This window comes from Siniperca chuatsi, linkage group LG4 (assembly GCF_020085105.1).
Source record: "Siniperca chuatsi isolate FFG_IHB_CAS linkage group LG4, ASM2008510v1, whole genome shotgun sequence".
NCBI lineage: Eukaryota > Metazoa > Chordata > Actinopteri > Centrarchiformes > Sinipercidae > Siniperca > Siniperca chuatsi.
In genome coordinates this window covers 9,686,906-9,808,801 of record NC_058045.1, presented here as the reverse complement: position 1 = coordinate 9,808,801, position 121,896 = coordinate 9,686,906, and the positions used below count along the sequence as shown (strand labels likewise).

The following is a 121,896-nucleotide window of genomic DNA, read 5'->3' as shown; positions in this document are numbered from 1 at the left end:
GAGACACAGCTGGCGGAAAAAAAATAACCTGAGAGGATGAACTGTATCGAGACTGTCTGTACCAGAATATATAAATATAACGTTCACTTATGTCACATCAGTAAACCTGCTGAAAATGACATGTATTAAGCACATGTCCAGTTAATTTGATTCTAATGACTGTTTTTAACCTGCAAAAAAATCGTAATGGTATATATATATATATATATATATATATATATCCCTTTTATGAAAATATTAATGTGAAAATTCAAAAGGAATAAAGCCACCTAGTCAAGAAAAACAAGACCTAAATAAATTCTTTCATCATGACTTATTTTATGCTGCCATCTGTTGATGGAAACAGGTAATGTTACTCCACTGCTCCACTGACACCATGGTCATGAAACATAATGCAAGACAGCAATAGACTCAGACACACATGGGCAAGGCATGTATGTGCAAGTATACAGTAACTCGCATGACTTTATACCTCTCAAGATAAGAATAACAGGAACAAGAGGGAATAATAAAAGTGTTGCTACTTGGTTTCTGTTTGTTTGCAGGACTTGACGTTGCTCTGCTCCAGTTTTGTTTGTACATGTGTTTATTTTGTGTCTCTTAGCACAGTACGTGACTGCTTTTCAGTTTGTTCAGTGACTGAGCCTTTTTTCAGCGCACTGAATTTGATAATGTCTTTGACATGATCTGAAGTGTCAGAGGCCCAAGTCAGACAACAAGGAATACAAAAAATAGTTGACTACTGGTTGACTACCTAATCTCAATGTTAAGTGTGTGTGAGTGTGGGAGTCTCTGCAGTGACAAATGTTATTAAATATTGTAACCGCCTTTATATTTTGTATAGCTCTGTCAGTTTTTGTGAAGCATAGATTTTGGCCAATATTAACGTTTCACTGACATATTATGATGGCAAACACTTCTCTTTATCACCACTACAGTCTGAGTGGATGAATGGTAAAGCCTTACATTTTTAAAGCATTGTCAGTAATTTGACCTTACACAATGTAATGATATAAATAAGTGGACACAAGAAATATTTTTAAAAAATGCTTGTAATCCAAATCATTTGCAGATTAACTTTATTTTGGAATGAGGTAAATATATTGGGTCCCCCAATAATTAATTATTTCCTTGAAAATTGTGTTGGAAAATGGGTCTATTGTATTTGCTAAAATTGGAATATGATTTAAGTACTTTCTTTTCTGGCGATAAGTGTTCAATTAAGGACACATTAATATGGAAGGTAATGCCACTAGGTTAAGAACAGCCTGACTAGTGAAGCTACTTATGTGACCATGTTTTTTTCTAATCACATGCAATCTGCATCATATTTATTATGAGTGTAGTTCAAGGAATGAGTCTTTTAAGCGGTGTGTATAAAATGTGCTCCTATAGACTTTCCCATTATTTGTAAACATCTGGCCTGTTAGTAGATAACTGATATGGCATCTATAGAAAGCTTCTAACAGCGTGAATGAAGACATTCTCAGACGATTTCAGTTTGGTATGAATATAAAACATTTTGCCTTATCAAGAAAAGGTTGTGTGTGTAGGCCCACAGGTTAATGATCATAGAACAGGTTTGTCTACATTGCCCTTTAGAGTGACTCAGGGGGGAGTGCTTAAAATGAAGTAAAATTTTAAATACACTGATGAAAATTTGATGGTTGCTTACAGAATTTGAACCCCTAATCTCACAGTTGGTATTTATTCCTCACTATGCTGATGATATTGTTCTTGTAGCTGAGCCATGAAAAGACCTGAGGAGTATGTTAAATATTGTGGTCATAAACGTACTCCTAACAGTCACACGTTTTAGAAGAAAGTGTATGACAAGAAACATATTTGATTTGATATTTGTTTTAATACCTTTAACATACACTGAATGCTTTGAATATTTGAAACTACTTTTTTGTTTCCAGAAATTGTATGAAAAATGATCCTGGAACATCAATGGTTGCCTTTTTGCGAAAGGTTAAATTATGTAAAATTTCGGCTATGATACCTATAAGCAACTGTATAAATCTTGTGTTTGATCATAGACTAAGCTGTAGTGGTTTGGGCGGATTGTAAGCAAATAAGGAGAGACGTGCAGAACAGAGCTATGAGCTGTTTCCTAGAGAGCACAATACACAAAATAGTCTCATAGTTTGTGGACATATGAGGGAGGGAGCCATGCGACGTGAGGCATAAAGTTGGCATGGAGCAGCATTAGAGCAGGTCGTAAATATTACATATATCTTATCTATGATATGATTGATATTCTATTCTGCCTTTTTTGCTTCTGTGCTTCTGTGGGTCTTGTAGGTGAGCTTCGCACCCTCTGGTGTATGACATTCAAATAAAACATTAATTTATCATACTAAAGCCCAATAAAAATTACCCTGAACTTGTAGAAATGTAAATATTTACTTAGGCCTGTTTAACTTTTGTTTTATTTTTTTAAACATTAAAACTATAAATTGGAGTAAAACAGAAGAGCTACGATCTAAAGCTGTAGGATTATATTGTTAATTTAGTTGTGGTGTGTGAAACACTGCAATGTTATTGACTGTTTTGGGAACAGTCTCTGAAGTTGTAAAACATTTTCTCATTTACTTAACAGACAAATGCTTTAATTATGATCAGGTGGCCAAAATGTCTCATGTTTATTGCTGGTGTAATTTGATGAAATAGATCTTTGCTTCAACATTTAGATATTCTTGACACTTTCTCTTTCTTTCTATAACGTATCACACACATCCATCAAACCTTGTCATTCGCTGGCTTGTTAACAACACCGGAGGTGTGGAACAGTGACACTTCATCTAAATCTCAAGAAAATGTTGTTTCCTTGTTAGTCATTGTTTTCTCACTCTGTTTTTGGCCTTCGGTTGCTGGCTATTCTGGACTGATTTATTTCACTGTCACTCTCCTGTCACTTCTGATTTGGGTTGGAAGATCTCATGTCAGCAGTCTTTGCCCTTGCTCATTCCTCCGAATGTTAAAATGTACACAACACTCCTCCCAAAGTTGATGCCATTTTTGTGGCCATATATAATCCATGGCAACAATTTACAATACCTCCTCAATGTAGCCTACTTAGTTCTGAGTCACGTGTGGGCTTACATTGCTTGATTATTAAAATTCTACACAAAATATTACTTTTTAGAGGAAATATTTCATATTATGCCATGCAGTATTTACCAAACACATGCAGGTTAATTTGAAGGAAAACACTCCCTAATACTTAATATACTTAAAATATGGAGACATGTATCAATATAATGAGAAATATATAAAGACAAAGTTGACAAGGACCATCCACTCTGGATGATCAGGAAGAGCCCAACAATGTTTTATTTTTTCAGATCATTTTATTTCAAGAGAAAACCATTAAAGCTAATATTCTGTACCTTTTGCTGTATATTGTAGCTTAAAATATATAGTACATTTGGTACACTTAAACGCACTTCTTGCCCTCAAACACCACTTATTTTGTTTGTTGCAGAGTTTTGATTTCATGACATATTCCCAGGAAATCGAGCAGGTCACACATTAGACTGGCTGTGACCTAAAGCCACCCGTCTTCTCCTTGCATGTTATGGTGAATGTGGGACAGCGAGGTCATCGTGGTGGAGAGGTCGGTGAGTCTGGCTCTCACGTGCACCATGCAGCCATGGCTGCTCCAATCCTCTTACAACCCCCACTTCTTCCAGGCCAGACTGTAAGATCAGCTTGCTGCTGTCAGGTCTTATCCCGCAGATACAGTAGATCCTCAGTACAGAGTCACGCCAGCAGGTATCAAACACCACAGCCAACCTGCTTACCTCTGTATGCGTATAGTAGGCCTGTTTGCTTTTAAGATGCATTCACTGACATGTCCTCTAAAGGAAATTATTTACAGATATTTGCTGCATAAACTGAATTGGCATAAACAAAATACAAAATGCTAAGCATTTTTTTTTTTTTTTTTTTACAATATTGGTAAACCAGGATTGGTTGGTCAGTTCAATCAGCACTACTTTTAATTTAAGTACTCAAGAGCACATCCAAGAAATTATTATTTTAAATTGCTAGGAAAGTAACTAGAGCTAAAACAATTAGTCAATAAGTTGATTAGTTCATTAACAGAAAATTAATTGGCAACTATTTTGATAATAGATTAATTAAACATTTGATGGTTCCAGCTGTTAAATTGTGAGGATTGACTGCGTATTTATTATATATGATAGAAAACTGAATAGCTTTGTGTTTTGGATGGATTTTTTGTTGTTTTTTTGGGCAAAAAAATCTATTTGAATACATAACCTTGGGTTATGGTAAATGATAATAGGCATTTTTAGTTTTTCCTGATATTTTATGGACAAAACAATGAATTGATTAATTGAAAACGAATTTAAATTAATAATAAAAATAATCGTTAGTTATAGCCCTAAAAGTAACCAAACATTTTGTCATGTTTCTGTAAAAGCTAAATATTAGAATGGTGTCCTGTGACACTGTGAGAGGCAAAAGTATCCACGGTGTGCCTGCACTAAGGAAGACATTTTAGTCATTTTACTACTCAAATACTGTTAGCAGATCCCAAAAATAACACTGTTAAAGCCCAAATGTGATGGTACTTTTGTCCACTTTTTCTTTTGGTTTATCAGTTTAGTACCAGGGTGAAATATGGGAGTCCCTGGCTTTGACGTCACTTACACAACCTATCCCAGGCCGGGCTGTTATTGCAGATTTTATGCAGTGTTTTTTTTCCTCCTTTTTCTTGGCGTCCTGTGGAAGAGCGGATGGGAAATTCTGATGTCATCAACCTTGGCACAGCGGGACAGAGGAGCATGCAGACCCTCAGGGTGCCACGATTGGTGCCCATGTGTTTGCGCCCCGTAGATGGTGAAATAGATGGTGTGGTGCTGCCCGCCTGTGCTGCACCTGCGTCCCAGCATGCTGATTGATCAGTTTGGTCATGTGGAATGTCACCATCTGCTCCCCAGTCCCACTCACCCCTTCTTGTGTGAATGCCAATCACTGGCAGGAAGATAGTTATTTAAGCCATGTCAAATCAGGCGCATGACGATGAGCAATATGCCAACAACACTTGAAATGTGTGTTGCAGGCATAGTATGCACAACAGCATATCTTACAGTAAAAGGACAACCATGACTTCAAACTACAAAGGGGTATTTGTTTTTCTTTTTAGTTCTTATTGGTTGGATACATCAATATAATTTTTTTCCTTTACTGAATATAATCAGATTTTGTGTCCATTACTAATATATTCTGCCAAAATTGAATTTGATAACAGGGCTGCAATGATGGCGTGAGTGTGTTTTTATGTTTGAATATAAAAGTCTTCATTTCCTTTCTATTATTTGGAGCACGGCACCTTATTTATTTCTCCTCCATCCCCTTCAGTTGCTCTTTTTTTTTTTTGGCCTCTTAATGGCCAACAACGTATCAGGGGGCCATCAGGAGTGACATTCTTCATTGTAGAGCGTCATAACCAATGACATTTCAACCATGGGAAAATAAAGATATGCAAATTTGAACTCATTAACATTTGCATTACCTGTTTGAATAATCGCACTCCTGACAAGACTGCAATTAACTAAGATTGATGCAAAGTTCAGGGTTAGGGGACTGTATATATTTGCTCTTGGATCATTTACCCAAGATGTGTGTGTGTATGTGTTTTATTCATGCCTAGTGTGTCAGATGGGAGAACTGATCTCTGTCAGAGGAAAAGGTCATTCAGTAGCCACTGGTGTTCCTGGATTATTTGTAAAAATCCTGAATTTAGTTATTAATTTTTGGCTTAAGACACCTGCATTGAGAACATTTCCTCTTTATAACTTGTATCATAACTTAAAGAGAAAAGTAATCTTAGGACAGACACTATTCCTAAAGAAAAACGACTGACCTCCTAACCCAGTTAACACTAGCGTGAATAGTCAGGATTAGAAGCTGCACGGACTACACAGCTCACCTTCAGACGGATTGAAACCAGCGGACAATACTTTGTTTTTCTGCTCTCCGATCAGTTTGTTCAGTTTCTTCCCACAGTATTACGGTCCTGTTGCTTAACAAACTTTTTTTTTAGGGATGGATAGCTTGTTTAACACTATCGCTTCTTGAAATACAAAAAACTTTCAAAAATATTTTTTACAAATATACGTTGACTATTTTTAAAATACACTAACTGTACATTTAAAATCAAAAATAGGGAAACCACAGCATACACTTTGTTAAAGACTTCGGAAAGATACCAAAGTGTTGTTAGTTTGGCCACATTACACACAGTCCCCTTTGGCTTCAATGTAAACACTGGAGGGTTAGTAAGACAATGTGTTTAAGTTAAAGACTTTGCTGCTGTCTCAGTGGGAATTATTTGATTGGATTCGCGTGATGTCTCTCTAGGTCAAAATGCCATGCCAGGGCAGTGTGGCTCACTGCAGGTCTGAGCATCACGCCAACTGCAGTGTTTTTTCCTTTCTGGTGAATCATATTTATGTAACATACAGAGAATACTGCACAAAATACAGCAGATCAGCTCCTTGTACTGTTGTTGTTATTGAATAGTTTATTTGCACATGCAGAAAGTCACTGTCAATTTCAGCACCAGGGCAGCAGACAGTGGAGTTTACCTCACACAGGAAGTCTGAATGTTTAGGTGTTTTACTTTTAGCAGATCACCCAGACAGACTACTGTATAAATAACCTTTAACCCAGCCTCTGGAGGAGCTTGCCATGCCACACGTGCCTACAAACTAAGACTTTGTTCTATTTGTAAATGTGGGTCAGACAGGGGTGTGGTATTCTCTGTTTACTGGAAAACTCTACCTGTCTAACAGGAGATAATCTTCATGGCCTCATCACTCCTTGCTGGTCCTAAGGAGGGATTTCTGAGCTTGCGTGCATATGATTTTACACTAACATAGGATGACATAGGAATACGATGACAGCTGAACAACGAAGTTTATAACCCACACTGGTGATGGCGTTTTCCCCCCTTCTCTTTGCTCTGGTGTGGTCAAGGTGTTTGGCCAATGCGTGGGTGGGGAATTCCCTGATTATTACAAGTTTCAGTCATTTTCATTATGCCATTTTACATAAACAGGCTCCTTAATAGTCAGCACACACAAAACACTAAACCCTACAGCCTGTTTATTCTATAACTGAATATTATCTAATAAAAAAAAAAAAACAGGCTTGTACTACAGTAATAGCATCAACTCTTGGCCACCCCTCTCTGCCTCCTGGAATGGTCCAGCCCTTATTTGCATAAGTTGTCTGTGGGTAGCTGCATGACCAGCAGGGGTAGGTTAGGGGAAGGAGTGCATGTGGACTACATACACATGAGTAGTGACACGGACAGAAGAGCTGTGTGTGGACTGTATTGTGAGCCTGGAGTCTTGAACTGAAGCAGACAGAGTTATGTACTGTGCTCATCCTGTCTCTGGCACAGGCAACAACTCATTGATGTATTGCTACAACATGAAACCAGTGAGTATATTTCTTATATATATATATCTATTTTATTTTCCAGACGATACATGACACTGTCAGTGTGTTTGGTGATGATGCTGTTGTACTCTTTAATTGTCTTCTCAGATGTTCTGTTTGTTTGTTGACTTACACAATGAAACACTTCCAGCGTTTTCTGTTAACAGTGGTTGAACAGTGTGTTCTCTAATTGACATTATCCAAAATTGTGCATCAGTAAGAAATGCATTCACATGTGCAACCCTGTATAAATGTTACAAGACTGTTGTAATTTAACATTTTGTCATTTGGATGTACCTTTTATGAGGCATTTTGTGGGTTGGTGGGGATGTTTCCTACTCTGCACAGAACATTTGTTGGAATATAAGGTTGTTTCATCTGGCTGGTTTGCATGTGTATTTTGGAAAGGTCATGTCTATAGTTTATGCTGAATGTGTCATTGTCACTTCCTTGAAGAGTTGTGTACATGGTATGAAGCTTATTCTTGTTTAAACCTCAGTAGTTGCAACTTGCAACTTGAGTTAATGCAAGAACTAAGAGTTTGTATAACATTTTAAGGTAAAAATCTCAGTGAGTTCCCCATTTGTCACTTGGCTATTTGGTTCCCCATTAACAGCATTTAAACCAAGTTCACATGAAAATGTAATTTTCTGACAGTAAAAATCAAGATTACCCACAAATCACACAACTTATAACAACTCTGCATGCACAGCCCCTAAAATAATGCCAGCATTCAGTTAGCTAACATTATAACACCTCACTCACTTGTGGTTTCATTTTGACAAACTCATGTTAAAATGCACCAGTGAGACTCTTGCTTCCTGTTAGCCAAGCACCATGTAGTCAAGCCTAGCAGCAGAAAACATCTTGACATGAAGCAGATTGCTGCTATTTCTATTTGATTTAACCCTGCTATGTTGGAGCAGTCCCTCCACCACTGCAGCCATTATCAAAGGCAGCTTTGATCTCTGTGAGACTAACCATATCCAGACATCGTGGATCACAGAGGCAGAAAATTGGTTGCATGTGGCTGGAGTTGGCCATGGTGGAGCACAGCATAGGCCCTGAATAGCAAGTTGATATTTCACTCATCTAGCATGATAATGCTATGTGTATTTACAATGGAAAACATGTGTAGCTGTTTTTTTTTTGTTTTTTTTTTACAAGTTTATATGTATTTTCAGCTTAAAATAACTTTAGATGCAACTAATAGATTGCCAAAAAGGACATGTGTTCAAAATGATTATTTCAAGCAAATATGAAGGTTTTATAGTATTTCAATTCTCTCTTAGCTGTAGTCTTTATTTGCTGAAAAAAGTCCTGTATCATTTGTGATACCATGATTGATGGTTCCTAAATCAATGCTATGCTAAAAGAGGATGCCATGGTGACGGCCCCTCTCCAGTGGGGGCCAGAGAGGGCGTGCTGGGGTGGGGGTGTGACCATTATTAACGGGTCGCCTGCTATGCTGATGGTAAGGAGGACAATTGGCTTTATCCTCTGCCATATGCTGCCCATGGCGGCTCAGACGGGCCCAGTGTCGGCAGGGGCTCCTCTGTTTGGCCTAGCCCACAATCACCATGGGACTCATGCCAGCCAGGGTCACGGCTGTGTGTGTGTGTGTGTGTGTGTGTGTGTGTGTGTGTGAGCCTGTGAGTGTGCCTGCACGAGCATACTCAAGAGAGTCTTTAATAGCCTGCTTTACAGAACTTGTCGTCCGGGTAACTGACACCCCATTGATGCTGCGCAGGGAGGTTTATTTTCATTTCCTGGGGCACATCAAAGCAATCGAGGGAGGTGCAGGTGCAGCCCAGACCTCTTGGTGTGTTTGAGTGAGTGAGCATGTGTTGGTGTGTTTTGTGTGCATATGTGCAGTTTCTAGCCTTGTGCTTTACAATTAAAAGAAAAAAAATCATTAGCCAAAGGTATTTTTAGTTTAATTCTTAGATCTGTTTTCTATTTACAGTATTTTGTTTCCTACAGAAGGGGAACATTAGAGTGAGACTCAGTTCTGTGTTTGGTTTCTTTTTGAGGACAAAAGTATGAGAAGGCCTCTAATTCAATTTTATTTGGAAGGGAATTGTATCCCAGTCTTCTGAAGCCAGCCCAACCTGATCATGATTAGGGCAGGGATTTCTCATGGTGAATGGTCCCTAAATCCGGATGAGGAGGTGCATGGATCTGCAGCTTATGGATTATCGCAATAGCTCTAAGTGTGCATCAGCTCTCTGCTTTGTTTTCGTAATACTGTTGCTTCAGCTCGCACTCACAGTATTCAAATGTTTGTGTCAGTAAGATTGTTTTGAGTGATACAGACACATTGAAAATCATTGTTTGTGTACATTATGTTATGGTTCAAAGTTGTTTTCCGACAATGCCTTAAACAAGCTCCTCTCTTTAGGTTTATGGGCAGTCTCCCACTAATGACGACATCAACCACAACCCATCTTTACGTCCATCCACCAAGGCCCCCAGCAATGTGTTTGCAAGCACCTTCTTTGGTGAGCTCAAACAATCCAAAATGAATTATTCATCGCCAGTCACTGTAATAAGAACATTTTGCTTTGGTTCAGTGTTCACTCAAACCTGTCATCCCTTTAATATGGTGGCACCTACATGTAAGGACACATACAAATGCTCTGAGTTTTCAGGGACACCAAAACAGCCATAAAGTTCAAGCTTAATCAAACTAACTTACTTACATGAGCACAACAATGATCTGCTTTGCATGCTTAGATTTCTAAATGGGCAACAGTAAAATGTTCTGAACTCAGGTCAGCTGTGTTGGCCTTCTCTAAGTGAATGTTCAAGGTTCAATTTATTCATCCATAAAAGCATGGGAATTGCAGTGCTGCCATCCTAATCAAACAACGCTGAATGCAGAGCAGAAGAAACAGATCCCCATAAAATAAAACAATATATAAAAACAACCAAAAACTTTATTCCACAATAAATACTATTAAACAAACTGAGAGTCTACAGCCATGCTAACAGCTCTGTGAGGATGTATTTAGGCACAGCGGTGCTCTGATCAAAATGCTAAAATCAGCATGTTAACATACTCACAATGACAATGTTAACATGCTGATGGTAGCAGGCATAACGTTTACCATGTGAACCATCTTAGTTTAGCGTGTTGGCATGCTGCTGCAGATGATGGGAATGTCATTAGTTTTGCAGGTATTTGGTGATAAACCAAAGTAATTAAAATTTTGACCTGATGATAGATAAAAAGTCAGAGGATCACCAAAGTGATTAAAATTCATCCTTAGGGGGACATGCATGTGCGCACCAAATTTCATTGCAATCCCTCCATTCATAGTTCTTGACTATGAATGTCTGTACAAAACGTCATGGCAGTCCATCCAATATTTGTTGCGATATTTCAGTCTTGGGGATGAAAGAACTATTCAAACAATGGCATAAAAAAAGAATTAAGAGTACATTGAAATTAGAGTTTACTCTAATTTTAAGAGCCTTTAAAAACTGGGCATTTCCTATGATTCTCAAAGCTTAGATAAAGATAGTCACATTGGTTATACAAATTAACATCGTTCAGCCTTTGATTGATTGATAGGGCTTCATTGTTTCCAGATAGACCGCTGTAGAGCTTCATGACTTTACTGGCTGCTTGAGATGCTGCTCCAGTGCAGGCTATAACATATCGTTATCCATTTTAGAGGGGACGACCAATTCGCCCGACATCTGGAATGCTGTAAATGGTCTGAACCAGCAGGGCTATGAAGGTGCACTGGGAGCAGCCCCAACCCACCAAACACAGCCGGGGAGCTACAGCAACCTGCAACCACCACACAACCACCTGGTGAGATTTACCTCCAGGAGCTTGGTTGTTGACAACACAGCACTTTTTAACCCCTGTGGATTAAATGTGTGTTTGCTTACTTTTCAGGACTACTCTCCACATTCAGTGATGGCTGCTGATATGAACAGGGGTCTCCCACCAATGTCCACTTTTCACCGCAACAATACAGCATCCCGCACTCCATCAATCAACACCTCAGAGAATTCGATAGGTCAGGAAATGGACAAAATAATCTAAACTGCGTATTTCATCTCAGGTTTGTCTGCTCTTTATTGTAATATTTTACAATGTTTTCTTTTTTCCAGTCTCAGGAAGCCAGAGAAACATATCAGGAGGGTCACAGACAGGCGATACCTTGGGCAAAGCTCTGGCCTCTGTAAGTATGCACCACCTTAATCCCATTAGACCGGCTCATCTATGCCCTGTTATGTTCAAACAGTCAGACCAGAGCATAAAACCAAGCCCTGAGAGCCCCAGCGGTATAATGCAAAAGGAAAATAGTTGTTGGTCCCTGCCAGTAACAGACTAGTGCATATTAACAAAGAGCTACTCTCATGCTGCAGGACTTTTTATTGGCTGCTGACTAGTAAAATGACCAGAATTGATGAGTTTAGTCCAGGTTACGAGCCTGCTCCAAAGGCTGTGGCAGCAGCTGTAAAACCTTACGCAGAAATGACAAGTTGTGCCTTTAAAATGATCCATGCCCTCCTCCCCCCTCCCTGTCTGCTGCCAGATTTATTCCCCCGATCACACCAGCAGCAGCTTCCCCTCCAGTTCATCCACACCGGTGAGGTCTCCATCCCCGCTGCCGAACGCAGCTGAACCTGCAGGTAAACTGGAGTGACACGTGCTGCCCAGAGTGAAATATTATTTATATTTTCCCAACCCCTTCATGGTCTAATTTGGTTGTTTTCGTTTTCTCAGGTACCAACGTGTGGCCCCGGAGTTCAGTCCAGGCACCAACCTCGCCACACTATGAGTCTTCCCTTATATCATTGGTAAACACCTCATTTGTTATCACATGCCTGAAGTTTAGGTTATTTATTGTGTCATATAGAGCTAATGAATGGATGGTTATATAAATAAATCATAGATGAAACTCATGAGAGCATTGCAGCAAATATAATAAAGAAGAAAACGTAATATATTAAAAAAGACAAATAGATTAGGAAGTGGTAACAAACAGAGTAGCTTTGCAACAAACATCCAGAAGAGACTGCAAATGCCTACAAATGAGGGAAAACTGAAAAAAAGCAAACCGTATACTTACAGCTTGCACTGTATATAAAGTGTGTGGACTGATTTTTACTGGAAGGAACCTTAAATGAATAGTTTGATATTTTGGGTAATATGCTTATTTGCTGTCTTGCCGAGAGTTAGCTCAGAAGACTGATATCATTCCGACATCTGTCCAGTAAATAAACAGCTACAGCCAGCAGCCAGTTAGCTTAGCTTAGCATAAATACTGGAAACAGGGCGAAAACAGCTAGCTTGGCTCTGTCCAAATGTAAAATCTGCCTACCAGCACCTCTAAAACTCACTAATTAACATGCTATATCATGCTTAATCTGTACAAAAAACGGAAGTGTAAAAATGACAAGTTGCAGTTTTACAGGATTTATGTGCCAGACTGGTTACCTGGCAGCCTCGAGATCATGTCAAGACAACAGGAAGCCACTGCACCCTGCCAAGAAGCCAGGCTAGCTGTTTCCCTCTGTTTCCTGTCTTTTTGCTAAGTTAAGATAACCGGCTGCTGGCTGTAGCGTCATGTTTAATGCACAGACGTCAGACTTTTCAGCTAACTCTCAGCAAGAAAGTGAATAAGCCTATTTCCCAAAGTATCAAACTATTCATTTAAGGTTTCAAGTAAAAACTGTGACCTTTTTTGTTACTTTGTGAATTGTGGCTGTTTTTGTCAAAACTGAACACAAACAACTGCTGGTTTTGCAATATCTAAAACAAAATGTCCCATCTTTATTTAACTTTCATGACATTAAAAACAGTGTCCTGATTGCCAAATGCCACAAAAAAAACTTTTAACAATTAACTAACAATTTTAACTTTTTGTCTCTTGGTGTTTGCAGTCTCAGGTGGAGGACAGACTGGACAGACTGGACGATGTGATCCACGTCCTGAGGAACCACGCTGTGGGCCCCACAGCCAGTCTGCCCACCGACATCCACGGCCTGCTGAACCAGAACCACCATGGCCACCTGGGATCTGCCAGCACTTTACTGCTTACCTGTCACACTCCAGCCATGGTTAACAACCACTACTTTGAAGTATTTAAGGAAGGACAGGGCAGTGTGTATGGAAATTCCATCTTGTGTGTGTACAGTATGTGTGTATGCTGGGATTCAGTTTCAGGAATTTTCCACCCGCTGTGTCTGCATATTTTCCTCATGTAAAGGTTGTTGTCCTTGAAATAGGAAACTGAGCACAATGCGAGAGCGCTGTGACACGTCGCCCTTGTATGGAGAGCGTACAGTATGTGCGGACTCTAATTCCACTATGGGGTGATGGGGGCCTGATCGTGCCCTCCCATACCAGCATGTTTCCCTTTCAGCAGACCAGGGGATTTTGGCCCAGCTGGAGTGGAAGTATATGCAGGGGACAGGGTTTTTTAGTCTAATCCTTTGGGGGAGGGGAGTATTAAATTCTCTCACTTTTTCCAAATGATGTGTTGGTTTGAAGTGAATCATTCCTGAAGAGAATTAGTGGTATGTTTAGGGAATATATAGTAGTTTTAAGGGAAGGATTAAGATTGTCGGAGATTAAATTAATTCTGTAGAGCGAGAAATCTACCCAGTGTTATACCGGAAATGAGGGGGCAGATGTTGGGTTTGTGACTTACTTGTCATTGGCTGGATCTAAGAGTTGTATCCTGTATGCGGCTGAGCCAGCCTGACTGTCTTATGAACACATGAATATTGCCCTTATCTCATCCCATTCTTTTTGTGTCATAAAGGCTGAAGCTGTAAATATGAACAACAACCAATCAGCCTTCCAGAGCCGCACACAAAATGGCCACCCATACTCAGCCAGACAGAGGGCCACGCTTCAGCCCTTGCAAGGTGGAGGCAGAGGCGAGTCCTTTCTCTCATTTATCCGCCGCTGCATTAATATATGTCGCCTCCTTTATCTGCACTTTTGAACCTTTGAACTGTTAGGACTTAAGAGTTGTCACAGTTTTAAATGTTTTTTTTTTCATTATGTGTGATCTCCACAGGCGGTCTGGGAGTTCAGGGTAATCTGGAGATGAAGATGGAAAGCGGGGAAAGGGAAGAGATGATGCACACCAATCACAGCCACAGCTCTGACAGCCAGAGATCAGATGAGGAGAGTGAACACAAAACCCAAGGAGAAAACAGGTAAACAGTTCCACTTTCCTGCTTTCCTCTGAGTAAAAAACAAATAAAACATCATTCACCTGGTCAGAGAAAACTAGTTTGGTGTGTAAAATCAGATGCTGAGTGAAGAAAAACTCCTGACTCATTGTGCTGAAATGTTTGTGGTGTGCATGATTAATAATCTGCAATGGAAAAAATTAATTGAGATGAAACATAATGTATTTTGTGACTGTAAAGTAGTACAGCAGATTTCAAAATAAAAGTTCCTCACTCACAGGCAAGTATTAGAGCCTTCTTGCCAATTTAAACTACTGTCAGACCCCCTGCTGTGAAGGGCAGCTGTGTCCAGGCAAGCCTATTTAGCTCCTCCTCATTTTTCTTCTTCATGTTGGCTTAGGTTGCAGTGAATTAAATGAGGAAAAAAGAGGAGCTGCCAGGACATACAGTAAATGGTGAAGACATCAATGATAGAAAGGTGTGACGGGGGCCAACAGTACAGGCTAGGCTAGGTTTGCATTTGTATAAATTGTAACTATTGTAGGACTGCAATAAACAGTTATTTTCATTATCAGTTCATCTGCTGATTATTTTTCTCAATTCATCATTTAGTCTATAAAATAGAGAAAAATGCCTGTTACAAGTTCCCAGAGGCCAGAGTGATATCAACATATTGCTTGTTTTGTCTGACCAACAGTCCAAAACCCAAAGACATTCAAATTATAAAAATATGAAACTGAGAAAAGCAGCGAATTGTCACATGTTAGAAGCTGGAAATAAGGAGTGTTTGGCATTTTTTGCTCAATAAATTAATTAAATGATTAGCCATTTATCATTATCATTTATCATTTAATAGTTGCTGATTAAGTTTCTGTTGATTAACTATCAGTTAACCAACAAATTGTTTCAGCTTTTTGACAACAGACTTGACCATTTATGATGAAGGGTGGTATTTTAGGTTCATTAACATGGTTTTGGCATTAAATGAGCCACTGGAAAAATGTGGATTTATAAAGTCAGTGTCTGACTGTGATTTAAAACCAGACTGTACATCTTGAGTGTCTGTCCTGGTGTCTCTAATTTCTGAGGTCACTTCAGGACAAACCTCTTCATGACATCAGCTCTGCTGCCTGAGTGCGTGGTTTCTTTTTATTTAGATCTATAATCTAGTTGAAGGATATCGATGTTGATATATATGGATGACCCTCCAGCGGCAATTTTTCTACTGGACTTTTTTTTGTTTTGGTTTCTTATTAAAACTGAATGAGACAGTAATTGAAAAGAAAACAATTGTTGAAATGTGACTGAAAGTGCGTCTCTTAACTATCAGTGGTTATTGACTGAGTAGGGATTTTCTAAAATAAATGCTCTCATGGATGAATTATTTATAAATGTGCGCCTGATCACATGAGCTTGTTGTCAATGTACTATGTAAGCCCCTTTCACAGAACAAATGAGGGTATATCAGATGAACTCAGAAGACTCAATAACATGTCAGCTCAGTGACCAGCAGAGGGCAGAGAAATCCACAATATAACTCAACACAGTCCTCTTAGCCACTGAAGCCTTCACTTAGATCCACTTAAGCTTGAATATCAGTTTTAAAAGCATAAATCTGTCATTTTGAAAGATTCACACAATAAATTGTATCCTTACCAGCGTTTTCTCATACCTTGTTGATGTTGTAGTATCCATGAGGATGAGGACCTGAGCCCGGAGCAGAAGGCCGAACGTGAGCGTGAGAGGAGAATGGCCAACAACGCCCGTGAACGTCTGCGTGTGCGGGACATCAACGAGGCCTTTAAGGAGCTGGGTCACATGTGTCAGCTGCACCTGAAGAGTGAGAAGCCGCAGACCAAGCTGCTGGTGCTGCACCAGGCCGTTGCAGTGATCCTCAGCCTGGAACAACAAGTCAGAGGTCAGTGCATCGCTGCTGCAGGCTGTATGTCCTCCTCTCTGATGGTCCCACCTCAGAGGGAGATGCAAAGATGGAGCCTTGTATCTCTGTTAAGTCAAATAAGTAGATACTGAAAATAAAAGGCAGAATGTGAAAATAAGAAACCTACAACTAGGGGTTGGGAGTCACCAGTTGGTTACAGACTCTAAACATGTTTTTAGCCACAGTTTATCCAGAGTAAAATATCTCACACCATATCTACCTACCTACATTTTTATTTTATATATTTTTAATTTTTTTGCTGAAGTTGAACCTGCATTAATTAATTTTTTTACCACTTGGAGCAACATTATCATTTATTTGTCGTCGTATTTGTGTCCACTCTCTTTTTAGCTCTGTTTCAGTGTCCACCAGCTCCTGAGGGAAATATTATTAGCTGCTAAATGCTCCACTATGTTCACTAGCTAGTTGCTAACTTTATTTGTTTGGTGCTGGCCAGGTCGTGTACAGTGGGTTTTTAGAGCCTTTTCATCGAAAACAGCTGGTTGCTACGGCTGAAAACTACACTGATGAGAGCAGAGAGAGTGAACCAAATCATTTGAGTTAAAATCAAAACAACAAGTTGCTAAAACAGAGCTGAGAGGAATTGGAGAGTGTGGTAAAAAATTGCCGGTGGGTTCATTACATTACATTACATGAAGTCATTTTATAAATTGTTAATATAAAAATATTGATTAAAGCAGCTTTAAAGCCCCTATGAGCAGAATTTGGACATTTCTGACTTCTTGTCTGTGTATTAAAAAAGACACTGTGGCTGACAGCTTAATTTGACACAGTAACAGTAATTGATGATACACTAAAATTAACACTCAAAGCAGAATTCATGAGGTATTTTCCAACAGATTCTGCAGCACTAAAATACCTGAATCTGCATCATACAGGATAGAAATGAATAATATCCATGTACTACCACACATCTTCAGTTTCTTTATTTAGCCAAACGCTAACCCATTGTTTGTTGAATCCCACAGAGAGGAATCTGAACCCGAAGGCAGCCTGTCTGCGGAGGAGAGAGGAAGAGAAGGCGTCTGTGGTCATGACAGAGCCACAGTCCATGCATCTTTCTTTCCATCCCAGTCTGACAGACCCAGCAAACCCCATGGGCCACATCTGAGCATCTGATAATAACTACATCAAATCCAGCATCAAGTATGTAACATTAACAGTTTTATATTAGTGATAAACTTGAATAATTTTCCGAAATGATAAATTATATGATTTTCAGCAAACAGAAAATACGTGTTGAAAAGCTGTTGACAAAATGCTACCAAACCATGATGTTTCTATTTTTAGCGATATTGAACAGTAAACTGGTGGATATTTCTATTTGGATATAAAGCATATTTAGAAAGAACTCTTCAAAAATTAATTAATGATATTTATATAAAAGGTCTCATTTTCTCATTATCTCTGACGCCACTGTGTCTTTGATGTCCAGATGTTGAGTGAAGAGCATCCCAGGAGCATTCAGCTGTTTTTTGACGTCCAGCGTTTCTTCTGAATTCGGACCAGAGCGGAGAGGTCGACCTCTCTGTTCGTAAAGTGTGATGCAGTTGAACAATCATCTCCTCACCTCCCAAACGGACTTCTAACTTTGTGCCTAAACTTTACTTGTAACAGACAAATGCATTGTAAGCCGCAGATGTTTTGTACATATTTTGTATATTTATTGATTATCTGTCTGTTTGAATATATCTGAAAGGATGAAACTGAGTAGTGATGAGGTGTCATCTGCAGTTTGATTTTGGCAGAGCCAGATAACTTTCTGAATGACTTTTAGAGTGTATCACTATTTACCACGTACACTCGAGATTTCCACCGAGCTCAGAGGATTGACATTCCCACATTTGTGTGTTCAGACAACGGATTTCATTTGTCCTCTGGTGTGTGTGTGTGTGTGTGTGTGTGTGTGTGTGTGTGTGTGTGTGTGTGTGTGTTTGTGTGAGTATTGCAGGAGTTTGACCATTCTGTGAATGAACAGATCTCCGAGAATGTTCTTTAACACGTGGGCATCATCTGTTATTTGTATATTTGTTACAGATTTGTGTTATAGCACTGTTAACAAGATTACATGTAATGATACACTGGTGGACAGAATCACACTTCTTTTCAGTGTAATTACTGCTCTTCAGATGTAGCTGAAGCTCTTTGCATGTTTGAGTTTTTAATAGAAGATGTCAGCTTTTTTCTAAGTTATGTAACTTATCTTTTATACAAATATTGTGAATTTCATAATGTCTCTATTTCCTTTTGTCACTCTGATTTTACACAAGAAAACCCTTTTTGTGCAGTTTTACTAGACGTAGCCACATTTCATGCATTGAGCAATACAGTATTACAGAATAATTGATGTCTTGTTTGCTTATCACACTGCTGAACAAATACTAAATAATAATCAAAGATAATCTGAAATACTCCTATCATAACATGTACAGTATGTGTACAGTTTGAAGTAGCCTACAGGCATGTGTCAAAATGATAATGTAGCAATAAATGTCTTTTTTCAAATAGTTTGAGTCTGTATGTTATATAAAGTGAGTGTAAAGCACACATGCACACACACTTATTGTATATACAATATAGTACAATATAGATGGAATAAGTACTCAAAACCTTTAACCCTAACCTCCAGTAAAAGTACCAACACAATAATGTTAATAACTACTCCATTACAAGTAAAAGTCTTGCATCTTAAAGTGCGCTGAAGGAAAATTCCATAAATATCATCTGCAAAAATGTACTTAAAGTATCAAAAATGAAAGTACTTGGCCCGTATAACAGATAAATGATCATATATTACATTATTTAGATGGTCATAGTTATTGTTCGATCGTTAGTGTTGTAGCTAGTCCAGGTGCAGCTAGTTTGAGCTACTTTATGTACAGTTCTGTAGTTTAACCCAGTGATTCCCAACGTAGGGGTCTAAATGTGGGGAGTTGTGAGATGATCAATGAGGGTAGTAAAGAAAAAAAATAGGTCAAACTTCTGAGTAGTTATCAAAGTAATCAGTGTGAATTAACAAAGTTCCAAAAGAGACCAAATAGTTGGTAGTTACTCATCACAAAAACAGAAAATTACACAATGTAGAGTTAACGCATTTTGTAAAACCTAAGCTGTATGACAGATAAGACCAAACATTACGAACTACATCAGAAAAAAAAGAACAGTTTTCACAAACTTGATGTTGAACGCTACAGATTTACAATATCAAAAATATTGCCCAGAATCGAGGTTGCCCTGGTAGCGTAGAGGTTTAAGGTGCTGACCATGTAACAGGTTTGAGTCTGGAGACCTTTGTTGCCTGTCATCTCTCCTGTCATTCCTGTCAACTCTCCAATAAAGTCATAAGGTGCCCCAAAAATTACCTTCACATACGTTATGGTCTATTTAGGCTCCAGCAGGCCTTCCATTCAGAAACCACATTTATTCAAGGGTTCATCATGCAAAGATGGAACTTGGCACAGGTAGCACCTGAATGATGGAAACAAACATTGGATAAGTTATTTCCCCACATAAACATGGTTCTACACAGAGAGATCAGAAACCCTAAATATGTCACAGGATATGTTTAGCCTTTTTCCCTAAAGGGATGTTCAGTAAAGACATATAAAGGACACTCTCCAGGTGTCCTTAAACTTTCAAGTGAACTTTTAACCTCCTTCATCCCTCTAACAGTCTTATCATATTTCCCACTACACACATGTCCAGGACTTCATTATCAGAATATTACAGTGTGATAAATGGTCCTGTTGTTCTAATCATTATTAGTTTCCTATAAATTCATATATTTCATCATATTAAGCACTTAGCAGCTGTAGTCATATGGTTTGAATATCTGACACAGAGCAGGCAGTGAACGCCTCTCTGAGCGGGACAGTGTGATCGTGTCCGGGCGGAGGCAGGACAGTCTGAGCTGACGGAGGAGGAGGAGGAGGACTCTGTTCAACACTCAGACTGGGAACACAGCGGGTAAGTTTTAGCTCAGATCGATGTCTTTATAACCAAAATTTCCTTCAAATAAGAAACACGATAGTGCTTCTGTAGCGACTTGCAGTGCGGCGCTCACTCAGTAGTAACTTTAGGGATCTTAATGTAGGCTACTTTTTTCCCACCTTCACTTTATCTGTCAGTATGTTCCTCCTATACTACTTCAATAGGACTTTCCGTTTTCTGTCATATTTTGCGTTTATGTGCCTTCATTTAATGTACCTGTATATGTTTTCCTAACTGTAACCTATTTGTTTAAAGTTAGGCGAAGTGAAGTTCCTCAAGCCTTAAACCGGATAAACGCAGATCCGCAGCAGTTACATGTTCATACCCTGGCTGTATGAGATTCACCGATAAACTGTGAAACCTGAATTTTAGAAAGAAAAGAAAAATTAATTGGCTAAATGCCTAGGAACTTGATTTTTAATTTATCACACTTTAAACAGGGTTTATAAGCTGTAATTAGTGGTGTTTTAATGGTTAATTAATCATTTACTAATGTTTCATAGAACAGTTATAAGCTATTAATAAGTACATCATTCAGGTTGCCAGGTTGTATAAAATCCTCCTTGCTACAAGAGCAAAGCAAGTATAATGCTGGAGGAGGATTTTCCACAACCTGGCAACCCAAAAGTTGTTCTCGTTAATGGCTTCTAACTGATCTATAAAGCATTAGTACATTATTTATTAAACATTAATAAAGCCATTATAAAACCCTTTACAATAGCTGCCTTATGTGCACTTACTCATTATAATAAATGAGCTACAATCTGTTGTGTTATTAAAGTGACTTCGTTCAGGATGGTGCTCTTAAGAAGATACCATTTTGTCTGCTGCACAACACCTCTTGTGTTCTTGTGTTTCAGCCTCACAGTAACATATTTGTTGACAAACATTTTCCTCAAGTGTTACACCATGAAGTGGGTGACGACACCTCGGAGACCTCGGTCAGTCGTAGTCGTCATGCAGTTGGCTCAGCTTTGGCTGTACAATAGTACACTGTCGTGAGCACACAGATGGAGCTGTTTTCATTGCACAGCAATATCAGGCTCTTGTCAGTGTCCATTTATTCTGTCTTTAAGTTGGCTGAGTGCAGCTGTGTGAGGAGCTGCTTGGATGTCTGTCATTGTGTCCCAGTGTGGCTCCGACCCTGCTCCAATGTTGTGTAAACACCAACCTCAGCTTGACCAACCTGATGCATCACTCTTTAATTCCCATGCAGGGTCAGTCTCCTTCACTGTCATTTTTAACATACCGGTTTTGTTTTTTCACCAGTTCATCTGTTAATCTGTTAAAGAGTAACGATGGAATCTCACAGACTGAACGGCTCTCCAGACATCAGGATACAGAGGAGCCACAAGCAGAAACACAGTCCCAGAGGCAGCCAGGACAACTTGTTTGGAGTTAGGGTGCAAATCCAAGGGATTAAAGGTCAGCCCTGTGTGGTTCTGAACAGTTCTGGCCAGGAGAGCCACCGGGACATCTCTGTCATCACTCACCAGGCAGGGTACAATCCAGGCATGGTGAGGAGGTCGGTGGATGAAAGACACTCTCCATCAGAGTCACAGAGGACTACAGCCTCCTCCGTGTTTCATTATCAGAAACACCCAGAGATTCTTAGACCTTACGACCCTGAAAGTAATAACCTGAACTTAGTCATTCCTTCAACAGCTTCAGTCACTCGACCCGGACAGCTAAACACCGGCTTTCTTCCTGAGACAACCCAGATTGTTAATGTGAACAAACCCAGGATCCCTCTGCCCGCTGAGGGCCCAGGGGAAGACCAGAGTGAGGTGACCCAGAAAAAGGCACCTCCCTCAGGTCGACAACTCCCTTCAAGGTCCCCAAACTCTGTGGAGACCGACTCCATCTTATCTGTAGGGAAGCTAATAAGCCAGTTTAACAGTAGCCAGCGCAGGGGAAGGGGAGGCCCAAGGAACAGGTTGGACCCAGAGCAGTGTCGACGGTCACGCAGCGTGGACAGCGGCCGAACCTCAGACTGCTCGTCCTCCTCCTCTTCCTCCAGCAGAGCCTCGTCTCTGAAGGGCATCAGAGGCGAGAGCCCAGGTGGGATATATCCTCCTGGGTCAGCCAGGGCTCAACTCCTCAGCGGAGAAACCTCTTTGGCAAGCAGGAGGGAGGAGAACAAGCCCAGCACACTGCTTAAAGGACATAATGGAAAAGAGACGATATCTCCACAGGCTGCAAAATTACCTCATAGAGCAGAGAAACCATCTATCTCCAGATCGTGCAGTGACCAGACTGATGACTCTGATGAAAGAGATACACAGGTAAAGAGATTTGTGCTATGGTACAGTTGTAATTTAAAAGGGTGTATTTATTTGCTGTATATGCCCTAACCAGGTCACTCCTGATCTTCTGAAAGGACAGCAAGAAGTAGACCCAACTGAAGACACAGCAAAACAAATACTGTTCACTTACCTCAAGGATGGGTAAGTACCCCTCAGCCCTGAGTACTTTTAGTTAATGTAATAGTTCGACATTTTGGGAAGTATGGTTTCTTGCTGAGAGTTAGATGAGAAGATTGATACCACTCTCATGTCTGTATCTACAGTAAAATATGAAGCTACAGCCAGCAGCTAGCTTAGCTTAGCGTAAAAGCAAGGCATCTTTATTTGTATTGCACCTTTTAAACACAAGAGGCAATTCAAAGTGCTTAACATAAGATGAAGCAATGCATTATTACAATATTTAACAACACAATAAAAAGCTAAGTAAAATGAGCTAAAATATAATAAAATTAGATTTTAAAAAAACTAGACTAAACAGGGGGAAACAGCTAGCATGACTTTGTCCAAATTATTACAAAATCCACTTACCAGCGCCTCTTAAGCTCACTAGGGAAACCAAGTTACAGATATTAGATCTTCTCATGTAACTCTCGGCCAGAAGAGCGAATAGCGTATTTGCCAAAATGTTGAACTATTCCTTTAAAACGGCTTAATAAATAAGTTTGCATTTGCACTTTCAACTGAAGTTCCAATAAAAAGTAATTTTCTTTTTTCTTTTTTTTTTACCCTACAGCCACCTTTTGGTGATTAGCTTGTGGTTGTGATCATGTAGTGTAGTCAGATAAGGGGGTGCGGCTCCAGCTGTGTGAGCTCACGCAGAAGTCAGGAATGCAGAGCATGAACTTGTTTTCAGCTGATAAAATAACTTCTTCACATGGAAAGCTTTTAAGATCCATCAGTGGGTTTTTAAGAAATATGTGCTGAAGTTGTAAAAAATATGCTGTGTACCTAAAGCAGGTTGAGTGAAAAGAGTTACACGTGTCCCTTTAAGACCACAAATTTGAACTGCCATATCTTTGTTCAGCAACTGACTAAATTTAATTTTATCATTACACTCTGTCAGCACTGTGATTGTGTTTGTGAAAAATTTTTCCTGCTTCTCAGGGCGACTGATGATGACTCCACCACCGAGAGGAAAGTCACGCTGCTGCTTGAAAGGGTCAAGTGGAAGACTGCTGAGAATGTGGAGGAGGAGAAAGTGTGTGTTGGGATGAGATGTTGATCACTGTTCAGCATGATTTAATGTCTTTGTCTGAAACTAACAATGATACTGTGTTGTTGGACGTCTCATTTTTCACATATGTAGGATTATGCAGCTGAGGTGAAGCTTTTGCAGGAGAAACAGGAAGCACTGGAAGAAGAAGTGTCTGAATTAAAGCAAAAACTGGAAACCAAGATTAAGGTGTAGTGCAGTCCCATCCTGCTGATTCACCTCCAAAACTCTCGCTTCCTATTCCTGTGACTGATGATGTTTCTTTCTGTTGTTGTGTTGTGCAGAATGAAAAGACTCTAGCCAAGGCTTGTGAAAAGGCCAGAACAGAGAAGAAGAAACTTCAGGAAGAGTTGGCCAAAAATCAGGAAGAGCTCTGCGAACTCAGGGACAAACTGACTGACATTGAGGCTGAACTTCAGTCTACCAAACAGGAGTAAGGATCTGACCTCCTAGCCATTCAACAAGTTTACAGTGAAAACTGTGCTATGTAAAAATGTGCAAATCTTATCAGCTAAAAGAGGGCTGCCATAGAGAAAAGTGTCTTATTTTAAACCCTTGAAATCAAGTAGTGTCTGATTGACGCTTAAAAGCAAAACACTAACGTCTTTTAAGTAACACGTAAGTTCGCTGTCAAGAAAACTGTTGAGCTGGGCTCTCTTTGGCAAAATTTGTAGTATTTGTTTCTTGTCGGCCCTTTAGGTGAAGACCGGCTGGGTGGGTAGAAATGGTTGTAATGGTCGTGGTTTGTCAAGAAATGCGCTTATTCGCTTTCTTGCCAAGAGTTAGATGATAAGATTGATACCACTCTTACGTCTGTACAGTAAATGTGAAGCTGGACCAAGCAGTTGATTAGCATTGCTTAGCACAAAGACTGGAAACAGGTGGAAACAGCTAGCCTACTATTGGCTAGCTATTTCTTAGCTTCTGGAAGTCACTGCTCCCAGCCAAGAAATAGTCCAGCACATGTTTTTTGTATGGATTAAACAAATGAGATATAACGTGTAAATGAGTGAGCTTTAGAGGTGCTGGTAGGTGGATTTGGACAGAGTCAGGCTAGTTGTTTCTCCCTGTTTCCAGCCTTTATGCTAAGTTAGCCGGAGGCTGGCTGTAGCTTCATATTTATCGTAAATAAGAAAGCAAATAAGCGTACCAAAATGTCGAACTATACCTTTAAATAATTCCTATAGGTGTCTATGTTGCAAAACAAAGTGTATCAAATAAAGTTATATGTTTTCCATGGATAGCAAATGAAACAGTTTTGAAATGCAGAACTAAACAGAATACCCATGTGCTTTAGCTCAGTGCTATGCTTCACTTTCTTTAACTAAGCCTCTGCTCATACTCTAAGGTCATTCAAGTGAACTGTGATGTATGATCTGATGAGGATCATTTGACTGAAAGCAGATTCAAATACCATTTGGATTAAGTGTGCAGATATTCCTTTTTTGTTATCTAGTCCTATCAAGTACCTTTCGAAAACTTTAAAGCAGGGCAAGCAGGCTTCTTTCCTGGCTATAAAATATGGAACTAAAATATACCTGTCTTTCCTGCATATTTTTGTATGTTGTCAGGCTGACTCAGATGAAGGCAGAGAGAGGGAGATCTAAGACGGAGATGAAAGACCTTCAGCAGCAGCTCTCTGAGATGCACGATGAACTGGACCAAGCCAAGAAGGTAGAGGTGATAAACACAGAGAAAGAAGTCCTTCTGAAGGTAAATGAAACCACATGGATAAGATACACTTCACAAATCAACAGCAGCTGTAAAGCTCTGTCACCGGACTTGAGGTAGTGACGTTGTATTTTGTTGGATGTCTATCAGGATATGGCGCAGCTGCGTGTGGAATGTCAGGAGATGCTACAAGTGAAGGAGGAGCAGGAAGAGGTTCTGCACCGCAGGGAGAGGGAGCTCAGTGCCCTGAAGGGGGCGCTCAAAGAGGAGGTGGAGACTCATGATAACTACATGGCCGCTCTGAAGGATGAATATGAAAATGAGCTGGAAAAGCTGCTCAGGGATTTAGAACTGGCTAAAGAGGTAACAGGGAAAACAAGCATTTCTATTATTTCTCTTTATTTCCAAAAGCTAAAATGTGGTTTGTTTTGCCTCTCATGTTCATCATTTGTTATTCCATCCTGTCTCCCAGAGCAATGCTCTGCTGGGTCAAGAGAAGGTGGAAGCAGAGGAGGAGAGAGGTGCAGCTAAGGTGCAGTTGAAGGAGCTGAGCCAGGAGAGAGATCAGCTGAGAGGAAAGGTGCAGGAGCAGAACAACAAGGTGGATCAGCTGAGTAAGGCAATCCAGGAGTATAAAATCACAGAGAGACTGCTGGAGCAGAGAGCAAAGCAGCTGGAGGTGGGACACGTTATGGAAACATGAGCAAAATATCTGATTTACTTTAGTTTGTTTCTTGATGTTTTTTATCAAAATCTATTCCGCCATTTTCTATGTATAACCCTATTTTTCCCTTGTTCTCCAGAGGGAAAAGCAGCAGGTTGAGGAAGCACTGAAAGATGTGAGGAGGAAAGAGGAAGAGATGTGTCAGTCTAACCAGTTGCTGCTCACTCGCTTGGAGGACGTGCAGGTAAAGCGAGGTTGCTGTTAGTTTTAGAGAAACAGGTTGGTGGCCTTGCGGTGGTCTAAGATGCATACCATGTAACAGCAACATCCTTTGTTGGATGTCATCCCCTCTCTCTTCCCACGTTTCTTGCGTCTCTACACTGTGAACTGTCAAATAAAATCAAGAATACCCTCAAAAATCTTTAAAAAAGAGAAACTGTTTGAATGGCATTAAGCCCATGACTGATATCATGACATGAGCCATTTTATATCCCCATGCTTGGAAGCTCACAGTCTCCCACTTGCCTTTGTTTTTCCCCCCTAGGGCAAGTTGACCAAGCTAAATCATGAGCACAAGGACCTGAAGGAGAAGCTCAAGGAGGAGAGGAAGCAAATAGAGGAGCTGTGGAAGACAAAAACTGAACTGGAGGATGAGAGGAGGCTGCAGGACAGGGCTGTGGAGCAACTGCAGAGGAAGGTGAGAGGTTGACCTGCACTATTTGTTGGGCCCTATGGGAAAATCCACCTTTTTTTTCTGGAGCCAAATGAAACCTGAAAATCTGTTATCTTAACCCCGAAGCCACATGTGATCAGCAGAAACAGCTCATATTTCTTATGCTTGGATTAGATGCATTATGCCCTATTTCTTTATACCTAAAGAGATCCACTTATCTCATCGTAGAAGCTCATTGTTTATCTCTGTGTTCAGATGAATAGCATCATGGAGGAGTGCGAGGCCTCTACAGATGTACTTCAGAACCAGGTCGATGAGGCCAGAGAGAAGAGTCAGAGGGAGTTGGATGAGCTGAGGAGACAGCTGCAGGAAAAGGGAGCAGAGCTGGAGAAATCCCGACAGGCAGCCAAAAAACTGCAGGAAGAGGTGTGGTTCTCATTGTCTCTCTGATTCATCAACATGTGGGTTCAACTGTCTTGATATCGAAAAATAAAATCAAATAAAAAGTCGACACCAGTATGGAAAGGAGTTATGTCCCTGTATATGTTGCCAAATATGAATAATTCTGTATTTGTTAAATAAAGTCTGACTGATTAACCATTGCCTAATAGCAGACGTTGCATATTACCTTATCTTACAGTGTGTGTTTGTTCTGTGGTCTGTTATGTGTTCAGCTGCTTCCTCTGGAGGAAGATCTGCGGCGGTGTCGCAGGGAGCAGCAGGAGGCCCAGCTCAGGGGCCAGCAGCTGGAGCAGAGGGTGGAGGAGCTGGAGGAGAGGAACGCAGCCACGGTGGGAGAGCGAGAGCGGCAGGTCAAACTCATGGAGGTAAACGTCTCAGCAACCAAGTATTGCACTTCCATAATGTTGGGGGATATCCTGACTTTTAGTCTCTAGTATGGGTCAAAGTCCAAAAACACTTGATCCTAAATTTCCCATAATACAACTCAATATCATCTTTCAGTAGTCCTTCTCTGACAAGCCATGTCCAGTTTGCAATCCAGGATTTCTGTTATAGGTTTGTGGCCTCTAAGCCCAAGCTGACTTCTCAGACTTTGGAAACCTCTCTCCAGAGCCACAGAAGTCATTATACAACTATTTTCACAGCTGAGTTGTACTAACTATGACTAGTAAACTGAACTTCATGTGTAAAATCAGTGGAGTGCCCCTTTAAGATGCTGTCAGAAGATAAGCATGCATCCAAATAATACTTATACTTCTCAGTGCAGTATGTAGAAAATAAATGAATATTAATAAATTGTTGTTGTTGAAACAAAAAGAACAAAAAATCCCCACACACTGCTTTCTCATTCCCAATATTTCTTTGATTGGACATGGGCATGACAATATTCTCACCACAAATTGTCTTCCTAAGATTATTGTTACTCAGCACCTGCAAAGAATTTATGAATTTATGATGCGACTCCTGAAAAAACTTGTCCTTTAGTCGCAGTTTAAACATAAAAATCATCCCAAAGTGGAGTTACAAGGTGTTTAGATGACAACAGCAATGTTCGCTGGCATGATAACATACTGTATATACTGTATGTTTGCTAAATCTAAGCTAATGATCATTTGGAGCTTTCACTTAGAAACTGTACTCACTCTTATTAGAGCTCATAGTCAAACAGTTTATCACAGGTTTTGAAGTGTTTATCTATTCAGGTGCCAGTATTTACACTCACATGTTCTTGTGAACTATAAGGGTGCTGAAAAGAGCCATGGCAACAACGTCTCACAGCTCAGCACTGTTTGTGTTGCTGATGACAAAACATTACACAGCGATACCAGTGTGTTGACACTGCGTATCGACCGAGGAAGCTCATGTTTACTGTACAAAGTTATCAGACCTGTCTGGGTGTTCTCAGGAATCTTCCTTCACTCTTCCCTCCCTTTCCAGTGTCAAACAATCACATCCATTCAGCAGTGAACAACTGTACAAAATCTTTACTTATCACAGGTTTTTCAAATATAATCTTTGTCTTACTGCATTTTTTCCACAGTTTTCTTCATATATTATTACCTAATACCCTTTTTAAAATTCTGAGTCAGTTTTCTAACCACAGCCTCAAGGAATAGATTCATCATGTCCTCAGTATTTGTAAACATGGCAGCAATATATATTAACTTGATGGTGATTTGACACATTTTTCATGTGTTCCCTCTCTTCTCAGGGACGTGTCAGTCAACTAGAAGAAGATCTTAATGATGAGCGCAGCAGTGCTGACCGCCTGATGGAACGATTAGACAAAACCAAAGAGCAGGCAGGTTTATTCCCTCACTGTCTTTGCTTTTCTTTTTGCTCTCATTTTGTATTTGCTCACATCTGTTTTTATCATAAACAGATTTAGGACTGAGTACTCAGATTTCCGCTCAGACACTGAAAGCTGCTGATTGGTGTTTCCAGCCTGGCTGTGAAACAAGTTTAGTTTTTTGTCTCTTAACGTTCACTTTGCCCCGAATCATGACTGAACCCCACTGACTTCATATATGTTTCTTCAGCTCTGAGCCTCACATCCTCAGTGTGCCTGTAAAGTAGGCCACCATTCATGGGAGCAAAGTGATGCAGACTAATTGACACAAAACACTGTTTTGGGTGCAGTGCAAAGACAAAAAACAGCAAACTATTGTGAGCAGCTATTCACACTCCCTTCAATGGGCCTCTGGATGTTATTAGAGAGGATTTAGATCTGATGTGGCTGCTCATACCAGACAGCATTTCCTCTGACTCTAGACATTAATCTGAAAAGTTTTCATTTAACCTGAAAGTGATTGTCAATAGGCCGTGCCCTTTTTAATAAGGTGCAGCCATGTTTTCAGTCAATATGGAAGGCAGTTTTAGCTACTTTATATACGTATATGTACAGTTAAGTTGTTTAATTCAGTGGTTCCCAATCTAGGGGTCGGGCCTCTCCAAAGGATCACAAGATAAATCTGAGGGGTCGTAAGATAAATGGGGCGGTAAAAGAAGAAAAAACAAAGTTCTCATACATCATTTGACCTCTTTGAGCCTTGAACAGTTATTTAAATGAAACCATCTGAGAAGTTTAGAGGGGAAATGTCTCTTTGGTGGAACTGCTAACAACTCATCCAAAACATGACAAGAGGCTCCAACTAGACGCTACTTTTTTATAAGAGGTCAAAAGACAAAAAGGTTGGGAAACACTGATTTAATATTTAACAATATGTTGAATTAATTTTTCTTTATGTAAAATCTTTATCTGTACAGTAACTAGTAACTGTGAGATAAATGCAGTAGAGTAAAACTGGAAGTAGCATGAAATGTAAATACTCAAGTAAAGTACAACTATCTCAATCTTGGACTTAAGTACAGTACTTGAGTAAATGTACTTCGTTACTTTCCACCACTGCTGAATGCTAAAAACTGTTTCCCTCTCCTCTCTCTCTGGCTGTGTGTGACAGATGGATCAAATGAGGAATGAGTTGATGCAGGAGAGAGCAGTCAGGCAGGACCTGGAGTGTGACAAGATAAGCCTGGAGAGACAGGTACTGGCCCCTTACCCCGCACAATGCCTGGATAATAAATCAGGATGTTAAAGTAGTGGGTCGTTAAACGAGTTAAATCTTTTTTTGACAAAGTCCACTTACTAACAACAGAAGCATCTTCAATCAGAGATGTGGGTTATGCTCTCCAAATCATATCCGACCATCTCTTATCATGTGACTGAAATTCCACAGGTCACATGATCTTTTATTATATATTCTGCCTACAGATTTGACATCTGTACGTTTTCCTATACTGACAATATGCACTTTAACATTTTAAATATATTACATATATTTATAATGTTTTATCTTTGTATGTGTTGTATCCTTAATATTTATCTTTTCTAATCTTATTCTTATTATCAAGATTACACATTAGCCTTGTAGCGCGTCCTCTAGAGAAGGCCATCCCCACATTTAACTGCACGTATTGAAAGTTTTATTGAAAATGAAGAATTTTTGTCAAGAATTTTTTGTTGTTAATGAAACTTCAAGCTTTTATTTAGGGGGTTGGAAATATATACATAAAATCAGGTAAGTTAATCAGTTATTGAAAAGAAAACTAAATTGACTTCTAAATGCATTTTGTGATGACTGATACCAACTTTTTGTTTTTATCTTATATTTTATTTTATTTGCCTCAGTGCAGTCCTGAAATGTTTACATCGTGGTTCAACCATGTTAAGCACTTTGAAAAGTGCTGTATAAATAAAGTTTCTTATTATTATTACTGTTATTATCTGCCATACCAACCCCATGTGTAACTCAGCAAACCCTACCTATCTGGCATTAGATGTGCAGGACATTCAACAGCACAGACAATCCTGCTTCATTACTCTCTGCTCACATCTAAATGTCACTTAAAGGTGCCCTGTGGGCTTTTCTTGTAAACAAACAAAGTTCCTGCAAACCTGCATTGTTTACATACATTTACTTGCTAGCAGTTTTCTTCTTCCCTGCCTTTTCTGGCACAATGCTGTATTTCTTTTAGATCAGTCAGATCTGGACTGTGTATCGCACCACCTGCCTGCATGCGTGTCCTCATGTTCTTGTACGAGAACAAGCAAAACTAGGACCCACTCAGAAAAACATTGCTCCATAGCGCTACCACTGGTCAAACACTCCTGCAGAGTACCTTTAAATTTTGCCTAATTTATGACATTCTTCTGTTTCATTTCCTCTGTCAGAATAAAGACCTGAGGACCAGAGTGACTCATCTGGAAGGATCACAGAAGACCAACCAGGATTCACTTGTCTCCAAGCTTAACAGCCGCATCCAGGAACTTGAGGAAAGGCTGCAAGGAGAAGAGAGGTGAGCACCTGCACATTAAATAATGACCTTATAGATCTTAACAAAAAACATTTACAGACATAAATGTATACGAGTTTGTATTTACCAGGATAACACTTAGAGGACACTTTGGATAATGGTCCTTTCAGATACTTGACTGTAGCAGTAGAGCAGTGAACCCACTCATATCACTTTCCCTGTGGTTGTAAGAGTGAGAGTATCTGTCCGAACACAGTAGGAAGGTGTTGAGTTACAGGAAGCTGCAGCAGCGATGTGATCTCTTGGTGCTTTTGTCTTCAGAGACAACAACAACCTGCAACAAGCGAACCGCAAGCTGGAGCGCAAGGTGAAGGAGATGAAGATGCAGGCCGACGAGGAACACATCAACCTGCAGAGCCAGAGAGACCAGGTAGACATGTATTTAACCCCAAAGTTATCAAGTAGTCGGGAGCAGCAAACTTGACTCATGATTCAATATCTCACTTTTGTGAACTCTGCAGCTGACTCAGAGACTGAAGACGGCGAAGAGGCAGATGGACGAGGCGGAGGAGGAGATCGAGCGTCTGGAACATGCTAAAAAGAAGCTGCAGAGAGAACTGGACGAGCAGATTGAGGCCAACGAGCAGTTTCATGGCCAATTGAGCACACTGCGGAACGAGATGAGGTGACCACTCACCTTCTGCCACTGAGTTTCTGTGTTTCATGTACATCACGTGTAAATCACGTTGTTCATTAACTCTAGTAATTTAACTTTTTTTGCATTAACAGGCGTAAGAAATCACCTCCTCTGATTAAGGTTGTGGAGGACGACGTGAACAACGTTGATGACTTTGGATCTGATTGACTGACGTGTGATAAAAACAAAATGCTGTCCAACAGTCATTTCTGGACTTTATTAAGTGACGTTGGACTTAACTGTGAGGAATCCTTGATATCATAATTCAACATAATTCCATTAACAACTCAGGTGCGTTTTCATAATGTTTCCAGTTGTGAATAGCATGTCACCTTGCCAAGGCTGACTTCTTGTGGCAACATGTATAACTACAATATCTGACAAACTGATGTTTTACAATGCAACAGAGAAACTCGCTTATTTACCTTTACTCACATTGATTGATTTGTTCCCTAAGTTATTCCTTTTGCGGTGTGAGTTAATTCAAATCTTAAAATAATGAATAAATGTATTGCAATGCGTTTCCAACATTCCCTCATGTTTATACACCTCCAGAAACTCTTGAAATAAATCCATCTGTATGATGTTTGTCTGTGACTACCAGTGGTGGTAGAAGTCTTCAGATCCTTTACTTTACTAAAAGTAGCAATACAACACTGAAAATACTCCACTACAAGTAAAAGTCCTGCATTCAAAACTTTACTTAAGTATTAGCAGCAAAGTTTACTTAAAGTATCAAAAGTGAAAGTACTCATTATGCAGAAAAATGGACCCTGTCAGTGTTTTCCTATTGTATATGATGTTGTTGGATTAATATTACTGCTGCATTGATGTGTGTGTTGCATTTTACAGCTGTAGATGTTTATGGCTGATTTTAACTACTTTATATACTGTTTAATCTACAGCAATGCATCATATTCTATACGATCATATGTTTGTATTGTCGCTGTCCTGTGAGAACCACGTATCTCTAAAACGTCAACTTTTCATGAGCTCAGAAAAACAGCCCTGTTTTCAGCTTTGTGACGATGCATTTTCCAGCTAAACCAAGGGGGCTTTAAATTGTTTATTTATCTTAAGAAGTAGGAGATCGTAACCCATAAAGGAAATGCTTAATCCTTCAGTTTATCAGAAATGTTTTTATTCTAAATCGGAAAATTTGGAGATACATGGTTTTCACTGGACAGGAAAGGTATGATACATTGTGATCTGAAAAGTAACTAGTAACTAAAGTTGTCAGACAAATGTAGTGGAGTAGAAGTATAAAGTTGCATTAAAATGGAAACACACAAATGTAAAGTACAAGTACCTTGAATGTGTACTGTACTGGTGACTACACACACAAATAAAGAAAATCTGATTTGAATTTGTGTTTAATTGAGATACAATACAAATCACACCTGTCAATCACTCTGCCTGTCCTCTGCTGTGAAACTCTGTTGTGTGTTAACACAAGGCGTACAAGAGGAGTGTGATGGTTGTACAAATGGATCAATGGTCTGTGCTGAAAGGCTGCAGTCGGGCAGAGGTGGAGATTTGACATGAGAGCTCTGATCAACTCCAGAGGTTCACACTGCTGGACATCTGGTAGTTTTAACAGCAGTTGGCACAGTGATACATGGAAACACAACACAAGAGAAGCATGAGGCAACACTGCGCTCTCAAACATGGAATACTCAAGGAATTCCTGGCAGAATTCCTGGGAACATTTGTTTTGGTTGTAAGTAGCATTTAGTATTATAAAACTGTATTACTGTACTTTGTATTATATAAACTTTTCACTTTACACAATATGTTTGCTTTAGAAGTTGTTGTGTGAAGTCTGAGATCTTGTTTATATGCTAATTTCAGTTAAGTGTTGTGCTCCAGACTGCTCAAACCTATGCTCAGAAATGTTCTTGTTCCATATCTGCATTTCATGATGTTATCTTTGAAAAGTGATGTAAGTCAATTTAACAGATTGTCAGTGAAAAGCTGATGTTCTCTTCCTCTCTGTTTGTCAGTTGTTTGGATGTGGCTCAGTCGCTCAGACCGTCCTCAGTCGAAACACCCTGGGTGAGCCTCTCACCATCCACATCGGATTCTCTGTAGGACTGATGATGGCAGCGTATGTTGCTGGTGGAGTGTCAGGTAAATGTGATTTAATGAACTTCTGCAACTAATTGTTTATTTCCACTCAAGTAGAACTTGTCTCACATGAGCCAGCACACTCCACTAGCAGTCTTTGATATGGTACTGTGAATTTAATGCACGTGCAATACAATTTAATGAATAATTGCCAATGGATGTTGTTGAGATCAATTTCCTACTCTACTTGGTATTAACATCCTGTCAAATCAACAGAAAAACATCATCAGTTTTAATAATATAGTTGTTAACAGTTTGTTGTTTGCATATTCAGCTTCTTCTATTTGATCTACTGTTTAGCACTACAGACTCTATGATGCATTGAAATAATTCATAATTAATACAAACAACCTGTGCCAGAACATATACAGTCTGACAGCTTGCTTGTATCTGTTGTAATGAAAACATTGTTACTCAGGAGGCTTGCATCTTGTAATAATCTACAGTAACTTTATGGCTTCCTGTCCAGCCATGTGCCACCTCCACGGCTCCAGTGTCAGCAGGAACGTGCCAGCTCTCTGTCCAGATTCAATAAATGTGGACTGACCATTGATTGGTTAGTGCTAGTGCACAGCCTCTCTGAGGTCATACATAACCCTGGGCACTGAATGTCCTGCAAACTCCATTGATCATAGGCTATGTTCATCTGTCTCTGACAGAGACCAGACTCGGTCCCAAACGAGATTGCTTATCTGAGCAAGGACCAAATAGATTCTATAACAGAAGACAGATTGCTCACAGATTTTTAATATGTTTTTAAAAATTAAAAACTTGCAGTATGTGAGCACAGCTTGATTAAAAATAGGACCAGAATAATGCTCCCTTTTGTTTTTTTGACTTATAGGTTGAATGTCTAATATGTGACCATCATTCTGCCTCTTTGCTTGTGAACATACATAACAAAACCCTGCACCGCCCCGGGGGCCACTTCCCTTCTGCTGCCCCTCGTAAATGTGACAGCATCGCTAATGATGGAGAGAATATCATGCCGGCCAGCCACCCCCACCCACGGCGCCTCTCTCACTCTCTGCTTTGTCCTCCGTCCCAGGGGGCCATGTGAACCCTGCTGTGTCTCTGGCCATGGTGATTCTGGGCAAACTGAAGATCTGGAAGTTTCCCTTCTATGTCATCGCTCAGTTTCTTGGTGCTTTTGCTGGAGCTGCTGCAGTCTTTGGGTTATACCACGGTGAATACACCTGAGCTTTATTCCTTTACACATGCATATTAAACCATAACAGTTGGTAATGATCTCCAAAAGCTTAGTTTCTCCCAAACTTGAAAAAGAGCCAACACTCTTAAAACGGGAAGTGTCATCATTCTGCTGTCACAGTGAAAATACTTCAGCTGCATGTTCATCAATGTAAGATACTAATGGATCCCTGTGCACAGTTACAACCATCGATTTGTCCTCCTCACAGATGCTTTCATGGACTTCACCAGTGGGATTCTGTCAGTGACGGGAATCAATGCAACAGGTCACATCTTTGCTTCCTACCCTGCGAGACACCTGTCAGCCCTCGGCGGCTTCATCGATCAGGTGTGCTCTGGTTGCTGTGACCCAATGACCCCTCTTGTGCATCGCCGTTCCCATTCAGGCTCTAAATACTGCGAAGTCTGGCAAATGTAGCTAATGCAAAATTGATTGTCCCATTTAGTCTGTGAACACCCTGTCTTTTGCTTAGTTTTGGGTCTAATGACCCATTTCCTGGCATTCACTGGTAGGTCAAATCTATACTTAACACCATTTTCCGTCTTTTTAGTCTGCGCAGTGATCCAAAAATAACACGTCTACCAGCTTAAAACTGTTGAAAACCACATCAGGTGAACCACTGAGATAAGTCTAAACAGTGTGACTGTGCTTATGTTAATATTTCCTTTTGAATATCTGTGTAACAGTGGTGCTGTACAGGTTGCAGTCCCTAAATACTTTTTGTTTAAATAATAAATAGCAGTTAAAACCTAGATTTGAACAATTAAGATTAGATTTACTTGTTTTAGTGATACATATCCAGATTGTTGCAAATGTGATTTTAATGTACCCATACAGCCTGACTACTATACAGGTTAATTCTACATATTTTATTTATTAAAAAAAACATTATTATAAAAAATATGATATCTACACAAAGACATTCATATACTGTATATACATACACACTTTTACCTACATATACTCAGATATACATGAATTTAAAGTAAACAAAAGCTTGTCCGGGAGAGGTAGGAAGCCAAGAGCTTATACAAAGACCTCTGTTGATCAGAAGAAACAGAAACAGAATTACATGAAATAAAAATAATGAGGGAAAAGAAAATTAATCGCCGCTGTAATTGTGAGGTTACCAATGTTTTTAAAAGTACTGTTGATCCTGTAACCTGCCTAAACTCTGCAGTTTATTAAACAAATGACGATCTGCTCCTGCAGGTGGTGGGGACAGGTATGCTGGTCTTGTGCATCCTGGCTATCATTGATGGTGGAAACATTGGAGCTCCCAAAGGCGTGGAGCCGCTGGCTATTGGTCTGATCATCATGGCCATTGGTGTGTCCATGGGGCTGAACTGTGGCTACCCCCTGAACCCTGCCAGAGACCTGGGACCCCGACTGTTCACAGCTGTAGCAGGATGGGGGATGGAGGTCTTCAGGTAAATGTACAGCAGAGGAAGAAAGATCCAGATTTTTTCTCAATTTTTTTCATGTTAAGTCTTTTGTGCGATTTCTCGCATGTAAATCAGATGCAGGCTATTATGTTATGTGTGGGTCTTGTTGCAATGATCAGGTTGGTCCTTGGAGAATGGAGTCCAAATACACCATCATTTAAAAACTGGATAGAGTTATTATTTAGTACAATGTCATATGACAAAATGTTATTAAAAAAAAAACAGGAAACATTTTAACCATAAAAAAATATGGAATAAATATGTTACATCTGAAGGGAACACATATAATTTTATTAACTTATATAGTATTATTCTTGTTAGACTTTGGATTGTATGCATAAAATGTTAGATGTGGACTAATGAATTGTAATCCAGCTACATTATGAGTCCATAATGGCAGAATGAACAAAAAGAACAAAAATAAATGTTACTGCTTAATTTTCAGCAATTGGATGTTATGTTTGTTTGTCTAACTTTATGTAGGTTATTTTATGTCATTGTGAAAAGTGATTTTGGTTATTTAAAGAATTACATCCTATCTTTTTTTAAATGAATTCAATCCAATAATAAATAAAGGGATAACTAGACAGCTGATAAATTATGATATATACAGTATACACACACACACACACGCACAAATATATATATATATATCTATATATATATATATGCCTGACTTTCAAATCCTCCAAATTGGATCCTTTTATTAGATTTCTTAATCAAATTTTTGTATTGAAGTAAACAGACCTGAGCTACTTATATAATGTCACATGCACTTGACAGATGCAGTCGATGCTTGTGAAGCATCAGTGACCTACAGTGGCCTCCCTGTCAGCTGCTTGTGAGACTGCCAGAGACGTATTTAACTCTTTCCTTTTCTTTCTTTTTATGCTTCCTTTTAGCACTGCAGACTACTGGTGGTGGATCCCTGTGGTGGGGCCCATGGTGGGGGGCGTAGTCGCGGCCGTCATCTACTACCTGTTCATTGAGCTGCACCACCACCGTGATGAGCCGGAGAAGCCCCACGAAGAGGAGGAGGAGGACGAGGAAGATGAGGAGGACGAGGACATCAGTCTGAAGGATAAATATGAGATGATCACCATGAGCTAAAAAAGGATATTAACCTCCAGGACTAACTGGTTAGAATCAGCTGTTTTACTGTCAGTCAGGTGAAGTGGAACACCACACAAGGCTTCCTCTGTCAGTGAGCTCTCTTTGGCAAATCCGTTAATAGCAGGATAGGCTGTAGTTACTCTTCTGCTTGACTTTATGCTCTGCAGAGACAAGCTTTTCAGCTCAGTGTTGACAACATTAGAACATTCACATTGACAACATTGTGTCAAAACACAAAGTAAAATAAATTAGGAAACGTTTTAGATAGAAAAACTGCAGATAAATAAGCGATCTGCGATTTAACTTTTTATGTTTCATGTTTCATAAACACATTCTCAGTCATGTGTGCTTCACATTGTTATGACTTTTCATGTTGTAAATACTGTATTATAGATATTAGACGCAAAATACCCTTTGGCTCTATTCACTTGGAAACAATTGGTACTGGACTAATAGTTTTACACGCCTGCCAGTCTCATTTTAGGTTTGCTCCCATTTTCTTCAGTGGTTGTGATGATATTATCTGTATATTCACTTAAAACTTTTTTGTTTTTTTTGTTTTAACTTATAATTCTTTTCTTCTATTGCAAACCTCCTGTTGACTATTAATATTTGTATTTTACTCAGTGTTGTTTTGTCTACATTAAAGTTTCTACAAATATCGATTTCATAAGAGATATTTCACTTCAGGGAGTCATATCGGATACTCCATCATCTTTTGCATTTATCACTGAAAACTGCAGTTAAGCCAACTGAGTTTGTTGATGTAATGTTCCTCTCAGCATTTACACCATTACCGAGTATATCCTCATACATCCCTTAAATTGTTGTGTAGGCTTTAATTGTCTATGTGATAAAGTGAAAGAGGACAGTAAAAGCAGACATGAATGTATGAAGTACATTTATTAGTCTAAAATTGAACACCTTCACCGACACAAGCGATGGATCATTTGTGTTTAGTTGTTAGGATTGCAGAGGATGATTATCACCTTACAGTGTCAGCTCAGAGCATTATGCTGTAAAATATTTCCTGCATGAGCTGATTACTCTAATTATTACCCATTTGCAGATCAAAGATGATCTGATTCACAGGGATGTCCGATTTGAACTCTACCAGGAACCTCAGGCGGTGACTCCACTGAATTCAAAAGTTTACTTGATGATCCCCTCCAGACTCCACAGAAAAGTTACTAAAATCTACTCCTCCCTCACTAAAAAATCCAGAAACTATGAACATGCGAATATTATTCATTTCAAATGTTCAACTGCTGGACACTGAAAAGATTCAAGGTTTTAAATTTCCACATCACACCTGTATAAGTTGCATATTGAACCATGATTGGCTTCCATGTGCACACCTTAAAACAGAGAAACTTTTTCCCATAGATAGAAGAATTTGAAAACATCCATCTAGTGTCAAACGCTGCACATTTCATCATTCTGCACAGTTAAAGTCAAACATCTAAACGAAGCAACAATAAGTCAAATGTTTTATTTGGACTTAATGTGTAGGTGCAAGTGATCTCTCACCTACAGGCCAGGCTTTGAATGATGTGGGACGATGTTAGTGACGGGCTTCTCAACATAAAAAAAAGAAACAGTATTCTGAGAACTGGCTCTGTAAAAGTCTCCTTGTCTCTGTGAAATCACATGGACACACCAAATACGTTCAATATGAGGCTGTTACTTCAAAGCAGCTGTTACCTTTAATTAAACTGATATGTATTAATATTAGGATGTCTGTAGGTTGTTTGAATTAAAGGAAAGACTTGATTTGATAATAACAGGTGGGGATTCCTTCAACTGGCAGCATATTGTAATGACTAGTCACTTTATTTCTTGCAGCAGCTAATGTTTTCATGAAACATACTAACTAAATCTGACTAAATCTATGCAGACTGACTGCACAGAGTCAGATAATTGATAATCTAGTGGGCATTATCTGATACTGAACAATGAACTGGGAGTTATATTCTTTGCTGCCACTGTTTCCATTCTTTGTATTGCACTTCAGGGTCAGCTGCTCATTGGTGCGAGTGTTAGCTGCCACTCAGTTCAGTCTGGGTGCCACTCAGCAGGCCGGTGCCACTTTTACAATCACGCTTTGTCCGTGCACGCGGAGACAAAGGGTGCTGCTTATCGGCTGTGACGTCAGCTCCTTGCTCAGAGCTGAAACTCCAAATGTAGCATACTGACCAGTGTTAGTAACATTGCCCCCTCTGCTAGGACATTGTTTTAGGCACAGAGTGACATCAGCTTGAAGATAACTGTGAGAAAATGGACTGCAGCATCAGTAAAAACAACAATATAAACTTCCTGGAATACAACTCACCTCGCCTGCATTATCTAGAAAATATTGAAACTAAACTCTTGTTGTGGGTGACTGTGCTCGTTCATGTCACAACCAGCGGCTGCAGCTGAGGATCCGCATTGAAAATCAATTGCAGGCCACATTCCATTGCATGTGCAAATGGGTGCTTCCAGGATCTGACATACACTTTCCAGTGGTTGTTACATCATCAAACACACTCATGAGGAAAAAGTAATCAATAGGTATAGGCAATGAATAATAGAGTGTGTATCAAACACATGGATTATACTGGGAATAAACTGCTTACTTGGGCAGGACATTACAGCAAGCGGCCATGTGACTAAGGAAAATAAAAGTGTCTGAGGGGCTGCATTTCCCTCTGCCAATTTCACTCAAATAAATAGAGCATTACTGAGCCCACACACTATTTGGAGTTCCGAGGCTGAAGTTGTCAATAACGGCTGAAGTACCGTTCGATGGAAACAGAGGGGATGAGGAACTGCATGTGGCTTTGTGGTGCTGATGTTGGTGACTCGCAGGCAGCTCCAAAACCCCCGGTCCCAACACGTCACAGACAGCAGCAGCTACTCCCTCTGTTGTGGGCGCCCCACTACTACATTCAAATGAGTGAACAACTTTACAGGAACTTAACAATATTTAGGAATGTACCACAGTAAAGTCTAAATTCAGGATACAACTTAAACAGATTATAAGTTAAAAAAAAAATTAAGAAATGCATCTGCACACTTTGATCTCTGCAATATGGACTTATCACAGTTAAATTTAGGTCAGAGACCTTCGAGCATCAGCATCGTCATTATCTAGATACTATGCTCACTTTTTTCCTGTTGATGCTTGAAGATCTCTGACTGAAATCTTGCCTCAATAAATATATACTGCAGATTGGAGTGTAGATGTTTTTCCTATATATTTTGTTTTACTAAGTCTGAGATTCAGCAGCTCCAACAAGCCTTTATTTGGTGAGCAGGGAGCTTTATGGAGAAACTGTAAAATGCTCAAAATTAATGAGGTTCAGATATCTTAACTTTTAGTCCCTAATATGGATCAAGGTCCAAACACACTGAAACTTGTACTTCCCATAATGCAACTCAATAGTATCTTTTCTTAGACCCTTCCTGACTGTTAAATGCCTATATCTTTCAAACTCCACAACAAAAGTTTGGAACACAGGCGTTGTTTTGTACATTTTTAAGTTTTAAGGCCAATCTGAAACAATGATGACATCATCAGGGTTATTTTCTCTTCCAGATCCCCAGAGGACATTATACAACTGTTTTCACAGGCAGAGGGGTACTCCTTGTACATTAAACATCTGTATATACAACTAAAACTGCAGCAAAAGAATAGAAAAAGCCAAAGAGAGCACACATTACAGACAGTAAACAGGGGTCTATTTTATTTTGAACGAATCTTTTAATTAATGCATTTCAAGTACTCCAAAAATTACATCTCTTTGCACAATACAATTTGAAATCTTTTTTTTTTTTTAGTAAAAATGTTCAAAGTGAACAAAAATTTCCGATACTGTATAAAACACAGTGAACATTAAAATCAGACAGTAGTATTACTTTTTAATCTTGTGTTCTTTCGGCCTACATCACCTACAACATTTCAACTCAATTTGGACATTTTCAGTGCACGTTTATCTAAAAACTTTTTACCAAGACTACGAAATTAAAAAGAAAGTAAATTTACAGGCATTATTCTTCTGCTCTTCTACCCAAACCATGCCACAGGATAACGAAGACAAAAATTAAAATGTAACGTTTACTCCATCACCCTGAATTGTTTTTACCATTGATGATGGTGGAGAAAAGTATCATAAACAAACTCCATTTCAACTAGCACATATAAGAACATAAATAACTTAGAAGAAAGGAAAGTTTGTCACATATGAACATCTTTGAACAACTTACTCTGGAATTAGAATACAAAAAATGAAACGGATGTATCAAAATGTAGTTTTCATTTTCAAATGAAATGCAAATTTTCGAAGTATTGTACAAGTTTACATGTAAATTCTCTAGGCTTAAGAGACGAGATCCAGCCTAGAAGATGAAATTTAAAAAGACCTCCATTTTGTACAGACATGAGAAGTTATAGCAACCACCGACCTGCCTAATTCATCTGTCGCATGAAATAAACTGTGAGACACATTATTTTTAATGTCCCCTCCAGAGCACATGTGTGATTATTACAACCATAATGACAGTGTTGTGAGATATTAGTTGTGATTAGTATTGCATGCATTTAAAAATAAAAATGCCAGGATAAAATTAAGTCAGAGCACAAAAAAACGTCCCTTGCCAAATATATGATGCAAAATGCCCAAAGTTTTTTTTGTCTGTGGCAAACTTTTCCCCCACTTGCCAAATACTATTGGTGGGTGAAATGTTTGCACGGTAAATAATTCCTGGGATTTTGCACAACATATCTTGACCAGATTATCATATCCTCTCAGTTAATATTATCATGCTATCATTTTCCAAAATGCCCCTCATGCTATGCTGCAGCGAGGGGAGGAAGAAAACACCTGAGATCACAACTCCTTCATTTCTTCCATTTAAAGTGGCTCCAGAAATGTTACAGGTGCTTCCTGTATTTTATAAAACCTGTGCACAAAGATCAGCTGTATAAAGTTTTATGGCACGCTGATGTAAACTCACACTGAGGCCTGCACTCATGAGCTCTTAAGGGGATTCAGTCCATGATGAAATCTGACCAGGACAAACTGCAAGTGCGTTACACTACTCCGTGCACTTGTTTTAAGACATTAATAGCTGTCAAAGTAAATAGTGTTGAGTGACATACAAATATTACAGACCTTGGTCAATTAATAGTCACATTTAATAAATGTGTCTGCATGCCCACATTGAAAAGTTCTTAGATTTGCTATCGGAAGAATAATAGAATGATTTAATCTTCTTTTTTTTGTACATCCACACTGGAGTCATTTTTAAATTTATTTCCACACTCATGTAAACTAACTGTAACATGATACACTCTCACTTCTTAACTAAGCCACAGCATCCTTCACTTGCCCTCCTCTTCATATCTGAACAGGTAGAATCATCATCAGCTTCAGTTAGTGGTTATTTATTCTTCATTATCAAAAACAAAAATCGGTAAAGACAATAAAAAGGTGTACCAAACGAGGAGATCTTCCCTTTCTGTTCCCATGACTGTTTACCTCATCTAGCTTGTTACACAACATGAGCAAAACATGATTTTAGCAAGACAAATTTAAAAAAAAAGATGAAAAAGGGGACCTTGAACAAAGAAGGCCTGAAAAATGGGATATGGTGACCTTCTTGTTCAAAATTCGAAATCTAGCAATCTAATGAAAGTGAAAGAGATCCACCTGATTGGACGACTGCGAAGAGAACTTGATGGCGTCAAATCCTCAACAGCAACGTCCAAGGAACTCATCACAACCATCATTCCTTCAATTATGTGTTAAGAGTCCTGAGAGCACTAACCGAAAAATAAAAGAAAAAAAGTGAAGAATTACACATTTACAGTAGAAGAAATAGTTTGTTTTCACTTATGATACACTAAATATGTACAGTCACATGCAGAAGACTGTCTGCACGAGAGACCGGAGCCTGTGTCTTTTGCCGTTTGACATGTGTAAATCACAAAAGTGCCGCACATCCCCACTGAGTGTCTCTCAATCCAGGCTAGAATGGCGAAAAGAAAAGCACGAAACAATTCACCAGCAGCCACGGGCGTGTCACTCAAGAAGACGTTGCAATAGAACAAAAAACACATCACAGAATGTACTAAAACTACACATGATTCCTTAACTCCTTGGCACTCCTTACAAAAAGAAAAATAAAGGGTGGAAAAAGATGCTAGATCGCACTGCATTGGAAATGGCTGATGGTGGAGTCCACTCCACAAAGAGCCAACCGAGTTGCTAGATAGTGTTTTCTCTTTTTCACGTGTCTGTTTTGTCTGTAGATGGAGGATATGATGATGACTAACAACCATGTCAGGCTTTTCTTTGGATGGAGTGACGCTTTTGTTTCCCACTGTAGGCACAAGGAGGAGCCAAGGCATTGGGGGAGGGGAGGGGTGCAAGGTCTCAGCGTCTCATCTGGCCCATCTGATAGTTCTCTCTAGGCTGACGGTGGTGCCTCTGGGGCTGTGCCTGCCGCTGAGGCTGCCTCTGGGGTTGCCGCTGGCCGCCATGCCCGCCGTGCCCGCCGTGTCCACCGTGTCCGTGCTGGTGGGCATGCGGGTGCTGAGACTGGTGCTGCACCTGGGAGTTAGCTTGCTGCTGTGCTCGCCGCCTCTTCAAAGTGCCTGTTAGGAGAAAGGGAGTTAATTGAGCTTGTTGAAAGACAGACTGCAGACTGGTTTACTCCAAACTAACTTGCACCTAGTGACACTCTGCTACTAGTGTCTACACTGCGATGACAACCGTCTTGTTCATTGCGTGTCACACAGTGAGAGATGAGTCTAATAAAATCCTGGTCGCACTGTACGACTTCAATTTAGAGGCATGTCAGATGATATGATGAAAGCGTGGTGAATCATAGCACTACAACGTGAACAGAAAAAAAAATGAAACAGTTTCAAACAGATACACGGCATCAATTTGCATCATCTTTCTGCAGCGCTCTTAAGCTTTGAAAATGTAGCAAAACTAAGCTATGGCTGTGGCGCTGGCACTTCTATGCATCAAATAACCTCAAAAGAGGAGGAAGAGAAATATTATTCTGCGCTGGGAGTTTGAAGAAAATGTGTTTTTAACAGTAGTGTTAAGCTATCATGTATTCTGCATCACATATCATATTCCATATGGTTGGTTTGTAAACGTAAGTCATAGCGGCAGTCACATTGTGGTCCTAAATTTCTGACACTGAAAGAATTTTGATGCAGCCTTTTTTTGGTTGCTGAAGCTCTTAATTGGCTGGTAGACTTGCCTCACAGTGTGAGCCAGGACTACTTTTTTTGTTTGATGAGCAAAGATTTCAACAGGTTGCTCTCACACTTGTCATCTTTCCTCTGGGACAGCCCAAAATCACACAGAGCATAGGGACCTTAACCAGTAAGGCAATAAAGAAGATGTTACTGAACTCCCAAACTCCTGAGACTCAAGGTCTGTTCATTTAATGGCATTCATACCAAACTAAAGAATTTGAGTTGCAATATGAAAATATCCAGTAAGAGAAAATAAAATAACTAAATACAAAAAAAAGAAAAAAATCAATCATGTGACATTGTTCACATTCATAGGCATTGGTGTATAGCTATAGGGTTAACAAAGCACACAGTGAGGCGATAAGAGACACTTCATTTTGGTCGCAAAACTGCCTTCCAGCCTGTGCAAAGATTTAAAAGATTAAGTTCAATGCTGTGAGTTAAAGCCTATAACTGCTTTCAGGAAAGAGTTTCACAAACACTGTGACTGTGGTAATCCTTACTAAAGATCGCTTGTAATTGAAAATGTAAGGATTTGAGCTTATTCCACTGCAAGTATCATCATATTTATTAAGAATTTGATCATAAACATATTAAGGCAAAACACCAGCTACTATCATTTCAGTATCTGGTGTAAGACCTGGTTAATATAACTAGAATCCTGCCTAATGTTTCTATTTATTGAGACATGTAAACATCTTAAACATATCTTTTGTATTTTTTTTTTTCTTTTTTCAAACAATGCATGTGGCTTAATAGATGCAACAACAAAGACATTTTATTTTCAAGGGATGGACACAATATCACAAACACCTTCGAAACAACAACCCTGCAACTACAAACAAACAACATATTTCAGTGCTGTGGAGTGGCAGGCGGTACATCAATTATAAAGAAATCCATGTAAACAGGTTAACTGTTCACACACAACTTCAAACACATGGTTTGTATTTCTACATAAATATATATAAAAGTTAAATTAATCAATGGTATGAATAACTTTCTTTGTAAATCTGTGGACTCACCTGGAAGTGGTTTGGGAGGGGGAAGTTTGGGGTTACTGCTTGGTGTGTGCACACTACAGATCTTAATGAAGCCAGCCATGAGCATGATGAGGGCAATACCCATCAATAACACTGCCCACCAATGGGCCTAGAGAAGAGAATGAAGCACAAATCACGTACAATCAATACAAAAACACCTCATAATAATAACTAATCATCCAATCAGAATCAAGAAGCTGATACATACCACAATCCACTCTGCAATGTTCTCATAGAGCTCTGGGTTGAAGATGGCCTTCTTCAGCCTGGCCAGCGGTCCGTCTGCATCCACCAGACGGCACTTCATGAACACGTCGCAGTAGCCCTTGAAGTCGTTGCAAGGCGAGCCGGCTGGCAGCGTGGTCACTTTCTTATTGAAGAAACGAGCCAGACGCTCTGATCCTGTGCTGCTGCACGTGTTGGGATTCACTGTGGAGATGAATCACAGACAGTCAACACAATTCAAATGAAAAAGACAAGATCTCAAGCAGATTTAATAAAAATATTTTATTTAAAAAAACCTTAGTTATCAAGGTGTGGAAAAAATGGTAAATGACTCACTCTTCTCCATGCAGCACACGTGGCATAGCTCAGTTTCATCCTTGCCATCCTGGCTGGCACAGGTGCATGCCTCAAGCCCATACTTCTCACAGATGGAGCCAGAGCAGCCCTGTGGGGGAGGAGCGTGAGGACAGGCGAGATCAGACACTGACTGGTATGAATATAAAGTTACTATAACAACCAGTTCTTCCAGGTGTTAAGTCTTCAGCCACTTACCCCGTTGAGGCAGACTTGAGTCTCTCCATGGCAGGCGGTGAAGTTGGCCTTGGGCTCAGATGTGGGGCACTGGGCACTGACTCCGTTACACATGCCCTGGTGAGCGCACTCTGACTCCTCTCTGCACTTCTCATTACGACCCTTGTAAGAGCACTCAGCAGTACAACAAGGACCCTGGCTGGGACTGGTGAGGAAAGAAGTGTTTGGTCATGAATTATCACAAATGAGCTGGAAGAGCTTCCTTATGAAACATCAAAATGGTCAGGCAAACAAAAATGTAAAAACAGCATCCACATCTACCTGCAGACTTTGTTGGGTTTTAATTTGCACTTCTTGTTGTCAGCCTGGTTGGCGTCATAGCAGCACTGGTCCCTGCACTGATCACTGTAGCCGCAGTCACACTCCTCTCCTGGCTCCACCAGGCCATTACCACAGATGGGCTGGCCAGACTCTGTTTGGGGAAGGAAAAATAAACATTGAGTCTGGTCCCCAAAAACTGGAACATGTTGTTTCATACTTTGACTTCTCATACACTTTTAGCCCTCAGTACAAGAAGTCAGACATTTACTATGAAAACTGTCATTACAAAACCAAACCAAACAAATATTGTTCTGAAGAGAATGAGTTGCTGCAATCAACAGGGAAACAAAATCAGTGTTCTCAAAGAGACAGACGAGAGAGCCCAATGCAACATTAAACTCAAACAGACACTCCTCGTCAGTTTGTTTGAGGAAAGGCAAAAATGTAAAGCGGTAGGGTGGACCAAGACAGTTTTTGGAAGCCTAAACAAATATGTAATATTTTCCCAGTCATATCAGCTAAGACGGATATGCGTGAGACTTCGAACAACAGCATGTGCAAAAGAGATTTTTAGGCATGCCAATCATATGGTTAAGTAACTGAGTGACTTTAAAAATTGTTTTTGTTATGCCACTGATTTGACATTTGTATTAAGTTTGACACTTGCAAAAAGAAAAAGATCACAAAGCAAAATTCCACGATATGCCAAATACTGTCAGTAAAAATAACACTGGACTAATGCCAAAATTGCTTTTCAAAACTAATCCCAGCCAAAATGTTGGTGCATCTCCAGTTCGAACTCCAACTCGAATTAATTCACTAATTAGGGCAATAGGGTTAAAAATCTCCCACACTCTTCACGACAGGGAAAGCAGAATAAAAATAATGTGGTTTAAATTTACAAAACTTCAAGTTGGACAGATAAATGAAGTTAAAAACAGTGAAACATACCGACAAAACAGTTGCTTCTCTTTTTCTCCAGCACCTGGCTGATGTTGCGCACGCTACAGATTGAGAACTTATTGTTGTTGAGCTTGTCTCCTGATGTAGCTCTTGCATACATGATATAATTGCCCTTCTCCTTCTTGTCTTGGCTCTTGGATTCTCCTGGGGTGCACTCAGATCCAGAGTCGTGCTGAGAGCGAGAAAGAAAAAATAAAACAATCACAGGTTAAAAGAAGAAGGGACAAAGTATACGAGCCTAATAAATTCATTCTCACCGTGCATAAATGTGGCACGTTAAGTCACTCACCGGGGAGCCAAAGTTGTGTCCTACTTCATGTGCAAAAGTGATATGAGAGACTTTTGGAGGTACATGGGAGGCATAGTTCTGTACAGTGATTATACCAGTGTTGAGAGACTTCTTTTTGCCGTCTGAGTATAGCTTGCTTTTTTCACAGATGCCCCCGGAGCTCCCTGAGAATGAAAAACACGAGTTGGAACAAACCTTCTTCCAAACCACAGCTACAAAAAATGAAGGATTTTGCTCATTAAAAAGGGAGAGTCTGATTAATGTCATGACAATGTTTCAATTAATGTCCACATGACATAATGCCTTACTTCAAAACATAATGAGGCTGACAGATCAATGTGTTTACAGTACATGTTAAATAAAAATTTTGTTTGTCATCGCCAGGAAGAAGACACATAACCTCCCACAGTAAATCAAAGATTTCAACAGTGCAATATTTTCCATTAAATTAAGAATGTAGCACAGAACACATCTAAGTTGCTATTTCACTTTACCACATCAGTAACAGAGTGCAACCAAACCTTTGGGAATCATCACATCTGCATATTGTCTGAGTTGATATTTGAAGCTGCAGTTGGTTCTCATAACAGTCTGAATCAATCAGTATTTGCAATCCGAAATACCACTGACACTTTTTCTTGTTGTAGCTGCAATGTACAATGCAGATAAGTACAATTAACTTATACTGTAAATTACGGATACTTTCCTTGAATAATCTCATATTCAACCAAGATTGGGTGTCCCTAATGTTAATGTGCCTACAACCCAGTACAAATAATATGATGTGTTGTATAATGATTTAAAAATGTTATGGATGTATTAATATCTTGCTTTAAAAATTGGATAGATTTTTTGCAGTTGCTGATCACACATGACACACCGACTGTCTTTCAGTACCTGAAGGGGCTCCCACCCAGGCCAAACCCAACACCCCGTCATCAAAGTCTCTGTCGGTGAAAACATAAGCCAAGCAGTAGTCGTCATGGTTCTGCTCCGAGTTCAGCTCCAGGAACTTCTCCACCCCGATGTTGGCAAAGCGGAACGGGTTGGACCTGTCCCTCTCATCATTAGTGGTGTTTATCTACACAAGAGGATGATGATGAGTTCAGAGGGAAGAAGTGACCAAATCTAAAATGTAAACATAAAATAAACACAAGACTTACTCTGATTCTTTTCACCATGAAGCTGATGTTGCGAATGCCCATGAAGTCTGTGCCCTGATAGATGGCATCGATGGCCTTGACATGACTGGAGATCTGAAAGAGTAAGACATAACAAAAAAGCTTCAACCACGAGTGTCTAGGCACAATTTTAACTGCCTGTTGGCTCTCACTGCCAGATTCAATCCATACTGTGTGTAACCATAATGTACAAAACACTGACAGTATACATGTAAAGAGGTAAATATCGGTCTCATTTTTCTGCATAGTACAGAGTACGTTGTCAGATTGTTCGAAACAACTGTGATTTTGTTAGTGTCTCTGTATGGTGTGCACAGTCAGTGGGTTACCTAATGTTCAACTAGTTAATAATACAGCATCGAAAAGTAGACAGGTTTACTTGTTTCATATTGTATTTGAGGAGTAATAATGTCACTTTTTTGTAGAAATTTAAAGGAATAGTTCGACATGAGAAATATGCTTATGTGCTTTCTTGCTGATGTCTGTATAGTAAATGCCTGCAGGCAGTTAGCTTAGCTTAGCATAAAGACTGGAAACATGGGGAAACAGCTAGCCTGGCTCTGTCCAAAGGTTACAAAATATGCCTACCAGCACCTCTAAAGCTCACTAATGAACATGTTATATCGTGTTGACAGTGTGGTATCGATCTTCTCATCTAACTCTCTGCAAAAAAGAAAAAAAAGTCTATTTCATGGACACTGTCTATTTGTTGCCATTTGTTGTGTACTTCCAGGCTCTGAGTTTTAAATTCCAAACAGGAAACCAGACATTACTCCGTACAACCCTAATTTAGAGGGTTTTGTTTTTTTTTGTTTTTTGTTCTATGCTCTAGTCTCTGCTCTGTTGTAAGTGTTATGACTCACCCCTTGCACTAAATAAGAAGTGTAATTATTCCAATACTAATTAGCCTTTATACTCTTTAATGTTACTGTTGGTTAAAAATGTGCCTCTCCACCAACATCAGACACAAACCCGACAGACTGTGTAAATCGAATTCTAACAGCACCACAGTAGCATGTGTCAAGTGAGTGACAGTGATTGCGTATTACCTGAGCAATGACGGCCTCTCTGGTCTTGTAGTACTTGTAGAAGAGGTGGTCAGTCTGAATGAAAAGCTGGCAGGTGTTTTTCTCAGCCTGGGCCATCCTCTTCTTCCTCAGCAACACAGGGTCATTAGAGCCCGCCTCAGTGTGGAGCTCCTGGTGTGAGCAGCACAGGAGATGGAGAGTAGGAAATAGACAGTTAAATAAAACATATATAAAGCATTTTCAACCAAACAGTGACTAAATAAATAATGTCCGGTATTTTTAGGCTGTGGTTTTTCAGCTGCAGTATGTTCATGAACTGCAACTCTGCTGAGGAACATGTACTGTATATGTCACATATATTAGGGAAAAGGAAGAAATAATAGGAACAAAGGTTCACATGGTACAAATTCAACAAGGACATGTCATTTCTGGCTACCATCTTTGTTTGTGTTAGAAAAAATAGGCACAACTTGAGAAAAAAAAAATCTTTTGTATCAGGGTTAACTATGTTTGACTAGTCAACAATGCAGAATTCAAGTTTACTTGTTTAATATTGTGTGTTGAGGAGTAGTAATGTCACTTTTTTCATAGAGTTTTAACATACAATATTTCCATGGGAATAATACTTTCATGGACATTTGCTATTTGAGAGTAGCTGCTACCTTAGTGGCAGCTAATGGGGATCCAAATAATGAATAAAGAATATTTGCTGCTATTTGTTGTATATTTCCAGGCTTTGCATTTAAAAGAGTAACTTAACAGCCCCTGAACATCTTTTTTTCCCCTGACCCCCAGTGGTTTAACTTCTTAAGTGTTAGTCTATATGACCCTAAGTCATTAAACTGGACATTGATCATTAACATCTCTGCAAAACTTGACATAATTGTGCAATATTCTGTGTTAATACTCCAGTGCAATATATTCTGTTTCAGTTTAAAATTCCCTATTTATTGATATTTATTCATACTTCTATTACTGCTGTGCAATATCCTCCAACTCATTATAATCTTAATAAGCTACACTTAACTTGACAGTTCATGCACTATTACTTTATACCGTATTATTATCATCAACCGGTAAACCCACTTTGTACTTCACACTTAATTTTATACTTATACCCACTTGGTACTTAATTTATTATCTGACCTGTATGATAGTGTATTATATTTTTTGCTTAGTACTTCTATTCCTGTGTGCACTGACGTGATGGTGAGCTGCTGTAACAAAAGAGTTTCCCCTCGGGGATCAATAAAGTATTTCTGATTCTGATTACTTTGCTGCAATGATGTACAGGTGTTAGGGTTGCAGCAGTATGAAAATCGACATATCATACCATGTACATTTCCTTATCAATGGTACTGAATTCTACCGCATTAGTGTTATTAAAAAATATATATTTCAAGTTTATACCACGTTTTGTTTTTATTTTGTTAAATTAAAATAAAGCGTTTGTTCAACCAAAGAAACCCTTCTGTTTTCATTCTTTTAAGGGTCATTGTAACTGATGATGATGATAATAATAATAATAATAATAATAATAATAATAATAATAATAATAATAATAATAATAACAACAACAACAACAATTGTCCTTTTTAGTCGTATTTTATATTATATTTTATTTTTTTAATCGTAATTATCGTACTGTGAAAATCTCGTTGCAAACCTAACAGGTGTACTTCAAGACCCAGTGGCATCACGGTTGGGTGTGGACACCCAGCGTCACAGGTGAAACAGGCCTGAAACCTTCAACCAGCAAGGGTAGCAAAACACTTCTTTCTAGCCTGGTGTTAAGTTACTCTTTAAATTTCAAACAGGAAACCAGGCATTGCTGCATACAACCCTAATTTAAAATGAAGTATACAACTTTCAGCAAAGAACAACTTTTTTCCTGCCATTGAGATGAGCTACTAATTAATTGTGTAGACATCCATGAATTGAGCTGAAAGAGGCTATTCTCACAAGTTAATATAACTTCTAACTGCATACAGAGACTTAAAAAAGGCATCCATCTGACCCTGACTAAGTAGGAAAAATGTTAATTACTATCCCTTTAATTAGATACTGTAAGGGTTTACTATAGTGTTACTATGGTGTGCGGTGAAGTTCACCTTGGGTGGCTTCTCTACGGCAGAGGCTTGGTACCTCTTCATCCTTTCAAACACTGAGCTATCAGCACAGCCTCCCTCTGGGCCGTACTTGTGCGGATAGTCTGAGTGAGATAGGCAGACACAACACTGTTAGGATTATGGGAGACAATGTTAGCTACTTAACCCCCTGAGTCACTCTATTTCTGGCACTATTCATGATCAGCTAATGGATGTACTTACACACCACTTGAGCCTAGCTTTGCTATGTGAGCTGTTACTTTCCTGTCGTTCTCATTAGCGATTCCTCTCACATTTCTGTTTAATTTGCCCCTCAGCCACATACTATATGTACACAGATGATTTCAAATTAGGGGGTGCCAGTGTAGTGAAGTAAGCTTGATGTTCACTATAAGTACCAACATCGTAAAGACTGCTAAAATGAGCCAGTAGCCTGAGAGAAAGATCATGTTACTCAGCTAATGAGCACCCTGGGTATCTCTCCTCCCTGGAGGGCGATCGCACCAGTCTGCTTCCATCAGCTCAGCTGCCCTAACCTTGCACTTTCCCGATCATACATTTACATATGCATGCATCCAATTACACATACACGATGATTATAAGAAAACGGCCGGTCAAAGTATTTGCGTAGCTGAAGTTGCTGGGGACTCACGTATGTCGTCTTCGTGATAGATGACTGAGTGGAAGTGCACGTCTTTGGCCCCCAGGTATCTCTCAGCAGGCTCCACGTAGTAGGTGCCGTGGTAGCTCTGAATGAAGCCTTCAAACTTACCATCCACAATGGAGCCATGAGTCAGTGTACCTTTCTCACCTGGGAATCCAAATTACAGAGGTACAGCAGGTATCAGAGGATTCACACAAGATCAGGTATTCATGTTTCAGAAAAACATAAAACAACTGTCTTGGGCCGCATTACTGCAGTGATACATTAAAACAAGTATATTCAAATGAGAGTGAGAGTCTTACCGTAGATTTCTCCAGTGTAGATATGAGAGGTATCAAATGGAATCTCTTCTCCTGAAACTTCCACCTTCAAATCTTGGGCAAACAAGGTGGTATCCCTCTTCATACGTAAATTAAAATGCCTGAAAACAAAGAAATTAAACTATAGACAATAGAAAAACAAAAGACAATTGAATATGATGACACAGGTTACAACATGGGACAACAGTGTTCGCTATATTGTGAGAAGTTTGTCTCTGTGATGTCCCAAAACTCTCTGCTGGATTTGGGAGTGGATCTGAATTTGGCCTCACTTTGGGAGGTAAGCAATATTCACCCAGCCTTTGAGAAAAAGGAAAATGCAAATGAAAGGAGAAAAAAGGGTGAAAGGAAGGGCATGAATTGGCAGAGAGAAAACATCTAAGCTGTTTTCTCTTGCAGAAGGAGAACTGCAGTCTCTTACAAGAGAGGGAATAGCAAATTAGGACATCTTGAAACAATGCTGTTTTTTTTTTTAAATCATCAACATATGGCAGAGAAACCAAGATGTTACAGTAAACCTTGGGTTTCATGTAACACCTACACAGTGCTCTTAATTGTATGCTCGTATTGTGTATAAGTTACGGTTATGTAGGCTAGGCACAGCAGTTAAATTAACTGCAAGAAATGCAGTAAAATTTAGAGAATCAGAAAAATATGGTCAAATTTGACATGATGGCACACTAATCTGGCCCTGTATGTGTACAGAACCTATTGAACCACAGTTGTTTTCTGTTATGACTTAATCTCAGGGGACAAATGTAAGCCGTTCATACACAAAACCAGCAAGTGGAAGGCGGATGGGGTGCTGCAAATTAAATGTAAGAATTTGAATTGTGTCTCTAGCTTTTTCATGAATTCAAATGAAAAGAAACGGACACATTCCTGCTTTTCAAAGAAACAGACATCTTCCTTCCGTGTGTTTGTGTTTGCACAGCTCTTATCGTCCACTTCCCTATTAAGGAGCATCAGAGTCTGGGAACAGCAGGCCTGCTACAGACAGGACGATAAACAGTCTTTGCCAAGCTCCCAGCCAGATGGTCTTGACTTTGTCATGGAGAGCGTATCTATCAAACAACACCACCTCTTCAAAATGCTGGATGAACCATGACAAGGACTATACGTATCCATCCAACCATCTTCTATACCTTGAGGGGGTTCCCACCCAGATATCAAGTGAACAGAAACACCCTGGAAACAGCTGATCCATCACAGGGCTGACTAACATACACACAAACACATAAACGGTTTCTACTTCACCTGACGTGCTAGTATTTAGACTGTGGCAGGAAATCAAAACAAACCTACACTAGGGCTGCAACTACCAGTCATTTTTATTATCCATTAATCTGACGATTAATTTACAATTATCTTAAGTCCAAATTCATGTATTCAAATAGCTTGTTTTGGCCAACCAAATGTCCCAAGCCCAAAAATGATCAGTTTACTATCACATAAGACAAAGAAACGCAGAAAATCCTCACAACTGAGAAGCTGTAACTAGGAAATGTCTGATATTTTTTTTTGAAAAATAGCTTGAACAATTAATCCATTATCAAAATACTTGCTAGTTAATTTCCTGTCAATCAATCGATTGAGCGTTTTAGCTCTAATGGAGACCATAGAAACTATACAGAAAGAACCATGGCTGAGATTTAAAATCTGTCCTCACCACGCAGCCAATGTGATGCCCCTGACCAGGTCTTTGATTTCATAAAACAGGATTAAATGTAAACCACTTTCAATCACACTGCAAATCTGTGCTACAGCTGACCTCCACCTTTAATCATAAACAATGTAGGCATATGGGATGACCTTTGAAAACGTATAAAACAGACAAAGACAAAGAGATAAATGAGAAGACAAAAAAAAAAAATAGACAGAGATCCAAACAGAATTTCCCTTCAGGTTAATATCTGGAAAAACTGACAAACCTTCCATGGGCATGAAAGTCTAAATGAAGGAACTTGTCTTCATGAGAGAGCGCCCTCTTGGCCCTCTCATGCTTGCTGTGCACAAGCTCTGTTTCGTAGGACAGGCCTTCATAGTGACGGATGTACTTGTTCAGGGGATTTCTATAGTGGCCTGTGTGAAAAGAACAGAGGAACTGCTGTTATCAGCAAAAACAAAGAAAATACAAGCCTTATGAAACTTAATGAAATGCATATCCTTAGAGAATCACAGTAAATATCAACACAGCCATCCCAGGTGTATGGATACAATCTTTTTGTCATTCATTCTAGGTTTTATATGTATGTACTGTACAGAACTGGACCAAAAATAACATGTGTATATAGACGTGGCCGAGAGCTCATTATACAGAAATTAAATTAAAGAAGATTATAAAAAGGTAACATAAGAATATACATATAAAAGACTAAATGTACACTACCAAATGTTGGGAGAAAAATACTAACATCCAAGTCCATATACAAATGTAACTGCCTTGGTACCATAGTGTGTTTGTCACACGACTATTCTTAGCAGATAAACTGACATGCTTGTATGTTTGGCAATAGTCATAAATTTCAAGCATTAGATATTCTAATTTAAGTCTTCGAGGTGACATTAGACTATAACAGCTACATTTGAGAGTAAATAACTGAGGCATGGTACATGTTAGGATAATTTAGGTGCCCAAAAAATGGTTGATCAGGCAGACATTTGACAGGCAGGATTAAAATGATGGAGACTGACAGCAAACCAGTATGGTCTGTGTTTTAAAATTCAGCAACTAAATCTATTTAAATCAAATGGATGCCTGTTTTGGAGCTGTGCTCAACAATAGCCCCCAGCGTCACAGCACTATTATTTCGCCACCAGAAGAGTGGGTGGTGGGCTCGAAGGAAAAAGATTCTCAAGCATCTCCACCCATTTCACCAACTGCTTCACACTCAAAAGCAGTCTGGCAATCTCCATTTTAAGAAAACATAGTGATCTTGTTTAAGCCCTTGCGAATGTTACTTTGTTTTCAGTGTTTAGACAGTACACTGTGCATACTCTTTAAGATCAGATATTTGCCCCACAACATATAAACCAAAAAAACGTATTTTCAGTAAATACAGTATATGTAATTAGTACTGTGTGACAGGTAATTATGCCTGACTAGTGAGCCATAAATTACAGGATTCAGTGTAACTATGTAACAAAGATGGGTAAGTAGACCAGGCTTCAGCTAGTACTCTCTTCATGTGCAGTATGAAATATTTAAGTGCTAACATTAAATTTTTCATTGAGGTGACTGTGAGAAGTGAAGGCCATGACTATTCTGAAATATCTTAATTTCTCAAGGCATACAACAAACATAATAAACATTGAGCAAACACAAAGATTTCTCATTCCTGCATTTCTGTGATCACACAAAACCATCAGAATTATCCAAAAGCCTACACAAAACAACATAAGATTGATAAAATTGCGTGGTGAAGCGCAGTCACATACATCTTGTGATGCTAATTTTACCACGCGGCTCCATTAACTTGTGTGAAAAAGTTGGGATTGCTACTTTTGACAGTTTGACAAGGGATCCATCTTGAGATTAAAATATTACGATTGCCAAAAACGTAAATATGGACCCTACAACTGACTGAGACTTGTATAGAAGTAAATTTGCCTCATATGTAGCTAATTTAATTTTACTGGTAAGCTATAAGATTAAAAAAAACACAGTAGAGGCATATAGCAGGTGTATGATGCCATAGCAACATCACAAGTAAATACAGCATACAGAGGGGCAATTTCGTTCCCCAAATAACGTTCAATATATATATATATATTTTTTAAATCACACATTATTTTCATGATATTGAATCCAGAGTTATTAAATTAGAGAACAACGAGAATAGCATAAAACACAGCACTGACCAGTGACAACAGTCAACAAAATCATGCCAGCAAACATTTAAACTTGTGTCATATAAATTGTAAACGCCGACACGGTGCAGGTAACATCATGTCAGTGGCTAAATGTATTATTTTTGACAGAAATCCGTAACGTTAGCGGTTAAAGTGTTAGCTAGCAAAAAGCTAGCGGTCCGTTAACCCAGTCGGCATCCCCTTCTTCGCTTAACAATGGCTGTCGGCGCTATTCGCACGATAACAACAAAACCGACCCAAGCCTGACAATAAAAACTGTGACAACACACAGAAATAACTCAGCAATATCAGTTTATTTCAATAAACTGCACGAATCCAAGTAAGCTTTTACGATATTTACAATTTGTTAGCTTTAAGTAATACCGCAAAAAGGGTGCAGTCCTCTTCATAACAAGCAGGCCCTGCTGATCCCTTCTGTTAGCTTACGGGCTATCAGCCGTTCTGCTCCTCTCAGCCGCTGCTTCATGGATGCAACACAACTTGTAAGGTTTTCTCTGAAAATGCCTCACTCACCTTGGGTGTAGTTTAGTAAGTACACGAAGAGGAAAACTTTAAGAACAAGCATATCTGACAAATCCATTGTTAGAGCATTGATGCCGTTTTCACTTTATTGTCCTACTTAGATAGGCGCAGACGCCCTGTGTGTTTATTGCAGCTTCCTCTCATCGCCCCCTCTCACTCCAGCGCCGTGACGTCAGACGCAGGGCAGCTGGGCATCCCTTCCCCCAAATACATCCATGATCCAGGCCTGCATACATTACTATACGCCCAGGAACAGCACTAACTATGCTTGGGTGTAATGTAATGTATGCAATGTATACATCTTTTTTCCACCATTACAGGCACATTCGATAATACCGAAGTTGTCTTTTAATATTTCAGTGCCCACACCATTATAGTTCTTACATTTTACACACAAGACCGTTCAGTGACAGATCAACAACAATTTTATTTTTATTTTATAAAGCTAAAACGTTTTATTGATTAATCGATCAACAGAAAATTAATTGGTAACCCGTTTGATAACCAATCAATCCTTTGAGTAATTTTTAAAACCAAAAATGCTAAAAACATTCCCAAGTTCCAGCTTCTCAATTGTGAGGATTTGCTGCCTTTCTTTCTCGTATGTGATGGTTGTTGTAGTAAGCTGAATAATTTGGGCTTTGGACTGTTGGTCGGATGAAACAAGCAATGTGATGATGAAATCTAAGGCATTTTCACTACTTTCTGACATTTTAGTGACCAAACAATTCATCAATTAATGGAGAAAACAAACTGCAACTTGACAGATAATGAAAATAATCATTAATTGCAGCCCTATTATTTAATTTCTATTACTTCTTTCTTGGTACCCAAATGATGTTTTTTTCTGATAGAGTAGTGGCCAAATGGCATATTTATAGGCATATTATCACAGTAATTACTTGCATGACAAACTCATAGAGCTGTCATACAATTCATAAGCAGCCAACTAAGTGTGAGTTTTCGTTGCTTGGCAACCCAAGATCCCGATAATATAGTGTTGCCAAAGAAAAGTAAACACCATCAGTTTGGTGTGGCTGTTGTTTCCTGTCATGCATCAGCTCTGATTAACTGTAAGTAAGCTATTTCTGATCCTGGCAGTTCTCAGTGATGATCTTCATCCCATGATGCATCTCTTCCTGTTGAAGGCAGTGGTTTGCCTGATGATAATGCCACATGGCACAAGGCACACTCCTTGCCACAACTTTCCATTTACTCAAATAGGATTACATTTCTGATATATGGAAGATAAATTGAGTTTTTGAGATAAACATCAACATCTGTCCTAGATGACCAGAATCAGAAAAATTACCCAGATCATTTTTTTTCAGAGATTCTGTCTGCTGAATTTTCCATTTTGACCACACTTAATTAGCAGCAAAGTTGTATCAGTCAGTTCTTCTGTGTCTGTTTATTCCAGACGAGCTCCTCTGGCTCCAGTAGCCGCCACGTGGCACACCTCCACATCAGCTCCAAGTTTCTGCAGCTCATCCAGCCAGATCTGTTGCTTCTGGGACAGCCGGTCACTGGGCCCCTTCACCTCCACCAGCTACAACAACAAGACCTCCCATGTCACATTGCATGCTGCAGTACCCAGAGTCAAAATAATCAGATACCACAGAGTGCCTGAATCCATACACAAAGGAAAATATCAAATTCAAAGAGCCAGGATGTGACGTGATCTCACCTTGTAGCTGTTGTTTGAGGTGTTCCACACCACTAGATCAGGCAAACCTCCACGGCAGTGTCTGTAGTCTTTTGACATTCGTGCTATTACCCCTCCTAAGAAGGCTCCACCCATGCATGAAATAAGAGACTGCAAATAGAGTATAACAGTGGTTATGTTATTACCATGTTAGTACCTAGAGTAACACGTGTAGACAAAACATCTAATCCTAGTTATTTATCATAGTGTATCAAGGCATTTGCATTATCTTTCCAAGTGTAACTAGACATGTGAGGAAAACATTGCTGTATATTTTTAACATTTATATCATGTGTAATGTGATATACATATATAAAGAGGTATTAGTTTAACAACATGTTTATTATTAGTGGTGGTCTTGTACTGGACTGCATTATATTGAAATGTGTTTCTAATATTCTTCCCCCCTCATGTTTGTAAATGGGGTTGGTAAAAACGTTAGAATCACCTCTCAATATACTGAAGTCCAGTTCAACATCACTGCAAACTATAACCTCAATAATGAACATATCATTAAATGAATATGTCGCTGATCAGAACTGAACATTATCTTTGTAAAGGTAGAATTTATGGCTGAGCTGTTGTATTTAATTGTATTCGATTTTACAGGTGTACCGAATAAAGTGGCCACTGAGTGTATATTTACAAGAGTGACAGTTAATACCTGTGCCTGTTGAAGGGATGAGAAACGCTCCCAGTTGACCAATGAACACACTTTACCCTCGTGGGAGGTCCAGACATCTTCCAACATGTCATGCAGAGTTTTCACAGATGCCTCGCTAAGTAAGTGCACACGAGAATTGATCGCCTCTTTTCTGTTCTCATAGAAACAGTCTGTGTAAAGATCCAGTGGACATGTCTGCGAGAAGACAGGAAGATGAGTTAAACCGGTATAGATGCACAGATATCCCACAGATATTATATACCTAGAGCTTACTTTACCTGGTAGGGATTTCTGAAAACATCTGGAATACCCTCCATAAAAATGATGTCCCATAGCAGAAGAGCAAACAATGTTGAGAATGTTGAGCCCTCTCCATGGATCCCTATTACATTAACAATGGCAATACAATGTTAAAGTGATGAAAGGATACCAAAATATTTTTAATAGGTGAAGCAAAACTGCTTACCTTGGTCAAAGCCTTGTTGGCGGTAATGTTGTAAAGACAGCTCTTCCACAGAGCATATTACAGTGGCATTAGCACTCTCTTCCCCCTCTCCATTTGCTGGTATAAGAAACATAGACTTCCCCATGCCCCCCTCATGAGGGAACAGTTGTCCCCGGATGGTCACCTGCAGACAAAAGTACAAACATTAATTAATGTATTATGTTATATACACCCAACAATCAACACTTGTTTTTTTCCCCCTAGAAACCCAAATACTGACATATTGTGCTTAACTCACATGTTTGACATCTTGGACTTCGATAGTGGGCAGGTCTTTTAGTTGCAGGCGATACTTTTTGAAGCTGGCAGACTCTTTCATCCTAACAGCTCTCTGATGAAGAGAGAGTTTATGTCCAGTTCGCACCAGAGGGTCTGACAGCCCATCTCTGATAGCACAAATAGCCTAGGAAGCAATGAGAAAAGACCACCATCAAACAGATGAAAACCCAACAGCTATTACTGAGCACAACATCACACAAAAAGATAAATGATGAAAATGTCTGAAAGAGGTGAATTAAACCACAGATGCTGGTGCTCACTTGCTCAGGTTTTTTTAGATGCTGGTGAAGGTTTAGCGCCAGTCTATCCCACCATCGCCCTCGGCTGTCAGGACAGTAAACAGACTGCAACAGTAAGGACCGCAGCTCCCCTACTGCTTCCTGTAACACAAAAGTAAACCCATAACATCATCAACTATGACATAACTTCTTAACTACTTGAATTTGTGTGAGAGTCAGAGTGGATGAGGTCAGAAAACCTCATAGCGACGTAGCCTCTGCAAGACCTCCACCCCTCTGGATAAGATACGAGTGTAAGCCCATCCTGTAGTGAAGCTCCGCAGGAACACAGGCAGCTCCTCCTGGTGACTAATCCCACACATTGATAATGTTAACATCAAACAATGTCCAGAGACTGTATCTCTGTTTTAGACGGAAGCAAATAAAGAGATTTGTGTCACCTGAGGTCATGGTTTTTCCTCAGCTCCTGCCAGGCACTTTTGGCAGCAGTGCAAAGCTCCACGGCCTCTTCCCACTGACCTCCCTGCATAGCTGAGACTACCTCTTGCAGGGCTCGCATGGATGCTTCATATCTGGTGTGATGGATGGAATCATGAGTATTTATTCCTGGCTATCCTGCATACATAGAATACCATTAACTCAACTGAAGAGCACACCCTCACCTGATAAGATCCTCTCTGTCCCCGAACACCTTGGATGCACGCTGCACTGTGTAGTCTGGGAAGGCCAGACGTCCTGAGTTGACCAGCAGGATGGTGAAGAGCTGGCTCTGCCCACCAGCCGCCATCTCCTCCTCATCCATGTTGTCCGTCAGAGAGAAGAGTAGAAGGATGCGAGAGAAGACGGCCCGAGGACCACGACACAGACGCACACAGAAACCTGCAAGCTGCTTTGCCCTTTAAGGTTAGAGAGAACAAGGATGAGATCATTACTGCAATACTAGTACTGTGAATGAACACAATGTATTTGATCATCTCACCTTTTGAGGATGACAGCCCCGATGTTATTTTGCGCAGGGGTCAGAGAGAAAAGGGACTTTTGCCTGCTCAGACGGAGAAGTCCATCCACTAGCTGCTGTTTCTGAGTCCCAGAATTGCCCAGATGGAAAGTCTTAGCCAGAGTTTTGAGTTCAGGAGCAGGCAGGAGATCCAGAGCCTCCCCTAACTCCTGGAGGTCACTCTCTTTAATATACAAAAACAGCACAGAAGGGCATCGACAAGAGAAAACCAGAAAATGAACATGTTTGCGGTGTTTCAGCAGGATAACATACATACTTTATTATATATACTTTATTTGTATAGCACTTTTCAAAACAATGTTACAAAGTGCTTCATTAAAAACAATATGGCAAAAATGATTGGTACAAGGTAGAAGTTAAAAGTGACAGTACATAAAGACCAATTAATGCAAGAAATTGTTTTTAGTAGAGATTTAAAGGAGGTCACTGAGGTAGAAAGCCGAATTTTAACAGGATGACTGTTCCAGCATTTGGGGGCCCTTGGGGACCAGTGGCTGATTTTGTGCAGAGTAGAAGGGGGGCAGGAGTCTATCCCGGCATGCATTGGGTGATGTATTTCACATATTATCTCCTCTGTTACCTTTCCTTCTTTCCTCACTCTCCCTACCATCTAAACCACCTTTGAGTAACAGCAGTTACAAATCAGGAGGGATAAAAAGTGTTTCCTTTTAATTCACACATTTCATTGTGTTTCTAAGCTAAAACTGTGAAAATGTAACCAACACAAATGGTAAATCGACTGCATTTATATGCCGCTTTTCTGCCTTAATGGACAAAGTGCTTTACAATTTTGCCTCTCATTAACGCTGCAAGGCGCTGGCCTGCCCATCGGGTGCAACTTGGGGTTCAGTGTCTTGCTCAAAGACACTTCAACACATGGACAGGAAGAGCCGGGGATCGAACCGTCAACCCTGGGACAACCCTAATCGGCGACCGGCTCTACCTCCTGAGCCACAGCCGCTCCCTCATTAACTGCAGTTACGGCAGTCATGATGAAGAAACAACAGGAGGAACATGAATACACAGCCTTCGACTGCATACTTATAAATATGTCAATAATTCAAGAGGTTTTAGCTAACTCTCCTAAAGATGCTCCAAAATGTTAAAATATATCATATATCATTTACCTGTCTGTAGAAAACCACCTTGAACCAGCTCCTCAGCAACAGGTCCCAGATCACTGCATATCTCTTCATAATCCAGTTTATTTACTTGGAGCCACTTCAGTTTCCTCTGAAAGAGTCTCACATACAGCTTCTGCCCCTTGTCTTTGAGAGGAAAAATACATGTGAGTGATGAAGCTTTATTTATATTAAATAACAACGACTGAGTGATATTTCAGCATACCTGAGAGCTTCTCAAATGCATGTACGAACGATATATCATGCTGGTCGAACAATGCCCTGTCGTCCTCGTTCTCCAGGACAGCCTGTAGTACAGTCCGGAAGTTACGGAGGTAGTAGGGAAGCCGTGGGGGGTGAGAGCTATCGACAGCCTGGTCAATAGTGGGGTTCTCAACAACAGACTCTGGCAGTGAATCACTAATGATCGCTGCAGCACTTTTCTCATACGTTTCCTCTGAACTCAGAGGGGAGTCGCGAGTAGTAGTAGTAGTAGAAGTTACCTCAGTTTTAAGTTGGTCCGTATCAGTTGTTTCTGCTATACTTTCACTCGACAACACCTCCTCTGGCTCTCTGCTGCTCCCCTCATATTTTGCTTTCTTTCTGAAACCAGAAACCCTGCCAGTGGAAACTGTTTCCTTTTTTCTCTTTGCTAGTTTGGAGGAAGAGGCGTGCAGCTTTGGAGTAACCAGTTTTTCGACAGTCTCTGATTTAGATGCTTTGTGTTCAAGATGTTGTCCTTTATCTGGACATGATAGATCTTCCACTGCTGTTGGAATGTCTGCACTAGTTGTTGTAAGGTCAATGACTGTCACACAATCTTTTTTGTCGCCTAACCTCTGAATCAGAAGATTTTCTTTCTGTGAGCTGCTGAGTGTCTCAGAAGAATATATGTCATTTTCAGGATATGTCGGTGCATGTTTATTGTCTGTCTGTGTCCTCTCAAGTACCTTATGACATTTCCTAGATAACTTGGAGGAGAGGCTTCCCAGGTCAATCGTCCTGACCACACTTTTAGTGTTTATCTCCCGTGGTGCCTGCTGAAAGTTGTTCTTTTTGAAATAAGGGCTGGTCTTGGTCTCTTTGACCTCTTCTTCCTTGTTTGGATCCAGCTCTGGGGACTTTGGGGGATTTCTTCTGGGTGACAGCTGGATGCTTGGCACAACACTATTACTTGCTGAGGCGACACTGCTGTCTCCTCTCTCAAAGTTCCGACATTGCAAATCAATGTGCTCATTGATCTTGAATCTCGGTACCAACTGGCCACACAGGGGGCAGGCCAGCTTAGATGGAGGCTGGCTGCTGAAGAACGAGGTGATTGGAGTTGTGGCGGCAGCAGCACTGGCAGAAATCCCAGCTTTGACATTGCCTTTCTTCTTGCTCTTGGACAAAGACAAACATCGCTTGAGTTTGTCTTTGGTGGCTCTCTCGGACATGATGCAGGCGGAAGTGGTGTTGCTCGATGAAAACCTTTGCGTTTTTTAGAAGCTTTTCTTTGTTGCATACTCTGAGGGAAATGATTGGTGTGGACAGGAATGATGAGGCTCCGATTAGCTAAAGAAACACTTCATTTTAAAATGTCACACATTTGTAGCTTTTGGTGCTTCACGCGTGCATTATAAAAATGATTCCAAGTTTACATACCGGTAACAGTGTATCTCATTCGGTAAAAGAAGGGCTGCACGATAATAACAATCCCGCTTCTCAGGCTTAACCAGCGGAGCGCAGAACGCCTTTTAGGGTGTAGTAATCGATCACAACTACATCGATGTTTTCGACCTAAATGCAAAAAGCCAAGGTAAAATAAATCAAAAAATGTTGTTCAAGATGTAGAATAAGCATGCATATATATGAAATTAGAGTAAATGGTAATATAATGCAAAACATAAAGGCCTACCAATCACCAATTTTACATCCTAAATGAGATCTCGGTACTCTGTTAAATATATAAGAAATATCTGTGAAAATGATATGGGTCAGTTATTAAGACGTATGTTTGACTACGCAATCATTATGCGTGTTATTTGTTGAGGGAACAGAACAGAGCAGAGAGCACATGATGGGGGTGTATTTTCTACACAGGTTCCTGGGCTGCTGTGCGGCTTTTATTCAAAAATCACCATTCCGGAGAGCAATCTGATCTGATCAGCACGCGGGCATTTTATAAGGAGGGCCGCCGAAAGGACTGATGTTGGTAAGTGCCACACTGTTATTATCTAAGTGCAAGTGTAAAAAAACACAAAAAAACAAATTCTTGTAGAGATGCATAAAGGCCTATCTGGCTACCGACAACAGGGCTGAAGACAATGCTGGATGTGCTCCTCTGGCACATCAGCTCATAAGCTGGATGTCAGCGTGGTGCAGTCTCGATGCTTCAAATCAAGGTCGATGTGAATTGCAGCAGCAGGATAATATTGCTTCCATATGGTGAAAACAGCAGTCTGTGTGAGTGTGTGTTAGTTTGTGTGTGTGTGTGTGTGTGTGTGTGTGTGTTTGTGGGGGGTGTCCGCTCAGTCACTGCGTGCTATATGCGCAGGAAAACCAAATATCCGATTATCTTATCGATATTTATGGGAATGCGGCGTCCACTTGTGGGGAAACCGGAGCAACCACAACAACCACTCCTGCAGCTGCGGCAGAAGTTAGGCGTAATGGCTTTATAAAATGCCACCACAAATGCGCCAAGGGCAGGGCGTGAAATCTTAAAAACCGAACCTCAATTCAAGCCTCTTATGAACCTTTTTGTTTTTAAATTACCACTTCAGCACCATGGAGAGGTCATGATTAGGTCCGCGTTTTCTTCTGTATCGGGGGTTTAGGTATTTGGACTCATAATACCGTTATCTCAGTTGCATTATCATCTGATCAACACTGTGAACGGTTGGGATTTATTGTGTTTAGTGTGTTAAAGCTAAATTATATCCAGAAGCGTTTTTCCAGTTCAGCCACAAGCTTAGATGGTTCATGTTTTGATGAGGGTGTTGACATGTTTAGACTGTGCCGGTATCAGACCACTGTGATGTTGATGGACCTGGGAAGTCTTATTTAGAAAAGTCAGTGTAAATCACTGTATTGGTCCTCCTAAATGTGTAACAATGTATGTACAATTAATAGGATTTGTGTTTATTTGTTGAATTAATGATTTCATAATGTCCTTTTGTTGGTGTATGTTTGCAGTACTGTAGGGCTGCAACTAACTATTATTTTCATTATCGATCAATCTGCCAGTTATTTTCTTCAGAATCAGAATCAGGTTTATTGCCAAGTAGGTTTTCACATACCAGGAATTTGCCTTGGTATACTGGTGCATAACATTATCTATAGTAAGACAATAAAAAAAACAAGTACTGCAAAAGTCAAGAATCATACATCATAAAGTAGACATTTACCATTAAAATATATATTTTAAAAAAGATGTAACATATATCTGTTTTTCAAAATGAAAAGAGCTGTACAGTTCTTAAAATAAAAAGGATGGAATGTTGAAAATATTAAACAAGGGATATGCAAATGTTCACAGTATAAAGTATAAAGACTATGTGCCGTCAGCAGAGATAATAAGTGTAATGTAACACCACTGAATTAACAAACAAAATAAGACAAAACAGTGCGCACCAACACATGAGGCAAATCTATAGTACTGTGTGACCTAGTTTGATTAAGTGTAACAGTGTTGTGATTGGTATCTTTTCTTTTTTGTTGTTATTTGGCTCCTTAAGCAACTAAAAAAACATAAAAGAGACAGAGTGCAAAGAAATTAGTTTTCCTCCAGCAGTTTGCATTCTTATGGAACTGTGGCATTATCTGTTCATTTGCCAATACGTAGGATGTTGTGCTGTGCCTTAGTTCAGTGCAAATATCCATTCAGAGATGCTATTCAGATGTCAAAAGAATGATGTACTATTCCACTAACAGTTTCCTCAGAAAACAAATGGATGGATCGTAAATCTGGCACCCACACTAACCACATTATATAAATGTTTCAAGGATGAGTTTGTAAGTGAGGGTATACTTTAAGTAGAAAAAGTAATGATTTTACATAAGAAAAACATCACCAGCTACTGGCCTGACTCACAGTTTTCCTGTCGTCAAGGACGTCAAGACAAAATTAGAGCAGACACAACAAAGCAAGATGACAGATAACAAACAACGCCAGCAGTCTCCGCAGACAAAAGGACTGAAATGGCGCGTGACTGTGTTAGATGTTGTAGAAGTAATAGATGGATGTACATTATTATGACTTTAATGAGTGGCTACTGTTTGTCCTTGAAGTAGGGATTGTTTCTGTGTTCGTTTAGTGTGAAACAGAGACATTTGCTCTGATATAATAGGGGATCTCATTCCAAATGTTTGTGTAAGTGTGGAAAAGAATCTTTGATCATATGTTGTTTAAATCTGGCATAGTGTGAAGCGCTAGAGAGATGCTCTGGGAATGTGTTGTTGGGTTGTATTGTAATAGCTTGCGAAGTAAACAAGGGAAGAGGTTTATTGTAGCTGAAACTGAATCTTAAATATGTGTGTATTTATGGAAGAAAGAGAGGCATAACCTGTGACAGTTCATTTCTACATTATGTTGGTTCCAGTGAAAAATTTGACAAGATTCATATAAATTCTCTTATAAAACTTAATATTTGTGCAACGATTTTTCTGGTTGTATTTGAAAAAAGGCAGTAACAGATTGTAGAGAATATGAATGTGCTGTTGAAGATATCAAGTGAAAATGTACAGAGAGAATGATGCAAGCATCTCAAAAATCTAATTTTGGTTATTTATTAATGTTCACAGGGTTGAGGGTAGTGGGCTTACAGGGCCAGTTATGGCTCATGGAAAGAGGCCAGGAACCATTTCCAAAATATTGGCTCCCAGCCCCCCACCGTGCCCCGGTCCAGAACTCACTAAACAGAACCAAGAAGAGCAGCGAGGTTTGGTGAAGGAGGCGTCCGAGCAACCACCGTGTACTTTGAAGGATGATAACAATGACCAGCTGACTCCTCGTCTCCCTGCAAACCACTATTACATGAGTTGTGACCCCAGTCCTGAGAACATGGAGGACACCTGCTCTGAGTACGACAACGTGGGCTCTGATGTCGAGCAGGACTATGATCAGGTGCTGCATTTAAACAGAGAGGGTGTTGTGGACATGAAGTATTACAAACAGTACTGTCCTGAGGATGGTGGCTATATAAAGCATGCAGTAGGTGATAATATTAATGAGAACAGCAGTGCTGTTGATCAGTTCACTCCCAGGCCTCATCATGGCACAGAAATATGTGAGGGATCACAATCAGACACTAAACCTCACAAAACGGGCCGTCGCTTTAGGTCGCATTGTGCTCCGTCTGCTGGGGGTGAAGCAGAGACGGAGGTGGAAAAGGGCCAGGAGAACAGGTTCTTCTTCAGTGACGGAGATGAGATAGAAGAGGTGCTGGATGGGGCTAAATTTATAGAGGATTTAGAGGAGACAGAGGACAGTGTTCAAACTCTTTATCAGGACAACGAGAATGAAAGAATTAGAAAGGGAGGTGATGAAAGGGAAAGAGAAGATGACACTCGAGTCGCAAGAAACCATAATATCCCAGGAGCCAGTAAGAAGTGTGAGTCGTCTCACATGGGTTCAAAGGAGAAAGAGAGGCAGGGTAAAGGACGAGGGAGGAGGGGAACAGGAGAGGACATTGAGCAAATTGTTTCTGGGATCAAAGGATGCGCGACCAACAGCACTGAACAGCGTCCAAAGACATCGTCAAAGGATGCCAAAAAGGCTGCTGTGCGGACCAAAGCTAGGTCTGGTTCCAGTAAGCAGCATCCTCCTCCACCACCTCGTCGTTCCCATGCTCAGTCGCCTGCCGACACCCAGAAGGCCCAGCCTCGTAGAGAGACTCCTCCTGTTCCCAGACCTAGTCCCGCCTCTGCTAACAGCCAGGAGAGCGAATCCAGGGTTATCAAACCATCCCTGGCTCCACATCACACACCGGAGAAACAGAGGGAGCCTCTCGAGGAGAGGCAGAGACGGCCAGAGAAACCTCAGCAGGTAACCAATGCAAATAGGGCAGGTCTTTGTCAGATCTCATCCCCTGTGGCTTGTGTTTGTTAATGTTTCTGCACAATCTACCAGCACTGTGTCCCAGAGTGAATTAAGTAAGATTTTAATTACATGCTTTGCCATAAATAGTCTTTGTCGACTTTTCCCCATGGGGTTATCATCTACACAGGAGAGCAAGAAACATTTCAAACAAGGCTTGCCTAAGTTAAAACAGATGTTTGTATACAACAGGGTGAGAAGCCAAGCACAGCTGTGATACCTGTGGACGTGCCAGAGCAGCCAAGGGGGCCTCAGTGTCCAGAGCCCATCCCTGCAGAGGAGAGCAACACACCCAAGGTGAAGACTTATTACACAGCAGGTTTCAGCCAAGATATCTTTTTGTCAAAGATGTAATCCACCCACTTTTAATTTATTACCATGTAGTTTTTGCTAACTAATCTGCCTTTTTTCATTTTTCATTACTCACGCTAAAGTTTGGAGAATGCTTTTGTAATATATGGGCCACAATACTCACAAATATTTGTTGTGATAATTGATATGGCTGAAATGTCTTCTTGAGTATTATTACCATAAAAATTTTCCACTGAAGTCTAACTTATTGACATGTTAACTTATTTTAAAGAAAACACAGGAAGCTGCTGCTTTCCCCAGCTTTGAGGATGGTAATTGTCTCATAATATTCCAACATTTCATAGTTTTCTTTGCAGCACATTACAGTGTTTTACAATGAGAGCCTTTTGTTTTGCTGCATAGTCCCAGGTCCCTGTGAGCCAGAAGATCTTATTGATGGGATCATCTTTGCTGCTAACTACCTTGGCTGCACTCAGGTGTTGTCTGATAAAAATCCATCCAAGTCTGTCCGCATGTCCCAGGCTCATGAAGCTGTCAGTCGTATCAAGGTAATCTGGCTCTTCAGAGAGGCAGTCGTTAACATCCATTGATTTGATTTTTTTTAATATGCAAATCTGCCAAAGAGATTACTGTATGCTTTCTTCCTGTTTCTGTTTCTCAAAAATGTAGGGACAGATTTCAAAGTATCTTGGCAAATAGATTGGCCTTGTGTCCAGGAGTAATTGATTGGAATTTGATGGTGATCTGGGTGGGATTTTTGCCATTAGACAAGTTGTCTTTTAAGCTTTAGCCATCAAACTAACAGAGATACAGACTTGATTCCAAATCCTAAGGGTGTGTTTGCATGTTTAAGAATCAAAATTGATGTCTCTAAGTATAACAGCACTGGCAGAAACTTGTATTCCCAAAGTGCCTTTTACTTTGGATTTCAACGAATTGGGGGAATTGTTAAACATATATGTACCTGTATTGCCAGCTGATTTATTTAAGGGTAAGCCATGCAGCAGAGTCATTTTGTTACCACACGGTGGAGCTATTGTATGCCTTTTTTCTCACCTGCCCATGTTAGTGTACTGGTAATGAGCTGCAAGTTTGCATTGTGAGATTAAAGTAGAGAAATATAAAATGTCTGATTAAAACAATATGTTATTTATTTAAAAGAGCCAAGATGAAGACTCTCAAATGATGACAGAAGTGGACCTATTTATCTCCACTAAAGCTGTCAAAGTGCTGAATGCAGACACACAGGTTAGTAACTCTTTGTGTGTTGATTCAGCTTCCCTTCTGTGTTTAATCATTTTAGTGAATCTCTTTTTAGACATGAGTAATGATTGCCATTATTTTTGCTCCAAATAGGAGATAATGATGGACAGTGCCTTGCGTACCATCTCCTATATCGCAGACATTGGCAGTATTGTGGTTCTGATGGCACGGAGGCGCATGTCTCAGGCCTCATCAGAGGATTTCACAGAATCTCCCGACTCTGCCAGCGAAGGGAAGAGTCAGTACAGGATGATCTGCTATGTCTTTGAGTCAGAGGATGTGAGTGTTTGCTGCTTAACTTCACATACATTTTTAGTTTTGAGTTTATATTTTAGTTTTGTTTTAGATATTGTTATTGTTTCATGGTCACTTAAACCATTGTGATCTTTCTCACCTCCTTGCTGTTGTCAACTAGCATAGTCTTTCCACTGAGTAGTTTTCCCCAAACGCTCCCCTTCCTACAGGCACAGCTCATTGCACAGTCCATCGGTCAGGCTTTTAGCGTGGCCTACAGAGAATTCCTGCGAGCCAATGGCATCAACCCGACCGACTTGAGCCAGAAACAATACAGTGACATCATCAACTCCCAGGAAATGTACCACGATGACCTCGTCCATTTCTCAAACTCAGACAACTGTAAAGAGGTGCAACATTTTTTATTTGGCTGCAGGTGACATGTGGATGATGATTTCCCTTAACAATCCCACAAATCTTCTGAACTCCCACATATGAAATTCAAAATGTGCTTTAAATTAAAGAAATTAAATTAAGAAATGCCTTTTTCTGCATTCCAGCTGTATGTGGACAAGCAGAAAGGGGAGTGCCTCGGTGTGGTGATCGTGGAGTCTGGTTGGGGCTCCATTCTGCCCACCGTCATCCTGGCCAGTATGCTGAACAGCGGCCCTGCAGCTCGCTCTGGAAAACTCAGTGTTGGGGACCAGATTATGTCCATCAATGACACCAGCCTGGTGGGGCTGCCACTTGCCACTTGTCAGGGCATCATCAAGGTACAGAGCATATCGGGCACCTCCTGTTTTCACGTTCATGTTCAATATTCATTCAGTCTTCACTTAGATAAGGAAATATTTGAATCAGGAAATGGCACAATGGTTTAGTGGTGGCGCTGGATGGATCTGACATTGATTGATTGATTGATTGATGGACTGGTGTAGGCTGTAGGTTGACCCCCCAAAACAGCAGAGGGTTAGAGAAATGCAAGCGATATCAACACATTTGAAGCCGATATCAAATAGCTTGCAGTCTGTTAATTGATTTCTTGTCGGCAGGATAAACATGGACTATAAGTACAAATGTTAATATAATTGACTGAGAATTTAATTGAGACTGAGACCGACCTGCCGTAAGTAAAGTGGTAACAGATCCGAGGCCTGAGGTATGGAAGGATAAATACTAATTGAAAGTTAAAGCAAAAAGATGAGTTTTCAGTTTAGATTTAAAGGCCTCAGCAGAGTCAGACTGTCTGATGTCAACGGGAAGATTATTTCAGAGAAAAGTGGCACGATAGGAAAAGGCCCTGCAGCCAGCTGACTTCTTGTAAACTGGACAGGAGCCCAGTATTCTGAGAGCGGAGAGCACGGGATGGGACATAAGGTTTAATGAGATCAGAGAGATTAGGAGGGTTGAGCCCATTTATAATTTTATAAGTCATCAGAAGCACCTTAAAGTCCGATAGTGGGCCAATGAAGTGAAGCTACAATTGGTGAAATATGGTCAAATTTTCTGGTTTTAGTTAAGATCCGTAGCTGCAGTATTCTGAACCATTTGAAGACTTTTAGTAGTAGTGTGCGGTAGGCCAGTCAACAAAACGTTACAGTGATCCAATCTAGATGAAACAAAGGCATGAATTAGGATCTCTGCATCAGCCAAGGAAAGAAAAGACCTAATTTTAGCTATGTTGCATAAGTGGGAAAAGAACACATGAATGAATAAATGTTTGATTTAATCATAAGTAAGTTAAACAGTGAATTTGTTAGACTATTTTTAGTCGTGGATTTGGTGCACCAGTAAGTATTTAGCAGGATGTATGAGAGTTCAAAAGAAAAGAAACTGCAGCTCCCATTTATTAAATATTTGTTTTGAACACCAATGAAGCTTTATGGCACAGTGGAATAAGCCATATCAGGCTTTGGCTATAGGTTATACTAGTTAGTAGGATACATTCATTGTTGGTTTTGGTCTTTTCATGGGTGGACATGTTACTGTAACATTAATGTGTTTTTATGTTTTTTTGGGAAATGGTCCAGGGTCTGAAGAACCAGGTGAAGGTAAAGCTGAGTATTGTGAGCTGCCCTCCTGTCACCACTGTCCTCATCAAGAGACCTGATCTCAAGTTCCAGCTTGGTTTCAGTGTGCAGAATGGCATTGTGAGTAAGCCCTTGTTAGTATGAAATATGTCACTAAACTTTAGGTTGAGGCTCAAAATGAATGGTTGGCAACTTCTGAAGAGTACCGCTTTTAAAGAGTGAGGGTTGTGCTATATACTATGCAGTTACATATAAAGTGTCTTTATCACATCCTCAGATCTGCAGTCTGATGCGAGGTGGCATAGCTGAGCGGGGCGGTGTTCGTGTTGGACACAGAATCATTGAAATAAATGGTCAGAGTGTTGTTGCCATGGCACATGAGAAGATTGTTCAAACCCTGTCTGTCTCAGTGGGTGAGGTAAGAACTCCTTGTGCCACAAGATGGCAATTTTCGCTCATTACTGCACCACACAAATCACTGTACCATGCAGGCCTTTTAAAGATATACATACAGATTAGATCAGTTTTACGTAGACTGGTTCCAGGCCCAGAGTACTGAATACATACAGGACTACAGCCCGCATTTAATCAATAAATAAAATCAATAAAAGACCTTGGTAAAAAGAAAAAAGTTAAATATTGAAATCTCTATGCAAAAGCTGATAAAATCAAGTGTGGTAGTGTAGCAGATGATTGTTTGAGAAAACTTGCCTAGCCAGAAATGAAGCAATTTGTAATTCCATATATATATAGAGGTTGCTGACAAGACTCCAGGAAGTTATTGCACTGGGTCAGGAAATAGTCAGACACATAACCATAAAACTACATTGTGTTGTTTTTACACTTCGGTTTTTGTACGGAAGATACAACATGTTAACTAGTGAACTTTAGAGATGCTAGCACATTTTGTTACCTTTGGACAAAGCCAAGCTAGCTGTTTGCCTATGTTTCCAGTCTTTATGCTAAGCTAAGCTAACCGGCTGCCTGCTGTAGCTTCATATTTATCATACACATACGAGAGTGGTGTCAGTCTTCTCATCTCACTCTTGGCAAGAGAGTGAATAAATGTATTTCCCAAAATGTCAAACTATTCCTTTAATCTGTAGATTCAAGCCCAAGGAATAATAAATCTGTTTCTTAGAGTCGACAGTTTACTGTAAACAACATTACAAATTGCTTAATTTATGGCCATGGTCTTTATCAACCATTCTTAGTCTGCTCCATTACTTACACATTCACCAGCTGTTAACATACTGTGATTTTGTACGTGTGTGTTTTCCCAATTTCTCCCAGTATATAGCTCCATTAAAGCCATAAAAGCTTATTATTTGTCAGTAATGGATCCAAGGTCTCTTCTGTCTCTCTGGTGGCACAGAAGGGAGTAAATTAGGCCCCGATTCAAGTGATGTGATTACGACTGTGCCTCTATAAATGGGCTCTTGAGCTGACAGTGTAATAGTCCCCGCTGCTCTCATCCCTGCCCCTCTGCCAGATCAACATGAAGACGATGCCTGCTGTGATGTTCAGACTGCTGACAGGACAAGAAACGCCTATCTACATATAGAGACCCTGCATGGATCAGCCCACTGTAGTTCTGCATGTCTGGCTGTGTGGAGGTGATGGACAGATGATGGACAGGTGGCTCAGTGGGACGAGGAGAATTTATTTTTCTATCATTTTATTTTTTCGGCCTCTTGTTGCAATGCTGTAAAGAACATCCAGTTCTCATTTTCAGGTTTTATCTTGAATTACATTGTCATAATGGCCTTACAATGTGAATACTCTGTCTGTAGTACTGTACGTGAGTTTCTGGTGTGTGAAGAGAAGTAGCTTTAAGGTCATGATTATTTTCTTATGAAGAGATAAATTAGTACATTTATTTTTATTTAGTCATTTTTATAATGTGTATGGAGTTTAAAAATGTACTTCTACTGTAAATACTTTGGATTACTCAAGGATTTGGTTGGAAAGGCCATATTACTCCTACAGTATATGCATGTTATTATGAAGAATTACTGACCAGGGATTCATTCTCAATCTGACATGATAATCTATTACAGTAAGTATTAAAAGAAGATAATAGTATGCTGTACAAAGGCACTAAACTATGTGTATTATGGTGATGCTGAAGGCCAAAGACACACCTACTTTTCAAAGACATACAGTATGGGTGATCATTACCTTTACCAGAGCGTACAGTTGAAGAATGTATCAATATATACATTGCTGAATGAATGTAATGTTATAACACACTAAGAATACAATCTCACTGCTGAATGCTTGTTGTTTGTTTTGTTTATATTTTATAAAACACAAAGTACATTTGCCTGGATTAGAGATGAATCAGTTGTACTTATCCAAGCAGTTTGGTATTCATTCTTCCTCGATTTCACATTTATTTGGATCTCCGAAGCTATGAAAAAAGAATACTTCAACCGATGACACCGCTCAGAAACTATGCACTAATTAAACCACATGTTGTTGCCATGACAACATACATGCATTGCAAGAAATCCTGAAGAGGCTACCAAACATCAAAGTAATCAATATAAAACTAACAGTTATTTTGTTTCATTTTTCATTTCTAATGAAAAAAGAGTTGAACAATGACAGACCTATAATCCATATTGATCAGTGTATATACACATATTGTATGGATCCCATACAACTTTATATATTGTACTTACAACTACTGCAACATGACAATGAACTTTACAAATTCAACTATTTACAGTTCAATCATTAATAACACATAAAACTTACAGGCTCACTTAAAACAGGTGTGAAATTAGACACTCCATCTGTAACACATTCAGCAAAAATATCTTTTCAAGTATTAGCTGAAAAAGCTCCCTGAGAGAAACCTGGACGGCTTCATATATGTTCCTAAAAAATAAACAAAATGATTAAAGTCAACAAGCAGCAAAGGTAGGAAGAATATCCTTAAATGATATATGAACATAAAAGTGCAGCACTCTGGATTCAGGACGTATATACTGTAGTGGCCATAATATCAATGATTCATTTTATTATAATCTTGCATCCCTTAGTAGTACTGCATTGGTCACATTTTTCTAATGTCCCAAAGTAGAACTGAATATGTATTTTGCAACAGTAAATGTATATCAAAGTTTTCCAACAAATTCATTAAAGGACAATGACTAATCAATTTACAAACAGCAAATTGTTACTTTGATGATTGCTAGATGTGTCAAAAGGAAGTATTTCCCTTAGTGTCACCAACTTACCGCCTTGATGTTTGATGTCAGTGGTGGAATTGTCACTCCATCAAGGAAAACTGAATTCAGGTAGCCCTCCCCATAAGAAACAACCTCATCTTCATAACTGTCGACACCCACACTGAAAGCCTCGTTGATCTTCTCTGGTATCATAAAGTTTAACATCACCACCAGAACCCCAATGAGGGTACACAGCACACCTGGAAATCATTTTCAATTAGTAGAAATCACCACCCTTCAGCAGGCTCTGTACAATGTTTGATATACAAAACATATGAAATGAATGCGCAGCTTCTTTTCTTTACCTGTAGCCAGAGCCAGCCAAAATGAATGGCTGTATGCCGTTTCAAAGGAGTCAGTTCCTATGGAGAAAACACACTGTGGCACGTTCATGATGGTGGAGAAAGAGGCCATGGAGAAGAAGATGAACGCAGCGGTGGCCATCATCATATACCCGGCATACAGAATGACCGGCATGGAGAAGAGGATATTGGCGAGCATCCAGCAGCAAAATGCTGTCCTGTGAAAGTGTGCAACCATTTTAATTTCTGCTACTTTTAACAACCATCTGCTGAAACTGACGGTATATTAATATAACTTCAAACTGTATGCAGTTATTTTTTGTTACCAGAGGGTTGCAGAGGCGTATCGTCCAGAGTATCTGTACTGAAAGATGAGTCCACATGTGCTGCTCAGGGTGAATTTCTCAGCAATGTACAGGATGGGATTGGGTAAACCTTTCTCCAGAGCTTCCTCATACTCTTCTTCAATAGTGTCGTGCCAGCTGAATATCTCATTGTAGTCAATGGTCTCATTGAGCTGTATGACAGGATTCCCTAAGAGAGAAAAGAGGGGCACATTTATGTGTATGCATTATGACAAATGCACCTAAAAATCATATACAAGATATTTACTTTTCATGACAGAATTTGCAGAAATATTTGATCAGACTACTGAGCCACTGTCTTAATCAAAGATCTAAGTTGTTCAAAACATTAATGCAGCCAGTATATGAGTGTGTTGTACATTGAATCTACACATAACAGCAGCAACAGTGACTCACCCTTTAGTGTGACATTAATGCCATACAGTCCAACATGCAAGCCGATCTCAGCGTTAACCACTGCGTTGCTGAAAGACTTGTAGGTGGCATTAGTGGTCATTTTGGCCTCAGCCCAGTCATTAGTAAAATTGAGCGCTGCAGAGATGGCACACAAGGGTGAATGATGATGGCCGGAAAAGTAAAATCTGTGATTTGTTCAGCAACAATGTTGAGAATAAAAAACTCACCCACTATCACCACGCCTATGAACAAGCTGATAATTAGTCTAAACATCCAGAACAGCCTCTGACAGGAAGAGAAAGAGCAGAATCAAAATTATTTCAGGCGCACAATTAAATTAAAGTATGGAAATACAATGTTGTCATTATTTAGCAGTTTCAAAAACTGCCAAGCACAGAAGGAGACAACAATAATGAGGTTTTGTGATATGGTTGCGGTGAGTAATCTTAAGTTTATCTTATGGGTGGCACTCACCGACTTCCCTCGTATCCCTGGCAGAATGAGAAGAAGACTGACTGCTAGCACAAGGAAGACCAGAATAATGGTGAGCAAGTTGCCATTGAAGATGAAGGAGGTCCTTTGTAGAGGGTAGAATGGGTAAATGTCATCGTAGAAAGTCATCTTAGCTCCGGATCTTACGGACACAGCTGAGACTAGACTTGTGTAACAGAGAAGACAGTGTTAGTGGCAGGGTTCTCAGTTTCCTCCAGATGCAGAGATAGCAGCTCTTGTTCCTTACAGTAGATAAGGGATGGGGCATTATTACTGCTGTGTAACATGGCACATGATTAAGCAAAACCATGTCTGACTTTTGTAATACAATGTAACATTCCCTGGCACTGTCAGTCTTTACTGCAAAGACATAAATACATCTATATACTGCACAAAGGCATGTAATTCTATACATCCACTTCAGTCAGTGTAATGTAATTAGGTGCTCTTGACTTGGCTCCATCCTGATTTTACTGGATTAATTTGAACCTAAATGAGAAGAAAAGTTTCAAATAAAACCAATAAATCAAACAAACAGAGAAAAGTTAAAATCCAAAAGATCTTTCTTACCCAAAAGTTGAAAGATGAGGACCGAAGAAGAAGAGAGTAAAGTGTGAATGTTGAGGAAACATACAGTTCTTTTATACCATCGGTCCCCTTTGTGTCACTGAGGAGGAGGATGCATTGACTGGAATGCTGTGGAAAAGAGGTGTGATCCAGAGATGATGACTATTCCCATTTGGGCAACACAGGTCACATGCAGTTTGTGATAAGGTGTGCAACACATGTTGGCTTTAGTACTGCACCATCCCTCACCTGCACCACTTCTGCACTACATTTCAGCCTCTACAGTGGGTAAGACTCAACTATATCATCTTCTACTATCAAGGTCACTACAAGGTACAAGGTAGATTTATTTATCATTTTACAACAAAGGGTTGTATAACGAGATTAAGTTGTAGTGATTAAAAAGTGGGAAACTGGACATTGTTTTGGATGTCTGCAGTCTATGACGAAAATGAACAGTGCCGAAGTTTTGTTCTGCTGTTCATTCAAGCAGACAAAATGATTCAGCTGTACATTAGAGTCAGACTTCCTGGCTTTTCTTTCTAATCACTGCTAAACCACAAAGTATATCACATAAATATAAATATAATAGTATATATCAGGTACCTTCACCTTGTCTCTTCAGAAGTCCTTCACTCCTCTTGGCTGCGGACTGAGCTGAGGAGCATCTCTCGCATCAATGGATTTGCGTAAATGGGTTTGGAGTATCTGTGCAGCGGTTGGCTTGGTGCTCTTTGTCAGTGAACGTAAGCAGTTGTACTTCATACTCAGAGCCACTTAACTCTGTTAACGTAGACATTTACAGTAACAAACGCTGTTTAAACTCGACATGTCTTGAACAGATTCACGCTGTGAAATAACCTGGGAGGTTCCGCGCTTTGACGGCTGGTACAACAGTTTGGGATATCCCCGACGCGGAGCTGTCGGTAAGTCACAGTTGCCAAATTGTGCAGCAGCAGCAGCAGCAGCACAGCCTGCCAACACATCACCGCTCTGTGTTTGTGCCCGCGCAGGTTCTCACCTTGTGCGCCTCGTGCCCGCGCATTACTGGGACGGAGTCTACCAACCAGTCCAGGAGCCGCTGCTGCCAAACCCCCGCAGACTGAGCAGCCTTCTGGCCGCGGGGCCCTCCGGTCTGCCCTCCACACGCAACCAAACCGTGCTTTCTCTGTTCTTCGGTAAATATATAATGCATGTTGCTGCATTGAAGTGCAAAAGTGATTAAATGAGTGGCCAAATTTGAGATACAAACTGACCAAAACTGAACTTTTGTTGTGAGGATGATATTTCCCCACCCATACATCTTACCGAACTGCAGGTGCAACACAGGTGTAAGATTTTAATATTATCATTAAAGGTATTGAGTCAGATGTTGCTTTTAAAGCTGCTATTGACTGATAAGAAAACAATAATATGTGGAGGTATTCATTTGAACTTTCTAGGTAAATTTTTTTGTAGTAATGACTTTTAATTATTTTTACTTCTCAGGTTATCATGTGACTTTTGAAATTTTTGACTCAAGAACTCCAGGGTGTCCACCTGAGTTCATGAACATCCATATCCCAAAAGGTGACCCTGTCTTTGACCCTACTGCCACCGGAAAAGTTCTGCTGCCTTTTCAGAGAGGACCATGGGACAAAGAGTCCGGCCAGAGTCCCAGTAACCCTCGCACACAGGTGCTGATTATTGACTCATCAATATGAAGTAACATGTTTGTTAATGTTATCAGCAAATTGCAGCCTCCAGAAACAATCAGTAGGCTAAATGTGAACAGTAAGTTAAGAACTGTGCTGTAACAGATCAGGCAGTTCTGAAGGGAACCATCACATTATGTTACCTTACAGTTACCGTTCCTTAAGAGCAATAATTTGAGAAAAACAAATATAACACATGCAGGTGAACTTGGTGACAGCATGGATGGATGGCAGCTCCATCTATGGCCCCTCCGCATCCTGGTCTGACTCCCTGAGAAGCTTCTCTGGAGGGCTCTTGACTTCAGACTCTGAGTGGAACATGCCAAATCAAGGAACAGGACGCAGTTTCATGTGGAGTGCTGCTGACCCCTCTACAGGAGATCATGGAGCCCATGGCCTTTATGGTGAGACATTTTATACTTTATACTTCAGATCTGACCTGCACCAAACACTGTTGGCAAATAATTCATTTTATTGTCCGTTGAGGACCAGACAGTGATGTGTATATCATCAGGGGCCTTTTATAGATATGTCAAGGGAGTTGTTAGTTACAGACAGGTGCACTAGACTGACTCCTATGTCACTGATTAAAGGGACAGTTCATTCAAAAGCACAGTCAAACATAATTTCCTCCTTACCTGGAGTGCAGTACATCCAACCACATAGTTAATTGTGACTTATTGAAAAAATGTTGGCTAGGTGTCAACCCAAAGCAGTGGAGCTCAGTGACATTTAACATACGGCCTTTAAAGGCCCAAAACTCAACAGTAATGTCTCTTTCCAAGTAGAATGACACAGTTGTTCACAATAATCCACAGCTTATCCTTAAAACAGTGTTTTTCAGTGAAACAAGGTCATTATATGTGGAAATGTATGTTGCTTTTGAGTTTTTCAGATAACTTTTCAACGTTTTGAGCATCACAAACTAGTTGCAATTGCACATAATAGATCTCCAAATCTCAGCAAATCACACCTGGATGCATAGATTTCACTCATGGTAAAACTGAATATGCTTTAGTGTGTGTGTTTGGCTGAACTATACCTTTAAACAACCTGGTATCTGAACTGGTTATTTACACTGTATGTGGCAATACCCACCCAATCGATACTGCAAGCTGCTGAAAACAAACAACAAGAATTTCTTTCACCCAGGTCTGCTTTGCAGCCTGCGAGTCTGAGTCAAGAGAGGCCCTGCCTGACGTATGTTATGACTCTTTAATTATTGTGTAAATGGCTTAACACTTACCACAGTAAATCCCTCTCTCTATATGATAGAGGATGCCGTTCAGGTGTCATGAAACCAGTGTTTTGTTGCTTGTGTTGTTAAAGGTGTGTAGTTATTATCTGGGGCTGAGGCGGAGGATCTTCTCCTGTTGTCACCGCTCTGTTTTCACGTCCTTAAAAACAAACAGCCAAATTATCTTTCCATTAGTGGACAGAGATCCTCATCAATCAATGCAATGGGAGTGTGACACTATACAGATAAGGTGCAGAATATTTGTGAATTGTGGGGCAGTTTTCTGTATAAAAAATGTTACGTATACAGCCTATTCTCTGTTTATTCTGTTATAGCTATAGTGATGTTAATTCACATGATGGAATAACATAATTCCCTATAATTTGTGCCATCTTCTTTGTCCAGAGTTGGGAAATGCCTGGGCCAATGAGAACATGTTCACAGCAGCAGAGGGGATTATCTGGTTTCGCTACCACAATTATGTAGCCTCCAGACTGCATGAGGAACACCCAGAGTGGGCAGACGAAAAGCTGTTTCAAAACGCCAGGAAGACAGTTGTGGCCACATTCCAGGTAGAAGGAAAAGTCTCCATGTAATCCTCTCGCTGCACAGGTGCTGATTAAATTTGCACTCTGGAAAGAGCGAGGTTGCATCAACACCAGGTGGTCGTGATTTTATGGATGAAATTGATGGTTTTAGTGCAAATGCATCATCTCTCACTTGTTTGATTAGTCAAGTCTGTCCTCAAGAAGCAAGAACATTACACACATTACATATTCTACTTCTATCGAAAACAATAGTTAACAAAACAATTTACAATTAAATAATATTTTTGGTCATATCGAAAAATCTGGTTTTATTGACTCAAAAAAATGAGACTAAGACAAAAATTAGCTTGATATATTATCATCAAACCCCATACAATCATGATCAGTTTCAGTGTGCATTCAAAAAAGCTGCAATAACTTTTATCCCTCCTATTTTTCCGCGCAGAATATTGCTCTCTACGAATGGCTGCCTGGATATCTTGGAGACAAAAAGCTTCCTCCTTACCCAGGTAAGACTCAGCCAGAGTGCATGTGCGTACAAGTGGACGGGAACAGGTAATGCACTGGTGACCACAAGCCGTGGTGAGGTGAGCTATCGTTGGTGGTGTTTGACAAATATGTGCTCCGTCAGCAAAGCATCACCCTGAGTCTCCTTCTTCTGCTGAATGAGCACCCGCAGCTGAAGAAAGTTAAAGGGATAACGGTCAGATGAGCCCATCATCTTAATCACTCTTCATTTTCATAGCTGTGCTGCATTAGTTGCCTCACTTGACTGACCATTTGGATGATGATATAGGGTGTTTGCATGCGTGATGATTGTTTCTAATTCAGCTTGTAGTTTACTTATTAGTTATTTTGTTCTCCTTCTATTGTTTAATTTTATATTCTGATTTATCTGTATACAGGTTACCGGAAATTTGTTGATCCGGGGATCTCTCCTGAGTTTGAGGCTGCTGCCATACGATTTGGCATCACTATGGCCCCACCTGGTGTTTATATGAGGTATTATGTTTAGTTGAGCGTAATATTGTCAAGTGCTGCTGTGAACGTTGTCAGACGCCATCTAAAATAGAGTGTGCGCTAACTATTAGAAATAAAACCCTCCACATGGACTCTCCTTTTTCCTACAGAAACAGAACCTGTCATTTTCAGAAGATTGTCAACATAGATGGCAGCTTATCACCAGCAATGCGTCTTTGTAACAGCTTTTGGAAACGGCAGGTATATCATGATCATACTTCTGCATTTTCACAAGACTGCACCCAAGATTTTTTTTAGTAAATTGACTGGTGTGCTCATTTAAATACTATGTGTTTATCACCACAAACCTTTTCTCCACCACACTCAACCACAGCTTTTTTTCTTTTCAATTTCCTTTCTTGTGAGTAGTAGTATTTAGTAATACTAGTAATGATTTTTTTTTTTAAATAAGAACAGGCAGTGAAGTCACATGTAGTACTTTTTTATTTATGGAGACAGTGGAAAAGTACAGAAGGAGAACAGCAGAAAAGATTTGACCCAGGAACTTTGTGGCTTCAGAGGCAGGAAAGCAAACCAGTGTGTGTCTCTGAGCACTGTTTTAATTACAAATCACTTTACATGTATTTCTGTCGAGAAAATGGGGCTGAAAGCTAGAATGTTTCAAGTACATTTCTCTTTGATAGTCTCAGTTACTAGTTAGTTATTTTATAGTTAGTGCTTCCAAATTGAATATTGGGGATAGCTATGTGATGGATGATGATGGTTTCTCTACAAATTACCTCACCAAAGAATTAGTTTGGACTGCCTCTACTTTAAGACTAAAATATGCTTGTGTATTTTCAATGGCCTCCTTGATACCACCTATTAGAGAGAGTAGTATGTATTAATCTGTATATTACAGTATATATTGATGCTGTTGTCATTGTGTTTCCAGAGAATCAATGTGAAGACTAGCCAGGATGTAGACGACCTCCTCATGGGCATGGCTTCCCAGATTGCAGAGAGAGAAGACAATATTGTTGTGGAGGACCTGAGAGGTGTTTAATCCTTCTTATTCACTGCCTGTATCAGAAATCAGTTTATTGATTACAAGTTTAATGCCAAGTGGGTTTCACATACAAGTAATTTGCCTTGGTGTGGTGGTGCATAACAGAAAAAATATACATAGTAAGAGAAAATACCACAAAAGTCAAGCAATCATAAATAGAAAATTGAAAATTACAATAAAATTACCTTATTTAAGTTCTAAACTAATAATCACTGCTCTGATCTGATTTGCACCCTGACAGATTTCATGTACGGACCCCTAAGGTTCACCCGGACAGATCTGGTGGCCATGACCATCCAAAGAGGAAGAGACTTTGGTCTTCGTAGTTACACTGAGGTCAGAAAAGCTCTGGATCTGCCTCCTGTCAAGACATTTGAGGAAATAAATTCTGAGCTCAACAGCACCAACCCACAGGTGAAACCTAGAGTCTCCGAAAGCAAATAAATGCCTTTAAACAAAGAATGATCAAACATGAACTGCATCAAAACAGTAATCCTGGGAATTAAAGTGTGTCTTGTGTTCTACTCCATCAGTTGCTCCACGATATTGCAGAACTGTATAACAGAGACATCTCAAAACTGGAACTCTTCCCTGGAGGACTGCTGGAGTCTCTCGATGGTCCAGGTCCAGTTTTCTCCGCCATAATCCTGGACCAGTTTGAACGCATCAGAAACGGAGACCGCTTCTGGTTTGAGAACAAACAGAATGGGTAAGCTCCTCTCTAAAGGACTTTCAGAATAGAATTTGCCATCATAGTATCTAATCCTACAGTATTGTGTGATTTATCTCATATTAATGTTTGTGACAACAACACCCATTCACATGTGCCAGTCATTTTACTATAGTTGTGTACTTTGGGTGGTTTTCCAGTTTGTTCACAGATGAGGAGATCCAGGTGATCCGCAACATGACCTTTCATGACGTCCTTATTGCAGTCACAAGTGCAGAAGCCACTGATATACAGAATAATGTGTTCTTCTGGAAGGATGGTAAAAATGTGTCTCTTATATTTGATTCATAAACAAACAAGGATTTAAAACAATAATATTTAAAAAATGGATTAAAAAACATTCTCTCTGTTGCCTTAGGTGATCCTTGTCCTCAGCCCACACAGCTGAATGCATCAATGCTCCATCCCTGCACTAATGCTACCAAACTTAATTACTTTGATGGGAGCAAAGCTGGCTTTGGGATATTCATCATTGTTCTGTTCCTCTTTCCTGTTGGTCAGTATCATACTCACAAATCCAGCTCTTTTTGCACAGCAATAATACTGAAATCACTCATCAGCAGTTTTGTTGTAAAACTGACAATCAGTTGTGATTACTTTACTTTCACAGTTAGTTTTCTAGTGGCCTGTATGGTGGCGTGTCTCCGCAAGTACAGGTACAGGAAGTTCCAGAGAAGAAGAAAAGCTGGTAACAGAACAGTCGAGCCAGCTGTGGGAATCACTGGTATGAAATCTGTGGGGTTAAAAAAACAACCTTAAAATACTTTATTTGCAGAGTCCAATGTAGTAAAAACATAATATCTATAAGTCAGGTTTTAAATTGACTCATTGTCAGTTGTTAATAAACATCAGCTAACTATTGGATTTACCGCTACGCAGGCCTTCAGCAACCATTATGTATGTCAAATAGGCATCAACACAAATCCCTTTGCTATTTTCTGTTATTTTACACAACTGTCCTCAACATCATCCAGAATCCTATCTTGCTCTTCCTCTCATTCCACTTTTTCTCTCCAGCCTATGAGTGGCAGGGCCATAAAAAACCTCTGCATCCTGTCAGTGTGGAGGTCGATGAGAAGAGGAGGCTGCAGGTCTTTGACAGATCTGGGTCCATTCACCGTTGCCTCAACCTGGGCAACCAGGACTACCTAGATGTCCTTCTCTCCAACGACCGTCACCACAAAGCTCTGCTGCTCAAAGTATCAAAAGAGTACGACCTGGTGAGTATCTGGGAACGAGAGGGGATAATTTGCACCTTCGGGCTCTTGATCTGAAAAAGCAGCTGCAGTCTGATTCAGGTTGTAGGGGGAAAAATGGTTTTAAAAAATGTTGCTGCTGTTGTATCTTGTGTAAGACAACCAAATTCTGTGTTCACATTTAGGATTGTTTGCAGTTCAAGCACATCCAGCTTTCTCACTTTTGCACTGAAGTTACTTCTGCTTTTATTTTTCCCCTCATCCAATCATTGATGCAAGCATGATTCTGCAGATGTACATGATCGCCATCACTTTTCATCTCCCTCCAATCCTGTTAATCTTCTCCTGATGCTCCCTGTTTGCACATCCAGGTGCTGTTTTTTGATGACGAGAGCAAACGTGCAGCATTTTTCAAGCATCTGCACCCGGGGGTGACAGACATTGGGCAGGAGATTAGAGTGAAGGAGATGAGAGAAGTGGAACTGCTGAAGGAGGCTTTAACCAGAGAGCAGAGGGCTCAGATTGTGGAAACTTTCATCCGACACGCTTTCTCTAAGGTACTATCAGCCTCTGAACGTTTACCTCATTCTCTGCTCTATTACAGCGGCATTAGCTGCCACAAAATGTCGTCAGTCCTTGTTTGAGGTCAAATTAGGTCCGACCTCCAGCCAAAAGAACTAATTGTTGGTCTTGATGGTTACCTCATCCATGATCGACATACATTAACCTCAGGTAACGTCAGTGATATTACTAATGACACTATAGTGACATGTAATGACACTGTCCCTCGCTGTCCCTCTGGTGCACAGGTCTTGGAAATAGAGAAGTGTGACGCTGGGGACATGAGTGGCGTTTCCCACAAGAAAGCCAAAGAGGTTCTCCAGTGCGAGCTGGCAGCGTCTGAGTTTGCAGATGCGCTGGGCCTCAAGTCTGACTCCTTATTTGTGGACTCCATGTTCACACTAGCTGATAAAGATGGAAACGGTTACCTCTCCTTCCAAGAGTTTCTTGATGTGATGGTTATCTTTATGAAAGGTAAAATGAAACTAATAATAATCAATTTCATTTTGGTGGGTTAGCTGCTCTCGAGGGATGATCTACTGGGACTGTCCAGCCGCAAATGAAAATAAATTTACAGAACACATCACGAAATCAATTAAGTAAATCAATAAATAAATCAAGTAAATAAGTTTTATAGACTGATGTTAATTAGATCTAGACAGCTAGAAATGAGCAATGGACTACATGAATGGCATGTCTGATATTTAATAGAAAAGTTGATGTCATAAACCAGTAATTAGTCTAGTTCTACATTGTGTCACTGATGATATGTGTGTTTAATCAGGGTCTCCTGAGGAAAAATCCAAACTGATGTTTTCCATGAACGACATTGGTGGAACTGGTTTCTTGTCAAAAGAAGAATTTGCCAGGATGCTCAGGTTTGATTGATGTTTCTTTTTTTTCATAACCGTCCAAAGTCTTTTTTTCCCTGTCTGATGGTTCATCTACGTCCATTTGATGTGTTGCAGGTCTTTCATTGAAATCTCCAACGGTGCGCTGTCAAAGAGCCAGGCAGAGGAAGGCATCAAGGCCATGATGCAGGCCGCAGGCTTTGATGACAAGGAGAAAATCACATGGGAGGACTTCCATTTCCTCCTGCGGGACCACGAGAAAGAGCTGCAGTTTGCCCAACTCAATGTCAAAGGTTGGAGAAAGTTTTGTCTAAGAAGATCTTTTTTTAAATCCTCATTTCTCTGACCTTGTCTGATGAATTAGTGCCTCTGCTGTGTGTGCAGGGATGGAGAAACAAGGGGGGAAGAAGCTTCTGAGTCGAGACCAGAGAGTGTCCTTCATCTGTCCAGCAAACAGGTAAGAGAACCGGGGCTGTAATCACTCATCCAGACCACAAATGTAACAGCTGTTGCTTGCACTATACAGTAGATAAAAACAATGATCCACTGTAGCGTTTTCATTTAATCCTTTTAATTTGTATATCCCAGTTTTCCAGTTTACAATCTTGTTCATTTTTTGTTTGCAGCAGCAACAACACACAAGGACAGGAGATACGCAGACGGAAAAAGTTTGTTCCTTGTTTCATTTTTCTGCTCCTGTAAATGACTTTCTGAAGAAAAGATAAGGAAAGATAAGCAAGATAACATGTCTGACAACGAAACAAAACTGATAAAACTCATCATCTGAACAGAATTTGTTTTGTAAACTGGTTTATATTCACTATAGAGTTATTATTATTAATTGTCCCTCAGTTTAAATTACCTCTTCAAGTTCCTTTTGCATGAGTTTTTCTTGAATTTCTGTATAGAGGAAACTGTGGTTGTGTAGAAAACCATGGTGGCTTGTGGGTTATCAAAATATTATTATTATTAATTTATGAAGCTGCACATATGATGCAACTGCTCTAATACAGTGGCTTTACAGTAAAAAGTTAAAGTATCATACCCTACTTCCTCTGTAGTTTGGGCAACCTGAATGTGGTCAAAAACTCCACAGCTAAATAACAAGACAGAACAAAGAATATTCACTGAATAAAGTCAAATGGATTTGAATATTTTCAGGTTAAGTGTCAACACTCCAAATGTCTATGTGAAGCCCAAGCGTGAGCAGTACATAAGAAACCCAATCCAGCAGAAGATCCAGCAGTTCAAACGTTTCATTGAGAATTATCGCCGTCATATTGTCTGCTTCATCATCGTTTACGGCATCACAGCTGGCGTGACTCTTGAAAGATGTTACTGTGAGTAACATTCTCCTTGTTCTGCTTCCTCACTATGTCATGTTAATGTATTATAGTCCTTCTTTTAAAGGCATCATACTTTACATACAAGAGCCTTTTCTGAAATGACCCTCTAGAAGTGATCGAAAACCTTGTTTTTCAGACTACAGTTTACAGGCCGAATCTACAGGTATCCCTGAGACTTCAGTGGTAGGCATCGTCGTCTCCCGTGGCTCGGCAGCCGCCGTCTCCTTTCTGTTTCCCTACATGCTCCTCACTGTGTGTCGCAACCTCATCACGCTGTGCCGAGAGACGATCCTCAACCGATACATCCCCTTTGATGCTGCTATCGATTTCCATCGCTTCATGGCCATGACTGCCATCATCCTAGCAAGTTGGTAGACTGGAGGAGAAATTGTTACGCAAATGATAGTGGAGAGAAATTATGGAAAGTTTTGATGTCTTCACCTGTTTACATTTTATTGGTGTGAGCTCACTCCTATTTCTATTCTGACTGTAGTTGTTCATAGTTTGGGCCATGTGGTCAACATCTACATCTTCTCCATCAGTGACCTCAGCATCCTGGCTTGTCTGTTCCCCAAAGTTTTATCCAACAATGGGTAACATTTGAAAAATCTGCCTGATTTTAGCAGATATTTGTACACTTTGCATAGAGTTATGGCAGCTGAATTACAGTGTGTTTTCATTTTAGGTCTGAACTTCCTCAGAAGTGGTCGTGGTGGTTCTTTCAAACCGTTCCAGGTATCATAGGAAACTCATTTTAGACCTTTAGTGGTACATGGACTGCTTGTTATATTATGCTGTAATTGAGTTTTTGCTCTGCTTTGTCCTTTTCCTAGGAATGACTGGTGTCTTGCTTCTTTTTACTTTTGCATTTATGTATGTTTTTGCCTCACACTATTTCCGTCGCATCAGTTTTCGTGGGTTTTGGATCACACATTACCTCTACATTGTTGTGTACATTCTAGTAAGTACTTTTCTGACTTTAAAATACTCCACATGCACTCTGCAGTCAGGTGACTTTCATGGTGGGAGGCAGTTTTACGAATAGTGTGATGTTGGCTTTGTTTTCATTCAACAGACAGTTGTTCATGGCAGTTTTGCCCTGCTCCAAGAGCCCCGTTTCTACATCTATTTAATTCCACCTGCACTGCTCTTCCTGCTGGACAAACTTATCAGCTTGAGCAGGAAGAAGGTGGAGATCCCGGTGGTCAGAGCTGAGCTGCTGCCTTCAGGTGAAAATCACCATGGAGTAATTTAAATGTCTCGTTATTCTCTGTCTCTCCTTGGTTTTAGTCTGTGCTAAATAAATTGCACTTCCATTGTCTTCACTGAAATCACTTAATGTTTGTGCACACTCTGCATTCGAGTTCACACTTCCCTTGGCTGTCCTATCTGTAGGTGTGACACATCTGGAGTTCAAGCGACCTCAGGGCTTTGTGTACCGTTCAGGCCAGTGGGTTCGCATTGCATGCCTGATGTTGGGCACAGATGAGTACCACCCATTCACACTGACGTCAGCACCTCACGAAGAGACCTTGAGCCTGCACATCCGAGCTGTGGGGCCCTGGACCAGCCAGCTCCGAGAGCTCTACACTGAAGAAAGCCTGCTCGAGCTCGGAGCCTATCCAAAGGCAGGTTAAAGCATTGTTTGGTGTGTGTTTCATCTGCTTCTCCATTCTTTGTCTTTTCGTGACACTGACATTCATATTTTATTTCATCCTAAGTTGTACTTGGATGGCCCGTTTGGTGAGGGCCATCAGGAGTGGACTGACTTTGAGGTGTCTGTTCTGGTGGGAGGAGGAATTGGAGTCACTCCATTCGCCTCCATCCTCAAAGACCTGGTGTTCAAGTCCTCCATCAAGTCCAAGATTCAGTGTAAAAAGGTGCTGCTTAAAATCAAACAACCTACAGTACATTTTGTCTTGAATTCCTCCCTGAAGCATTATTTATGTGTACAAGTAGCTCACTCTATAAACAATCTCTTGAAGGTGTACTTCATCTGGGTGACACGAACACAACGTCAGTTTGAGTGGGTTTCAGACATCATCAGGGAGGTGGAGGAGATGGACACCATGGAGCTGGTCTCAGTCCACACTTACATCACTCAGGTGGCCGAAAAGTTCGACCTCCGCACCACCATGCTGGTGAGATCTGCAGTTGCAAAAAAGTGGAAAATATATATATACAAAGTTCACTAAAATGCTACTAAATATTAAACAAATATTCTGTTTAATGTTGACTCCTAAATACGTGCCTTGTATATTACAGGAATAGTAAGTAAATATGCTCCTTCGCTTACTTGCTGGGAGTTAGTTGAGAAGAATGATACCACTCTCATATCTGTAGTTAAATATGAAGTGGCAGCCCGCAGCCAGTTAGCTTAGCTTAGCTTAGCATAAAGACTGGAAACTGGGGGAAACAGCTAGCCTGACTCTGTCCAAAGGTATCAAAACTACTAGCACCACTAAATCTCACCAATTTACATGTTATATCTTGTTTATTTAATCCGTACAAACACTGAAGTGTAAAGTCTCCACTGGAGACATGGTGACGACAGGACTCCAAAAAGTCACTGCACTCGGCTAAGAAATAGTCACGTAGATAACCCCCCATAAAACCACTACTTGTTGTTTTTACATTTCAGTTTTTTGCAGATTGAACCAACAAGATATAATGTGTTAATTACAGAGTTTTAGAGGTACCGGTAGGCAGATTTTGTTACCTTTACAAACCCTGCTTTTACAGAGCCAGAATAGCTATTTTTCCACTTTGTCATGACCATTTCATGCTAAGCTAACTGGCTGCTGGCTGTAGCTTCATATTTAACATACAGATATGAGAATGTTATTGATCTGTTCATTTAACTCTCGGGAAGAAAGCGATTAGCATATTTCCCCAAACTGTTCCTTTCATATTAAATAATAATGAAAGCCACTAATGATCCCTCACCATTGTCTTTGTAATGCGTGGACAGTACGTGTGTGAGCGCCACTTTCAGAAGGTGTGGAATCGCAGTCTCTTCACTGGCCTCCGGTCCGTCACCCACTTCGGCCGTCCACCCTTGGTGTCGTTTTTCAGCTCACTGCAGGAAGTTCACCCTGAGGTCATACTTCTACCTACCTCGTGTTTGTCTGAAACTTTGCCCAGTATATTAGCCTGGACAAAATTAATTCATTGTTTAACTTTTAAATGTGTATTATTTTCTGTAGGTGGGTAAAATTGGTGTATTCAGCTGTGGACCGCCTGGACTGACCAAGAACGTGGAGAAAGCTTGTCAGCAGATGAACAAGAGGGATCAGGCCCATTTTATACATCACTATGAGAACTTCTAACGTGTCCTCAGCTCTGGACTACATAGTTACAGAAGGAATGATGAGCCACTTTACGCTGGAGAATATAAGTTAATTAGAAATACTTTTACACCCACAATCACAGCGCCAATGTAGGAAGTTTTGATTTTATGTAATGCCTTGAAGAGAAAAATACTTGTTGCCTATTGATTAAATGTGTACTGATTCAATTCTTCTTTACATCTTTATTCTATAATCATAAATATTATTGTTACATTCAGTTCAATCTGTCAAAGATGAGAAATTTAGTTTCATATAATATCATAAAATTATTTTTAATTGTGTATCATGTGAGTTTTTATTTGCTGTTTGACTCAGAGATGTAACTGGAGTTAGCTGTCATTGTTTACCATTTTACTATATGTTTTTGAAATCATAATGTATGGTTGATTTCATGTTATTAATTTCTTGTGCTCTTGTGTGAAATATATCCGGACCAAATAAATTTACATTTTACAATACATTTGTAACCGTGTCATATCTGAAGGAAGCATCCTAAAATCCATAAACATTGTAAGGTGCCACATTCAGCTCATAGATATAACATAATAGATATATCTCCCTCCTAGATAGAGCGGTGAAGACCGCAACAGCTGGACATGATAGAAAAGTACTGTCAGAACTGGGCCCTGGCAGTAAATATGAAGAAAACTAATGGCATGATTTTTCAAAAATGCCCCAGATGTCAGGAAAACAAATATCAGTCTGCCATAAATAATCATATCATTGAACACAGTATGAGTTATACTTACCTTGGTATAACGATAACAGCATCAGAGAGTTTCAACATGGCAGTGAATGCACTAATAGAAAATGCTTGAAGAGCTCTAAATGCAATTAAGAGAACATTTTAGAATTTCCAAATTCAAATTAAAATTTGGCTTAAAATATTTGATAGTGTCATTGCGCTGTATGGTAATGAAGCATGGGGTCCACTCAGTCATCGTAGCTGTACCCGTTGGGACAAACTTCCAAAAGAATCGTTACATGCAGAATTCTGCAGATCCATTTTACACGTACACAGAAAAACACCAATAAATGCATGTAGAGCAGAATTAGGCAGATACCCACTGATAATTAACATTCAAAAGGGAGCGCTCAAATTTTTTAACAACTTTAAATCCAGCCCCCTAGACCGCCTCCATTCCAAAGCCCTCCAAACCCAAGAGCTGAGCCCAGAAAAGAGTCCCCTATGTCAGCTGGTGCTGAGACTAACTGCCCCCTCTCAGACACACTCTGACCAGTCCCACAACAGCACTGTTTTCCAAACACCAGTCAGAGTAAACCTAATTATAACGCAATGTAAAGAACCTATTTGGAACTGAAAAGAGATTATGTATTTGCACAATATCTCTCTACTGTCAGAAATAGAAAGCAGAGACAGCTCCTAACAGAGTACAGGCTCAGGGACCACAAACTGGCAATCGAAAAAGCAAGACACAAAAGTCCTGGCAACCAAAAGAAAACAGAATATGTGGTCACTGTTCGACAGGTGAGGTTGAGACGGAGATGTACTTCCTCCTACAATGTACAACATTCAATGAAATAAGGAAAGTTTACTTTAACAAGTTCAACTCCGTAATCTCAGATTTCAAAGAGCTAAATGAGCTCTTAAAAATGCATTCAAACACACACACACACAAACTAAACCTCCTTCTGGTGCTTCTAGCTTCTGCACTGAGACTACACTTGAATTAACCCCAACTCCTAAATCTGATTAGTTGGTTAAGTGATAAGCCACACAGCTCCTCCACCCAGAAGAATAACAAGTAAAAATGTTGATTTGACAAACTGTGCATTGGTGCCAGATACATTTTTAATTATTATTATTTATTAGTATTTATCTTGGCTATTATTCTGTGACAAACAGCCCATTTCACATTTATGTGTTTGATATTTGTTAAGTGTACAGGGAGTGCTGCCTGCACAAATGCTATGCTACTGCACAGTCCCAAAAACAATGGACTGAACATATGTGTTTGCTTATCAAATACACTTAGGATAACATAAGAAGGGTGTATGCAAATATTTAATGAACTGAGTCAATGTCATGGCTGCCTAGTGAAACTTCCAGAACAGGATAAAAACAACAAGCTTACTCGATTACAGAAGTACTTTTTGTACTTGTAAATTGTCTTTACATTTCATCTGAGTGGCACAAGGAGGAAGATGGCACTTTAGTCTGAAGCAGGCCTGTTCAATTGGCGGCCCGTGGGCCACATCTGGCCCAGAAGCAACCTTCGAGAGGCCCAGCATACATAAATCTCATATATGACAAAATATGTAAACTACATTTTTAGTGTATGGAAGTGGCTAACGAGTGAGCCATCTCACTTCCTTCTCATCTCTGTTGAGAGTTCCACATGCACAGTACCGATCAGGCAGGCTGTTTACGGACGTAGCGACATCCCCAATCATATCACAGTCTATTGACAGTCACAAGTAGGGAAGTGCTCTACCCCAAAACATAAATTTGACAATGAAAACCGTCACTTTAACCCTGCCTGGACTGGCAAGTATTTGTTTATTTTGCTGCCATCTCCAAACGCCTGCTATGTTTTATTACATTCATTTGCATTTGTTTAAAATTTGTCATTACAAAAAAAAAAAAAAAAGCTTTAAATAGGCTGCTGAAAATGTCTGGCCCATCTATATTTCCTGGTCTAAGGACATGGATTCAAGTGTTTGTGTGTAATCAGGCAAAAACATCCACTGTACTGATAAAGTGTCTTGAGCAAGACATTGTAGCACTTCTGTTCTAGATGCACCATGAAGTTTCCCCATTTACAAAAAATAAAGACATCCACACTGAAATTATATGACTGCAATTACAATCATGCCAGTTGTAATTACAGGAAGCAGCCTACAAGCTGATGTAAACAATGCAGTTTTTGCTTTACCTTTATTCACTGAGGGTAGTTTCACTGGGAGTAAATGCTCTCTTTTTTAGGAACGCCCTGCTCCATGTACAGACTTGGCAGGTGTCCACAGTCTGGCCACTGAGCAGTTGACCAAGAGCACCTCAGCAGCTGTAAAGAGGGAAGGATAAGCACTGCTATTTTATTTTCCCCACCCAAATTTATTTTGACCGATTAATTAGATGATGTACTTTCCCATTCTGTAACACAGACTGTAACACCTAAAAGAGTACTGCACCGATTCAGCATTGAACTCTTATAACATTGTCGGACATGTGATGCGATGGACAGTTGAAAAAAAAAAGGATCAAAATCGATACAGCAGAACCAGAGATATCATCTTTTTTATTCCACACATTCTTCTTCCTTGTCAAAACCTGGCGCCTACATTACCCACAATGCAACTGGACCACTGACAGTTTGATCGGAGATTCAGGTGTGTTATGCTAGTAGCGGCTAATGTAGCCTCGAGCCGCTAGCCGCAAGCAGAGATGAGGAGCAGGCTGCAGAGGTCTGGTAACCCCACTTCTTTCTAACTTCACACCCCCAGAATTTGTTTTCATTTTCAAACCTGTAGTCTTCAGGCCCGAAGTGACGCTGACTCAAGTGACATCACTTGAGGCAATTTATCAGCCTTCACACAGCTCCCTCTGGAGTCACGAAAGGCTTTATACATTTTTTTCCCCCATATGCAGTGGTCCCAGGACATAAGTGCTCAGTCAGTGATTGAGATCAGTGATCAAAGGGATCTTTGAATCTGGTTCAGGAGAGTTTATTGTGTGGCTGACAGAGGCCTGGGAAAAAGGTTGTTCTTTGATGGGATTGTTGATGGAAAAGGTTTGTAATATGTTATGATAATAATCTTTGTTGAAAAACTTGTGACAATAATACAGTAATACAGGAAGTCAGAATTGTGCATTTACTTCCTTTTACTACCTGCATACTTACTGTAGATGATATGCAAATATCTAACAATTGCAAAATTGTTATCACTCAGTGTCATGACAAATCTGTTAAGCATTCAGAGTTGTTGTGCAGAACACACAAAAAACACTGTATCTTTATCGTACATGTGATAATTATTTCTTGTATTATCTTCAGCGTTTTCTGTTTTCTGTTCTTATCTGCAATTCTTTTGTGCAATGGCTCCATTTTCCAACTGTCATCATTGTAATCTCATTTAATCCAGTCTAATCTAATCTAACATCCCTTTTTGTTCTCTGGGGGAAAAAAACTGTTGCAGTAACAAACAAATAAGGTTCAGATTCAGTCAGGTAGGTGGCTAAGGTGGTTCAAGTACCAGCAGTGTCCTTTGTTCAAATCTGGACGACATCCATTCCCACATACACCATGATTGCTTTCAGTTTCTCTCCCTCACGTCCTTTCACACTTATCATCTGACATGGCTCCTGCTTTACCCAATTCTTTGCCTTATCACTTTCACTGGCTTGCCAACACTTGCATAGCTGCCATACAAATGATCTAGCATGGTGCTTACAGCAAGTCAAACAGAAGTTGAGTCATGAAGTCAGTAAGTTGCTGACATTACTGTGTGACTCAACTTCCAAGAAATAAAACCAAATTGAAACTATAGTATTTGACAATGTGCCAGTATTGAGAAAACTGATAAGAGCACAACTGTGGAGCATAATGAGATCAATAATTCCACTGCCAGCTGCATAATGTGAGAGCAAATAGGAGAGCCTCATTTGAAGTACAGATATATTAGAACTTAGTATTGACAACTGATACGCCTTTTGTTTATCACTGAAGGAAGCAGCTACAGAAGAGTGAAGCTGAGAAAAAAACGCTTTGAAGTTTAAAGGCTTTTTGCCAAACTGTCTCACAGATATATAAGTTGTAAAACCTTAATTGTATGCCTTTTTATGCTGACTTGCCATTGTCACAAACTTTACATAAAACTTTTAAAAATTTCGCCCAATATATAATAAACTCAATTACAAAGAAAAAAATTTTTTTTTTCAACCCACCTTTGGAACAACTATTAACACTTTTTCCTTCCAACATGGTCACACAACACATTGTGTGAACTAATTATTTTCTGTGTATTACAGCTGCGAGCTGAATTTAATTGTATTTCTATTTGGAGGTTTGTGTGGAGTGTTGGAGTTTCTCTAATAATTCTTCTAACACATTTATTTATGCTACAAGGTTAACAGTGCTCTGAGACCACTGGATGAAGCAGAGACTGTGCATCATCTGCATAAACAGATGCCATGTTTGTAGATTACAGAGCCTAATGCCAGCATCTACAAGCAGGAAAGAATGGGGCCCAGGTCTGAAACCTGGTAACCAAATCAAGTCTGATATCATTCACCTCTTTGAGGAGCGCTGTCTAAGTGCTATCTTTGGCGCAGAAGCCAGAATTTTTCTAAAAAATAGTTACAACCAAGAAAGTTCTCAGAAATTTAGCTTGAATTTTGAGATTGGCCTAAAGAGAGAGATTGGCATTTTCCTCAGAAGATTCCATACCAAAGCTGTTTTGAAGGCAGCTGGAAAACAGCCTGTCTATCGGGAGAGGATGATAAGGTTGTTGATAAAGGCTCTGAGAATTCATTGAAGAATACCATGTCAGAGGACATAATGGTGGCAGTGCCACCCCCTCTTCTGCCCTCTGGACAAGAAAAGTTAAAGTTACGTGATGAGGCCTCTATAAGTACTGTCTGTTCATTTTGTTCCTAGTCAGAAAAGGTTGTTTGTGATAAAAGTTGACAAAAACCTCACATTCAGAACACCCTTATTCGGTTTGGTTACATTATTGATTTGCTTAGTCTGTTAATGTGTTGGAGAGAGGTGTAAGGTACACGCTGCGATTAAGATAGGGCTGCTGTTAAGTAGAAAAATTATTCGAAAATCTGATGCAGGGGTAAATATTTCCTTGGTACCTGGTACATACAAAATATTGGATCAATAGGGGTTAACAGGTGTTTTTCACAATAACCGCCATAGAAAATATGCAGTGATTAGTTGAATTAAACAAGCACTTAGCAAATAACTAATCAAATCTGTTGAACAGCTTTCAGGCTTATGTCACATTGTCTCTGTGATCTTTGACACATTAAACCAGACAGCAAAACACAGAAGCCAGATACCTTTTATATCAAACAACTGTGGTGTAATCCTGCAGCTATATGAACACACAATCACACTTTTATAGTGTACTTTTTTGCAACATTAAGGAATGATTGGGCAATAAGATAAGGAGCTTTGGTTAATATTGACACAGTTTTGATAAATGTGACAAACATAAACTTTTTTATTTGATTTATTTGAACATGGGCTAATAGTAGCTCATTGATAGAAAGGAGGTGACCACAAAGGAGATAACCATGAATTTTAGGCAGCCACAAGAATGTATGTAAGAGCCAAGTTCAACTTCTGTGGTTCAGCACTTATTAGGAAATTTACCTGCTGCAATGTGGATTATTGATGTTGTAAACTTCCACCCTCACTATTACATATTATTTAGTATTTATACTATGAATAATATTAAATAATACAGAATAATGATATATATTTGTTAATCAAGTTTAACAAAATTAAAAAGTTAAAAAACAGATTCAAAACAATACTCACATGAAACTGTTTTTGGTAGCTGTAACCATTCCCCATGTCCATACTGGCCCTGAAGTGATCCCTTTATGAAGCGACTACAATGTAAAAGGTGGGGCTCACAGTCCTGTTTTATGCAAAAATGCATTGAAAAAATTAACCCCTCAAAGCTAATATAACGCTTCAGCAGTCTGTTATTCAAATCAAATAGGTAGTTCCCAAAGTTATTTTACAGTTATTTTTAGTACAAAATGTTCTCTTTGTGTTGCTCTCTTCAGTGCAGCTCAGCAAGGAAATACTGTCTGGGAAAACAAAGAGGGAATTTAGTTCTAAAAAGACTGTTTAAAAACCTATATCCTTTTTTATGGTTTAGTTCACATGCACACCTAATGTCATTGTGCAGTGGATTGAAGGATGAACATAAATTATTCAGTCTTAATGACTGTATATGACTTTAATATGACTCTATGACTGTAAAGGATACTTTTTTTTTTTTGTTTTTCCGTTGAATACATTGAAATGTTTTTGCTTGGTCACTCACTCTGTAGCTTTCATTCAGATTTTTTCTTTTTAAGATGTTCTGTCAGTTCAATTTCTCTGTTGAGGGATCGGTAGCAGCAGCAGTATAAGACATGATTTACTGTACATGTGATACTCCCTGATCAAATGGCACCCTCTTCTGGTAAAGAGCAGACCATCCTCCATCCTTTTACACAGCAGCAGGATAAAATGTGATTCAAGGTCATGCTGTTTTGTGCTGCATTACATTTTTTTAAATAGATTTTCAGCACAATGCATTAAGCTCCCCTTTAAATGCCCTTGTTCCATTCTATTATATGTTAATGCTTCTCCTCAGTGCAAGCCTGACATCTGAATGTAACGGGTCAATGCCCATGACAAAATGTTTTAATCTTGCTTTAATCAGGTGTCACATTCACAGTAAGAACCAGGAAGGTGAGTTGTTGGAGAGCTGAGCAGTAGACTGCTGAGTGGAGCAGCAGGAGGTGAAGTGCCTTGCTCAGGGGCAACTTAAAAATATGTTTCTTTCACATCACGCAGATTTCCCAAGATGGGTGGTGGACTGGAACCTCACAAGCCTTCTTTTGTAACTCCATGATGATTTTTAGGCTAGTCAGTATTACCCAAAATAACTGTGGAGTCTGTGATCTTCAGGGAACTAACAGAAAAGAGAAACTAGTTAGACACATTTTTAATTAAATGGGGCATGTGGTGATTAAATGACAACTTAAGTAGCTCAAACGTTTGATCCTCCAACAAGACAGGCAAAATATAATATGTTGAGGATGTTTGCGCAGTGGTGAGCAGTTTGCATTGGTGTGCTTAAGAGTGTAAGTAATCTCCTTAGTGTTAGTAAGTACCCAGCTAGAAATCAGCTACTGTCCAGATTGTCTCTTCCTGCCCCAGATAAACGACTCAGACAACAACAAAGTGAGGCTCAAGGAACTATGTGGCATGGTCGCTTCACTGGCATGAAATATGCACCTCCCCTCCTTTGGGAACTGTGTTGACAGAGCCGTGGAAGAAGTTTTGGTGGATCTCCTCAACTTGAAGATGTTTGGTAGCGGCACCAAAAAGTGGTTTGTGAAGAAACAGAAGAGGCAGCATCAGAGGCCTGGCAGGAGGCCATGCACCAGGAAGAAGAAGAGATGGACAGCTAAGATCCTCAAACAGCACCGACAAAAGATCCTGAGTGAGCTGGATGTCAACACTGTACTTCCCTACCTGGTGTATGATAAGGTTTTCTCGCTCGGGGAGTACAAGGAAATACTGGGACAGGAGTCCACCAAGAAACGGACAGAGATATTCTTGGACCATCTGTCCTCCAAGGGGCCTGCTGCATTCTGCTCATTCTGCTCTGTTTTGGAGGAAGTGTGTCCCCACCTGCTAACCTGCTTTCTGTTGGATGTAGAAGGTACAGCCATTAATTAGCCACTAATTACATTAATGACTAACAAAAAATAAAGGTCATAGAAGGCTGAGTGTTCCTGTGCTAATGTTCTCTTTGAAAAACATTTCAGTGTGTATTTCAAAGAACAGAACTGTTACGGCCCATTGATCTTTAGCTGCTTTCCACTTATTTGTCCAGTATTTTCACTTATCTTGTGTTGCATTTAATTTTCTGTAAGGAAGAGAAGACAAAAAACAATATAAAGGGAAGAAAACTACTTTGCAGTAAGCCAGCGCCACAGACTAAGAGCCAGCAAAAATAGCTTCTTAAATCTGGATGGCTGAGGGGATTACTGAGCCGCCAGAGCTCCTAACTAGCCACTGACAACATATGGCCTCAACGTGTCTGCAGTCTGCAGAGCCTTGTCTGTGCTGCACTATTCCAAATCAATATGCTTTACTAACATTTACATAAAACTGAGTACTCTCAAGAAAATGACTCACATTTACAGCTCAGTGAGTGTCTGCTTTATCTGTGGCTAATATCCCACAATTAAGAACTTGTGAATCCTCCTGCTTACTCATCCAGTCAGAGGGGAAGAAGTGCAAATTAACAGAGCCATAAAAAGTGGCTAATATATTAATCTGTTCCCACAGATGGTGCCCCAGGACGGGGCAGGAAAGGGGGCCTCCCCGTGCCCTTAAGAAGTCCAGAAGAGCAACCTCTGTGCTCCCCTCCCATGTACACTGACCCTGTGTTTGACTCCAGGTGAGAGCCACTTTACACAGCACTGACGTTGTGTAAGCCTCACATCTAGAGTGTTTTCATTTCTGCTGGATTACTTCATGTTCTATAAAGTTGTTTCCAAACCACATTAGATAAACTAAATCTTGGTGATGAGGTTAAATCTAAGGCTTCTTAGAATCTAAAAAGTTGACACGTTGGAGAGCTGAGGTTTTGCCAACAGCACAAATATGCTTTCATTTAATTTTCAAAACTCCTCTTAAGTGTTTTTAAATACTCTTTACAAATGTTTTAGACCCTTACGATGACAATCAAAAGGCTTGGGGCCAACAGAAATACCAAATTATTTATCTGACGTTGGTGGAGTTATTTAGACCACTGTCTCTGCTCATATTTTTGAATTAATTATTTTATTCATTAAACATACTGGTGAATGAGAAATGAATGAATTAATTAAAGGAAGTACTTGAATAAATGTTTGGAGAACCATAAAGAACGCAGATGATTCTATGCATGGCATGAGGGGTCACCAAATTGTTTTCAGAGTATGATATGAATCGTACGTTATGGCCTTTGCAGTCACCAGGTCTCAGCCCAATTGAGCACCTATGGGCCTATGTCTTATTGCTTGGCGTGGCTAATGTGTGTAAAATGTGGTCATTAACAGTGTTGCTCATTTGTGTTCTGTTGCTTTATGCTCCTTTGCATGGCTGCATGTCCTGAATGCTGGATGTTGCCGTTGCATCAAGGTTTTGCTACTTCCTGTTGGTCTGCATGATTTCTGCACTCTGTCTATTGCATGCTGATTTTGTTGCTTTTGTTGTCATACCGGTGTTATATTGTCTTATATTCGTATTTCTTAACCCGTCACTGCATTGGTTTTAGAACATCTGGCCAAAGGACTGCAGTTTAATATTAGCTGGCTGGCTAACACTGGCACATTTACAGAAATTATTAATGTGTGTTGTCCTTATAAATGCATAAAGAAATAAGGACATGAAAAAATGTTTTCATAAGATTTGACAGCACTCTCATCAAAACACCAAAAGAAGGATTATGTTTTGGAAGAGTGGTTCCAGAGACTTAAATAATTTTTGCCAAAGAGCACTGAACCAGTGCAAGTAACTTGTGGTGACCCAACACATTACTACTATACTTGGTTTTTCCTTTAATTTGTCACCTATCTGCAGTTTGACTCATTTGGCAGAAATGATCGTACACAAGTGAAGGTTATTGCAGCACTATATTCTTGTCTTACAATAACTGCGTACATAAATGAAAGCACAGAAAAAAGGAGCATGAAATAAAATGACATCTGCTGAGATATTCTTTTGTATGTGACCGGAGCAGTTCGGTACACTATTGCAGAGTCCTGCGAGGCTGCTTTTGTCACTGTGTGGCAGGCCCTGGAGTGTATCATGACTGAGTGATGGTGTCTTTCTGGGTGTGTGTGGACCCCTGGAGAGTACCCTTGGCCCAGCTAAGACAGTGGGGCGAGGGAGGGGAGAGACAGGGAACAGTTGACAGTGTGTGTGTGTGTTTGTGTGTGTGTGTGTGTGTGAGAGAGAGAGAGAGAGAGAGAGAGAGAGAGAGAGAGAGAGAGAGAGAGAGAGAGAGGTAGAGTGGGTGGGGGTTTGCTTGGATGTGATGCCTGAAGTGACGGGACAGACAAGCTGATATGCTCCCTAGACCGTTAAGAAGGCCTATTTAATGTATGACAGCTAAGTCAGCATGGAGACAGCTATCCCAGTGGTCTGGCCCTGGGCACTGACACACACACAAACACACACACACAGACAGACTGACAGAAACAAACTAACACACACAACACAGCATAGCAGCATACACAGCCAGAATGGTCACAGAGCCTCCACAAGAGATGCAGTACGCTAACAAGGCAATGTAAGTCCTCTTGAAATGTCATTTCAGAGTTGGATGCTTTATTTGTACGTATGCCAAAGACTCTTGAGTACAGTTGTGTGTGATGATGCTCATTCGATTCTAACATATCTCACATATATCTGCTGGTGTTAGGAAAGGCAACACTTGGATGTAGGAGCTGTTGTGTTTTTTGATATATCCTTGATTTCCTGCTCGCGTATTACCTGTTAGATTCTGATAGAGTGAGCGAATCAAGTGTCAAGCAAGGTTGACTGCATGTATATCTAGATAAAAACGGCATAATCTTTTGTTTATTCACTCTTAGGAGAAGTAGGACAGAAACTGCCTCAAGTCATGGATGCTTGGCTTCAGAATGTGTGTGCCAGCATGTGTCCCCGTGTGACAGAGGGAAGCATGTCTGCAGCCGTGCTTGTTGTATATATGGAAACAACCTGGGAATATCTTCCTCGTGGTGAGCTGTATCTCCGCACGAAGTCATGTGTGTTTTTTTTATTCACCCTCCTGATCTGCACACTTTCTGTGATCCACAGCAGAAGAGCAGATTTATTGTCAGCTGTGTAGGTTCAAAGAGACACTGTGTTTATTAGTTTGGCTTTTTGTGTCTGTCTCTGGTCATTATCCTGCTGACTGAGAGTGAACATGCAGCATTTAATCACATCTCTGGGTTTCTGTCTTAAAGGGCACAAAGGACCTGTGTATCACTGCAAGAGCAGCATGGAAACTGAAGCTGATTGCATCCAGTTTAAGAAGCTGTTGACTTCCATATTGCTTTCATGGGACTGTTGTAATTTTTTAAACCAGCATATAAAACCTCTAGAGCAGTCATCTCAGTCTGAACTCTCAAATTAAAGTGCTGATTTAAGTGCATTAAATGCATGATTACGCAGAAACATTGATTGGATAACTGGCTTTTTTAAACTGCAGGATATATCACTTTCTCCCACAGAGGATGAGTGTGTGAGGATGCGTTGGCCATGTGTTTGAATCTGTGGCCTTATATGTATATGTGAGGCTGCAGCGATGATGTAAGTCACCGTGCCTTCATCCATAAGTGGAGAAAATGAGATGCTGTGCTGGCAGGTTGAGAAGGAGGTGGTGGAGGAGGAGAGGAGAGATTAGCTGTAGCTGTGAGGTTATGCTTCTCTGTGCTGATGACTCACCTCACAGCACATAGAGAGGAAGCACTGCGACAGCACTGAGGTGTGACTGTGTGTGTGTGCGTGCGTGTGTTTCATTACTCTTGTTCTTCTTGGTGCAGTGCATTCATGTGAAGAGGACTTTCTCTGTGAACTTCTCCTCTTTGTTTGGTGCAAAAGTAATAAATCACGGTGTTACAGCGGTAGTGGTTCTTAGGGCTTTCGTCCAGGTTTGTGTCCTCTGGGAGCAACCTCAGAGTCCTACAAACCAGCTTTTTTGATTTTGCTGTACAGAATGAAGTGGACAAAAGAGTCTAAGGACACTTGAAAGAAGGGCAGCCCCATCTGCCCTATATACTTGCTGGGAAAAAAGTACTTTAGTGTGTTATTAGTGCACACGTGTGCTTGTGCTTCTCCGTGTGAGCGTGCTTGTGTCGGTATGTGTGAGTGTGCGGTGTATAATAAAAGATGTCAGCAGTGGGTTCTCATGTGAGAAGGGTAATGATGGGGCAGGCTGCTCTGAGCCATTACTGTGGAGATGCAGAGAGATGCAATCAAAGTGCTGCAGTGGAGTGTGCATGGGTATGCAGTGGGCTTCAGACTGCAGCACAACCACTGACCCACTGATGTCTCAACACTTCCCCACTGACACACTACTACTGGTTCCCATACACGCTCCCTGTAATGCATGTGTGTGTGTCTATGAAAGAGAGAGAGAAGGAGGCTTGGTGTGTATACGTGTGTGTGTCTGTAGCAGTTTCCCCATCATCTAATGACTGCTGTGTCTTACATGCCTGATAATGATGATCTGTAGTGTCTGATTAATCAGAGTTATGTGAATGGCGTCCTAGTGAATGGGAGGTGACAGAGTGCATTGCTGGTTAGGTTTGTTGAGGTGCAGCTCTGCTCTGATGATCGCATTAGCGGTGTATTAATTGGGTGTTGACTGGATTCAAGAGGCTACTAACAGGAAGCAGCGACGTCACTGCCAGTGTGCAGCCAAGACTCAATGTAGATGTTTTCTGTATGGGAAAACTGAATCATCCCGCACAATCTAAACCTATCTGTGTAGAATCTACACTTGTTTCAAGTGTATGCAACTATATTTAAAGTTTAGTTTTATTGTTTATTTCAAAAGTAGCTATTTTTTATTTCAGTACACAGATTAGGTTAGAAGCCTTCTCACCAGCAGGTACTGCGTGGAATAATTCTTTGACATATGAGCACTAGATGAATTTAGGTTCCTTTAATGCCCTGAAGGGTTTTCTGCTTCCAGTCACCCAGAAGTAACTAACTGGCAACCACAAAAAGAGCTGTTTTAAATTTCAGAAAAGGCCTGATGTTCATTCTCTGTATTAGGCTTTGTTGTAAATGTTGTAATTTATAAAATACCTAAAGATATAGAAACTTAGATGTTTATTTTAGAAATAGGGACATTTATCATTGATTCAACTCTTCCCAACGAATTTAATCAGATTTTTCATTTTACATAACCTCACCCTGTAGTGTATTTAAACATGCAGTTCTATGTTTACCCTACACTTGCAGAGTAGTTTAGAAGTTAAGTTTACACTGTCAGTACTGTAGGTTAGCATAACGCACACCATGTGGGGGATACTTTCATCCACAGGAAACTACAGTGTCGTGGGTGCATACATTTTTAGCAACATCGACCACAGAGGGATTCGCTCCCCTGACACTGGCAGTGTCAGTGCCATGCTCTGCCTGTTTAGCTTTATGGTGGAAATCTTCTGTAGGACACAACAGTTGCTCAAGTTCATTTTCAGATATGCTTCAGTACGATTTTTCCAAATTAACAAACCAGTTTACAATGGTCCCAGTCCCTTTATCACATAATGCTTATAATAGCTATTTTCTGTATTCTCTAGTATTGTATTGCTCATGGCAGATACATATAAGATCCTCAGCTTCCATTTATCTGGCCTCCACAGACCTCTTGTGCTGTTCAACATCTTTGTTTAGGTCTGTCTGGTCTAGTGAGAGTGAGTAGTGCACTTCTCTACTCAGGTGAGAGGGCGGCTCTCTCCTCTAAGACTTCAAAGTCTAGACTAATCGACTTACTCTGATGCTTAGAACGGCACCAGTGTGTCAGTCTATTGACCTAAAAACAACCCACGCCAGCCTCTGTTTGCTGCTAATGACAGGTGGTGTGGGCAGTTCACTGAAACAGAGCTGCTGTGTATTGCACCTCTATGAATTTAACAAACACTAAGTCATCGTATAATATGCAACGGAACTGAGAAACATATTTTCTACGTCAAGCATCAAAACATGTCACTTTCAATTATAGACTGAAGTAATAAATGATAAATGATATATACAAAATATTTAAATAATTAAAAGATGAACTACAATTTTGTTCTTTCTGATATATGTTCAGCATCACCAATAAAACTTCATAAACAACTCTAAATTCATATTTTAGGCCCATAAAATCAACAGTTTCCAACACAACCCAAGATCTCTAACAAGACAAAAAAAGTGGAAGAAACCTCGGAACATGTAAATCTATGTACAAGAGGTGTCTCCAGTGGAAAAGTCCAACAAAATTAGTTCAGTTAAATAGATCCATTAATATGTGCCACCTGGTGTTCACATCCAGGTGCCAGGTAGGTGGGGGAGGGGTTAACCAGCAGACATGAAACTGGTGATTTGGGCATAATTTCCATCCATGCTCACCCATCCAACAGAAAATACTTTCTCTGTGTATTCTCATTTCTTAAATTGTAAGCAGTATAAAAGGTGATTGTACAGCAATATTGGACATCAACAACATTTGCTCTGCTCATTCCTGTGACAGTCTCACTTACTGTAATTGAGAGGCAATGTTCGAACATATATTTGACGATGCAACTTGCAGTTTCTGTTATTAAAAATATACTGAGTGTAACAAATTTCTATGTAACAATGAGATCTAGTTTATTCAAAATGCAGCAGGGGTGTCCAAGATGTTGCACGTGACATATAGACAAATAAACCCTGTGGTGCCCTGCTTGGACCAAATAGTATATTTTTGAAAATGCTGCCTGTCTGTGTGGAGCTCCAGTTCCCTACCACAGTCCAAAGAAATACGTAGTAAGTAAATTGGCAACTTAAATTACCCGTAGGTGTGATGGTGAGTGTCAGTGGCTGTTTGTCTATATGGGTTATGGGTGTACCACTTGTTCAGTGTGAGCCGAGGCTCCAGCCCTCCCGCAACCCTGCAAAAGATAAGCAGGTGAATAGATAATGGATGAAATTAAGTGACATCCTATAGGCTATCATTCATTACAGTTTCATCCATCCAGTCAGTAACACTGGATGCATTGAGTGTGTGATGTACAGAATTTAAATCGTCTTTGGCCACATCATTCCCTCACAGTATGTTTCAGGAATATGTGACATATGTTGCGTGAACCACAAGATTAACTGAAGGATTGTTCCCTAATTTTATTTTGCGTGACATTGAAGTTTAATTAACCACCAACTGTATCCTGTTTGCATCTCCAATTTTGTGTCACACATAAATAAAGCCAACAGAAATGCCATCTGTGAGTGTAGGTGTTCTGACTACTTTGATTTTTTTATCAGTCAGACAGAACTTGAGCAGCAGAAATCATATTTGGTTGCCCTGCTCATTTACAAGAGCGCTAACTACGTCAAGAGTAATCACCAGCCCTTTAATAATAACTTTCAGTTCTTTATTGTCAACTTTGCTGTTACATTCACAGTACTTTCACTTTAAATTCACATTGTTGAGGGTGTGACAGAGTAGACAGGCTTTATACCAAATGAGCTTGGGGGTTCATAACTGACCTCGGAAATATCAGTTTGACAAAAAAAAAAATCTTAGTACGATGTTCACTTACTGGAAATATGCTGCATGAAGGCCATGAGATGCAACTGAAAGCTCTAGGTTTCAGTAAGTCTAGCTTTCTTGTTCATCAGCAGATGGGGTTTACTTCAAAGAAATAAAAAAATATCTGGGATTGATATTTACGAGTTTACTCCATTAGCTGATGAAGGCCACAAGATGTGTCTGAAAGCTCCTGAAAATATCCAGTGAGTGGAGCTTGTGCTAAAAATGTTTTGTCAAACTACATAGGGGAGAGTGGGGTGAGTTGTGCCAGGGGGGAAGTAGTTCCACCCATTGTTTCTGGAAAACCATAGAAGAAATTTGTCATGTGACCACATCATTTTGAAAAGCCATCCATTTTACTCATCCTCCAAAGAAGAGAGACACATAGCACGAGAGGTAAGCACATTTTAACTCAAAAAACTGTTTTTTTCCTTTCAAAGTAAAATTTCTATGATCAAGGTTTTTTGATTGTAGTGTCTGAACAATTATAGAATAAGTTTGAAAACATTTCACACATGATTTAGTGCTTTAGCAGGCTACACAATGAGTCTATACAGTTAGCATGATGTTAGCTCTTAACTGCTGAATCATGCTAGTTTTTCAAACTTGTGGGTCTGGGGTGATTTGTGCCAAACGGCCTGGGTTAAGTTGTGCCAGTGGCACAACTCACCCCCACTTATGATTATTTTCAACATATTATTAATTTGTAATTTCTTACATTTTAGCACTTAAACTATGTGACATTCTTAATTTTAGAACAAAACCCATCATGCCACGCAGTTATAAAAGGAAGACAGACAGGGCTTCAACTCCTCTTGTGGAGTTGGACAGAGCAGTGAAAGAGGTGCAACAGGGAAAGACCATACGTCAGGTGGCAAGGGAGATGAAGATCTGCAGGATGACCTTGAAAAGATTCATGGAGAAGAAAAAGATAGGAGAAGTAACAAAGACAGGGTATAAGAGAACAGGACTTGCCAACCAAGTCTTCAAAGAAAACATGGAAACAGAGCTGGCAGACCATATAAAGGCTCTAGCAGCAATGTTTCATGGCATAAGTGCTATGAAATGCTGTGAGCTGGCTTTTGAGTATGCACAAAGAAATGGCATTGACATCCCTGCCAGCTGGATCAGAGAGAAAAAAGCAGGTTAGGTTAAGTGTGCATTTATTAAGGAAAAGTTATAGGGAACATTGCTAATTATTTTCCCAGGACATGCTCATTGTCAGTTATCACCATACACATCCTACAGAGAAGATACCCTTTATGCTAATAAACTATTAACCTTTTCTAGGTCCTGATTGGTTCACAGCTTTTAAAGCACGCCACCACTTGTCATGCCGCACTCCTGAAGCAACCTCTCTTGGAAGAGCTACTGCCTTTAATAGGCACAACGTGGGGGAGTTCTTTGATAACCTCTCTAAAGTGATGGACAGGTAATCATCAATCATCAATCATAGGATCACATATCTCTCTCTCTCACTCACTCACTCACTCACACATACACACGAGGCAGCCAGGAAAGGAAAAAGTGCACATCTCTATTGGGTCTTCTGCCTGAGTAGCAGAATTGACATTTACACACATAACCACCTTCATAATCTCATTTCAGGTATAACTTCCCTCCACACATGATGTACAACATGGACGAAACTGGTGTGACTACAGTGCAGACACCCAAGCAGATTGTCACAGAGAAAGGGAAGAAACAAGTGGGTTCAGTTACATCAGCTGAAAGAGGAGAGCTCGTCACTGTGGCCTGTGCAGTAAATGCCACAGGAAATGCAATCCCACCCATGTTTATTTTCCCTCGTGTTCGTTTTCAAAGAATCCTTCATGAATGGATCACCTGCAGGGTCTATAGGTCTTGCTACAAAGTCTGGATGGATGAATGAAGAAGTCTTCACCACCTTCCTGGAGCACTTCATCCGACACACAAACTGCTCCATCGATCATCCAGTCCTGCTCATTCTGGACAACCATAAATCTCACATCTCACTGAAGGCAGTGACAACTGCTAAAGAAAATGGTGTCGTTATGCTCACCCTGCCACCTCACACCTCACACCGATTGCAACCATTGGACAAAACAGTCTATGGACCACTGAAAACCTACTTCTTCAGAGCAACGGACGGTTGGATGCGCACACATCCTGGTCGAACCGTGATCGATTTACGAGGTCGCAGAACTTGTGAAGCAAGCATTTATGTCTGCAATGACCCCCACAAACATCACATCAGGTTTCAGAGCTACGGGCATATACCCATATAACAGGGATATCTTCCCAGATGAAGATTATGCCCCATCAATGGTAACAGACAGGCCAAACCCAGAAGAGCCCTCCACCAGGGCTGCTGCTGCTGCTGACCCGCCTGGACCATCACATGAGGAGCCAACCCATGCCAAAGGTCTTGAAACAGGTCCAGACCCAGGGTGCCACCTGCCACTCTTCCAGAACCAAATCCTGAGCACTCATCAAGTGATGAAACTGGTTCTGGTGCCCATGGGAATTATGTGTCCCCAAAAGTCATACTTCCCTTGCCAAAAGCCACAGCAAGAAGGCCCAGAATGATGAGGAAAAAGTAAAAACAAAAATCTTGACCGACACACCTGAGAAGATGGAGCTGGAGGAAGCACACAAAAAGAAAAACAAGATAAAAAGGCTAAAAAGGAAAAGAAAAAGAATGAAAGGCAGAAGAAATGGGCTCTGAAAGGCTCAAATCAAAACAAAATCATAAAGAAAAAGGTTGTGCACAGTAGCTCAGAAGAAAGCACCATGGGCCTTCCACTTGATGACACCACTGATGATGAAGCAGAAGATGACCTGGAGAACACACACAACAGAGAAAATAAAAGGGCTGAAAAACAGAAAATGAATGAAAATAAGAAGAGAGGGGCTCTGAAAGTGTCCAAACCAACCAAACCCAAAAAGAAAGTGACTGTCTACAGTAGCTCAGAAGAGAGTGACATCTCCATTCCACTTAACGACACCACTGATTATGAGAGTTCAGATGTCCAGAATGATGATGATGATGGTGACAAGGATCTGTCTGCTGGTGACTTTGTCATTGTGAGCTTTGCTGGTAAAACCAAATCGTATAACTACGTTGGATTGGTGCAGAAGGTTGAGGGTGCAGACATCAGTGCAAAGTTTCTAAGGCAAAGTTATAAGAAGTCTGGGGATGGAAAGCCCATCTTTACATTTAAAGAAAATGATGAAGGAGTCATCCCTAGAGGTGATGTGCTCAAGAAACTACCCACACCCCAAAAACTTGGTGGTACAGCCAGAAGAGAGCAGAAGTTTATATTCCCCTGCAGCATTGACAAGTGGGATGTTAAGTAGTAGGCCAGATCCAGACCACCTTGACCTACATACCCACAGGGGATAGTCTGGAGAAGTGAGGAGATGGGCATGCCTCATCACTGTTTGACTTACCTGCCATTTGTTTAATTTAGCTAACACTGATTTCAGTTATGTTATTAGAGAAGTTTTGTTCAGTTTTTAAGTGGCACAATAGGATGTTTAGAAATTAGCCTAGTCACTTTATTCTTATATGTTACATAATTGACAGATAGCGTTCTATGTATGTCAACAGGCATCTATTACCAAAGCCTTTTTGCCTGAAATGATTCACAAATATCATATTATGTATTTAAGTTTTTTGTGTTTTCACCAAAACTACAAAATATGACTTATTCCAACAGTTTAATATGGTGACAATATCTAAATAAACCTTAAATAAGTAATTTTGTATTGAATTTGTCTTGCTTTCATATAGCATTACAGTTCATAACATTAAAATGTTCTGTTTTACTTCAGAAATCACTGGCATAATTTACCCCAACATATTCTCCCCAAAGGCACAACTTACCCCGCACCAGGGCAAGTTGTGCCACAAGACTCACTTTTTCCCAAAAGCTATATTTCTGAAACTATTTATTTCAGATCCAAAGTTATTGTTCTCAGGGATGCACCACATCCTGAAATATATGTACATTCTTAAGTTGAAGGCATTACTGTCATGGCCTCACTTTAAAGTCACTTTGAGTAAAAACTGGCACAACTCACCCCACTTTCCCCTACAGTATATTTTTAAGTTTCAAGTGTAACTACTAATAGACCTTTTTAACAGCAGACATGTTGACTTGTCAAGCACAGGTGTTACTAAAAACATTAACATGGTTGTGTGTCAGGGGAGCCATTGCAGTAGATGGGTTTCCATTTAGGCGCGTTTTTAATTTGCACTTAAAAAGCTGAGTGGAAATTTCAAAAGTCAAAAAAAAAGGCGAAATATTGGATGATACATTTTGGCTGAGGTGATAAAAGCAAAATGTGACGTAGTTCAATTAAAACAGCACGTGACTTAAATGTACACTGAAGAGATGTAAAATGGCGGCAGACGAAAACAGTAGGTGCTAGATGGTAACCTTGGATTTGCAAAACTCTTGCAAAATTTGTTTCTTCATTGTGCGAGTTCCTAAACCTTACCAAGTAGTTTTGTTGCCTAAACCTAAATCTCGTGGTTACCAGGGTTACCATCTAGACAGCACGACGAAAACATCAGATCTGTGTGGAGTAGTGGGAGACTAACCTTCTTCAAATTAATACATGAAAACAAACATAAACGCCATATGTCCATCATGTTTTTCTACATTGTTTTAATTTATTTGAGGTTTGACTGGCGTCCTTTTGTTCTGCTATGGTTTAGTCGCACTTGACTGGGGAATTAGTGCCATTAACTTTGTGTTGATGAACCAACTCCTAATATTCTCATAAGGGAGTGGATGGAAACGCGCATTAATCCGCATTTTCTTCTGCCGATTTTCTGGCATTTTGTTAAATTTTGCGTTACAAACTGAAGCAGGTGAATGGAATTCAACCATCATTAATTTTATTATTTACACCTGTGCTTTTCCTACTGTGACATGCCAAAATGTCTTCTGTGGAAAGCGTCTATTGTAGAACAGGACGTGCCTGCAAAAATACCCCAAACCTCCAAAAAAAAAGTGTGTGTGTAACACAAAGATACCACAGTTAACAAGTAATTAAAGACAAACTGTGGACTTCCAACAGATGCTACAACTGAACACCTCCAAATGAATCGATCCCCCTCCTCCTCCTCTCCCTCTCCCTCCTCCCTCCCTCGCAGTCGCTCCCCTCTGACTACACTGTACACACACACTCTCTCCCTACCTCACACACACGGACGCCTGGACGCTGCAGCGTTTTTAAGAGAGTGTTTCCAGCCCCGGACAGGAGGGAGGAGGCAGGCGGAAGGAGATAATGTCCAAATCCTGACCGTATCAAAAGAAATGGCACTTTTCTAGGTCCTGATTGGTTCACAGCTTTTAAAGCACGCCACCACTTGTCATGCCGCACTCCTGAAGCAACCTCTCTTGGAAGAGCTACTGCCTTTAATAGGCACAACGTGGGGGGAGTTCTTTGATAACCTCTCTAAAGTGATGGACAGGTAATCATCAATCATCAATCATAGGATCACATATCTCTCTCTCTCACTCACTCACTCACTCACACATACACACGAGGCAGCCAGGAAAGGAAAAAGTGCACATCTCTATTGGGTCTTCTGCCTGAGTAGCAGAATTGACATTTACACACATAACCACCTTCATAATCTCATTTCAGGTATAACTTCCCTCCACACATGATGTACAACATGGACCAGAACTGGTGTGACTACAGTGCAGACACCCAAGCAGATTGTCACAGAGAAAGGGAAGAAACAAGTGGGTTCAGTTACATCAGCTGAAAGAGGAGAGCTCGTCACTGTGGCCTGTGCAGTAAATGCCACAGGAAATGCAATCCCACCCATGTTTATTTTCCCTCGTGTTCGTTTCAAAGAATCCTTCATGAATGGATCACCTGCAGGGTCTATAGGTCTTGCTACAAAGTCTGGATGGATGAATGAAGAAGTCTTCACCACCTTCCTGGAGCACTTCATCCGACACACAAACTGCTCCATCGATCATCCAGTCCTGCTCATTCTGGACAACCATAAATCTCACATCTCACTGAAGGCAGTGACAACTGCTAAAGAAAATGGTGTCGTTATGCTCACCCTGCCACCTCACACCTCACACCGATTGCAACCATTGGACAAAACAGTCTATGGACCACTGAAAACCTACTTCTTCAGAGCAACGGACGGTTGGATGCGCACACATCCTGGTCGAACCGTATCGATTTACGAGGTCGCAGAACTTGTGAAGCAAGCATTTATGTCTGCAATGACCCCCACAAACATCACATCAGGTTTCAGAGCTACGGGCATATACCCATATAACAGGGATATCTTCCCAGATGAAGATTATGCCCCATCAATGGTAACAGACAGGCCAAACCCAGAAGAGCCCTCCACCAGGGCTGCTGCTGCTGCTGACCCGCCTGGACCATCACATGAGGAGCCAACCCATGCCAAAGGTCTTGAAACAGGTCCAGACCCAGGGGTGCCACCTGCCACTCTTCCAGAACCAAATCCTGAGCACTCATCAAGTGATGAAACTGGTTCTGGTGCCCATGGGAATTATGTGTCCCCAAAAGTCATACTTCCCTTGCCAAAAGCCACAGCAAGAAGGCCCAGAATGATGAGGAAAAAAGTAAAAACAAAAATCTTGACCGACACACCTGAGAAGATGGAGCTGGAGGAAGCACACAAAGAAAAACAAGATAAAAAGGCTAAAAAGGAAAAGAAAAAGAATGAAAGGCAGAAGAAATGGGCTCTGAAAGGCTCAAATCAAAACAAAATCATAAAGAAAAAGGTTGTGCACAGTAGCTCAGAAGAAAGCACCATGGGCCTTCCACTTGATGACACCACTGATGATGAAGCAGAAGATGACCTGGAGAACACACACAACAGAGAAAATAAAAGGGCTGAAAAACAGAAAATGAATGAAAATAAGAAGAGAGGGGCTCTGAAAGTGTCCAAACCAACCAAACCCAAAAGAAAGTGACTGTCTACAGTAGCTCAGAAGAGAGTGACATCTCCATTCCACTTAACGACACCACTGATTATGAGAGTTCAGATGTCCAGAATGATGATGATGATGGTGACAAGGATCTGTCTGCTGGTGACTTTGTCATTGTGAGCTTTGCTGGTAAAACCAAATCGTATAACTACGTTGGATTGGTGCAGAAGGTTGAGGGTGCAGACATCAGTGCAAAGTTTCTAAGGCAAAGTTATAAGAAGTCTGGGGATGGAAAGCCCATCTTTACATTTAAAGAAAATGATGAAGGAGTCATCCCTAGAGGTGATGTGCTCAAGAAACTACCCACACCCCAAAAACTTGGTGGTACAGCCATCCCCTACAGTATATTTTTAAGTTTCAAGTGTAACTACTAATAGACCTTTTAACAGCAGACATGTTGACTTGTCAAGCACAGGTGTTACTAAAAACATTAACATGGTTGTGTGTCAGGGGAGCCATTGCAGTAGATGGGTTTCCATTTAGGCGCGTTTTTAATTTGCACTTAAAAAGCTGAGTGGAAATTTCAAAAGTCAAAAAAAAAGGCGAAATATTGGATGATACATTTTGGCTGAGGTGATAAAAGCAAAATGTGACGTAGTTCAATTAAAACAGCACGTGACTTAAATGTACACTGAAGAGATGTAAAATGGCGGCAGACGAAAACAGTAGGTGCTAGATGGTAACCTTGGATTTGCAAAACTCTTGCAAAATTTGTTTCTTCATTGTGCGAGTTCCTAAACCTTACCAAGTAGTTTTGTTGCCTAAACCTAAATCTCGTGGTTACCAGGGTTACCATCTAGACAGCACGACGAAAACATCAGATCTGTGTGGAGTGGTGGGGAGACTAACCTTCTTCAAATTAATACATGAAAACAAACATAAACGCCATATGTCCATCATGTTTTTCTACATTGTTTTAATTTATTTGAGGTTTGACTGGCGTCCTTTTGTTCTGCTATGGTTTAGTCGCACTTGACTGGGGAATTAGTGCCATTAACTTTGTGTGGATGAACCAACTCCTAATATTCTCATAAGGGAGTGGATGGAAACGCGCATTAATCCGCATTTTCTTCTGCCGATTTTCTGGCATTTTTGTTAAATTTTGCGTTACAAACTGAAGCAGGTGAATGGAATTCAACCATCATTAATTTTATTATTTACACCTGTGCTTTTCCTACTGTGACATGCCAAAATGTCTTCTGTGGAAAGCGTCTATTGTAGAACAGGACGTGCCTGCAAAAATACCCCCAAACCTCCAAAAAAAAAGTGTGTGTGTAACACAAAGATACCACAGTTAACAAGTAATTAAAGACAAACTGTGGACTTCCAACAGATGCTACAACTGAACACCTCCAAATGAATCGATCCCCCCTCCTCCTCCTCTCCCTCTCCCTCCTCCCCTCCCTCGCAGTCGCTCCCCTCTGACTACACTGTACACACACACTCTCTCCCCTACCTCACACACACGGACGCCTGGACGCTGCAGCGTTTTTAAGAGAGTGTTTCCAGCCCCGGACAGGAGGGAGGAGGCAGGCGGAAGGAGATAATGTCCAAATCCTGACCGTATCAAAAAGAAAAACACACACACAAAAAAAACTACAAATCGAATGGATCGGCGATCTGTTTGCGGGCGCTAAAACACGGTCAGAGTGTCATTGCAGACATGGGTCGCAGCGGTACGGCACCTTTCGCTCAGCTCCTTGGGGAGTGTTTTCACTGTCAGTCCTTCAGCGCTGGAAATGGCGTTGTGATGCTGAGCATGGAAGACGCAGCGGAGGCGGATGCCAGGGAATAAAGAGATATATGATCACCTGTGCTTTTCTTTGGGTTGGATTTTTAGTAGCGGTGGACAGTACCATGGTGAATTACCAGAAATACATTACTGTAATGCAGCTGGCTCTGGGGGTGACCGCCTCCAACAAAGAACATTGTCTTCCACCCAGGAAGCGTATGTGGTGAGTATGAATCTTGGTGCGGATGATGATGATGGTGATGATGATGCAGGTTGGGGGAAAAAAAGGGGGGGCTGCAATGAGCGCTAGCTGTCGCCTCCCACATCTCCTCAAATGATCTCTCTCCAAAATGACATAATATTCCTTCCATGTTGTAATCACCACAAACCTACTGTGGTCGATACACAGTAGGTAAGGCAACTACTCCGCATGCTGGGAGTTTGTGTGCGTGCGTGCCAGTGTGCGCGCGCGCGCGTGTGACACTAAGTCCAGTGGCTCAAGCCACTGTCCTTCCTCCTCTCCATCAGTTTGTAAAGTTGAATGCGTAGGGATGATGTCATAGCCTCATCATTGTTTCTTTGCCTCCAACTTCATGTGCTTTAATGTACTATGTGGCCTCCACTGCACTGCTGTTGTCACTGGAAATATCATCATCAAGCTAACCATGTGGTAAACCATCACCCTTCCTCCTCAAACCCCCTCTCTTATCCCCACTGCTGTGTCATAATAAAATGTAAAGCATGAAACATGATCCTCTCCTGTTATTATTTCCTGTGCTGCAGCCGGGCCTCTGTACACCTCTCATTGCCATGTCTATTAAACATTTTCTACCCATACCCTCACCATGTGTGTTTGTGTCTTGTCTCTCCACCTGTTTAGTGTCCTCATTACTCTGTGTGCCTGTATGCTACAGTATATTACAGTGACCACATCTCACTCTCGCTCTCTCTTTCTCCTCCTGTGGCCTTGTTCATTTGTTTACTTTGTAAGACAGTCCTTCCTCTTTCATTCCTTTTCCTCGCTGTAAGCAGATTGCTGCCGAGGCTGCAACGTGTGTGACATAGTATCCCTAATTACAGCCGGATTACCATCTTGTTTGAAAGCAAAGCTGGTTAATTAGGAGTCAATGGCACTCTGATAGCAAGTGTCTCACACTAACTCAAGATGTGTCGCACGGCATGGTTCATTTACCCACATAATGCAGTTACGTTGGTATAGCTCCAGTGTGGGACAGGCTTAACTATTATCATCACCTCCATGAAGCCAAGTGAGACCATTTCCTAAACCATTTCTTGACTGAAGCAAGGACAAAACACCGATGCTGAAAATCTCTGGAGCGTCATATTGTCTGGAGAAAGATTATCACGATCAAAGGAGATTTACAGACATTCACACAGCCACAACCTGAATTTTATAACATGAAATTACCTTCAAATTGAAATGCAAATAATATGTGTACAACAAGATGTTTTTACAGTTTGTCATTATTAATGTGGTGTGATAAGGCGTTCTCAGATCTTTTTTACTGTATCTTAATTCAAACATTTACAAGAACATGACCACCGTCTCTTGTCACCAAAGTCAAAGTGCTTCTGTGACCTCATCAGGGGTCAGACCCTTATCACATGCAGGTTTTTTATCTCTTGGTCTCTTTGGCTAATCATATTCGTTAGTCATTCTCTTTTTAGCCTAATTGCCCCCCTAAGGGATTTCATTGAGACAAAGGACTCCTTTCATGTTTCTTCTGTTATTGTTGTTTTGATACTTTCATCTCCATATTTAAGTAGATTTTGGAAGGAGCTTCTTGTCTCATCTACAGCAGTATACTGATACAAAAAGCTAAAATAGTTATATAACTCTTAGAGCAAGCTCTGACCTTGTTAAATGTAATATTTTTTACTGCTTGCATTTCCAGCCAGTGAGAAGCAGTATGCTCCAACTATTGTGAAATAAAGTGAAAATGCTAAGCTCTTCATGTACCTCTAATAATCAATTAGAAACAATGGCAATTCATAATTGGTATTTTTGTTTCTAAACTTTTTATCTTTATATGTAATGTAATGGATCATACCAGGGACTGTGCATTTGTATCACTCAATTTACTTCACATACTTTTAGCTACAACTATCCATTTTGCAAATCATGTTGCTGTGGTTTGGATATTTCATTGTATTTTTTCTAGCTTTCATTAATCCCCATACTGTAATTACACTTTGTATTTGTGTTAGTTGTGTAATTTAACACACTAAATATTATGTCTGCATATATTTTTTGTCAAAGTCACATTATTGTTATGAGACAATGCAATGCAGACTTTTCAAACCATTCTGCAGACAGGATAGTTACTGTGATAGATTATCTGTCTGTCCAAATTTCAATTCGTTATTCGTATTGGTACTAATTCCGTAATATCATACAGAAACTATAATGAATGAAAACCAAAGGTTGCCAGAAAAGGTGGGAAAATACTTACAACATTTGAATGTCTAGGTGTAACGTAAAAATGTATTCTGCAACTCTACATCTTGAAGGCTATTTGAAAATTGTCAACAGTAAAGTATACAGTGCATCATTTATAGATAAAGAGATACAACTTGCTAAACCACTGGTATGGTCCTTTAAGTTTCATAATTAGAGCATTCCTTCTATAAATCACATACCCCACCTTTAATATCGTCAGTAAAAGTAGTAGTAGTAAAAACAAAAGCCGTAGTTTCAAGTAATAGTAACAGTAGTAGCCGTAACAGTACTTGTGGTAGTACTATTAAACTGCCTTCCTTGTGGCTCAAGCTGCCATAAACCATTTACAGTGTGTAAATTAGAGTTATAGTTATTCATTTCTCATCCTTCTCGACTGTATATTATACAAGAAAATGTGACAAAATACACAAGAAACCTATACAGATCTTTTTCTCCTATAAGTCACTTTGGACAAATGCGTCTGCCTAATGAATGTGCTGTAATGTAATGTTAAGTAGTGTGCATTGTCCTTATTTGATAGGCTTGTGTTTTTGGACATTTCTGTGTAAATGGAAACCTTGTAAAACATGTAGTGTCTGTCCACCTGACTGAAATGCAGCAGACATTGTCAACTAAAAAGCTTGACTTCGTCAACCAAAATAGGTGAGTTTCAGGTGTTTTGACATGATTTATGAGTGTTTATGATGAGACATCATGAATCCTGCATTCAGCTTTCTCAAATTCAATAAGCACACATACAGTTATCAGACATGAAGCACAAAAAAAGATTTTTAGAATGATAAATAAGTGGTGTAACTTTAAACCTTGGGTTGTATAGTTCTTCATATTTTAGTTGGAATTCATATTCTTATATAACACCTGGCATCGTTATGAGAAAAAAATGCCCCCCATCTTCTCCCTGCCAGGATTTTGGAGAAAGACGCTCTATTGGTTTAACCTTTTTCCACAAATTATATTGATATCTTAATTAAAGTGACCTTTTAGATCAATACTGCTCTATGCTCATTAACACTGTGTGTCCATACTCAGAGATGTAAAAAATAAAATACTTCAGATACCAGTGTTGTAGTGAAGACCATCTAAACCGAGGCCGAGTCATGACAAAGACCAGAGTGTATCGAGACCGAGACAAGACCAAGACCTTGAGGGTTTGAGGCAGAGTCAAGACCAAGACCAAGCAAAAGCATAACTTAGGAACAACAATTTGTCACCACATGCCCCGTCCCCACAATTTCTCAGTTAACACTGCATTAGCTAGCGTTGCATCCCTCAATATATGTTAACAAAATTAGGTAGCTTGCACACCTAGCTACATGGCAAATAGCTGGCAAGCAACTGAAACTCATGACCTGCGTTTATATGTCAAAACGTGTTGCCACACGTGGCCAGTAAAATGGATCTGTGTTTAATTGGGGCACGGCTTTTAATTGAAGTTTTATGGTAGGTAGCTAATATGTATAGTTAATATCCACTAAAGCTCTTT

General features: G+C 40.1%; 9 protein-coding genes across 29 annotated transcripts in view; 6 read left to right on the top strand and 3 right to left on the bottom strand.

Moving 5' to 3' along the window:
* Positions 1-7,274: 7,274 nt before the first annotated feature.
* LOC122875279 (transcription factor 12-like) lies at positions 7,275-19,119 on the top strand. Of its 2 annotated transcripts, none has more exons than XM_044194238.1 (13): positions 7,275-7,482; positions 9,884-9,983; positions 11,163-11,305; positions 11,393-11,516; positions 11,611-11,681; positions 12,039-12,135; positions 12,230-12,303; positions 13,390-13,566; positions 14,274-14,379; positions 14,535-14,676; positions 16,341-16,570; positions 17,581-17,758; positions 18,048-19,119. In XM_044194238.1, exons 1-12 carry the CDS (start codon positions 7,414-7,416, stop codon positions 17,721-17,723), a joined length of 1,476 nt encoding a protein of 491 aa, XP_044050173.1. In that variant the 5' UTR covers positions 7,275-7,413; the 3' UTR covers positions 17,724-17,758; positions 18,048-19,119. The 2 variants fall into 2 exon arrangements, with proteins under 2 accessions (XP_044050173.1, XP_044050171.1); XM_044194236.1 differs by having other exon boundaries at positions 14,274-14,391.
* A 1,366-nt stretch (positions 19,120-20,485) lies between these two features.
* On the top strand, positions 20,486-33,205 carry LOC122875215 (cingulin-like protein 1). Of its 2 annotated transcripts, none has more exons than XM_044194107.1 (19): positions 20,486-20,578; positions 21,872-22,887; positions 22,988-23,049; positions 24,013-24,106; positions 24,215-24,310; positions 24,406-24,554; positions 25,693-25,834; positions 25,943-26,155; positions 26,265-26,471; positions 26,596-26,700; positions 27,001-27,153; positions 27,385-27,555; positions 27,804-27,956; positions 29,303-29,392; positions 30,552-30,635; positions 31,823-31,947; positions 32,227-32,335; positions 32,427-32,590; positions 32,695-33,205. In XM_044194107.1, exons 2-19 carry the CDS (start codon positions 21,901-21,903, stop codon positions 32,768-32,770), a joined length of 3,180 nt encoding a protein of 1,059 aa, XP_044050042.1. In that variant the 5' UTR covers positions 20,486-20,578; positions 21,872-21,900; the 3' UTR covers positions 32,771-33,205. The 2 variants fall into 2 exon arrangements, with proteins under 2 accessions (XP_044050042.1, XP_044050041.1); XM_044194106.1 differs by having other exon boundaries at positions 22,961-23,049.
* Positions 33,206-33,982: 777 nt separating this feature from the next.
* On the top strand, positions 33,983-39,162 carry LOC122875216 (aquaporin-9-like). Its single transcript, XM_044194109.1, has 6 exons — positions 33,983-34,322; positions 34,606-34,732; positions 35,778-35,915; positions 36,148-36,266; positions 37,152-37,369; positions 38,287-39,162. The coding sequence occupies exons 1-6, from the start codon at positions 34,221-34,223 to the stop codon at positions 38,492-38,494; spliced, it is 912 nt and encodes a 303-aa protein (XP_044050044.1). The 5' UTR covers positions 33,983-34,220; the 3' UTR covers positions 38,495-39,162.
* Positions 39,163-42,203: 3,041 nt separating this feature from the next.
* On the bottom strand, positions 42,204-59,022 carry LOC122874550 (disintegrin and metalloproteinase domain-containing protein 10-like). Of its 2 annotated transcripts, none has more exons than XM_044192559.1 (16): positions 58,818-59,022; positions 56,363-56,513; positions 54,414-54,532; positions 54,100-54,258; positions 53,451-53,551; positions 51,361-51,510; positions 50,294-50,386; positions 50,028-50,211; positions 49,131-49,294; positions 48,830-49,013; positions 47,879-48,029; positions 47,579-47,762; positions 47,363-47,471; positions 47,010-47,230; positions 46,784-46,910; positions 42,204-45,137 (listed from the first exon to the last, which is right to left on the bottom strand). In XM_044192559.1, the coding sequence occupies exons 1-16, from the start codon at positions 58,882-58,884 to the stop codon at positions 44,917-44,919; spliced, it is 2,385 nt and encodes a 794-aa protein (XP_044048494.1). In that variant the 5' UTR covers positions 58,885-59,022; the 3' UTR covers positions 42,204-44,916. The 2 variants fall into 2 exon arrangements, with proteins under 2 accessions (XP_044048494.1, XP_044048495.1); XM_044192560.1 differs by lacking the exon at positions 58,818-59,022 and adding an exon at positions 58,668-58,800.
* A 233-nt stretch (positions 59,023-59,255) lies between these two features.
* Positions 59,256-66,132, bottom strand: fan1 (FANCD2 and FANCI associated nuclease 1). 2 transcript variants are annotated; one of them, XM_044192556.1, is made up of 14 exons: positions 66,002-66,132; positions 64,584-65,864; positions 64,364-64,504; positions 63,198-63,399; positions 62,881-63,114; positions 62,659-62,790; positions 62,458-62,566; positions 62,240-62,359; positions 61,939-62,103; positions 61,662-61,824; positions 61,474-61,577; positions 61,196-61,390; positions 60,514-60,642; positions 59,256-60,375 (listed from the first exon to the last, which is right to left on the bottom strand). In XM_044192556.1, the coding sequence occupies exons 2-14, from the start codon at positions 65,791-65,793 to the stop codon at positions 60,238-60,240; spliced, it is 3,042 nt and encodes a 1,013-aa protein (XP_044048491.1). In that variant the 5' UTR covers positions 65,794-65,864; positions 66,002-66,132; the 3' UTR covers positions 59,256-60,237. The 2 variants fall into 2 exon arrangements, with proteins under 2 accessions (XP_044048491.1, XP_044048492.1); XM_044192557.1 differs by having other exon boundaries at positions 64,584-65,865; positions 66,023-66,105.
* On the top strand, positions 66,016-76,552 carry apba2a (amyloid beta (A4) precursor protein-binding, family A, member 2a). The gene is made up of 13 exons (XM_044192558.1): positions 66,016-66,155; positions 66,440-66,551; positions 69,143-70,385; positions 70,629-70,733; positions 71,020-71,059; positions 71,151-71,296; positions 71,910-71,996; positions 72,105-72,290; positions 72,476-72,655; positions 72,806-73,018; positions 74,276-74,395; positions 74,553-74,693; positions 75,768-76,552. Exons 3-13 carry the CDS (start codon positions 69,174-69,176, stop codon positions 75,837-75,839), a joined length of 2,502 nt encoding a protein of 833 aa, XP_044048493.1. The 5' UTR covers positions 66,016-66,155; positions 66,440-66,551; positions 69,143-69,173; the 3' UTR covers positions 75,840-76,552.
* A 95-nt stretch (positions 76,553-76,647) lies between these two features.
* On the bottom strand, positions 76,648-80,370 carry duox2 (dual oxidase 2). 2 transcript variants are annotated; one of them, XM_044192561.1, is made up of 9 exons: positions 80,243-80,370; positions 79,640-79,765; positions 79,052-79,235; positions 78,805-78,862; positions 78,578-78,712; positions 78,143-78,350; positions 77,820-78,034; positions 77,524-77,714; positions 76,648-77,161 (listed from the first exon to the last, which is right to left on the bottom strand). In XM_044192561.1, the coding sequence occupies exons 2-9, from the start codon at positions 79,699-79,701 to the stop codon at positions 77,150-77,152; spliced, it is 1,065 nt and encodes a 354-aa protein (XP_044048496.1). In that variant the 5' UTR covers positions 79,702-79,765; positions 80,243-80,370; the 3' UTR covers positions 76,648-77,149. The 2 variants fall into 2 exon arrangements, with proteins under 2 accessions (XP_044048496.1, XP_044048497.1); XM_044192562.1 differs by lacking the exon at positions 80,243-80,370 and having other exon boundaries at positions 79,052-79,230.
* On the top strand, positions 80,256-93,636 carry duox (dual oxidase). 3 transcript variants are annotated; one of them, XM_044192554.1, is made up of 33 exons: positions 80,256-80,382; positions 80,479-80,562; positions 80,650-80,814; positions 81,125-81,312; positions 81,533-81,734; positions 82,973-83,139; positions 83,561-83,624; positions 84,021-84,117; positions 84,246-84,336; positions 85,031-85,133; positions 85,386-85,558; positions 85,678-85,853; positions 86,015-86,133; positions 86,233-86,370; positions 86,485-86,598; positions 86,892-87,094; positions 87,442-87,627; positions 87,880-88,105; positions 88,416-88,509; positions 88,600-88,775; positions 88,867-88,939; positions 89,112-89,150; positions 89,644-89,822; positions 89,965-90,195; positions 90,322-90,421; positions 90,514-90,563; positions 90,662-90,789; positions 90,904-91,057; positions 91,224-91,456; positions 91,550-91,708; positions 91,814-91,969; positions 92,800-92,928; positions 93,035-93,636. In XM_044192554.1, the coding sequence occupies exons 1-33, from the start codon at positions 80,316-80,318 to the stop codon at positions 93,155-93,157; spliced, it is 4,587 nt and encodes a 1,528-aa protein (XP_044048489.1). In that variant the 5' UTR covers positions 80,256-80,315; the 3' UTR covers positions 93,158-93,636. The 3 variants fall into 3 exon arrangements, with proteins under 3 accessions (XP_044048489.1, XP_044048488.1, XP_044048490.1); XM_044192553.1 differs by having other exon boundaries at positions 89,109-89,150; XM_044192555.1 differs by lacking the exons at positions 80,256-80,382; positions 80,479-80,562 and having other exon boundaries at positions 80,680-80,814; positions 81,159-81,312; positions 89,109-89,150.
* Positions 93,637-101,148: 7,512 nt separating this feature from the next.
* The window catches only part of tjp1b (tight junction protein 1b), a 73,360-nt gene continuing 52,612 nt past the window's right edge, over positions 101,149-121,896 (top strand). For 8 of the 14 annotated variants that reach the window (XM_044193032.1, XM_044193019.1, XM_044193016.1 and 5 more), the window contains exons 1-2: positions 101,149-101,599; positions 102,232-102,343. In XM_044193032.1, coding sequence (XP_044048967.1) covers positions 101,164-101,599; positions 102,232-102,343 — 548 coding nt within the window. In that variant the 5' untranslated portion in view covers positions 101,149-101,163. Of the gene's footprint in view, positions 101,600-102,231; positions 102,344-104,140; positions 104,222-117,641; positions 118,155-121,896 lie in introns of those variants that run through there. The other 6 variants (XM_044193033.1, XM_044193026.1, XM_044193024.1 and 3 more) reach the window with 2 other exon arrangements.

Coding starts and splice junctions, on each gene's coding strand:
- LOC122874550 (XM_044192559.1), bottom strand. CDS start 58,884: ATGGATTTGTCAGATATGCTTGTTCTTAAAGTTTTCCTCTTCGTGTAC. Junction 49,014..49,130: donor GACACAACTTTGGCTCCCCG/GTGAGTGACTTA, acceptor TCTCGCTCTCAG/CACGACTCTGGATCTGAGTG. Junction 47,763..47,878: donor AAACCCAACAAAGTCTGCAG/GTAGATGTGGAT, acceptor TTTCCTCACCAG/TCCCAGCCAGGGTCCTTGTT.
- duox2 (XM_044192561.1), bottom strand. CDS start 79,701: ATGTTTCCTCAACATTCACACTTTACTCTCTTCTTCTTCGGTCCTCAT. Junction 78,863..79,051: donor CAGGGATACGAGGGAAGTCG/GTGAGTGCCACC, acceptor TCTTCCTGTCAG/AGGCTGTTCTGGATGTTTAG. Junction 78,351..78,577: donor CATTAATGTCACACTAAAGG/GTGAGTCACTGT, acceptor TTTCTCTCTTAG/GGAATCCTGTCATACAGCTC.
- duox (XM_044192553.1), top strand. CDS start 80,316: ATGGATTTGCGTAAATGGGTTTGGAGTATCTGTGCAGCGGTTGGCTTG. Junction 80,383..80,478: donor GGTGCTCTTTGTCAGTGAAC/GTAAGCAGTTGT, acceptor TGTCTTGAACAG/ATTCACGCTGTGAAATAACC. Junction 83,625..84,020: donor AAAGCTTCCTCCTTACCCAG/GTAAGACTCAGC, acceptor ATCTGTATACAG/GTTACCGGAAATTTGTTGAT.
- apba2a (XM_044192558.1), top strand. CDS start 69,174: ATGGCTCATGGAAAGAGGCCAGGAACCATTTCCAAAATATTGGCTCCC. Junction 70,734..71,019: donor AGGAGAGCAACACACCCAAG/GTGAAGACTTAT, acceptor CTTATTTTAAAG/AAAACACAGGAAGCTGCTGC. Junction 72,656..72,805: donor ACTCAGACAACTGTAAAGAG/GTGCAACATTTT, acceptor TCTGCATTCCAG/CTGTATGTGGACAAGCAGAA.
- LOC122875216 (XM_044194109.1), top strand. CDS start 34,221: ATGGAAACACAACACAAGAGAAGCATGAGGCAACACTGCGCTCTCAAA. Junction 34,323..34,605: donor TGGGAACATTTGTTTTGGTT/GTAAGTAGCATT, acceptor TCTGTTTGTCAG/TTGTTTGGATGTGGCTCAGT. Junction 34,733..35,777: donor TGTTGCTGGTGGAGTGTCAG/GTAAATGTGATT, acceptor CCTCCGTCCCAG/GGGGCCATGTGAACCCTGCT.
- LOC122875279 (XM_044194236.1), top strand. CDS start 7,414: ATGTACTGTGCTCATCCTGTCTCTGGCACAGGCAACAACTCATTGATG. Junction 11,517..11,610: donor CACCTCAGAGAATTCGATAG/GTCAGGAAATGG, acceptor TCTTTTTTCCAG/TCTCAGGAAGCCAGAGAAAC. Junction 12,136..12,229: donor GAACGCAGCTGAACCTGCAG/GTAAACTGGAGT, acceptor TCGTTTTCTCAG/GTACCAACGTGTGGCCCCGG.
- LOC122875215 (XM_044194106.1), top strand. CDS start 21,901: ATGGAATCTCACAGACTGAACGGCTCTCCAGACATCAGGATACAGAGG. Junction 23,050..24,012: donor TTCACTTACCTCAAGGATGG/GTAAGTACCCCT, acceptor CCTGCTTCTCAG/GGCGACTGATGATGACTCCA. Junction 26,701..27,000: donor CTCGCTTGGAGGACGTGCAG/GTAAAGCGAGGT, acceptor TTTCCCCCCTAG/GGCAAGTTGACCAAGCTAAA.
- fan1 (XM_044192556.1), bottom strand. CDS start 65,793: ATGTCCGAGAGAGCCACCAAAGACAAACTCAAGCGATGTTTGTCTTTG. Junction 64,505..64,583: donor TGCATTTGAGAAGCTCTCAG/GTATGCTGAAAT, acceptor TTCCTCTCAAAG/ACAAGGGGCAGAAGCTGTAT. Junction 61,578..61,661: donor CCAACAAGGCTTTGACCAAG/GTAAGCAGTTTT, acceptor TTAATGTAATAG/GGATCCATGGAGAGGGCTCA.